The sequence below is a fragment of the Xiphophorus maculatus genome, chromosome 1 (genome assembly GCF_002775205.1).
Source record: "Xiphophorus maculatus strain JP 163 A chromosome 1, X_maculatus-5.0-male, whole genome shotgun sequence".
NCBI classification, from domain to species: domain Eukaryota; kingdom Metazoa; phylum Chordata; class Actinopteri; order Cyprinodontiformes; family Poeciliidae; genus Xiphophorus; species Xiphophorus maculatus.
In genome coordinates, this window is record NC_036443.1 from 31,346,236 (window position 1) to 31,469,216 (window position 122,981).

Genomic DNA, 122,981 nt, shown 5'->3' on the forward strand with positions numbered 1-122,981 from the left:
CTTCAGCCGGTTCTGGCCCGGTCCGGCTGGGTCCGACTCATCTCTAGTAGCATTAGCTGTGCGGCTCTGCCGGTGCCGGCCGGTCATGTGGTCATCGTTTGGCTGCATGTTTGAAAAAATTTAAATGTGGAGCCACACTGTAGATCTATGGCTGATAGATGCTGTAAACATCCTGGACCGCAGTTCTTGAACCGGCCCACAGTACCGAGGAACAGAGCGGAACTGGAGCGGAACCGACCTGGACGTTAACCGGCTGAAGTGAGACTGAAGGGCCTGAGTCTGTTTGGGAAGAGTGAAAAATGTTCTGCTGCAGAACCGACACCTTAGCGACGACCCGGTCACCAGGTCCAGTTTCCAGGTCACCAGGTCCAGTTTCCAGGTCACCAGGTCCAGTTTCCAGGTCACCAGGTCCAGTTTCCTGGTCACCAGGTCCAGTTTCCAGGTCACCAGGTCCAGTTTCCAGGTCACCAGGTCCAGTTTCCAGGTCACCAGGTCCAGTTTCCAGGTCACCAGGTCCAGTTTCCTGTAAAGCTGTTTCACATGAGGCGAATCTTCAGAGGACTGGATCCTTCGGCTTTAATGTGGGCCGAAGAATCAGCAGATCAAGATGCTTTCTGGAGCCGAGGACACTGAGCTTTTTAATTTGAGTCACCCGGTTCTGACCGGCTCAGGTTAGAGGTCAGATGCGTCTCGTTGAGCATTTAATACTCTGGTCTCTGGATGCTTCCTGCCTGTCCTCACAAAGCGACGCCGATGCCTGAAATATCAGCATCACTTTCTGTCTCAGAGAATCTCAGCGCTGCAAAAACATTCCAGGCTCGGCGCCCGGCAGGAGGCCGATCGGCCCGGTTCAGACAGCACTCCATCGTCCAGAAAGAAACGGACCTGCTGGACCGAGTCAACTTCCTCTTGACTTACAGCCGTCAGAGTTTTACCAGAAACTCCAGAGGAGAACGATCAGAACAACGAACAGATTCACAGACTGACAGCTGAGATTCTCATATTCCAGAACAAGAAGAGATTCTGATTTCTTCCAACTTCAATTTGTTTTTCAAAAGCACAACAAAAGTCAACGCAAAGTCCTGGACAAACGAGTCACTTTAATTTTATCGATACACAATCAATACACACATGTTGATTGATCCTGCTGATCAAACGGTACAATAAGCTCAATTAATTATTCAAATTACTTTAAACATTTTCTAAGTAAATGAATCATTGGCTTCATACTGAGCATGAAAGTAGCAACACTGGAGAGGAAAATCTTCCTTTAACAGGAAGAAACCTGCAACAGAACCAGAACCAGAACCAGCAGTCATCTGACGACCAGCTGGAGGAAACAGATGAACAAATTTCTAAGTTAATGAAAAGTAAAAAGTTAAAATCAGGAGGATGTTTGGTTATTGGCAGCTGAGGCAGAACGAGAGGAAACCAGAGAAAACATGAAGCTGAAAATGAAATGATGAAATAATGATGGAGGAGAAGAAGGAAGGGTGGAAGACTAAGTCTGAGTAAAGCCTTCAGGTATCAGAACCGGGTCCGGATCGGACCGCTCGCTCCACCTCCCCAGAAGAAAATCAGAAAGTTTCTCTAATGTTTGCATTTCCTCTTTCTGTCAGAACCGAACTCTGGTGACCCGGGATGAGAGCTGGGATCATGACGGATCAGAACCAGCCCGTCGGTACTGCAGAGCGACATCCCATCATCCCTCAGGAACATCGAAACCCTCCAGCAGCATCAGCAGGAAGCTGATCTCCGCTCCTTTGGACTGAACCGAGTCCAGAACCGCAGGGAGCAGACGGTACTGCAGAACCTCCTCCACCTAAACCACCCAGAGTTAGGAGCTTAGGTCTCTGGTCCGCTTGGCGTTCACATTCAAACCAATCTATTTATAAAATCCTGCTTTCCAAACACTGCCTGTCATTTCTGTCACCATTGATTTAAATGAATGATTTTGAATGAATCATTCTTCGTTTCAGGTGAAAACACAGAATGAGTCGTTTCCATCAGTCTACAGAAAAACATTTAATGATTCAGGACTCATATGTCCAGGTGTTAAACTCCAGATCTGCAGGTTTTAGATGAGCCACAGGTAGAAAACCCTGGAATGAAACGGTTTCATTTCCTCCTCCTGGTGTGGATCGGTCCTCCAGAACCTTAATGACCTCATTATTCTGTTCAGGTTCTGCAGCAGAGGCTCATCTAAAGGTTTCAGGGCAGTGAACCTCCAGGACTGGAGTTTGACCCCTGTGATATAGAGGGTCACAAACCCAGCTTTTATTTTGATAGTCCATTTCCACATTTTAGCAAATAAACTTTCAAAATAGCTAAACATTTAGCTCCTAGCTAAATACTAGCTTGATAATTGCATATTCAGTTTGAAACTGTGAAATTTCATAACTTTGTAAAAATGTAACTTTGAAAAACAAACTCATTATTTTCTCCTGACCGGATAAATGATTCGGATTATTGCCGATAATTATTGACCGGTTAACGTCGCCAACGGGCCGATAGCAGCAGCAGGTTAGCATCTCCACCACCCAATGAAAGACTTTAACTCCACAGCTGTTAAAGATTTCACCTTTTCAAGTCCAACTGGGCCTGAACAGAAACACTGGGCCGTCTCCCAGCAGAACCTCATCATGTCGGTATCATCGACTGGGAGACAAACGGCGGCAGAAACAAATGCAGCCATATCAACCTGTGGCATCGTGACCCGTGGATAAAACACTCAACGAACAGGCAGCAGCTTCCTGAGCCGAACGGACTCGTCAGGAACCAGTGGAGCGGCGACGGAGCGGATCCGTCAGGAACCAGGGGAGCAGCGACGGAGCCGAACGGATCCGTCAGGAACCAGGGGAGCAGCAACGGAGCCGAACGGATCCGTCAGGAACCAGTGGAGCGGCGACGGAGCGGATCCGTCAGGAACCAGTGGAGCGGCGACGGAGCGGATCCGTCAGGAACCAGTGGAGCGGCGACGGAGCCAAACGTTTCTCGATTCCTTCACACAGAGGAACAGCAGCTGAGGATAATCGGTTCACGAGCCTCGTTAGGGTACCAGCAAATACTGTCGGTTCTGAAGTTCTGTCATGTTCGGCTCCCAGTCTGCAGGTACTGGAAGGTACTGGTGTAAACCTGCTGCTCAGCTTCCAGAACCAAGAACAGAACAGCTGCTAACGGTTCTGCTAACTACCCTCCAGATAAGATCAGCACTGCCGTAATGGTCCCAGTAATGGTCCCAGTAATGGTCCCAGTAGTCCTGAATGTTTCCGCAGTAGTCCACCAGGTTCTGGGAATAATTGCATCCAGAATCCCAGCAGGAATCCAGAACAACTGGAAACGATTCCAGGTTTAACTGGTTCCAGGAGGAAATCTCTCCTCAGGTTGTTCTCACCCAGAGTTTCCCCCGACTGTTACCCCGGGGGGCAACAAGGCCGACCTTACCCCCTTATTCCCCCCGACCCCCAACAAGATCACAGCATGTAGTAACTGAAGAGTTCAGAGGTCACTGATTTTATCAGCCTAAGCAACAGCAGGTCATGCTGAGTGAGTCTGTCCCAACGCGGAAATCACTGCATGATGCAATGAACCGCATGCTAAGCTAAACCAACAAGCTAAAGCACTAAGCTAAACCAACAAGCTAAAGCGCTAAGCTAAACCAACAAGCTAAAGCGCTAAGCTAGACCAACAAGCTAAACCGCTAAGCTAGACCGACAAGCTAAAGCGCTAAGCTAAACTGCTAGCTCAGCTTGCTGGAGTGCATCACTAATTTTCAAAGCACCGACACCAAAGTTGTCACAAGTTTCTCCTCCTGCACAGTTTCTACCGGGTCAATCTGGACTCTCCTGGCTTCATTAGCAGCTTTCCCTCCCCAGACTGTTTCTGATAACCATGTTAATGTGTTGAATGTCCGTCAGCTCCTGTTGGGACTCAGCAGATCCATCCTGTGATCAGTGCTCCATCTGCTCTGGATCAGAACCAGGGATTCAAAGATGGCCGCCACCCCAAAGGCCCGGCTTGTCGTCACGTTTGGTTTTAAAACGAAACAATCGGCATCCATGTGGAAAAACCAGAGCTGGCTCTCAACCCATCAGAGGAAACGCGTTTCCATTCAATAAGCTGCAAATTAGCCTGACCTCTGACCTCTGACCCCCGCCTGTCTGTGCATGCTCTGTGGCCTCGGCATCCATCCGTCTTGGCTGGCTCGCTCCTTTCTTCTCTCTCTGCCTCCCGTCTTCAGAGGCCCTGTCAGGGCCCGACACACACCAGCCATCAGTCAGACCACACACACACACACACACACACACACACACACACACACACACACACACACACACACACACACACACACACACACACACACACACACACACACACACACACACACACACACACAAACACACGGACAGACATGGGAAACGAGGGGGAGACGGTCATTAACGCCACAAAGGAGGCAGAGTGGATAAACCAACATCTGATGGATGGATGAAGAGATGGACAGAGGGATGAAAGAGGGATGGAGTTTAAATAGAAATTGAATAAAGAAAATATCTATTAAAGTTTCAGCTTCAGCCGCTCTGCAGAGTTCGGACGGTCGTCACATTAAAATGAATTCCTCTGTTTCTCTGGTGTGGAGGAGAAGATCACCCTGAGGGGTGTGTGTGTGTGTGTGTGCGTGGGTGTGCACGTGTGTGTGTGTGTGTGTGTGCGTTTCCCAGTGGTGGGAAGTAACGAAGTACAAGTACTTCGTTACTGTACTTAAGTACAATTTTCGTGTATCTGTACTTTACTTAAGTAGATTTAATAATGGATACTTTCTACTTTTACTCCACTACATTTAACAGTAAGTATCTGTACTTTCTATTTCACTACATTTCTATATAGCGTTTCGTTACTCGTTACATCCAAGACGCATTTCAGTTTTTTGATTTGTTCGTTAGTTTGAAAGTATCCAATGGCGAGAGCAGAATCAGTCCGCTGAACCAATCCAAAGCGGGAAATAACCATTAGGCCCTCCCTCAAGAAGAGCAGCACAGTACGCAGGACCTGCAGAATCATTAACTCCCAGAATGGAGTCCAAGGACAGTCATCCTCCAGAAGACCTGCCCCACCCATGGCCTTATTTAAAAGATTTCTTTGAAATAACTGGGTCAAAAAACGCTTCCTGGAGATTCCAATGCCGCCTTTGCCTTCCCCGAAAGCATGAAATTCTATCTTTCAAAAATTCACCATCAAATTTGAAAAAACTTATTGAGGTAAGTTAAGTTGCTAAACGCTATCGATGTTAAATTAATTTGTGTTAGTGAAGTTTTATGTAATCTTAGCAAGCTTTTTGTTGAACTCGACTGCAGTAAATAAATACAATTACTGTATATTGTTATAAGCTAGCATGAACTTGCAAGTAACAGTGATTACTGCGGTCGTGATCACGTCTCCCGCCATGAATGTTACATATAAGTTGACGCTAAACTCCTTTACGTCCTGGTTATTGAATAAATGTTAGCGCCATTAAAATAATCTCCATGTAACAGTTACAGTCATATTCAATAAATTAGAATATGGGTTCCAATGAGACGCGACATTGGCGGACATGCCCGCCCACAGAGTCAGCTTAAGTAGTTTTAAAAGCTTGTACTTTCTTACTTTTACTTAAGTAAAATAATAATGTGGTACTTTGACTTTTACTTGAGTAAATTTTTGTCTGTGTATTTGTACTTTTACTTAAGTACATTGTATGAGTACTTTCTCCACCACTGGCGTTTCCTCAGTGTGCAGTGAGAAGTTCTGCTGACTGAACGGTTTGAAAACGTCCAGCATGTTCCTGCTTCCTCCATTACCTGGTTGGGTTTTCTCCAGTTCTGCAGAGTTGAAACTCGCAGCAGCAACGGCAACATGTGCGTGTTGCTAAACTTTGCTGCCCAGAAGTTGCCTACAGCAGCTTTAAATATAAAGCAGCAGCAGAAACGCAGCCGGCATCGACTGGCTGTAAATCAGCTGTTACCAAGCAACAGCTGAACAGAACATCCTGGAGGAAACGGATCAGAACCGCCTGTCCTCCAGGGAGACGCCCGAACGGGGAGCTATGGTGGTAACCATAGCAATGCAGGTGATTTAGACCACAGTAAGTCAGTGATTGGAGGTGAGGGTGCAGGGGTGAGAGTTCAGGGGTCAGAGGTCATCTACAGTTCACTTTCATCCCGAGGTCTCCAAAGTCCGGAGATTACTCAGTACCATCTGAGTCTGGACTCTACCGGCGCCGGAACACGACGGTCGGTCGCCTTGAGGCTTTTACTTCGTCGGTTTCTCTGTAAAAATGTTCTTAGGGTTCTGAGTGGTCGGCTGCACAGGCGGCTATTCCTCCTGCTAGCGCTAGGCTAGCATGTTAGCTTTGGTTGTATTTACCCAGAATGCCCTGCGCTGTAGTCCTGCTTTTTGAGCGGTCTCCGGTCCGCTTGGAAGTGGACTACAGCGCAGGGCATTCTGGGTAAATACAACCAAACCTAACATTAGCCTAGCACTAGCAGCAGAAATGGCTCCTGGTCTTCAGCCAAAGACTAAAGAGAAATCCTCCAACACTAAAATCCTCCATCTTGTTTCCATCTGGTGAAGAAGGAAGTTGCTCTCAGTGTCTTCAGAGGTTTTCGTGTCGTTTCCTTCAGTGGTTCTTGGTGCAGCGCCCCCACAGGCCAGGAGGGGAACAGGTTGGTTTGGGTCAGAACCACAGCAGCTGGAGGTGGAGCAGATGATGGAGTTCTGGTAAAGTGGAACCGGGTCATCTGGACCATCAGGAGGGAGCAGAAGAAATATTTTCACCACATAACCACCGTTATGTGGTGAAGAGAGTGAAACTGATCAGGAGAAGGAAAGCTGGATTGTTGCTGCGTCTGCAGTGATGCAGCATCTTATTGTTATGTGGTGAAGAGCTGAGCTGAAACTTTGTGACTGAAAGGACGAGATGAAGGACATGAGCAGATGAAATGGATGAACTTCTTTCATTCCTGACCATTTAACATCACTGGGTGTTGAAAAAGCTCATTCTGAATCAAACAAACTGTCTCTAAAACTCACCTTTAAGAAAGGACAGAATAACAAAGACCTGAGAACTGAATCCTCCTTCAACTGATCTTCTAATGAATGTCAGGATTTTAGCAAACAGCTTCACTTTGTTGGAGATGAAATCCTGTTATCTGTGAGTGACGTTGTTTTTCTGCAGGATCTTCCACAGATTCAGCTAAAGATGCTCTGTGTCTGTGTGGAAAGTTTCTGGCCCGATTTAAAGAGAGTCTTTGTTAGGTTTTCTGGTTCAACCCATGAATTTAGGAGCATTTCCAATCAGAATGGGTCAAAGGTCAAAGTCAAAGGAGTTCTGTGATGAAAGTCGGGAACTGGAAGTTCATCACAAATGGTGAAATAATGAGAAACAGTCCAGTCTGCAGACAGTCTCCTCCTCTTCCTCAGCTCTTCTTCTGTACAATCGTGTCCTTCACATCCTCCTCGGTGTTAATAAAGACTCTCTGTTTGCTGCAGCGACAGAAACCGGACAAACACTCTGTTCTTCATACGCCGTTCATCTCATGTAGCTGATGTCGCTCTTACATCAAGCAGCTCATTAGCAGCACAAACATCTTGGGCTTTAGGTCTAATTTAGCTTTAATTAACTCATAGCTGGAGGGCAGTGAACACCTGCAGCCAGGAACAAAACAGTCCAAACATCCTGGTGATAAATGTGTGACCATTGTCCAGATCTACGCCGTTTGGCCCCGAGTTATTCTGGTTTTGGACGTGTTTTAGCCACAGCATTAAGGTGATACGATGTCTGACTGGCAGTGGATTGGTCAAACACTGACCAAGCATTATGAGCTGGTCAGTATTTTTCTGCCTGACCCATTAAGCGCGAACGCCTCCAGATGCCTGAGGTGAACCAAGATGGCGGCAGCAGAATCTGTACGGGGCTCACTCCGAGGATCGGACTCGGTTCCCATCAGAGGGAGACCTGGGGAGCGACTAGTTACCACCGTAAAGAACCTGAAACCTGGAGGGCAAAGTCCAGGAAACATCCGGGCAGCCGGCGGAGAACGTGGAGAACCTCAACACTCAAACTCTTCTCCATTAGCCAGTCTGGTTTGGTTAAAGCCCAGATGGGAGCGTCTCCATTAGATCATTAACTAATGTTGATGTGAATATGGGTCGTGATCGCAGGACCTGATGTCGACCTCAACGTTTTGGTTCTGATGAACTCAAACAAAGACAAAGACCCAAATTCAAGAAGTTCAGATTAAAACCTACAATGATTCTACGGCTGATCCACACATTATGATTGCTTTACTGTTCTGGCACTTTATTTTATGAAACACATGTAACCTTTAGATTTAGTTTATGCAGTCAAACACCAACATTCACAACGTTAGTTTGGCGTATTAAAAACACCAAACTACCGTCGTGTAGTTCTGGTGTTTCCCACTGAGCTGTAACTGACAGAACGGGACCAGAGCCGCACCGTTTATGGTTTCTTCAGATAAACTCGGTCATTTTGCTCCTGGTTCAGCTCCACCCTGAGCAGCTCTGACTGCAGACGCCACGTCCGCCGCTCCACTGCGGTGGATTAGACATCTGGAGTGTGAAAGGTTCTGCCTTCGTGACATAAATCACCGACCAATCAACGACTGCAGTCTGCTGCCAATCAAACCTCTTACAGAAAGCTTTCCTCAGCCTGTACTAACCCTGAAGTGTTTATGGAGAACGGGAAGAACCGAAGAGGAACCACTAATGGAGATGAGCATAAAAACCTTCATCACTTCTGATCATTTGTGTCCAAGTCACTGAGAGACTCTGTTCTGATGATGTAACCGGGTCTCAGGTCCAGAGTATTGGTACCGTTTGATTCCAGCTCAACCTGCATCTGCAGCCTGGTTTCATAAGAGGAGCCAGCGATGCGTGGGCGGTGATAATGTGATGGAGACGTGACAACACCACCTGTCAGCTTCCTGCTCTGCTTTGTGTTCAGAGATGCAATAAAGAGACGTAGTCTTTTGACCTCTGACCCTGGAAACATGACCCAGGCTGTCCAGCAGAGAGGATTTAAAGTAAGCAACAGCTTTATACATTCAGGATTATGGATTATCTGTCTGCCAGAGATGCTGCACGGGTGTTCCTCCACCGAGCGACACATTGACCCCGGCGACCCCAACGTGACGAGGGCAGAGGAGCCATGAAACTCTGACCGATTAAAAGATTAAAAACAAACTCATTTCCCCTGATTTCACCCAGCAGACAAAACGTTTAGCAGGTTAGGCCCCAAACCCGTCAGATGAACCTCACTGGTCCTCAGCTGATGCATCGGCAGGCCGAACTTAACCAGCCAAACAGTTAACATGCAGTGTGGTGCTTGTTAACAAATGGTCGTGACTTACTAGTGGAACCGATCCGATCCACCAACCTCATCTACCTAAAGGTAGGTAGCTGAGGTTTGGTTGATAAACATCTCAATAAAAATGCCATTTATCATGTCAAAATCATGATGAAAAATAGCCCACAACAGACTGTATAAAAGCAGAAGCAACACTGTTTACCACCTACATCGTAGCAGTAGTGTTAACAATATGGTGAGTGGGAGTGAACTGCTAAGTTGACCAACGGGGTGGCGAGGTTGCTTGGTATCCAGACTTCCTCAGGTACTCAGCCACTGCAGGCGCTTTCTTATTTCCTCCATGGACGTCTTTCTATCAGACAGTGGCACCGCTGCTTTCTTATTACTGCAATCTTTCTGTTCAACGGTTGATTACTGTAATTACATTGACTGTAAATTACAAACAAAATATATTTAGTATTTATTAAAGAAATACTGTCTATTCAACAGAACATTCCTAAGGAAGAAAAAACAAAGAGCATGTACTGTACTCCATGTGCTGTATTTATTTATTCTTCATTTCCATCTGTATCCGTCTCCTCCATCTTTCTCTCTAATTATCAGGTTTATTTCCTTACCAAGCTCAGACAGTCAGGGTCAGTATTTCCCCTCCGACAGCCAAACCTGCTCAAAACTTTTATCATTGTTTCACCTGGTGAAGAAGATCGAGCTCTGACTCCGCAGGCACCAGATCAGACCCAGATCCAGGTTCTGTGCAGTGCAGGTGTGCAATGATGGGTCCCAACTGGGGAAGATTTATTTACACAAATGATCTTTTAACGCCCTTGTCTATACTTTCCCTTCAGATCGCTCAGGTTTGCTGATAGTGGAGAGAGAATCACAATTCCCTTCCCAACTTTGCTCACAAATCTTTGATTTTAATCAGATGTGATCTGTGAGCAATATAAGATTACATAACCATGTCTGGGTTCATATTAATCATTCAAAGCATCAAGTTTAATCCTTAAAACAAGCATAATTCAGGAGAAATCCCGTCAGAATAATCTGCATCGACATGAGAAGATGATCATACGGACCCAGATTTTACAGGCTGAGGAAACGTTCCCATTCCTGCAGGTTAAAAGTTGATTCAATCCAAACTCAGGAGGCTGTGCCGGTCCAGGCGGGGAATGTTTGGGATTATGAGGGTCTGCATTTAGAGGATGAAGGCTTTAAACAGCAGCACACGTGTTTGGTGACCCGATCCTTCCTTTGACCCTGGGAGCATCTGTCAGTGAGTCGGGTCATGTTAGGGTGAAAAACGTCCAATCTCTGACCTTTTAATCGGCGGATCAAGGTTCTGGAGGGCCGGTTCCGACATCGTGTCTGCGCTGACGGCCTTGTTCACCTCCAGCTGCGTTGCAGCCTGCAGCTCCAACCGCTGCTTTCCTGCTTCTAGTTAGAACCTTTCAGTTAAAAACTCATGAACATGGCTGGTTATTGATCTGTTCTGCTCTTGTGTTTTAAAATGCCGATTTTAGCTTTAAGCTAATTAGCATAACTCACCTCTAACCCCAGTGTCATATTAGCATAAGAACAATAAAATCCTATTTTATTGTAATGACATCCTGAAATGATGTCGGCCTGCCTATTGGTTAGCATAAATGCTAATGAATAAATGTCATCACTAGACAGACCTGCATTTCACTTAAATGTCTTAATTTTGATAAAACTGTGTTAAACTGACTGAACTGCAGCAGCCTGAGGGCAACAGGAGAATATTTCTGTCTAAATGAGCTCATGCACGCCCCTGGTGGTGGTTTTGGAAACTGCTCCTCATTAATGAGACGTAAAGGTCTGCAGGCGTCTGATGTCTGTTCTGCTGCTTGTTGATTCATTTTGGTTTCTTTTGACTCTTGCAGCTTCTGGTGAATCATTTATTTTGTGTTTTAATGCAGTTATGAAGCAAAGTTCAGACTCTGATCTTTGACTCAAACTCAGCCGTTTGCTGAGGTGGTTCAAAGCTCCTGTGGAACGTCTATGAACTCCTCCTGACCTTACGACCTCACTTCGTCTCGTCTGGTTTCTGCGCTCATTACTGCGGAGAGTAGCGGGTTCAGCTAGCGCAGGTGCTAACGGCTTAATGAGCAGAGGAAGCTGGCAGACGGAGGGAGACGCCGCTCTATGTGTCCACGTTCTTCTCTGATTTTTCCGTTCCCGGTGTGAAGATCCCGCCCACAAAATCCATCTGCATCACTGGAAACATTCAGCTTCTCTAAATCCTCAGACTGTGAAGTTCTGACCGGAAACAGGCGGCCTGGCGAGGCAGCCATGATGCTGCTGACTGACAAAGAGCCTGCTGGGTAATTCAACATTGATGGTTGCTATGGCGATTCTCTGGCTTTTCCGGGACGGGTTCCCTCAACCATCCGCTTTATTTACAGTGTTTTAAGTTTTCATTCGGGGTGGCAATAAAAGTCTTACATTTGACTTCATGCAGAAATAATCTAAACTCTGAAATTTACTGTACAAACAAAATGTTTTGCACCAAAACGAGACACAAACCTTCATTTCTGTTCGGTTCGTCAATAACTGACCCAACCGTCACTAATATCTATACAACAGCAGCAAACCTTCCCTCCCTCTGAGCTGTGGATGTTCACACACACCAGTCCAAGTACCAGCTCTGACAGGCTGGAACCGGTTGCCAGGGGCAACAAGGTGTGTGTGGATTCAACTCTGGGTTTAAGACACACCCTGAGAAGCAAATTTGTTGCGTCACCCAAAGCCCACGTGTTCCCCGCCCCGACGCTGCGTGTGTGTTAGAAAGACTTGGCTGCAGCTGTAAACTTTGACTATAAATAAATCACAGGATGCTGGAAAATAAAACGCCTGTTGGTTAAAGGAATCGGATCAATCCGGCGGGAACGGCTCAGGAGGAACAGACTCTCCGTTCAGCTCGTATATTAAATCGTGTCAGGTTCTGACTGAGAACCTGGAGGCAGAAAAACTTCAACCAGTTCAGTTTCAGATATTAATGTGAGTTTTTAATCTACTCGCCACAGCACAGAGTCACGGCTCAAACACGTCGGTTCACGATAAAACACATTGAAGCAGCAGAATCTGATTTTAAATATTTTTATATCTAATCAATTAAAAAAACACATATTTAATAGAAAAACAGGCGTTGAAATGAATTCAGAAGGCGGTTTGTTTCTGACCAGTCCAGTTTAGTTAGCTTAAATCAAACTCCAGAAATCCTCTAATCTCCATGGCAACCATTCAGCTGTTTAAAACGCCTGGATGGAATTAGCCCCGCCTTCAAGGCACAGCTCCTCCCCCACTCAGCTCCTTCAGACTTGCCGGCAGCAATTAGCAACACCTGCTGAGCTCGTTAAAGGATCTGCTGCTCAGAGTAACTCTGGTAAAAATGTTAAAGGGTTAATACAGGAGCCATGTTGGGATGACTTCCTGAAGGCGGAGCTTCAGAAAGAGCAGGAGCTTCTTAAAGAGACAGAGGCCCTAATTCAACACGTTAAATCAGAAAGTCAAAGTTCTTTTGAGTCATATTTGATATATAATTTTAATAGCAATTTAAGTTAGTTCCTTGATCGTGCTATTAAAGGAGAACACATGATACTGTCCCTTTAAAGCACCTGTTGAAGTAGAAAAAGCATCTCAGAGTCACAGGAAAAGGTTTTTGTTGTCTTAAGTTCTCTAAAGTTCGTCCTCAGCATCCTGAGGACAGAGACTTCGCTGTGAACTCACCTGCTCCGAGTTGCTGCAGGCGGAGAGGAGCTGGATGTCAGGGAGTGTCTGGAGAACCGGTTTCATGACAGATAATGAATTTTAAACTCTGTGGAAGAAAGCCACTCTGTGGACGTCAGGCTAATCTGCAGCTGAAAGCAGCCGTTTAATCTTTCTGATGCGGACTGAAGGAAAACTTCTCGCATCAGATTTTAAAAAAGAAAAAAGAGATGTTCAAGAGTCAGACTTTGAAGTGTTAGCAGAAACTCCAGTGGGGTTAATAAAATATTTAGAGAGTTTTCAAACCACTGAAGACTTTGAGGTGAACTACAGATGAGTGCAAACATGGAAGATGTTATTGATAATCCATGAGCTGCGAGTTCAGGTACAGAAAACAACGTCTGGCTGAAAATGTATTTAAAGGTCTGATCTCAACACTCAATGTTTGTAATGAGCTGAGAACCACGTCTGACTGGTTAGCCTGCTTGTGCTCCGATTGTGAAGAAAATGAACAAACAAGAAAACAGAAATAGGTGAACGTCCACTAAAACCCGGCTTCTCCTGATCGGGTCGGTGCAGCTCGGTCAATCATACTCAGGAGAGAGTTTAAACCCAAACATCTAACATGGCGTCATGCTAAAGCAAAGGCTAACATGGCGCACTAGTCTGTCTTGTGACGTCCTTCTGTTGCCAACCAGTGGCTGGTGTAGCTAAAACCAGCTAACGGACAATAACCACAGTTATCTGAATTGTATTTTAAGCTGCACCATTCACATCAGTCCAGTTCAGTTGATGTGAATGCTAAGCTAACTCTGGGTCTGGGTTGGGTTGAAGTGAACTCTGGTTTGGTTTGAATGTGAATGCCAACCGGACCGGAGACCGCTCCAAAAGCAGGAAGTGGACTACAGCGCAGGGCATTCGGGGTAAATACAACCAAAACAAATGTGCTAGCCTAGCGCTAGCAGGAGAAATGGCTCGTGGTTTTTAGCCAAAGACTAACGAGAAATCCTCCAACGTTAAATCTGACGCCTCCCCTCCTGACCAGGTTGTTTTCTGAGCTTTTTACATATTTCTCAACCTTTGGCACTCGGTAATGATCCTTTCCTTTTTCTTGTCTTTGTTAGAACGATTCGCAGCTATAAACTACATTTTTCCTTCTGGCATATCCTCGGCTACCTCACCACCTGCCCTCCATCTGAACAGCTTTGTGATGCTTAGGCCTGTCACGATAGCAAATTTTGCTCAACGATTAATTGTCTCAAAAATTATTGCGATAAACGATAATATTGTTTGAAGACTTTTCCACACTGATTTAATGGAAATGACGTAATAATGCATGTGATTTCCTGCCAAAGATAGATGCACTTTATTTTCAAAAGAATATTTAACACTGGAGCTGATAAACAAAATAAACTAAACAACCAAAAACAAAATGGATTCTCAGTCTCAATTAACAAAAAACTCACTTGAAAAAAAAAAACTAAGCAACATAAAGCCAAAGTGGAAATAAATACTGCATTCAACCTAAAGATTATGAAGTGTGTATATTATGTTGCCCTTCAGTAATAATTAGATTTAAATAGAGAAAATGGGCACATCGACTACCTGATGCAATAATTCACACTACATGATTTTTTGCTCCTATTTTTCCCCTTACAACAATCTTAAAACGTTGGTCTTTCTAAGATTGTGTGGTGTGTTACGGTAGATCATCGTTGCCGCTCCGATCTAAATCAGGGTTTTTCCTGACTGGGATCTTAACTACACCTGTTGAATGTGACAGGTAGCCAATCAGAAAGCGCGGATTCTCCTCGCTGTTTTCTGAGGGGAAATTATGGAGGGGAATCCCAAACAGCTGACACGGCGCAACCCGAAGTCCAGGACATTGGAGATGATATGTGGAAACAACATTAATGTTTATTCAACATGCAAAGAATATAGAAATGACAAGAGGAGGAGTTGGAGCGAAATTGCTACTGCAGTTGATAAACCCGGTAACTTTTCAGCTGTTCTTCGTTAACGTGACGTAAACAGGTTATAATGATTTTCATTCAGTCAGGACTTTACGCTGACACTAGCCACATGCATTGCAGGTAGATTGTAGTAAAGCATTGATTAATGCCTGGTTTTAAAATTAGTTCACTGAACTTGTAGCCATTATTTTGTTCCCATTGTTGGACACCACACGGCAGGACCGAACCCGATGGAACCGTTATACCCAGGATTTCTGTCGGTTGTGTGATCTGTCAGGTTTTGAAAATGGGCCGACAATCGGCCGACAGCTCTAAGATCGCGTAGTCTGCGCTGGGCTTTACACTAAGGAAATGAGGAAGGGAAGGGAGAGCACCGGAGTTGAGTCTTTTTTCATTCGGTGTCATCAACAGAAAGAGAAAAAGGCCGGAAGAGACGATAATGCCGATAATTAAAATGACCTCGATAGGTTTAATTTATCGTACGATTAATCGATTTATCGTTTATCGAGACAGGCCTAGTGATGCTACATGAGAGCAACCTACTGAACCCAGGACTGCAGTCTCAGCACACGGTGAACCCAAACGGATCCGCCCAGCACCAGTAGGTATTTCCTCCTTCATGGCTCAGGCCAGACTGTAGCAACGTGACCAGGCCAGCCACACCTGACAGCAAGACCCAAACATTCATGAATGAAAACCCTGCAGATGCTCTTCATCCCAGAACCTGAGCTAAACCCTCAGGATCCCGATCAATGGCCGCCATCGACTGCTAACAGCTTAATCTACAGTAAACACCGGCAGCATCACACGGGTCCAACGGTTTTCCACATCACAGACCCTCAGCAGGAAAATCAATATGTGGACGGATCGGTCTGCTGCGTTTTGTTGTGGGAGCGTCAAAACGCTCTGAGCTCGACCCGAACGCACCGGGCCGTTGACACGCTGCAGATGGACAAAATCAATGAGGAAAATATGGCAGCCTGTAGGGAACAAATCAATTAATACACGTCTTTCTGTTGGTGCTGCTGGTGCTGGAAGATGTTTAACTCAACCGCTTTATTCACAGGAAGAGCCAACAATGATCAAAAGATAATCAAATACTTTAAAGGTGATGAAAACATCTTGATGACAGAGAAGAAGGAACCTTAAGTCCAGACCAGGAGCTGGACGGCTCCACAAAACAAAAACCATCTGCTAAGTGACTTTTCCTGGCTACTAAAATCTTCGTGGGAAGTTGTTCATGTTTCCTCTGAGGAACGCTGAAAAGTTCAAGACGTCATTGTTTCGTCTCTCCAAAGCCAAGACGCCAAACAACAAACAGCAATCAGGACGCGTCCCCTCCTCAAGCGGCCGTGTCGTTTTAATGAGTGTGAAATGTGAGGATGAATGCGTTCTGTCAGATACTGTGGAGCTAATGACCATGAGAACCGGCTGAAAGAGCGACGATCCGGCAGAGAACAGATTAGCACGTTCCTGTCCCGGTCACAAGTCAAAAGGACGGAGAACAAAAACGCTGCATCCATTAGAAACACATCAACGCCCCCCCCACTCCCCGACAGCCGTTGCTACGGGTTACCATCACCTCCCGTCAATCACTGCCCAGCAAACAATGCTGCGATTGGTGGGCTGATGGACAGGGTCACCATGACAACACAAAGACCCGCTGATGACTCAATGTAGGACGAGAACGAGGTCCGGGCTCCTGCGGGTCGAGACCCTGACGGTTTGGACCCGGATCAGCCGCTGGTGACGAGACCAACTGGACCAAAAGGGAACGATCAGGCGGCGGCACGACGACAGGCGGCGGCACGACGACGTGGTGCAACGTTTGGAAAGGTACAAAAATGAACAACTTTGGTTATTAACCAAAACGAGTCACTTAACGAGGCATATTTCATCTCTGACCTTGGTTTTCTTTCATTTATAAATGTCAAAGTAACGTTTGCCATTTATAAAAGCTACATACTTAACTTTTATAAATGGGAAATATTTAGCTTTTATAAACGGCAAGCTAAATATTTAGTTTGTGACTAAATATTACTTAGTGACTAAATATTCACCTAACACGCTTAAAAATGAAGAGTGCTAGCTGAATATTTAGTCAAATTAATATTCTGATATTTAGTTGATGTGAAATTTGCAACTGAATGAAAAACATGAAGAAAATGTGATTTTGAAGAATAACCATAAAGTTTTATCTCAATATTTTGTGGTTTTTACTGCAGTAACAAGTAGTGATATTAAAGTGTTTATAACTTATTTTTAGTGTTTTAAGGCAACTGTGTGTTTCTGACCGGATATGACTGCAGCTGCATCTCATCTCAGCATCCAGAGGAAAACTTTAGCCAGTAGAACAGGCCAATCAACCGGTCAGGTTCTGGTTCTGGTTCTGACTGAAAGACAGGAGGGAACATCAGAATGGAAATACCTCCGTAAATGATAAATCTGTATCACCGCAGCTATAAGAAGAGATCTGACTGAACCGCTGCTGCTGCATCATCGTCATCATTAACGTGTTTTGATTCCTCAGCAGCTGCAGATGGAGACGTGATGAAGGGAACACGTACAGCAGCCAGTCGACTGATTTCATCCCGTTAACGAGTCGATTCCTGATTACTTAAAGACTTCCTGAACAACTGAGAGCAAATTACAGCCTGTGGAGTTAACGAGGCTTTAATAGTGAAACAATGAAGCCGATACGTTCAGAAACAACTCTAGAAAACCAGGTGGAACGGATCAGAACCAGGATTTCTGCTCTCCAGAAGGAGAACATCCGGCCGTTTGGGTTCTGCAGCGGCACAAAGATGCAAATCAAACCAGTAAATGCACCTATAAATGGTTCAAACACAAAAAAGCAAGGCGGCCTAGTCAAAGTCTGAGATGCTTATTTGAAGGCCAGGTTCTGGCGTATCGGCCTTTTGGGACAATGTTATCACTTTAAAACTCAAATTTTTATAATGACTTTCATTCTTGTAGTCGTTTTAAAACTCAATTATTCTCATACTTGACTAAAACTTGCAATTAAGACTTACAGTATATTATTAATAATGAATTGTTCTCATAATTGTTAACTTAAGACTTGTAATTATGACAAATTCAAAATTATGAATCTGAAACTAAAGAATTTTATTCTTATAGTTACTTTAAAATGTGTCATTCTGAGTTTAAAACCCAAAATTATGACTTATTCTCATAATTATGTCTTAAACTCAATATTGAGTTTGAAACTAGTATTTATTACTTTTATTCTCATCACTTTAAAACATGTACTTATGACTTGCTGTTATTATTTTTTTCATGGCAGGAACGGGCTTCCATACAGATTTCCAAGGCTGTCATTAAAAGTCTGCCGACGTTTTCACCAATAAAAGTGACATGAAGCAGCAGAAAGTGAGAAGACGGAGTCAGGGCGAGTCGTCTGGGCTGATCTGTGGCCTGCGGCGAATTTAACGAGCAGAGACTCGGTTAGGGACACACGTCTCATCCGATAACTCAATTAGAGCACAAATTAACTTGAGTCAGGAAATCCAATTTAAGGACAAATGAGTCAGTGTTTGTGTTGAACAGATGGAGAGAAACAATCCAGAGGAAGAAGCACTTCAGAGGAGGCAGACGAGGCAGGAAGTGCGGCACGCAGCTTCCTGCCTGACCTTTTCAGCGGATCAATAAGTCATGAGGCCGTCAGGAGTTCTGACAGCTTCAGCGGCGATGAACAAGCTGAGAGAGACGGAGCTGCTTCTGAATAATGAATGAGTTGTTTACTGTCTAAAAGGTCTGGACGGCTTCAGGCCGCAGACACAGACGGCTTCTTCTGTAAATGCTAACCAGGCGGTTAGCATCATCTGCTACTGACTGGGTCCAAACATCTCACCGAACCGAACCAGAGACGTTTCAACTGGATTAAATTTAACAGCAGCAGCAGAATTTCACTGCTGAGTTTCAGATGGAAGCAGAAGAAAAGTTCAGGTTTTACAGCCGAAAGGAGAGAAAAGAGATTCGGTTCAGTGAGGTCCAGATAGATTCTGGTGGATCCACTGAACCAGGGAGGAGTTCTCACTCTAAGAGAAAAACCCAGACTTCCCTGGACAGGTATGGAAGACCATTTCTGCCATGAAAGGACAAATAAAAGTCCAACTGGAAGCCCTAATTATGACTTATTGTCAATTATTACTTCAAAACTTGCACTTACCACTTATTCTCATAGTTATGACTAGACCTGTCATAATGAGCTATAATTCAATAAATCACATGACAAATTAAAACAAGCTCAATTATTTCTGTTTGCATGATTTATCATTTTTCTTCCTATCAGAAACTGGATGATAAAAGTCTTCAGTTTGCTGCTTTGGTCTCAACTAAATATTTTTTTCTTTTTTTGAAGGAAAATGTAGTTTACAGAGAAGTCATAATTCATTTTATTTGTTTTTCTGGTTTTCTGTTTATTTATTTTGGATATTAAAATTTCTTCCAGTCCCAGTGTTAAATGTTAGTTAGAATTTGAAGTTTATTAATCTTTGAAAATGTCTTCTTACATTAATATTATTTCATTACATCACAGAAAAATGGTGGCAAAACAGTATTATCGTTCATGGCAATAACGTCTTGGACCATTAATAACAACTCGGTATTTTATTTTCAGTTGTTCTAAAAATGCAGCATACCAAACATAAAAGAAGTTTGACTTTGCCATGTTAACGGCTTTAAACTGGGTGCCTGTCTCTTTAAGAAGCTTCTGCTCTTTCTGAAGCTCCGCCTTCAGAAAGTCATCCCAACACTTTTAACATCGTTTTTAGGGGCGTTTCACTGACAAGTAGTTTGTATAAACCATGTCCATTTCATTTCTGCTGCGGTTGTATTGATTATTAATATTTTATTAGTTGGCTGAACTGAACTGATTCCAGACAAAATGAACTTTTAAAACGTTCAGCTGAAACCGGAGCAGATTGAGTCCTCAGCTTCAGCGCTCATTAGCTGCTGCGCTAACACCGTGCTTTCAGTAATCACACGCTGCACAACAGGAGGCCCATGGCCCCCAGGGTGAGTGTGTGTGTGTGTCTGTGTGTGCGTGTGTGTGTGTTCTAGGTTTGATTAAAGAGCTTCTGTGTGGTTTTGAGATGCTAATCGATGTATTATCAGCAGGATAAAGGAGAGTTTAGCTGCTTAAAGACAAACAAATGACTTCTGGCTCAGACACCCCATACATTACTAATGAGGGCTGTGTGTGTGTGTGTGTGTGTGTGTGTGTGTGTGTGTGTGTGTGTGTGTGTGTGTGTGTGTGTGTGTGTGTGTGTGTGTGTGTGTGTGTGTGTGTGTGTGTGTGTGTGTTCTCAGGCTTCACAGAGGCACAAACAATAGAGGAAGAAATCCCATCATGTTTGTGACAACAAGCATTGATGACATCACTCTTCATGTTGGCTTACAGCAGGACGCCAGCGATGATGTCACTGACGAAGTCCAGACCCGACACCGGATCAGAACCAAGCAGCTTCCAGACCGGATCCACAGAGAGTGGCTGAGCCAAAGAACCGGGTTTGGATTCTGTTCGCACATCTTTACGCTCCGGATTCCTCCGGTGAAGCTTCGTTCAAAATGCTCCACATAAGAATCGTGATTCTCATTTTACTGCGATTCAGAACGTCCCAGAATCAGTGTTAAAAGATAAAACAAATCCGCTCTCTGTCGCCCTGCATTTTGTAACTATGTGGGACGTTCTGACATCGTCATGGAAACGGGACTGCAATGTACGCATGTGCTGCAAAAATGAAGAAGGGAGATTCAATCTAGATACATAGATAGATAGCATTTATTGTCATTGAACAGAATTCAACGAAATTTCCATCTGCCTGTCTGAAGGAAAACATTTGGACTGTTGTTGTTTTCCCAGGAAGTCCGATTCAGACCTGAGCTTCACCCTGTTCACAGATCGCTAAATGAAGATTTAAAACTTCAGGACACGAGGTACAGCGAGCCGGGCCGCAGAGCTGAGCAACGCCGTTCGCTGCGGGACAGGAAGGAGAAACTAAAAGCTAAATGCTTGTGAATTCAAAACAGGGCAGATAACGACACCAGGTGCACTTCTCTATCCTTCTGACTCGGTGACACGGCTAACAGAGCTTCTCTGCTTCAGCTAATCACCCATAATCCTCTGCTGCATCACTGTCACATGACCAAGCTCGTAACCCCGCCCTCTACAAACACAAACAGCAACAAAATGGGAGGGAAAAAAACAACAGTCAAAACTCAGTTGCTGGGTAAAACTTTCTGGCCCGGTGTCGATGTGTTAATGCTAATCACGTCATGCATTCCTGATGTAAACACTGAGGCTACGATCTCAGCAGCCGAATGCGACCAACATCCGGCTCCTTCACTGCAGTCTGAACGGCCTGATTCGGATTCTTCACCCAAAAGTAAAATCAAATCAGTTTTCAAAGCTTCTGAACGCTCATGTCGCATTTTATCAACTTTTCCATCACTAACGTCAGACATGCTCCATAATTCTGCAGCAGAAGAAGAATCTGGATGTAAACAATGTCTGAAAATCATAACAATCAAGTGATGAAAGCAGTCTGAGTCAGTGAACGCATCACATCCCAACCCAATCACTCCTGGTCCGACTCCACATCCAAACAGAACCGGGTCAGAAGCTGCAGCCAACGCTCCACTAAAAACTGCTTAGTTGCTGTTAGCTTCTGTTGATCAGGTTCCTTCATCTGCTGACCATGTTGTCGCGGCGGGCTCCGGAGGGACAGGTACCTTCTTCTGCTTGGGTCACTTTGGGGTCGCAAACCGTTCACACCGTAGTCTGGTTATAGCTGCATTTAATCAGCAGCATGAATGATAACGCAGAAAAAGATCGGATTTCAGCAGAAAAACTGAATTGAGCATCCAGGCTGCTGGGCGATCATAATCCGATCTAACTGTTGCTCTCGCTCAGGCAACTTCTGCAATATGTTGCTTTATGTATTTGTTGTCAGCACAAAAGTGATTTAAACAAAACAAAAGCTTTGTTTATTTTTACTCTTCTTTTAGTCACTAGTTTTCTAGAAAAGACAGAAGGGCTGCTATGTAATCTGGTAGGTACCAGTAATGAGTGTAGACAGTGAGAGACGACCTGCAGAGAGACATCAGTGAACAAGGATCTGTGATCGTTTTCTTATGTCTGGTTCAGGTAATCATCTGGTTTTTCCTTTCCGACAGTCTTCATGTTGCCTCAGAATCATGTCATTATTATTTTAGAACGGCTTCTTCTTCAGAGAGGCAGTTAGCTCTCGTTAGCTTCCCGTCACGTCCGCCTCAGGCAGGTTTCTCCTCGGGTCCGGCGGCTCAGTCCGCCTCTCGTCTCAGAAAGTGATGGAGCCGCGTTTGCTTCAAACTCATCGCTATGCCGACGGAAACGATGAAAGATGGGAACTAAGGAGCTGGAGCTCGTCCTTCAGGTCAAAGGTCGACATCACTCACAGAAAGTTTGAACTTGGAAACTTCTCTCAGAACGACACGAGTTTGACTGCAGGGAGGATTTCTGACAAAGTTTTAGATTTATGTGAGAAGAGAGCAGAAATGTTTGAGTTTTCAGAATAAATCAGGCTGTTGAGGAGCTGAGGCTCAGCTGGACAATCAATTAATAAGCATATAGATCACCACAGACACCTGATCAGTATCAATTAATAAAACGTCTGATTTTATTTATTGGTTTTGGTTGTCATGTTTTATTTTGGATATTTAAAATATCCTCCAGTTCCACTGCTAAATGTTGTTTACTAAATTGAAGTGTATTAGTCCTCGGCATTACCAATCTATTATTTCAACATGATCTGAAAACAATAATATTATAGTTTATCGCAGTAATTATAGGGAAAATTTATTGTGCAGCAGTCTGTTAGTATGACAGACCTGTTTATGTTTGGTTTATGTCTCCATGAAAGCAGAATAAAGTCCTGTGTTTAGGTTTTAATGCCAGATCTCTTGGCAGGAAGTTGGACCGGCGCCGGCGATGGAGAACTGTTTAAACCGAGTCGTCCCCACTGACCAGCAGGTCCTGTGTGTCTGAATCCACCCACTTGTTTACATAATCCTGCATGAATAAACATGAGATGATTTATGAATAAACATGTCTGGGGATGTGAAAACACACACACACACACTCTGCTGGGAAATCTCAGCACTTGATGAATATTCATGCAGGACTCGTTCTCACACTCCTCCGTTGTGTTTTACTCTGACATTCATCTCCTCCTTCACATCCGTCTCTTCAGCTCATCTCATTTCTTAGACTAGTTGGTTTGCTTCCAAACTTTAAATGTTGTTTCGATCAGATCCAGACTGAAACTGTTAAAACTTGCTGCTAATCCGGCCACCCTCCCCTTCCTGTGACTGCAGCGCCCTCTTGTGGCCGTTTCTACTAGAACAAGTGAAAGCGATGAAGTCATTAGACTTCCTGGCTTTATCTAGTGTAGCCAGGGTACTCAAATATAATAAGTTATAATATAATAACCAACAAGCTAGCAGTGCTCATATTCAAGTTTCTTTTCACGCAAATCCAACACACATACAGAAATAAAACGTTATTTTAAATTATAGAAATGTACACACACAAGAAACTCCTGCAAAATCTTATCTATATGCAAACAAATGTGAGAAGGGGGTTAAAAAACGTTTTAAAAATGAATATAACAGCCCAATAAAAGAGGGAAAAGAAATTTCAATCTTAAGGTGATTTAAGAAATTTACATTTAAAAATGTAAAGCTTCCTGTGCTTTCCAAAGCATGCTAGGAAAAAAACTACTCAGATTCATATGATACTAAAATTTATTAAATTAGTTTGTTTATATTTTTATATTATTTAACCTTTACTTCACCACAAAAATACTGTATATATATATATATATTGCAAGAGAGTCCAGGTCAGACTGGTAACAGAACATCCACAGCAAAAACATTCAAAGCTAACATGACCTTCAGATTCACGCATTTCTGCACAAATTAGGATTATTCCAGCATAATGAGTTACCGTTATTTCTACTGTTTCTAAAATGTAATCACACACATTAATAGTTTTCTAAATATTTTTTGCCTCCAAGACAAGTAAGATCCACAATGTTTACCAACTTTAACATCGCTAATGCTAATGCTAGCTTCATCTTTTCCAACGGCAGCAATAAGGAAGTCTAATTTCTCCTTCAGAACCGTCCCAGTCTGGTTCCGAAGGACAACTGGAAGTAAATTACAGACAGTAAAACATTTATTCGTGTACTTACTTGAACTCTTCGGGGTTTGTGCCGCTGAAACACTCTCGCCTTCAGCCGTTTCAAGATGGCGGCGCCGCGTTTATTAACAATAGAGTGGAAGGAGGTTGGCGGAACAGCAGGTGTTACGCTAACTTCTGCGACCATCAGGGGGCGCTATCACTAAGCGCGACCGAAATGCCAATTTTGTATTGTCTTTACACTAAAACAAAACAATTTTATGTGCCTTTCTTCATCCTCCAGTTTAAAACCGACAGTTAATTTGAGGTCTGCTCCGCTGTATTTCAGTCAGGCATCCTGACAGCCTCCTCAGGGGTCACAACGTCTGATGGTCACAAAGTGTGAAGGAACACCAAATAAAAACTGAAGTTTCCCACTTCTGTTGGTTTATATGGAATTAAAAATAGTTTTTAGATTAATCTCTAAGACCTCGTTTATGTGTGAATGGGAAAAATACCGCAGAACTATCAAAAGTATTGGTTAATAAATGCATCTTATATGTTAGAATCTTGTACAGTATAACAATGCTAATTTTACTTTTTGTATGTATTTTAAACACTCCCTGACGTTCTGTGTGACCTACATATGTTGCTGCTGCAGTTACATCTGAATTTCCGCTGTGTGACATTAAAGATATTTTCTGTTCTGTTTTGTCCGACTGCAGGAAATCTTTGGCCCAAGATATCTGGTATCAAAAAAGCATTTTTGAATTGAAAAGAACAGGTGCAACAACATTGAGGAGTTCATCTTTAATGTCACCAACAGTCTTGTCATCATGAATAAATATTTTAATAAAAATAAAAAAAACATTTAAAAATATCCCACACTGTATGAAACAGAAACTAAACATAAGCTAAAAATATGAGAGGAAAGCATCATAAATGTGTTTTTCTGCTCATTTTTAGCAGATTTCAGATGGAGAAACATTCCCAGAGATCCGACTCAGCTGCGATCCCAGGAGCCTGGAAGATGGAGCGGCTGAGTTCTCCAGAACCGGGCCGACCAGAGTCCGGAGCAGAACTGCAGCGGTTCATCCAGCAGAGCCGCGTTGGGTCCAGAGTTCTGCTCGGCTCCATGGGAAACATGAATGCGGAAAACAAAAAGCTACAGGAAATAAACTGGGGGTCCAAACGTGTCACTTCCTGCTGAAGGGAGAGGCCAGCGTAAGACAAGCCAATCAGAGTCCAGCTCTCAGGTGCGCCTCCTCTTGGCGCCTCCCGGACTCGCTGGGTTGGAAGATGACAGCAGTTTCTCTGTGGCTCGGCTCCTCTTCCTCTTCTCCGCCTCCTTCGCTCCTCCTCCTACTGCTGCTGCTGCTGCTCCTCCTTCACCTCCGCCCTTCTCCTTGTCGCGCTCCTTCTCTTTTTCCCGACTGCCGCTCATTCGCTCCAACATCTTCACAGACGAGTTACTTCCTGTGGGAGAAATGGGAAAACCGCGTTAGCAAAGGAAAGGACGATCTTGTCCACATGTCCTGTCCCACTTCCTGTCCCTCACTACTGATAAACCTGGTCTGATGGAACGATCCGGTTAAGGATCATCACTAAAACATTCCCAATTCAGAAAAATAAATGCATCAGGAAAACGCTGCATCTACAGATGAACCAGAAGTCCTCCAGGCCACTAGGGGGAGTCGAACAACAAATCATGTGAGCGTAGAAAAGATGTCCAGAACCAAGTTGGAGGAAGAAACAAAAGCGTTATACTTTGCATCATTTTTAATCTCACTGTCTTTTACATTACAGAACAGCAGCATGTTTATGTTGGTCATATTTCCTGCTCCACACTCCCCCTAGTGGTATGGAGGACTTCTGTTAGGTGGAGCAAGTTTACAGTATTTTACACTTGCTGTTTGTGGCATTTCTCCTTTTGCTTCCATCTCCTGTAGTTGCAACGTTTCTTCCGTAGGTATTGCATTCGGTCCGTGGTTGTGGCGTTCTGTCTGTCTGTAGTCGTTTTATCTGTAGTCCCAAAGTTCTGTCTGTATTAGCAGCATTTCATCTGTAGTCACAAGACTCGCAACAGTCACTGCAGTCTACAGACGCCTGATAAAACACATGTGGCTGAAAACAAAAGCCGGAGAGCTTGACCTTCTTCATGTGTAGCAGGAGGTTCTCTCTCCATCCTGAACTCCTCTTTGATCTCCTCCTCTGAGCCCAGCTTCCCTGCAAACACATCGAGATCATCGTTCATCACAACCGGAACAATCCCTCACCGGGTCCAATGCTGAGGAAGACTCCTCAGGAGATGAGAGGAAGGACAAGATGGCAGAACAGGAAGAGGACCTCACCTCCTTTCACCTCCTGGATGATCTCCTCCGGCAGCGAGAAACTCTTCTCCACGTTTGGAAACGGCAGGATCTCCGACTCGTGCTGCTCGGCACACAGAACCAGTTGGTTCAGAGGAATACACAGCGAGTGTGTGTTACTGTGAGTGTCTGTCTTGTATGTGCGTGTGTGTGTGTATGGGTGTATGTGTGTGTGTGTGTATGTGTGTGTGTGTGTGGGTGTATGTGTGTGTGTGTGTGTGTGTGTGTGTGTGTGTGTGTGTGTGTGTGTGTGTGTGTGTGTGTGTGTGTGTGTGTGTGGGTGTGTGTGCGTACCAGAGCCTGCATGTCGTACATGGTGCCCAGATGGTCCCAGATGACGGAGGAAGAAACCTGCCTGCCGATGTTCTGGCTGAATTTATCCCGGATGCAGATCATGTGGAAGTGGCGGTTCACTCCTGCAAACAGAACCGACCCGTCAGAACCAACAGAACCGACCTGACAGATGAGTAATTGGATGGATGCCATATTATATATTTGTTTGGAATAAATTCTTGAAATATTTTTCCTTCTCAAACTTATTTTTGCATATTTATTCAGAAAATACAAAAATCAACTTCCAGATGTTTTTCTCCAGATTGCGGAAGCAACCAGCGACAAACTGGGATCTGACTGACCCAGTTTCTGCTTAAACTGGTCCCAGTATGTCTCGGATGTGGGTTGAACTGGTCTGGGTCCGTCTAATGTTCGGGTTAAACTGTTCTCGGACTGGTTCCAGTGGGAGATGTTAGCACCAGAGCTAGCGTTAGCGGTCTTACCCACTGGTTTGTGTCCGATCATCGCGTGGAAAAGACACACCTCCACTTCGTGGCTCCAGACCACCGAGTCCTCCCCGGGAACCAGAGCCGAGTCCGGGGGCTTCTCCTCGGTCTGACTGAGGGTCACATCTGCCTCCCCCATCTTTAAAAACCAGTTAAGATCCGAGTAAAACCGAAACGTTTCAAGCCGCGATAATCAGACCGGAACCGGAAGTAGGCGCACAGAATGCAGCTGATTTTCAAAATAAAAGAGAATTTGAGCAACTTTAAACTTTAGTTTTTAATCTTGAAGGTTTTTCTATTTCTATATATGTTGAATAAATATTTTGTTCAGACGGCCCAGATTTACGGGGCATTTTGAAATTTCCATGAAACAATAAAAAATTATTTTTTGAAAATTCTCCATTTTCAACTTGGGAATCTATTAATTAACAGCAGGAGCTTCAGCGCATCAAATGCGTTTTCAAGTCCCAAACTGCTGACGCCTTTATATACATCGGCATTTTCTGACAACTTTGTGCACAGGCAAGTGTTTGAAAGGCTCCGTTAAAACAATTCAGATATCTAAAAATATAATTTTGAGTAGTCATAAATGTACATCTATGTACATCTATAGATATCTTCAGAAATTATGGATTTTTGATCCTTCAAATGATGAATCCGGTGATTTTCATCAAAATATAAATTAAGAGATCTTGAATTCTTCTTTTTACTACTCAAACTGAATGCGGACGTTTTTTAAATGACCCTTTAGGAAAGTCAAAACATTGTGTCCCGTCAAATCCTGTTTTCTGTCACCTAGGTAACAACACCCAGACCTGGGGTGTCCAAAGTGCGGCACAGGGGCCATTTGTGTCCCTTGGACTGATTTTGTGCGGCCCTCCAACTGCAATTCAAAACATGATGGAAATTTGACCCGTCCATCACTACTAACATAATTACTAACACAAACTTTTCATCTTTTTATAACAAGCAGAAACTTCTTCTGCAAAGCCGACTTTGTTGCATCCAAATTAGCTTTTAATTGAGTTTTTCAACTTGGCTAAATATAGCAACAATTTTTTAAAAAAGTGACCCAAGTATTGAAATATAATTTGAAATTTGCAATATTTTAAAATTTTTATTTAGTTTTGGATCAATGAATAACTTCCCTTTCCTACAAAAAAAAAAATTAAACGTGAAGCTCGGAGAAAGAGCTTCTCTACTGGCCTCAGGCAGCAGGTCAAAGGTCACACCATAGCCTGTTAGCGTTAGACGTAGCGTCTAAAGTTGAAGTGTTGTGATTTTAATGCAGTCAGACGGAGTTATGCTTCTCCAGACGGTGATCAAACCACCAGAAGGTTTATTGCAAATCCAACAGACAGTTTGGGCCGAGAAGCGACCGCGCTCACAGATACAAAGAAGAAGAAAAAGAAAAAACATCTCAGAGTTAAACTGTATGAAGGCTACTGAACTCCAGGGAGCCGGATACAAGCGGGACTTTAGAACCGACCGGATTCACATCAATATACAAAACTGTCGATAATAAAGCGTCGACCATCGATCACAACAGAAATATTAACGGGAAGCTGAGTCTGCAGCTCAGAGGGTCAAATGAAGCATTTCTACACTTTTCCACATCACCTGATTTACATGTCAAAGCCTGGGCATGATGGGAAATGTAGTTCTGGGCAGTCCAGCAGTCTGGACTCATTTCTACACATCATTACGTCGTACAAAACTAAAGTTCTCCTTTAATGTTTACATTTATTCAACTTTCCTCTAATATTTTAAGATATGACAGAAAACTGCATCAGTAAATATTCTCCTTTATCTCCTGTGAACCAATCAGAACGAGGCTGAAATCCCCTGATCGGCCGACCTGACTCCTCCTCCTTCTCCGGCCAGACAACCAATCAGATTTCAGAATGAGGCGGCGGGTTCGCTGCTTCCTGCAGCTGCGGATCAGATCTAGGAGCAACTTTGACCCCTTAACCTTCCAAATAAAATTCATTTTCATCCCTCATCTCAACAATCTGGTGATTTTCTGCATTTTTCTTCCTGTCTGAAAAAACAAAGTTCAAAAAGAAGAAAAATGATAAAACTGACCTTTAAAATCTAATAAACACATCAGAGCTCAGACAGACGGAGTCACAGATGTTTTACATTAACAGGGAAACGCTGAACTGATGATACAGAAATAAAAGGTTTGAATTGATCGCTCAGCTCTGACAGGAAACTCCTGGATTCATCCAGATGTTTGGAGGAAAAGCTGTAAACATTCAGAAACATTAAAACTGGGATGTTTTTACAGGAACAAAGTGAAACTGAAGCAGGTAAAGGTGAGCGGACAGAAGCGGGAAGCAGAGACGCTGAGGAAGCTTCGGCTTAACGGCTTCCTGGTCCAGACACAGAAGCCCCGCCCACTCGCCTGGCCCCGCCCCTCAGCAGCTCTGTGCTCCAATGACTGCAGCCGTGACGAGGAGGAGGAGTCAGGCACCGAGCAGAAACAAATCTCCACCCCTCACGGTACCATAGTAGCTGTTACCATGGAGACCGGACACAAACACGTTGGCAACATAAGCCCCGCCCCCTTATTGAGGGGCGGGGTTTCAGTGAAATGTAACCGGGTGGGAAGGTGGTAGCGACGAATGCTATTGGTCCTTTTTCTTCTCAGGTTCTGATGACTCCTCTTTAGGCTCCTCCTCCTCAGATGACTCCTCGTACCTGCAGAGAGGGAGCCATGTTTGATTTTACCGTGTGATGTCATGTGACCGCTGGTCAGAACGAAGCTGATGGTTGATGTTGAACCATCAGAAACCAGTAAAGTCTGATTCACACCAGGAGAGTCATGAGTTCATAAAGCTTCATAAAAACTGTTTAGAGATCAGACCGTCCTCCTGGCTCTGCAACATTTCATTAAATATTCATAAATCACAGCTCCCTTTATGATTTGATGGTGGCCTCACTTCCTAATGAGCTAATGTGCTAAAGGTGGAGCTAATTTTTACCTTGATGCTTTAGCATTTTGGCTAACTTTGAAAATGTTTAGCGCACTTAGCTTAGCGTACTTAGCTTAACTCAGTTGATTAAAGTTTGATGTCTGTTGAAACTTTAGTTATCAATTGTTAATATTCATGCTTTTATTTTGAAGTCTGTTTACACAGCAGTGTGATGGTGCAGCAGATTGTTTACTCTGTACCCAGAATGCATTGCTGTAGTTCTACAGTAAACAGTTTAAAATCTCCTGACGTCCAGCTGCTTTCTGACTGAATTAGCAAAACTTAGCAGCTAAAAAACTGAAACTGAGTGAAAAGTTTGTTTTGATGAAGTGTAAACCACAGAGGAAGATGTGTAATGACAGATTTGATCCTGATGAGGGCGATATAGCACATGTCTCACTGTTGGTAACACGTTTGAAGTTAGCGCATTAGCGCTAGCTTTGGCTAAATACCAAAAACTTTCTGTTGGTTCAGGTTTAGGATCCAAAACTCTCCCGTTTTTAAACTTCATCTAAAGGTTTGATGGCGAGACGGAAACGTTTGGACTTCTGATCCAGTCTGAATAAACCGGGTACGTTTTGATCCTGGAGGAGTGACAGGCGTTCTTCCTGCCCAGGCGTCAGGGAGGTGGGGCAGTAAGGGCAGGGGGCGGGGCTTAGCTCCTACATGGAGGTAGGAAGAACACGGCGGTGTCTGGGGGAGGAGCCGGTTGCCATGGTTTCCATGGATGCAGCCAGGCTTGCAGGAGAGCCGCTGACAGTCGGGAAGGAAGTGATGCGCGGAGAGGCAGGAAGGACTTCCTCTGATGACTCGTAGCTATGGCGACGGGGAGGATGAAATGAAGAGGTGAGGATGAGGAACAGAAGAGAAGAAGAATGTAAGTTTTTTATCTCAAACTGCAAATTAATCAGAGTGAGGATGAGGATGATGAGGTGAGGAAGAGCAAACAGGAAAGAGAAGGAAAGATGGCGGCTGGATCTTCTGTTCACCGGTTCTGACCCGAAACATCAGCCTCATCCTCCAATCAGAATCCAGAAAACATCCAGACGGTCCAGTAGGAGGCGCTCCATCAGACCAAACATGACGGAACCGTCCGTCCACCTCAGACCCAGACGTGACGGTTTGAGCAACAGAACCAGAACCTCTGGATTTCATCTGCAGGGTTTAGGATCAGAAGAACCAGAGACCAGGATGGATGGATGGATGGATGGACGGTCTATAGAGACGGCTCTGAAGAGTTTCTGGATTTTATTTTTCTACCATTTAATGTTTTTATTTCAGCTCATTGTTATTGTTGATTATTAAGAATATTTAGTTTTTAAAAAGCGAAACCAGAAATGACCTTTGACCTTACGTATGGACAGATTGATCCAGGTTTATTTGTGGACATTTTCCTCATCAGAAGATCAATTGTCAGTACCTGGAGGTTGCCATGGTTACTCACCTGAACATCTCGGTGAGCTCTCCCTTGCAGAGCGCCACGACGACGGGGAAACCGACGCAGGCGGGGACGAGGTAGAGCAGGGCGGGCTGCGGCGAGAGAGAGAGAGAGAGTCAGGAACCCGGCTCCACTGAACCGGTCCGATTCCATGGTTCTGATGAAGCTTCCAGGCCATCAGAGCATCTGGCCCCGCCTCCTACCTGTGCGTGTTTGAAGGTGTGCATGACGAAGATGGTGAGGCCCAGACCAAAGATGTAGGCCAGGAAGCTGGAGTAGAAGTACGTCCTGCTGTTCTTCTTCAGGCTGCAGACAGACAGAGACATGAGGACACGAGGACGGGTCCGGACAGGTGAGCAGAGACGCTGTGAAGGGAGAGCGGGCGCCGCCGCCGGGCGCTACCTGACGTCGAAGCGCAGCAGCAGGGCGATGAAGATGCCCGGGATGACGATGTCTCCCAGTCCCAGCATGGCGAAGTTACTGGCCTCCAGTCCTTTCTCCAGTAGGTCCTGAGGAAACACCACTGGGAGACGGAGACTCGGGTCAGAACCAGAGCAGCAGGAAACAGGAAACAGGAAGTGCTCTGAAACGTCGACTCACATTTGATCGGTGCCTCGAACGACTTGGCCACCGTTACCATGACGTTGGTCCCGAACACCTGGAGGTCAGATCAGACAGGTGAGGGAAACGTTCCGTCCTACTGACCAGTGACCCTCTCCGGGAGGTCAGAGGTCACTCTAGGCTAAATAAAAGCAGCAGCAGACTGAATTTTCTGAGGAATATGAAGGAATAAGTTGGATTTATTAAGTTTATTATTAATAATTATCTTTATTATCAACAATAGTACTGATTATTACTAATCAGTATCTATTGTGTTTATTGTAATTTTCCTTAAATGTATTTTTATTCTGTATTTTAGATTCTTAAAACTATTTTTAAATAATTTTCGTAATTAACGTAATTTTATTTGTAATTATTAGGTAAATAAATATTTCTTAATATTTTATAATCTTACTTGACATCTTATTTAAAAAATGTTAATTATTGAATTTCTCTAAATTTCCTGTGGTGCGTTCGCTGACCTTCAGTAAATCACAGACCAACAGAGTGAGAGCTGCTTCTTTGCACAGCATAAAATTAATCTTTAGTCTGTTTTATTGAATTATTAACATTTAAAAAGTTGAATCTTATTAATGCAAAAATAATTTCTTCAACTCAAAGAAAATAAATTTGGGTACTTTTATTTTGGAAAGCACACACCACTATAAAACCTAACTTCCTTTACCATTTAACAGGATTCTCACCCAGAAGACGTCGTAGATGAACAGCCCCCCCAGCAGGATGCAGCCGGTACTGACGTTGTTCAGGTGCAGCAGCTCCACCCCATTCAGGGCGAACGCCAGGCCAAACACGTTATTGGCTATCCAGTGCTGTGATGTCACAGAAACAACCGCTGTGATTGGCTGAGAGCGAACGGCCAGCAGGCCAACAGTGGGACGTTGCGTTTACCTTTTTGAGCAGGTACCAAACCCCGACCACGCTGCTGATGAGCAGACACACCAGGTTCTTGGTGTCAAACTCATAATTCACTATTTCTGGAGGCAGAAAGAGAATCTGTCACATTTTGCTGGAAGAAAATTCAGCAGCTTTCTGAAACTCCTGATGCCGAACTGGATCAGAACCATCAGAAACGCTGCAGCCGTTTAACAGAAACTGTAAATATCTAATTTATCAACCGTAGTGCAGAAGATACTGTCGGGTCCAATTCACCCTTTACCAAACGGTCTGGAGGTGTTCAGACCACAGGAACCAGGCGAGTCACTGGCGGTTCTGGAACACCTGAACCGGCTCCGTCCGGTGATCAATCCGATGGACTCACCTTCTTTGGACTCTCCAGAACCCTGAGTGAACAGCAGCTGGTACTGCTTGTTGGGGAACGACTCTGGGAAGATTCTGGACATGGCAGGACTGGAAGACAGAGACGGAATTAGACTGGGAGGCAGCGGCGCTGGCTGACCCGATCCCGGTTCTGATGGTACCTCATGGTGTGGGCCAGAGCCAGGACGCCCAGGACAAAGAAGTAGACGGACAGCAGCAGGTTGATGTATTCCTGGGAGAACACCTGCAGGACGGAGCGCGCTCAGTGAGAACCGGCCGACCCGGCAGCCAAGCAGAACCGAGAGGTCCGAACTCACCTTGAAGAAGAGGTAGAGTCCGAACAGCGTGCAGCTGGCGATGATGGGGAACCGGGCCGCGTCCCGGCTGGTGATGGTCTCCGGGGCGTCGGCAGAGTTCTGGGAGGAACACGGACAGGATGACGGTCTGAGCAGAACCGGATCAGAACCAGATCAGAACCCAGCAGCTGCTGGACTGGAGTCCGTCAGCACCGTTAGAACACGGACATGAATCCAGAACCTGCAGACGGATGTGGAGTTCTGGCTCCTGGGTGACCTCTGACCTCAGAGAGGATTCGAGTTCGGATCCGTCTATATTCTGCTCCGACCCGTCTCTGGAGACGCAAACTGGGTCAGACGAGCGGGAGGATGGATTCATCAGAACCATCTGCTCTCAGCCGGGTCTCAGAACCCGCTGTGGATCCATAGGCAAAGAACGGTTGGTTCTGGAAAAACCCGGTTGGACACTCAGGCCCGGCGCCGGGCGGGGAGTTCAGGACAAACAGAACCAGGCAGAACAACGTGCATCAGTCCAGAACTACACAGCAGAACCACCACAGTTAGCTTCAAACAGAACCGGTTCTGGATCCATGGCGGTTCTGATCCACATGCAGACCAGAGAGGACGATGACAGAACATCTAGAACCCGGCCAACCGCTGGACCAGAACCACCTGGTACCGAGACGCAGGTAGAGTCCAACATGGCTGCCAGGCGTTTCAGGAAGTAGCTTAGCATAAACCGACTATTTTGAAGGACACTTCCTGTTCACGCCGCAGGCAGCCATGTTGGAAGCCACTGGGTCACACTTCCTGTTGAACAGAGCGGTTCCGGTTCTGTCAGACTTGCTCCAGAACCAGTGGCTCATCTCAGCCCTGATCCAGCATGAAGACGGAATGGGTTCCAGAACCTTCAGAACCTGGTCCAATCCACCAGAACCAGAGCGGCCTCATCAGAACCCAGTCCAGTTCTACAGAGATGATCCAATGATGTGGTTCTGGTGTTTAAACTGCAGTTTCTAGAAGCCATCCTGGTCCAACCTGGACCCAGTGGATCAGAACCACCAGAACCAGACCACATTCTGGAGAGATAAATCAGCCGTTTGGTTCTGCCGGGTCAAAACAGGGACACCAGTCTGTCCTACTGGGTCGTGGTTCTGGCCCAGAAATGGGCCAGAACCAGAACTGGGTCAAGGTTCTGATCCAGAACTGGAACCACAACTAGAACTGGGTCTAAACCAGAACTGGGTCATGGCTCTGACCCAGTAGAACGTCAGACGGGTTCATGTTGTGTTTGTGCCAGAACAACAAAGAGGTTCGGTTCTGATACTCACTCTGAACCCAGAGTCGTACCCACCGTCTCCGAGCTCCTGCAGACGGACGCAGAGACAAGATGGCGGACAGACAGGTGAGCAGACAGACAGACAGAGAGAGAGGTCAGAGGTCAAGTTGCAGATGACAGAAGCCTGGAAGATCAGCTCGTTAAGAGAAACAGGTGATGAACATTAAGCAGGAAGGAAGTCATGTGACACCAGCAGCACAGCCGGTCCAATCAGCTGCCTGGAAGCTGGGAGCCAATCAGATTCGAGGAAACACAGAGGGAGGAGCTTCAGTTGGTTTATAAACAATAGATGAGCATCCAACCATCCATCCAACCAACATTCAACCATTTACTCATCCATCCAACCATCCATCTTGGACTTCTCCATTCTTGCATCATAGAGGTCAGAGGTCAGGAGGAAACCCGTCCATCCATCTCCAGGTTCCTGAAGGACCTCTAGATGTTTCCAGACTGAACTGGATCTTCAGTTCCTCCAGGAAGTTCTGGTTCTTCTTCAGGCCTCCTCCAGCCAGTTCACAAACTTTCACCATATTTAATAACTCATTTTAAAAACTCGCTACAGTTTCAGAACCAACTCTGGTTCTGATCCAGATGAGCCTCACCAGCTGAGAAACAGTCCAGCTGGAGGCCATTAAGAAACACCCCACAGCATGATGCTGCCACCACCACCCAGTCCTGATGAACGGGGTTGAACTCCAAGCACCAAGAAGACAGCAAAGGGTCAGCGAGGGTCAGCATCTGGATCAAGGATCTGATGAGTCCAACCCTGAGACGAACCTGCCGTCACCTGGCTGCAGGTGAACACCTGGAGTGAACACCTGCTCTAACGGAATCCGGTCAACCATTTTATTCCCTTCAACATTTTATCTCCATTCCGTGATGATTTATGAGCCGCTGCCCCTTCAAAGACTGAAGTCAATAAGCGCAGTTAGCAGGAGATGCTAACCGGCGGAAGCTAGCGGTTCTACCCCCACGCTGGTCCCCCCAGAACCAGCCGGTTCGGACCGCTGCTTACCTTGGACTTGGAGCAGGTGACGGACCGCAGGGCTCCGAAGAAGATGGGCAGCAGGGCCATGACCACCAGGCTGCCGTAGGCCAGCGCCGTTCCCTCCGGGGTGGCCACGAATTTAGCCGTGGCGTTCAGCACCTCGGTCCCGTTGGAGTCCGTGGCGTTCGGGACGGCCGCGGGGACGGGTTCTGCCTCTGTCATGGCGGTTCCGGATGGAGGTTCTACAGGGGAGCTGCTGAGGCTGCTGAGGGAACTGGCAGGCGGAGACAAGAAGGAGCTGCGGGATCCTCATTCATCTACAGGAGCAGCTGAAACCTCGGTAAGGCCACGTTTCCTAAAGCAGAGAGGGGCGGAGGACAGCAGAGGGCTCACTCTGATGCGTTTCCTGCGTCTCTAAGGCCACGTTTCCTAAAGCAGACCCCAGAGAGGAACCGAACTGAGGAGAGGGCTCACTCTGATGTGTTTCCTGAAGAAAGATCGTCCACTGTGGTGTTCTTCTTGATTTTTTTTTATTTTTTATTTTTTTTACCGTTTAACGTAACCTACTGGTGTGGAGTGTGACTCAAAATATCTATTTTTTAATCTACATACATGATCAGTTTTCAAATTTTATTGATCAAATTTTTAAAAAAACGAAAAATGTGAAAACATTTACTGACTCTTCATTTAATATATATCAAATTAAATATTGAATTAATATTGTATATCCTTCCATCATAGATATTCCTGAAGCGAAACAGAGGGCTCACTCTGATGCGTTTCCCGAGTCTCAGTAAGGCCACTTTACCTTCAGCAGAGAGGGGCGGAGGAGAGAAGATGGCTCACTCTGATGTGTTTCCTGAGGCAGCAGAAGATGTAGACAGAAGGTTTATTCTACCTCCTAATTTTAATAAGCAACATTTTCTAATACAAAGAGATGAAGCGACGAGAGGTCTCACTCTGCTTTGTTTCCAGAGTTTGGCTAAATGTCATGTTTCTCATAAAGCAGTAAGAACCTAAAGGATTCTCATTGCGGTTCTGAAGGCCCATTTGTCCAGTTTAATTTAATTTCAGAGTGAAACACAAAGTAAGGAGAGCAGTAGATGAAGATTTATTGATGTTTGATCATATTATATCTTTCCATTTACCAAGTTTTGCTTTTTTGTCCTGTTTTCCCAGCAGTTTCCCTTCTGTTTGACCCAGTTTGTAGACCTAGTCAGTCACGTTTAATTAATTTACGTTGAAACTACTTTTTATGCATCTTTTATTTCACCTGACTCAAGGTCTAAAGAGGAAAAGTTGATCAGCTGTGGTTCTTCCCTTTGCTTTTCACTGTGACATGTTATAAAAATACAACAAAAACAGCAGCCTTAAGGTTCAACTTTACAGTTTTAAAAAATCTACACATTTTATTTCTGTTCTAAAAGTTCCTGACATTTTATGTACAACAGTTTCTGTACACAATCAGAAAAACACCTGTGTTGAAAAAAAATGAAAAAAACACACAAAAAATATAAAGATGTTAAAAAACAAAATGAACCCCTAAAATCTGGTTTATTAAAAACAATTATTCTGAAGTAAAAGGTAAAAACTTTAATTCCTCCAGTCTGGAGACATTTCCTGCCTTTCAGCAGGTCAGCAGGTCAACTCAGAGGTAAACACAGAGCAGATTTTAGTTTACAGATTATAGCTAATCTCCTATAGTTTAATCTTCAATTTGCTCTTTCTGTGGTAAAAATATGAATCTCCAGCAGAAGACAAAAACCTGACGCAAGAAAGCAGAACGTCGCTTCTGGCTCTTAAAGACTTTACATTTTGAGTAAAATCTCCTAAATGTGCTGAATGTGTTCAAAACTGCTTCATAAAATCTAACAGGATGGCATCTAGACTGGATCAGACGATCACAGAGCAGGAAAGACGAACCGGATGATGGCGCCGACGACCAGCAGGGGCGTGGCCTGAAGGAGGGGGGCGGAGCCTTTTAATCTCACCTCTATTGGATAGTGGTCGCTCAGTTTCAGCACCTGGCAGACAGAAGCAACAGAAACCAGAAACTGTGAGACGGATACGAGGCAAACAGATGAATGATGAAAAATACACACAAAAAAAATAAAAACAACAAAAAAAATGCAACAGAAAAACTCTGCAGCTACAGGAAATGGACGTAAAAGGGGAAAAGCCGTTAACAAAGTCACACCACAAACCATTGGTCCTCCTGGCCACTAGGAGGCGTCTGCCATCAAATCACATGGGATCAGTTCAGAAAAAAGATAGAGGAAAGAAGAAAAGGTGTTTGGCCTTCCTCCCTCGTTCATGTTGGAGGTTAAAGGTCGCAGTGTGTCCCACATCCGCCCTTCGCCCATTTTGGGTCCAATTTCCGCCCTTACACAACATCCGCATTTTTACAAACTTCAGCGAAGCGTATTACCCACAATTCATTGCTGCATCTGACGTTTTGAGTTAAAAGGCAGATTTATGGCAATGTTTTGTTGTTTTTTCCGTCTTTATAGAAAATTAAAATAAAATATCATGACAAGGAACATTAATAATAAAAAGTTTGATATGATAAACTGAGCAGAAAAAAGAAGAAATAAAAAGAATAATCACAAACTGACTGAGGAAAGTAAAACAAAATGTCACAAATACAAAACTAATTTCAAATCTTAAACTAAGATATTAACATGTTGCTATAAATATTGGGCTTTTGTGATTTTATTTAAGCACTTTCTAAAATAAAATGATTTCACTTTAAAAATGGAGGTGATTTATGGGAAGCAGTATTTGTGAATAAAACTTATTAATTATATCATAATTTATCTCCTAATCTCTGTTAGAAAACCACAATTTTTATTAAATTAAAAGTAAAGATGGAATAGATTTATTGTACAATATCCACTTTTGAACATTCATGAAGTCACAATTTTAAAAATGTTTATTGTCTTAAAATCTCAGTCACAAAACACAGGAACTTATATTTATTTTGAATTTCTTTTGCAGAAAGTCATTACAGGGAAACTTTATACATAATTATGAAATTAATATACTTTTTGTGGCAGTGGAATAGAAAGCTGTTTGGTTCTTATTATCACCATGATTTTTAAACCAAAGTTTTCTTCTCAGACCAGAGGAGCAGAAAACTGATGAATTTATTGTAACATTTTTGGTTCATAAAGTCACAACATTCATAGTTTCTTTAAAAAGGACATTTTAGTTCCATTAGTCTTTTTATTTTTCACATGTAGCATCAGACATTTATTTTATGTTTTATATATGCCGTATGTTTGTCCTGAACTTGATCTGTTATTAGCTTCACTTTATACCAAATTAACTTTGGTTTAAAAGTTAGTTTTATACTTATATATAATATATACAATCAAGAAATGGAGATATATTGAATTCAACAAGTCATAACAAAACAAATATCTCCAGCAGAAATACTTTACTGAACATTTACAATAATCTGTTTTATTGTTGCTCTGTTTAGCAGCAGGAGGCCCAAACAGACTGAGTCCATTCTTCACAGAGGCGCAGGGCGCTGAGCACCGAACCGGGCCGGACCGGACCAGGCCATCCTCACTACTGCAGTCTTTTACAATATTACTGACCAGCAGCGTATTTACGTAGGTAATATTACCAACTCCAGACTCCCCCTGGTGGCCTGGAGGTCTTCTGTTTTCTGCAGTGACCTTACATTTTTATTATTTGCTGTTTTTGTAATTTGCAGCATTTTTTGTGGTTTTTATTTTTTGTGTTTGTGTCTTTAAGAGTTTACATCATTTATGTGTTTGCAGCTTGTTTTGCTTCCATACAAAAACTTTATAATCCAACCACAAAGATAGAGGATTTTTATTGGGATTTTATCTGATGGAAACAAAGTGGTGCATAAATGCACCACTTTGACGTCCTACCTTCGCCTGCTTGAGTCTGAATTCTTTTCCGAAGTTGAAAACCATTCCAGAGAACGGCCTGATGGCCTGCAGGAAGGACTGTCCATGAACCACGATCCTGAAACACACACAGCCGGGTGGGAGGAGGAGGAGGAGGAGGAGGAGGAGGAGGAGGAGGAGGAGGAGGAGGAGGAGGAGGAGGAGGAGGAGGAGGAGGAGGAGGAGGAGGAGGAGGAGGAGGAGGAGGAGGAGGAGGAGGAGGCATCGACTCCTCAGTGAGTCTGGTCTGGAGAACATCTGCAGCCGTTTGATTTCTCTGTGGAACACAAACCTGTCGTAGGGGCAGTTGGTCTGGTCGGTGACGGTGGTGTCCTCTCGGTCTCCGATCAGCCAGGAGAAGTTGGAGTTGGTGAAGAGTCGGATGTTCTTCTTGTCGTCCCGGGTGACGTAGGCGCAGCCGGCGTGGAAATCTCCCAGGAACATCACGTTCTGAAATACACGGAGTCGAACCACGTCAAGAAACAACGATCCAGGCAGGAAACAACACCCACAATGCACTGGGAAACCAGCTAGAACCAACCAGAACCAACCAACTAACCAGAACCAACTGACCAGAACCAACCAACCAACCAACCAACCAGAACCATCCATCCATCCATCCATCCATCCATCCATCCATCCATCCATCCATCCATCCATCCATCCATCCATCCATCCATCCATCCATCCATCCATCCATCCTCAACACTTCCTCATCTGAACATGCCAACATTTTCCCAGGATCATCATTTCTAGAAGTTTCCAGCTTCGTCTATCTAACCTTTGACCTCAGAATCGTGAAGTTGCTGCTTCCTCACCGTGTTGTTCCACTTTGCGCTGACTTCCTCAAAGACGTCGTAGAGCCAGTCGATCTCCTGGACAGCCTGGTCCGGGTCAGTGTGGAGCGGAACCAAAACAAACTCCTTGATGTCTGGAAGAAAAGACGTTCAAACGGATCAGAGAAGGAAAATAAGAACCTTTTTAGTTCTGCTTAAAAATCTACTGACCAGTTTTATTGCAGCTGAAATGGACGGCAAATGGCGGCCGTACGAAGGCTTTACCTTTGTACTGGTGCTGACCCAACTGTTTCACTAGGTGTGTCCTAATCAGAGGGTCAAAGGTCAAGTCATGGATTCAAGAGTCAGACAGAGAACTAGGACTCACACTTATTTATAGGAAAGAAGGAAGGAAGGAAGGAAGGAAGTAAAGAAGGAAGGCAGGACACAAAAAATGATACAAGGAAACAAGGAAAGAAAAGGTAGGACACAAAAAACAAGGTAGGAAGGAATGAAGGAAGGATACGAGGAAACAATAAATGAACAAAAAAAGGAGGAAGCACAGGAGGGAGGACACGATAAACTGAAGGTATAAATAATTTAATAATATTTTAATTGAAATGTTAGTAAAAGTAAGTTGACTTTGTGTTTATAATGAAATCCGGCGTCTCACCTGTAGATGAAGACGTACTGCTGAAGGTCATCAGAGGTCTTCCCCAGACTTTGACTAGACACGTATTCATAATGATGTTCGTCATACCTCAACAAACGACACAAACGCAGCATGTGTCCACTGAACGCAGCACTTCCCTCCATTTACATCAACAGTTTCACATTTCTGCACAGAAACTCACACAAAGCGCCCGATCCACAAAATCTGTACACATTTTAAATATTCTGACATTTAAATTAATATTATGAGGTATTATAAAGTAATATTATATGTTACTTTAAACTGACCATGACACACAAGTAATAATTTACCTAAATTACTGATTTATAATTACCTGAAATCATCAAATGACAGCACACCTGTCTAAAGTAATGGGCTAAATTAAATATTTTTATAACACTCAGAATAAAGCTAACATATATCACTGATAATTAATTTAGATAAGTTAATGGACTATATTTATGGATAGACAGTATTTTATATTAGTTTATAACCCATAAAGCTGTTATTTATTAGCTAACCTGTCCACAGTTTACTGATGCTAACTAGTGTGCTAACAGTGGCTAAGCTAACATAGCTTTGGGAATCACTTGAACACTTTTTCTGTTTTCTGTTTGGTTTGGAAGTTGGAACCTGGAACTGGGAATAAAGCCACGCCCAGTTTAACAGAGCTGATGGTTTTAGCTGAGCATCAGAAAACCAGTGGTGCTTGCTAGCTGTTGTTACCAGCTAAATGCTACCAAGCTAGCATACCACTACTATATTCCCTAGTAAACACAACATTTAACAGATGTTGACTTTGCCGTGTGTATCATGGATTTAATAACTGGTTTATTATTTTGAATTTCATTTTTAAGCTGACGTGGCGGCCATATTAGATTTTTTAAAGTTGACTTACTTTTCCAATGTGGATTTATAAGATCAAATAAAACACACCAGATATAATTTGGCTGCAATAAAATGTTTCTGATGTATACTTTTAAAGGTCATAATGATATGAAACATAACAGTCACGTTAGTAATGACAGATTTTTGTCTGCCAGCATAAATAAACCCACAAATGCAATAATAATCAATAATGATGTGTTTATTGATTGGTTTTTAGAAAATGAAGCAAGCTAACACCTTTAGCATGAAGCCCCTTCAGGTTAGTAAACAGAGTAAATCCCAAGTTTTTTATTTGAACATATTTTCTTCTAAACAACCAAAGAAAAATAATTAGCCCTTAATAATATTTAAAATGTAACACCAGAAGGTCAGACAGAAAATGGTCATCCATGTTAGAAAGCAGCTCTGGGTAAACTGGAAACCAGTTTATGATGCACTTTTACATTAAACACAGTAAAGATTTCAACACATATCAAAGGATTGTTTTAATTTATCTGGTTTTACTTTTCTGTCCTGTCACAAATGAAAATCATTTTAAATCCACTTCTGGTAAAGGTACGAATAATTTAGTTTTTTCTCATTATGCAGTAGTAATATTTCAGTACTATTTCAATGATATTTCAGTAATATTTCAGTTTGATGCAGAAGCTCGCCACCCAGGAGGAACATGAAGGTTTCAGGAACAGAATAAAGCAGTAGCTGCTCCTGAAGAGACCAGGATTAGTGAAGGAAGTTAAATAAAGTGATTATTTTCCAAAAGGTTATCGTCCCAAACGCACTTAAAATCCACCGTACCTGTAATTTCTCCTGTTGGAGGCAGACAGCAGACACAGATCATTATTATCTGCTTTATTACAGTCATAATCAATTAGAAAGCACTGTTTGAACAGAAAAACCTTCAAGCCCACGTTTCTGTTTTTAAAAATAATTTTTTATTGCTGTTTATTCAAATTTTAAATGTTGAGTTTTCATCAACTGTAACTAACAACTGTAAAGTCTTTCAAACATGTAGTTAATCTACATAATGGATTTAACTTGATGATAGAGTTCCTGAAATAAATGAATAATATTTGAATTTATTGAGTATGTTTGTGTTCAGGTTGTTGATGAAGAACCGGAGGAGGAAGAGGAGGAAGGTTATTACAGTTCACTAAAACTAACAAAATAATAAAAACTGAATTTGAGAAAACCTTTTGAACTGAAATAACTGTTTATACAATCAACTTAAACATACTGAAACTATGGATATAATATCCTTGATTTCTGTGTTTATGATTTTATTTATTGATGTGAAATTTATTTATTTTTCCACTCAAACAGTTTAGTCAGCTGTCGGTAAATTACGGCTCCATTTATTCATGTATTCTCCAACAGTTCAATAACTGAACTTACTTTTTGAAATGGTTTCTTCTTTAGATTATTCATTACCCAGTCAATGTTTACATAACCACAAAACTAACTGAATTAGACACAAAGTAAAACTCAACTATAAAAACTAAAACTATTATAACCCAGCTTCTGTGAACGCATCATGGGACAAACCATAAAGTTTGTTTACAAGAAAGAAATATCTGAAATTGCAAAAACAAAAAAAACCTTTGAATATGAAAAGTAGTTTATTTTTCTGTTTCAAAGTTTTTTCTTTTTGTTTTAAAATAATTTTTCAGTTTCAAATCTTCATTTTCAGTTTAGATGGAGGAAGTGTGTAAACGTGGATGATGATGAGGAGAAGGAGATGAAGGCTGGAGGTGAGTTTTGTCTAACGAAGCACTAAATTAATTTAAAAACTGAACTCAAATACCCTCCGTGTAATTTTCCTTCTCTGAACCTGAACTTCCTGCATCAGGAGCCGTCTGCCGCCAACAGAGACCCTGACTGCTACTGCTGGATTTTAGCACCACAATCAGCTGCTGGTCTTCCAGAATGGAAGTGGCCTAATTAAAGTACGCTGTTTCCTGTGGACTTCATACTGATCCAGTTGACGGCACAGAAGTGAGAGCCAGAGGAGGAAACGTTGTGGGTGAGAAAGGTTTTTGGTTCTGGAGGGGAGCGTGGAGGCGTACCTGTTCAGCGACGTCACCAGAGCTTTGACTGCTTTCAGCTCCGGATCCACAACGTCCTGCAGGACGCAGATATCACAGCGGGACACGATCTGCAGAGGAAACAACTCGGGGTCAGACAGGAGGAGAAACTTAAAGAAAATACAAATAAACTATTGAAACAGGAGAAGAAATGTTTGTAAATGAAAAATGTCCCAACTTTTAATTGATTTTTCATGTTTTCACTAGTGAATTTGTGTGTGTCGGGGTGTGTGTGTGTGTGTGTGTGTGTGTGTGTGTGTGTAGGTGTGTGTCGGGGTGTGTGTGTGTGTGTCTGTGCGTTTGTTTCTAATACCTTGTGGGGACCATTTTCCTGACATATACTACGTTGTGGGGACCGAAGCCTGGTCCCCACAAGGGAAACGCTGTTTTTGGGTCAGGGGTCAGATTTAGGATAAGGTGTGAATTGAGTTTTGGTTGGTTAGGGTTAGGTATGTAATGGATAGGGTTAGGTATGTAATGGTTAGGGTTAGGTATGTAATGGTTAGGGTTAGGTATGTAATGGTTAGGGTTAGGTAAAGGTACGGGTAAGGTTTAGGCTGTAGAAATGGAAGTCAATGAAAAGTCCCCTCAAAGATAGCTGCGCAAACATGTGTTTGTGTGTGTGTGTGTGTGTGTGTGTGTGTGTGTGTGTGTCCTGCCTTGGTCAGAGTGTGCATCACTTTGTAATCTGCTGCTTTCGTCTTGTCGAACTTCTGGATGTTGTAGGAACAGATCCTCAGTCCTGCTGCTCCTCCGATCATCAGGCTGCAGAACGAAAGCAGGACGAGGCGACCAACGCTGGAAGAGCGCCCCCTCATGGCTGGATCTGAGAAAGCAGCAATGACACACAGCTGATTTTGGAACAACGTTTCCTCCAGTTTTGATCCGTTTTCCTCTTGGGAATAATCTTCCTCTCTGGAGGAAGATGGGCCAGTTTAGAGCTGACCTTTGACCTTTCCCCAGTTGCTCCTCAGGGGTCATTGCTGAAGTCTTTCCAGCCTGTCGTTGTGCTAACCTGCTGTTTTAGATGTGCTCTGCTTGATGACGATCAGCTACTCAATGACACAGAACTGCTGGCCTGAAGTCAGGCCTAAACAGCAGGGTGTACTTACTCTTTCCATCTGTTGTGTTTTTTAGAGGCACAACAGCCTAAAGACAAAATCGTTTTAGTTTAATTAAGCTCAGAAAAATCAAACACCAGACCTGAAACAAGGTGTGTGAGGAGGAGTATAAAAGTTAAATTATTACGACTTCAACATGTTTTTACTGAACTAAGAGTGAAAAAGTAAAAAGTCTGAACTGAGTGACTGATCAAATCATCAATCATGTAATATTAAAGACAGACGAACATATAAAGTTAAATTGACTTTTTCTGGTATTGTAAGAACCAAAATGATAATAATTCACAAAACAAAAAATAAAATCAGGTAAAATAAAATGTTTCCAAATCAGTTTCAGAACCTGCAGGCGAGTCTGGAGGGTTTTGGCTCCAACATGTTTGTTTTTCATTCAGTGGGGAGAAAATCCAGAAATTCAGAGACACTTCATAATAGAATTACTCTAAATAAAAATACTCCTAAAAGTTTATTTCATCAAAAAGTTACTCAAATGTAATTGAGTAAAAGTTTCTGGGTTTGTGTTTTCAGCCTGCAGGTTAGATGTGATGCAACGTTCAGAAAGAATCAGGGACAAAATGTTCCTACGACGACAAGCAGAGGCGCCAGCGTCAGTTCCAATCTTTTCTTAGGAAGCATCACTTAAGGAGAAACTATTTCTGTGCAGGACGAATTCCTGCCAGCTTTGAGAAACATTAACTCTGCTCTGCTTTCCTTCACTTATTAACTCAGGAAGCTGCAGCGACGTGCGACAGACTGGAGTGGCTGCAGGCAGAAATAAAAACCTGTTCAGCAACGTCAGATTTCTGCGAAGCGCCTGATTCACAAAGCCGGACTCCAGATAAACCATCTGAACCCAAAACTACCGAAACAATGAGGCCGTTTGCTCACATCCAGGCTGAATGAAACCGGCTCCTGCCATAAAAACGTTTCACTAATGACTCAGAAACCAGAAACTCCAAACACAAGATTTCATCCAGAAACATAAAACTGAGGGAACGAGTTCCTAAAGAAACAGGAAAGAAAGAGATCCAGAAACATCTTGATGACACTTAAAGATGTTTACAGGTGGATCGTTGCTGCTCATGTGACCGTGGGGCGTTTAAAGGGCCAGAGTCACGGTTTCCATTTTATAGCACAATACAGTAACTATGTCGTAAAAATGCTGTTTATATCCAACATGACTTAAAAAACATTTAACTTCCTGGTTAACGCTTTGAAATTGGGCCTCTGTCTCTTTAAGAACTCCTGCTCTCTCTGAAGCTCCGCCTCCAGGAAGTCATCCAACATGGCTCCTCTATTAACCCTTTAAAGTTTCTACCAGCGTCGCTCTGAGCAGCAGCTCAGCAGCTGTTTGCTAATCGCTGCTGGCTAGTCTGAAGGAGCTGAGAGGGGGCGGAGCTACGGCTCGGAGGCGGGGCTAGGCCCACTAGGTGTTTAACAGCTGACTGGTTGCCATGGAGATTAGAGGATTGCATGAAAGAATCAAGACAAAACTTTATTTTGTAAATAACACTTCAGACTCAACTGAAGATATGTTAAATATCCAAAAATGATTAAAAAAATAAAACCCACCATGAATAAAATGGATTATGAAGTTTCTGTAAACATTTAGAAAATTTCAATTGATCAATTTAGCAATAAATTGATCAATTGATCAGTAATTAGTCTTCTCTTAATTAAAGAATTAACCTGCAACAATAACAGGTCAGTTTTGCATTAACATCAATCTAAAATCTGGAATCAATAATGAACATAAAGTCAGTCTCTCTGGTCCAGACATGAACGGATCAGAACCGTTTGGTTCATATTACAGAAAACGTTCCAGGGAACTCAAAGTTCCTTTAAATCAGGAAAACGCTCAAGTTCAGAGTAATCAATGGAGCATTGATTAGTTGATCAGAATTGATGATTCTGGTTTCCTGTTTACCAACTGATTGATTGATTGATTGATTGATTGATTGATTGATTGATTGATTGATTGATTTCTCTAGTGTGTTTTAGTCTTGGTCCCTGAGAAACGTTGAAAACCCAGAGAGAAGAGAAGCAGACATGTTTGGTGAAATGATTGGTTGCTCTGTTAGACCTCTGGAGGATTGACCAATCAGGCGACGGCGCCATCTTGGATGCAGAAGAAGAAGCAGAGCCAGATGTCTGGTTCTTCATTAGGCACCATTTTACTGAAGCAGCAGCAGAACAGAAGCTGGAGGTTTCTCCGTCAGGTTTCGGGCTTGTTGATCTCCGTCTGCCCCTCCCAGCCGCAACCAGCTGGCAGAACCGGTGGAGCAACTTTTATTCAGGGCAGCCCTCTGCAGAGCAACACCTGTGACCGACCGGAAAGCAGCAACAACCTTCAAACGGACCAAGAGAGCCGCCGCCGGCTCTGATCCAACACACACTTTAATTGGTACAACCAGTGGGAAGCTAATTTTAGACTGTGTGTGATTCAGGGTTTAATGTTGTTTTGGTGTTTTTAGCACTTCCTCCCACAGCAGGGTTTAATAACATGATAACATCACAGCGTTATGAAATAAAATCAGCAGCTGTGACTCAAGAGCATGAAAACATGACAGAGTTTGTGTCTGTAGTTCAAACATGAACCAGTTATGGATGGAGGTCCAGAGTTTCTCCCTGGGAGGCCGTGAGGAGAAGCTGCTGCTGGGCTCAGTGACGGCTCTCCGATAGCCTGCTGAGTCAGCATGTTGACTCTGCTCAGGGTTTCATGGACCTGATGCTGTGGTCATGTGATCGTCCTCCCACCCTGCACTGATTCATTCCCAGGTGAGACACACCTGCAGCAGCTGGACAGCTGGAGCCGCCCAGGAAAACATCCAACCCTCCATTTCTGGAGTCTGGAAACAGTTTTCAGAAAATCACTTGGTCTCCAGATGATAAGAACCTGCAGAGCTGTTCTCAGTGTCTGAGCCAAATGAAGGAGGTTCCACTGCAGCATGTCACGATTTTAACTTCAAAATGTTTTACAGTCAAACAGCATCAGGAAACGGATTTGGTCCAAACTATTCATAATTCACTTTTTCTTTTACCACATTTTAAGAGTTTGATTAAAATTCACAACAAATGGATGGAAACATGGATGCTGAGTTTCCTGGTCTTTATTCTGATTGATTTAAATGTGTATTTAAATTTAAATGTGTATTTAAATTTCTGCTGATACGTGAAACAGATCTGATCTACGTCAGAAAATCATTTGTCGTCTCCTGTTTTGACTGGAAGCTCCGCCCATCAGGCGACGTGTAAAAACTTATTGACATATTTATCAACTTTTCAGAAAGAATAACTGTCTGCTGATATTAAAAATTGGTCTGAAAACTGCAGCCAGCGCTCCGCTGCAGCTGAGAATGTTAATGAAACATTTCCTGGTTTGTTTCCGTTTGGAGTTTTATTTCATTTAAATTGTCCAGTTTGGTTAAACATGTTGAGTCTTTTCTGCTGCAGCTGGATGAGCTGGACTCGTTTTTCGTCAACAGATTCTGCAGAACCACGCGGAATATCTGAAGACCCGATGCTGCAGAACAAAGACCCGATGCTGCAGAGCAAAGACATGATGCTGCAGAGCAAAGACCTGATGCTGCAGAACAAAGACCCGATGCTGCAGAGCAAAGACATGATGCTGCAGAGCAAAGACCTGATGCTGCAGAACAAAGACCCGATGCTGCAGAGCAAAGACATGATGCTGCAGAGCAAAGACATGATGCTGCAGAGCAAAGACCTGATGCTGCAGAACAAAGACCCGATGCTGCAGAGCAAAGACATGATGCTGCAGAGCAAAGACCCGATGCTGCAGAGCAAAGACCTGATGCTGCAGAGCAAAGACCCGATGCTGCAGAGCAAAGACATGATGCTGCAGAGCAAAGACCTGATGCTGCAGAGCAAAGACATGATGCTGCAGAGCAAAGACCTGATGCTGCAGAGCAAAGACATGATGCTGCAGAGCAAAGACATGATGCTGCAGAGCAAAGACCCGATGCTGCAGAGCAAAGACCTGATGCTGCAGAGCAAAGACATGATGCTGCAGAGCAAAGACCTGATGCTGCAGAACAAAGACCCGATGCTGCAGAGCAAAGACCTGATGCTGCAGAGCAAAGACATGATGCTGCAGAGCAAAGACCTGATGCTGCAGAACAAAGACCCGATGCTGCAGAGCAAAGACCTGATGCTGCTTGTTGAAAAGAGGAAAACTCTTTTCACCTGCTGCGACGTGATTATAGATCAGCTCAGAACGAATTCTGGAGCGACTGCTCTCCATCGCAGGATTAACATCTAACGGAGTTCAGCTTCTATGAGTCGTAAATCTGGAACAAACTTCCAGAAAACTGCAAAACAGCCGGAACACTGAGATCCTTAAAATGAAGGCTAAACGCCCAGCTGGTGAGAGCTGCTTCCGATTGATAATCACTGGAACATTGGTTTTGATGATGTGATGTTTGTTTTTATGACTGTCAAAATAATCAACAAATCGATAAATCAATATTGCTCAATAATTTCCATTTGTTGTTTTTCTCTTTCCACCAGAAACTGGGTGATAAAAGTCTTCAGTCTGCTGCTTTGGCCTGAACTAAACCTTCTTTGAAGGATAATTTTGTTTACAGATTCATAAAATGTTTTATTTACTTTGGATATTAAAATGTCTTCCAGTTTAAATGTTCATTAGAGTTTAACGTTTATTCATTTTGACAATGAGTTGCTGTTATATTTCTGGAAAACTTTCTCAGGGCAACAATATTATTGTTTATCACAATAACTTCTGGGATAATTTATCGTCCAGAAACATTTATTATTATCGGCTGTTACTGATGTTCTCAATTTGTGACTCTATTTTGTTTTTATCTCTTTTTATTTTTGTGTTTTTATGATGTAAACACTTTGAAATGTCTTGTTGTTGAAATGTGTTACATAAATAAACTCGATCGATCGATTGATTGATTGATTGCAGCTTTTCTCGACCCTTTCTGAATTTTGTTCCAGTGTTGGCTCAGTAGAGATTAAGTTATGAAGATGCTGTATTAATGTTACATGATCTCTGCAGTCACTCGTCGTTTCAAACAAAACCAACATGAAGCATCCAGTCGTTTCCCTGAACGGATCCTCAACACAAACACGGCATCTGGCAGCATCACGGCTCTGGGATCCTGACCACATCAGGCATCAAAACAGAAACTCCTGTTGGCTCAACAAGCCATCATCCGTTACCGTGACGAATCTGATCACATTCAGGTTGTTATGGTTCCAACACGCCTCAAAGCGGGTCACAGCCAGTCTGAGCTGGAATAACATTTATCCACTTTATGAATTTGCAAAAGATTTGAACGTAAAAGTTGGTGCAAACACATAAAATATGAAGTGGAGGAAGAATATTTAATATTTCAACTGCCAGACAGAATTTGAGCAAATAATTAACTTTAAACATTTAAAATAACACATGCACTATTTTCCCCCTGTCCGGGACACTAGACCTCTAATCCTGTTCTTTGTAACCGTCTTTATGTGTGTCTGAAGGTTCAGGTCAGAGTTCATCACCACATATATTTCACCAACAAGTTAAAACTTTTAGAAATATTGAGGATAACTCGCTGATGTTCCTGGAATGTGAAAACGATCCGTTCTCTTTCCATTCAGATGTTTCAGCCGAACAGATTCAGATGTTTCGACATTTTGAGCTGATTCTGTGACCTGGCAGTCCGCCTGCTGCCAGCTGCATGTCTTCCTGTTTCCTGTCTATCTGAAGCCACCAGATGTTGGTTTAACACAAACCAACAGGCTCAACATTTCAGACCTGCTCAGTCAGGAGGCAAGAAGAACTTCTCCACTCAGAAACTTATAAAAAACACGCTGAAGACGCCCACCTCCAAAGAAACCCAGTTTATAACGTCTGCCCCAGTACATCTTACTGGTCCCGACCCAGTAAACGGCTCTGATTCTCTTACCTGCTCAGGTGAGACGCGGGACGGTGAAATGTGTCAACAGCAGAAACTCTGAGTTTCATCTGATGGGTGGAGGCTCCGACCTGACAAGGTGGAGGCTCCGCCCACTGCGGACTGCGTCAGGTTAGCCACGCCCCCAACCCTCTCTCCGCGGTGATGCATTCAATGCTACAAAAAACAACAACTTTCCAGTGACTTACTGAGGTCATTTGGTGACATGAGCAGCAGATTTGAATGTAAAAGTTGGTGCAAACAACAAGAACAAAACCTGGCAACAAGCGGAGGAAGAAGATGTAATATTTCCACTGCCAGATTGGATTTTAGCACATTTATAGTTTTAATAAGATTTACAGAAATGAGTAAAAATTCAAGTCAAGTATCTCAGTTGGATCTTTTTAAATTTATGGACATTTATGAGTTCAACTACTTCAAAAATAAATATATCTTCAAAATTAACCATATATATATAACTAGAGAAATACCAGGGCCTCAGGGAGGAACTGGAGAGGGCCTGGAAGGTGAAGACCACAGTGGTGCCTGTGGTCATCGGGGCCCTCGGGGCAGTCACCCCAAAACTGGACCAATGGCTACAACAGATCCCAGGAACAACATCAGACATCTCAGTCCAGAAATGTGCAGTCCTTGGCACAGCCAAGATACTGCGCAGAACCCTCAAGCTCCCAGGCCTCTGGTAGAGGACCCGAGCTCAGAGGATAAGAACCACCCGCCGTGGGTGAGAAGGGAATTTTATATATATATATATATATATATATATATATATATATATATATATATATATATATATATATATATATATATATATATATATATTACTTTAATGCTATCGAATTGTTTTTATTTAAAGGATGATGTAAATCTATGTCAAAAATAAAAAAACATAATTAAACAAAGACCTGGAAAATAAATAAGGAATATAAATAGAAGAAATATTTAAAATTAAATGTTTCTGCACTAAATTAAATATAAAATAAATTAGACAAATACAGCATGTAAAAGAAATTATAAAAATTCTATATACAGAAAATAAATGAGAAATATAAAAAATAAAACATAAATCAAGGAAATATTTAAAATTAAATGTGTCTGCATTAAAATAAAAAATATGATAAATTAAAAAATGCATGTAAAAATAGTTTATTAAGTAAAATATTTGCATAATTTATGGCATCAGAACAATGTGTAGGTTCGGTTGCTTGAGTTTTTACTCCCCTCTACTGGACGGAACTGAACACTGCATGTCCTTATATGGTCACCGAGTGACATCCAGAGGGCCCCGCCTTCTCCCGCTGGCTGTGGCCGGGGAAGGCTTGAGGGAATCAGGATGCAGTCAGCTCAAAGTGTCGGTCCGACGGCAAAACTCGGACTGAACGGTCCACCTCGGAGATCATGATAGGAACCTCGGGCTTCAGGTGAACCGGGCCGACATGGACTGAGCGGAGCGGGGAGCGAGTCCCGGTCCAGTCCAGGGTGAGTGTCCGGAGGTCGGAGGCTTTGGAGCAACTTTGAGAGGAGGAGCAGCGGAAACTTGTTAGCTCCCTGCTAACTCCGCGCAGCAGCCGTTAAACTGGTCCGAAACCAGTCCGAAACATCCTGGAGGTTAGCTGCAAAAGAACTGAGACCGAGAGAAGGAGAACCGGTTCTGGTCCGGGAGGTTTGGGTCAGTTAGCGGACCTTAACACAAAGTTCTGGTTAGTGATCAGTAAATGCTCCTGTAACACTTTAGATATGTTTACGTTAAGTTATTGGTGATCGATAACTACCTGTTAGTCATCACAACGATGCCTTCACGGACATCTGGTGCTTTTAACTTTTCATTTCTGGACAGTTTTAGCTGAAATATAATTTCCTTATTGCAACACTACAAACTTTCACACGTTTTAATGTCAAATATTTAACAATAAAACCAACAAATCTTGACGTAGTTTGTTTTTATTGCAACCTAATTAGCGTAGAAAACACGGTACAAGATGCAAATACAGATTAAACGCTCAATTTATTCTTATTTATTTGTTTTATTGACTTTTTATTCAAACAGGTGAGTTATTTTTTTTTTATTTACAGTAACGACCTGGTGGGGAAGGAAGGACAATAATTTGGGTTATGTATTTTAAAAAAAAAGTGGGTTAATTTTTCAGTGTCATAGTTTCATCATGTTGAATTCATTTGTAAGTAAAATATAAACACAAAGTTTTAAACTGGTGTTTAATTAGCAAGCTGAATATTTAGTTTAAGGTTATTACTAAATATTGGGTTTTCAAGCTAACTACTTAGCTCCAAGATAAATATTTATCTAACTTAAATATAGTGTGAAACTGTGACATTTATGAATGAATGAAACAAATGGAGAAAATCTTTTTTTTCTTTTATGACAGACTAAATAACACAGATTATTATTGTTAGTTTTTTACTGTGTAACTTTACAAATGGCGACTTTCAAACTTATCTAATGTTTTATTAATAATCTCTCTATTATTGATATGTTACGTTTCAATATTTTAAGCTATTGGTTTAAATAGCTTAGAAGCAGGAGCAGAAAGTTTGGAGACATTTTTCTGTCATCAGGTGAGAACAGCATTGAAAGCTAACAGGAAGGCCGGCGATTCTTCATCTTATCAGGATCTCCTTCCTTCTAAACTCTTCTTTTCTTGTCAATTTCTTTCATGCATCATTTGTTTATAAATTCAATTTAAAAGATTTCTAACTAATATTTAGTTAGCAAGCTAAATGGTTAGCTCCAAACTAAGTATTTAATTAGCGAGCTGAAGGTCCCACCAGTGAACCCCTCAGTTTGGACTTTGATGCATAAACGTGGATAATCTTTTAATTCCTGTTATATTCTGCAGATCTGCAGGAGTTTTATTCCTTTGAAACTATTTACCGTTCAGAATCAGAACCAGCAGATAAGAGCTAAAGGAAAACTGTTAAAGTGAACACCAGACTGAAGATGGAAACATTCAGCCTGACTGGCCTGTGCTTGTGTTGAGTTGGTGGTCAGCAGCTCCTGTTTTATCAGCTGCTTCAGTCCTGATACGCGCTGCAGCCGTTGGGGAGGAAATGATCTGGAGGAAGTCTGCAGGCCGCCGCCTCCTGCAGGCTGACTTCGCAGATCTCTGCATTATTAATCAGTGACATGATTTCCATGCGGAGGAGCTGCCGGTCCTGTAACCGGAGCCAGGCCGGCCGGCAGCCATCGCTGCTGTGGCTCAGAGTTTCTGCAGAGCTGCAATGGAAACAAACCGTTTCTCTGTGACCTTCAACCTGGAAATAAATGATCTGAACTCAGTTCAACCTCAGATAAACTGAATGAGGAACATTCTTTTACCAAAACCTCTGTAAAAACTCAGGATGTGTTCAGGAACAGCAGCAGTCACAATGAGAGCTGCTGTTCTTCTGCTTTCCTGTGGAGGGCGCTCTCAGGTTAACTAGTTACTAGATAGCCTGGCTAACTATTTAGCTGCCTAACTACCTATTTAGTCAGCAAGCTGAATATTTAGTTAGCAGTAGTTAGCTAAATAGTTACAAGCCAAATAATTTACTTGCTAACTGAATATTTAGTTTGACGTTGTTTCCATCCAATTGTCATGCAAGTCTTAAGCTAGCTTTTAAAATGTTGCAAAAAAAGGAAAAATAAGAAAATGTGAATTTTGTCCATCTAGTGGTTTGAGGCGACTCAACCAGGCTAGCAAAGCGTCGTTTAGTCAGATGTTGACACTGCGTACGGATGTAACAAACAGGAAGTAAAGGCTGCTAACTAGCAGGAACCAGAGAGGCTTGTGCCTCTGGTAAGGCACAGACCCACCTTTGGGTGGGAACGTTCTCTGTTCCAGACCTAAAAACTACGTCAGTGAAACTTGATGGAGCTGTTTTGAATTCCAGCAGCAGATTTTAAGGTTAAAAAAATGCATAAAATAAAACTATATCAACAATTTATTGCTTTTGCAATATCATTGCCCTGCCTGCAGTGTTAGCTTAGCTTAGCCTTATTATGTAGTTACTTAATAAGACTAATCATGTGAGGAATATACTTGGTATCACAGTTTTCTACATTTCTCTATTTCAAAGAATTTGGAGAAATGTTATCATATAAAGATGGAATTCAAACAGAGATATAAAGATTTCAAATGTAAAAAGTTTGTCTAAATGTTTAGGAGATTCTGGGACCTAAATGTCCATCAGTGACATTTTGGGTCAAAGGTCAGATCTAAGGTGTTGATGCAAACTGACGGGTAAAACCTCTGGTTCCTGCCAGGCGGTGTCATGGCGGCACGGTTTCTGGACCGCCTGAAGCGCTCTCTGTTCAAGACTGGCCCGGGCGCCGACCCGGACCAGGAGGGCGGCGACCTGGAGGGCGAGAGGCGGGGCTTCAGCGAGGAGCGGTGGGAGGCGGAGCTGGAGGAGGAGGAGTGCGTGACGGATCGTCTCCGGGGAACGCTGTGCTTCGACGACGGAGAGCTCGGCGGCGAGGACGATGGCGAGGTGATAGACAGCGACTCGGACTTCCTGGGCGAGTCGCTAGAGGACGGACTGAGCAGCACAGGTCGCCGAAACGTCGGACCGTCCTGGTTGGACTAGGCGGCGGTCCGAGCGTCTCATTTCCTGTCTGTTGTTTCTCACAGACGCCAGTCCTGTGGGTGTGTCCCCCGTTGGCCCCACCCCTTCCGCCCTGCTGACCCGACAGATCCAGGACGGTTGGCGGACCCTCCGCGGACTCGGCGGGTCGAGTCCCGGCCACGGCGTGAGGCGGCCGGCGGACGGGCTGCTGTTCGAGGTGACGGACGCCAGCGTGGTTCAGGACGGCGCCGCCAAGTATGTGGTGAGTTCTTCCTCTGAGCGCCGACTCGGTGACCCAATGACCCGAAGACTCGATGACCCGACCCGATAACCCGATGACTCGATGACCCGTTGACTCGATGACCCGATGACTCGATGCTTCACACGACGTATCGTCAACCGACCCGACTGAACCGGTTCTGTCCCGCAGCTCTACGCCATCCATGTCATCCAGTCCGGAGGCAGCGACAAGATGCCCGCTGTCATCACCCGCCGCTACTCCGACTTCCAGCAGCTCCATGCCACTCTGAGGCGTAACTACGGCAACCAGATGGAGCGCGTCTCGTTCCCCCGTAAGGCGCCGCGTCGTCCTGCTACAGGAAGCGGTTTGGGTTTGAGCTCTGACGTCTCTTAACGTTGGCAGGAAAGAAGCTGCGCAGGAACTTCACGGCGGAAACCATCGCTAAGCGAAGCCGGGCGTTCGAGCAGTACCTCTCTCACCTGTGTTCGCTGCCCGACCTGCGGGGGGCGCCGAGCGTGTGGCAGTTCTTCTATCTGAGCGACCTGCAGGCCGGCCAGCTGCTCATCAGGTGAGAACGCTGCTTCAGACAAGAAGCTCCCATGATGCACCACTGCTTTTTAACAACAGACTTTATCTGAGGAATTTATAAAAAGAATAAAAACACAGTGAGAATACTGCAGGCTGTTTAATTTGACAAATTAAATAAAAATATTGTCAGTAAGATGTTGCCATCTTTATCCTGCAATGCATCTTGGGTAGATGATGCATGCTAGGTGCTACGGAGCTAGCACCATCCAACCAGAACAGGAATTTCTACGTATCAAGTATCGTTCAGGTGTTAGCTCCTGCTAATGGTGTTAGCTAGATTGGGGTCTGTAAATAAAACCAATATTTTATTTATAGAATATTAATAAACTGGGTAAATAAAACCTGACGACCTCCGTAGATGGAAATATGACAAAGATAAACAGTTTTGTAAAAAATGTGATTTCTTGAACAGTTTCAGGTTCGTAGGGAAATCCAGCATATTGATGCTAACATGTTAGCGGTGGACTCCTTAAAGCTAACAGCAGCTGAGAACAACTCATGATGAACCTGCAGGAAAATTCAAGCAATAAAATTAATCCGGCGAAACTAAATCAGGATCTGGATACTGGTTCTCCAGGTTTTTCCAGACTTTTCCAGGTTTTCCAGGTCAACTGTATGCTTTTCTTCTTGTTCAGAGCCGAACGTTTCCAGGACGCTTTGGGTCCGCTACTCAACGCCAAGAGACTCCAACACAAGCTGGGCTGGGCCAGTTACCATGACGATGAGACACAGGCCCTGCCCCCAGCCTCCTCCCATTGGTTCTTCACCCTGGTGGCGCTGGCTTGTTGTTTCCAGGAGGTGGAGCAGCTGGAGGAGGCTCTGGAGCACTGCGACCAAGCCCTCCGCCTGCTCCTGCGCCCTGAGGTGCAGGACAAGCCCCTCCCACTGACTGATAAGCCACTCCCATTGCATAATAAGCCCCTCCCCTTCCAGCTGGACGCGGCGCTCCAGTCGCTGGCGCTGCCGCTGCTGCAGGCGGTTATCCGTCTGTCGTGGCAAACAGGAAGAGACAAGCAGCAGTGGGAGGAGTATCTGCAGCAGCTGGAGGGGGCGGGGCCAGACGACCATGTGACCATCAGGGACTTCCTGGTGAAACACAAACTGCAGGAGAGCGATGGCTGAGGCGGCGCGCAGCGGGAAGCAGAGACTCCTGCTTCCCGCTGCGCGCATCAAGTAGAAAAAGCAATAAAGTGAGAACAGTTTTTGGTTTTGGATGGAAATGAAATGTAATCTGAGCCGCCGCCTTGGTTTAGATCCAACATGGAGGACGGCTTGACTGCTGCTGACAGAAGCAACGCCGCAGTTTCTCCTTCTGGGAAACGACCTGAAACCTCCTCAGAGTTTCACTTCAGCTTTCAGCCAGACCACCTGACTCTGATCTGAAGGAAAACAGTTCAACGGCTGCTGGGCGGCGGCGCCCCCTGCAGGATCCCCAGCCTTCAGGCAGATACCTGGCTGCAGTTGCCACGGAGACCCGGAGTGATGACTGGATGTTGGACAGAAATAGATGTGAGGATTGATTTGCATCAGCAGCTAACGTGACAATCTGACGGCTGATTGGTGAACAGAGGATTAAAGAAGGGAGAAAGTTCACAGCGTCATTCATTCATATGAATGAATTTAAGTGTTTACTCCATAAATCATAACACAGCAGTATTATGACTCCATAAGGTGGAACCACATACATAAAGCTCCATATTTCAGTGGCACATTTTCAATCAAAAACATGTTAAAATATCAGAAAAATATTCAAAAGAGATGTAACTATAGTTACTGAAGCAATTATTTCTGTCCGCATGCAGTTCCACATTGAGGTCAGCAGAGGGCGGAGTTTCAGCACTGAGACTTTAACCTGAACTTCCTGCTCTTTGGGACTTTGAATGAATTAAAGTGAATTTTCCGTTAATTTTAATCATTTTCAGTTTATCGTTATTTCAGGTCAAATGGGGGAGAATTTTTCTACATGTCATTTCGATTCGTTTATTGATAATCTGAAAAACCACAAAGAAGGGAAAATAAACATATTTATTATCATTTGTTGTGTCCAGATTGATCACCGGTTTGCCTTTAATATTTAGTTACAGTCGTTTTTCTGGTAGTTTATGTTTCAGGTGATTTTCCTGCTGCAGCTGGTTTTTGTCTCAGTTTGTATTGGCAGCAAAAAACATTTTTGGTCAAAATGAAGTTTAAAAATATTTTTTCTTTTTGAGGCTGAATATAAAGTAACAACGATATAACGTAGTGATGTAGTTATTAGGTGGAGACATTTTATTCAGGCTCCACCCAGCTTGAGATGGAAACTTCTGCTGGTTTCTATAGCAACGCAACAACGTGTGCCACCGTCAGCCTCTAGGGGGCGGTAGGTACCTCCGGACAGCTATAGAGAGTTTATTTAGTTTCAGAAAAGTTTGTCTGGTTGGATTTAGCTGAAAACAAACGGTGAACTTTTTTTTTCGCCTGAAACCTAAAAACTGGAGTTTGTCTTTTAAAGGAGGAACAAAGTTTCATGTCTCTGTTTGTCAGGGAGCGGAAAGACAGACGCACCTTCCTGTGGAGAATATTTAACGAGTTCTGATTTAAAAAGATGTATCCAAATATGTTTTTATGGAATAAAACTTTTAATTATTGAATTTGTTTTTTGTTGTTTCTCTTTTTACTTTTTGTACAAAAAGACTTTCAAGATTTCTATTCTATTGACTCTAGGTCTGTGGCATCCACTTGTTAAATTCTATTAATCACATAGATTTTAACATGTTAAAATTATTAATGCAATTTATTATTTAGTATTTAATTTAGTTTTTTCTTTTAACCTAAATTATCCAGAGCTGCAACCCGCGTGTGTTTCTGCTACGGCCATAAATCTGTTAGCTACATCCGCTAACATGATAGAGGACGAAGCTGCTTCTGATTTCTGCTCCTGAACGATCTGATTGGATGCTGCAAAAGATTAGAAGAAGAATTACTTTATTCATCCCAGCAGGGAAATTATTTCGCAGTTACAGCAACAATTTTTTATACACAGATTAACACACACAGGAGCTGCGTCTGCAGGCAGCCAGCTGAAAATGTGGGGCGTGCTAACCCCCTGCGCCACCACAGCACGCCCCTTATTGTTGGTTCTTATTGTTGGGTTTAAGTTGTGCTAAAAGGAGTTCAAGGCTAAAGCAGCATCTCAATGCCTGGCATTAGCAGCTAATGCTAATGCCAGCATCCACAGGCCGCATTGTCCAAAGAAGCTCCAGGAATGATCAGAGAAACTCTGGAACGATGAACGGACAGGAAAACACTTTGCTGCAATCTGAGGGATGAAGAACAGATTGAAAATATAAATATATTTGTTGCATATAGCTATCTATTTATTCAATAATTAGCAGCAAAAAGGGTCGTTGGATTGAAAATGTTTCTTATTTTTTCAATAGCCTATATGGTTTTTGATTGAAAAGGGAATTTGTTAATTACAGTCCCTGCAATTAATTCATTTAAAAAATTCCCACTGATAATTACAACAGCAAGTTAAAGGTAATGAGACTGTATGTAAAGGCTAATTTACAATATAAGTCAGAATTTTGAGAATAAAAGTCATAATTCCGAGATACTAGATTATAATTTCAACTTTGTCAGTCATAATTATGAAACATGAAGTTACGCTGTTTCTCCAAGGAGGCTTCAGAATCTCATACTTTACAACCTAATCTGATGACTTCCTGTTCAGCTTTTATTTGTTTGGACGTGGTGGAAATCGACTTCCGTAGTTTCTGATGAACAAAACTGTCTCACATTAATCCTCGTTTCACTCTAAATAAGATTTTTCTGTAAATAAGCTTCCCTGTTGGAACGTTGGCTGTAATCCCAGCCTCTGGCCAGCAGAGGGCGCCCTGCTCCAGCTGGTTTTGCTGTGTTGACGTTCCTCAGGTCTGTGGTGTGGAGGAAACTCAGGTTGACTCCACTGTGGGCTGTCTGCCGAGTCCGGAGGGTCCGATTCGGTTCGGTCCGGATGGTTCTGATGTTCTGATGACGCCTATTTTCTGTAAATAAGCGGTTCGGAGGCGCATCTCCATGGTGACAAGGCCATGAGCTGCGAGACTGGCTGGCACGGAAACGCTGGTTGTCATGGCAACGGTCACGGATCACAGCAGAACCGCAGTCGACGTCGGAGGTATGACATGCCAGTCACCGTTGCCATGGCGACCCTCTGATGCAAACTGCTTCAAAACAACAATAAACCAGACACGCGTTTGTTTACATCAGCATTTTAGGCATTAAAATGTTTATTTTCTTATTAAAAATAAATAAATGTATTTATTTATTTATTATTATTTCCAATAATATAAAAAAATTCACTGAGAAAGGTTTTAAAAAGTCATTGAGACTGAACGTTCATTATAAAACTTTATTGAGATGCTGAATTTCGACAGAATCCAGACTCACAGTAAGCAGTTTGACTTCACAGTCTCCTGTGACGTCATTTCCTTCAAACTTCTCCAACCAGCTTTCCACCACTCAGGTCACCAACGTCACGGTTCAGCTTCACAGTGAGGTACACGGAAATCACAGACCCAAGAACAGAAAGCCGGATGAGTCATAGCAGCCGCCATGTTTCATCAATAACAAACGTCCTTCCTGATGACGTGCAGGCGGACTGAGCGCGGGAAGCTTCGGTGCAGGTAGGTGAAGTTTATAATAGTGGACCGGAACCAGAACTAAACCAACAGCCAGAACCAGAAAAATAACAATTCACCTTCTTTATGGTCTAAAAATGTTTGAATTTATAAATTTACTTATAAAGAAAAGTTGAAGACAAAAGACAAAGGTGTTTCAGATTTGGGCCGGTTGTACTCCAGCAAGCCTTCATGCTAAGCTAAGCTAAGCAAAACTAAACTAAACTAAGCTGAGTTAAGCTAAGCTAAGCGCAACATATAAAGTATAGCTACTTAAAACACATTGGTGAAGTTGGCACGATCTGAAATTAAACAGACAATCACATTTACATAACAGAATTAAAACATTTCCCTTTTTCAGAATCTCTTTGGTGTACCAGGAGTTTTTGGGTTGCTGAATCTCAGGCTCTGCGAATTACATCAAGCCCAACCTAAACATGTTTTAGTTGCAAATTTAAAAAACTTGCAAGACTTTCTCATTACTGTGCTTGGTGACCATGCTAACTAGCATGCTAAATATCATGTAACAATGTAAGATTGAAATGCATGTCTGTCCATTGTTTTCATACACACACTGTCTACCAGTAGAAGTGGGACCGCAGGTGCATCAGGTTAAAATGTTGAAATGTTATCACTACTACTGATAGAAGTCCAAATAAATAGCTAATTTTGCAGCCATCAAAGCTTTTTACATGGCAGGCAGCCATATTGGATTTTGGAATTGAAACAAATTCTAAGCTTGGATGAGATTTCTGCTGATTTTTCCAACTTTGGGACAGTGTGAGAAACGGGAGTAAATAAGAGGGGGCTTTTAGCCATTTTCTTTCTTTTGTTGTCCATGTCATAATTTGACCGTTTAGTCATAAAAAAGGTCTAATTAGTATATTTTTGGGGCACTATCGCTGCGTGGACCCAAGGGAGATTTGCCTAAACAAAGGCAGCAGAGGCTCCTATGTGTGGGTTTGAAGGTTGTAGCCAACATGTAACGTTGACTTCTCTAAGGGTTAGCTGGTTCTGGTAGATGTGATTTAGGAACGACCTGTGAGATCAAAACAAAGATGGCCAACAAATTTAAGGCAAACTCTCACCAGGACCGCCGCAGAATGCTACGTCACACATCGTTTCTTTCCAGTTCACAGACAAAGGGCAGGTTACAGTGAAACTGGTCAAACTGGTCAGTGGACGTCGGGCGAAGCTTCATCGTTCCTTCAGAGACGAATCTTCAGCTAGACCCAAACTGATAAGGTGACACACACCTCCAGTGTGTTTCTCCTTTAAAACTAGAGATGCCTGACAAACGTAAGAGTAATGCTCTGTACTGATCCTTTGGTTAGCCAATCCCAGCTTGTTTTCTGAAAGCTCGCCTGTGTGATTGGGCCTGCTTGATTGGTGATTTCTGGACCCTACAGGCAGCTTGGAAACGGTCTTGTCTGTTTGGCTGAATGATAGATCTGGTTAGTGAAAGAATCAGTTGTTTTGGGTACTTAGAAGCTTATTTGTGGGTCCCTCTTCTTTCACTCAGAGAAAGTCCCCACTGGTCCAGTTGGGCCCCACTGTGACCCCTTATTTTGAGGCCGGTAGTTCGTCCCTCCGTAGACGGTTTCCTTTTCCTCTCTACTGTTTGTTGGTCCCTGACATGGATGGATGCAACTATCTGTGCTTCACGACATGGTTAAACTTCACATGGTTTAAGGTCTGAGAAAATCCTAAAGGACTTGTGACACTTCAGGGGATTGTTGACATGTTTGCTAATTAGGAGCAGTGCTAATGTGGTTTATGCTAATATCTATGTACAGACCAGCAGAAGGAAAAATAAAGCAGAAAATATATAAAACTAATATGATTATAAAATATACTCTTACATCATACAGCGACAGTTCTTCTAGATTGTCCAGATATCAGATTTACACAATATCTTTGGCTAAACACTACAGACAGTATCGAACTTTTTACTCTCCTTCTTGCAATAGCATACACACCAACACACACAGATTAGAAAAACAAACCCTGACATCTATTATTGTTTACAACTTGGACAATAAATCTCAGATTTCATAAACTCAGTCTTTAAAATATGAAAATAAATAGACATTTGCTCATATTTAACAAATTGCATTGAACAGTTACATCATAACATTTAACCCTGACAGAGATCTCTCTCCAGATGTCTTCTGTAGTCATGTGGGCTTCCAGCAACCCTTCAGAGCAGATGAAACAAGCATCAGTATTTTCCATTCACAGTAATGAGATGCTCCGGTTCTCCTCCACTCCTGACTGATCCACTCTCAGATCTAAAACTACCTGAATGTCATCACTGACAGTCTGACAGGCTGGATAAGAGGCTCAATTAATCAGTTAAAGGATGAAAAGTGCCACAGTTTGCTTGAATCTGCTGCTGACATCTCATTTACAACTAAGTGGTGATGTGAACAGACTTCTGATTGTGTGCTGTCACCACTTCAGTTGCCAGCGGAGTGGTTTCATGAACATTGGGAAGTGGAACGAACACAAACAGAGCTCCAACAAAGTGTGAAGTATTCATGCAGTCTTCAATTCTTTGAATTTGCTTTCAAGGAGCTGAGGATCCTTTAAACAAGTACATTTAGTTGAGCTTTTCTTAAGGTTTCTACTCTTTGGTTTTCAAGGAGTTACTGCATCTATCACCGCAGGAGGCAGTGGAGTCGACATCACAAACAGTAGGACAGTGTTATCAGGCAGTAACCTCAGCATCCAACAGTCATCAGGAACAGCGAGAGAAGGTCAGCAGACCCAGAGGAGACGTTTATGGGCTCTGGTACCCGCCCAGAGTGTTGAATGTACAAAAGTCGCAGTGGCCCAAAATTAGTGTCCATCTGGAACACATCAGGAAGGTCCAACTCTCCAAAGACATGACACACCAAGGGAGGATCATTGTGTCAAGCATCACAGAACCCTGTGACATCTGGAGACAGGGACTGGACTCTTCCCAGGAATCTAAATGACATCTAGCACCATGACAGGCATCAGCTGGGTTGCTGATTGAACACCCTGTGCATGGCTTGATAATGGCAGCCACAGCTTTAGCTGTTAAATGGTGTTTTTCATGTTCCTTGGTGAATCTCAGGTCTGCTTTACCGCAGATGACCACCACATCGGAGACCATGGTAGTTTAGAGGACAGTTGACTGATCCTGACATACTCTTGCAGAGATTCACCGGTGTTTCTCCTGGTGCCACGGTTTGCCACAGCTGTTCCATATTTCATCCAAAGACAAACAATTGACAAGTGATCACATGGTTGTGGGACATTTGTATTCTCTTTCAATCACGTCACAGACTACCTGGGGAGACCTCTCTCCCTTCAGTATACGTCACAACCCAGTAGCACTTGGGCATAACTTTCTTCCTGCCAGGCTCACCACTGCCTCCCTGCATCCTCCATTTTGCTTTAACGCAGTGGCCCTGGAGTAAGTGCCAGACCTTTTTGCAGACAGCCTCCTTCATCGATGACAACACCGCAGTTTCTACCAGATGTTTTTAGCCATTTGACTGTCTTTGTAGATATTTAGTAAAGAGTTGTACAAATGTACGTAATACCTCATCACGTCTGATAAACGTTCCTCAAACGTAATCGCATTGCCTGCGAAAACCCAACTAGAGGAAGTGGACAAGTTGAAGAGAAATGTCAACATTGCTGTCTGAGTGCATTTCTACATAAAATACAAAAACAAACTTCTGACCAATCACAACACATTTCACAGAGCCATTATGCAGCAGCGGGCCTGGTGTCAAGAAAGAGAGATGCCTGCTCTCCAGCAAACAAGTTGATGCAATTTTTGTCAAGTTACTACATCACTGAGAATTGATTTCAGCACTTTGGGTGAAATATGTGGGAGCCTTAAGGTACTTCACTGACTTTAGGTGACCACTGGCCGTAGTGTCTCAATGGGGAGGGCTAACATCACGGCTCTACCTCAGGTCCTCATGTCCCACCCATTCCATGACCTCGCCATGGGACAGTGTTTCACCAGGACTTTGTGCATCTACATAGAGCATGTCTTCTGTCCCGTCCACAGGGGGGGGAAACTACTAGCACGGGACCATCGATGTGTCCAACCTCCCAACTCTGTCATCCATCTGATCTGCTGCACCTCACATGATGCACTGAGATTTCAACACAAGCAGTGTCATGTCCCTTGCATCGCTCCATCTGTGCACTGAACTTTTCAAGTCAATAACTGTATACATTATCATGTTTGCTGATGATTATCCTTCGAATTTCTGGCATTTCATGGAGCCAACAGAAAATTGTAATTAATTTCTACAGGGAATGAAAATAAAACATATTTTAACTCTGGACTGTGTTTGATGACCAGATGTTCAAAGGCTGACAAATGCAATTAATGAACGGCAAATCTTAGCTTCTGATAGATCCAATGTCTGTTTGTTGCTTTCACTTCAGAGATTATGAAAGCCATCATTAGATGATCAACATAAGTTCTACTGACCTGGGGGTTAACAGCCTGTAACACTGGACAGCCTTGTTATGGAAAATACTGTGAAAACATAGGAAATCTCCTGGTAATGCCTCGTATATTTGCACATCTGCTCTGTTTGAGAGAGAAGAACCTGAAAACAGAAAAGTCAGAAATAAACCAGCAATAGTGATGATTTAAAACTCTGTGGTGAATCAGCCTCTCAGAGGATGTGGAGGCTATTTGATGAGAAAGGTGCAGAAGTCCTCCAAGGTGCAATCAGACTCCCAGCAGTCCTGCAACGTGGGAGATGTTGGAGCGTCAACTCTGATATTTATGGCACAAACACGAGTTGAGCCAGTTTAACCAAAGGTGAGATGGAGTCACTTTTCACGAGGAAATACCACTCATGTGATATTTCATGAGAGTCACAGATGGTCTGCTGTGCAAAGATTCTCAACAGAGTTGTGAATCTCTTCAGAGGCCTTTGACTCATGCAAACTAGCTGGTTTCTACTGCCGCTCTCAGATGTTGCTATTTGTTTAAACTCAACTTGGGTTGTTCTGCAGAACTGCTGACACATTTTTCCTCATCTTTTCCATTGATTCCAGTTGTAGCTTTGAGTATTTCAGGTCTGCACTTAAGGTCAGACCTCCAGGTTCTGATCCACGGTTGCAACAGTGTGCCCTTCAGTTCTGACATCACTGAGATCCAGACTCAAAAAAGTTGCAGCTGGAAGGCAGTTTTTCCTGAAATGTGGAAGTTATTGCTCAGGATCGTCTTCCTGTAGACCCCCAGAGACCAGATGCATAAAGTCTGACCAGCTATCGGTGAACACCGGTAAACATTTGGGCTTAACACCTGGCAGATAGCTGCTCAGAAAGATGTTCTGAGTTGAGCAAGGCTTTTGGGGGACGGATGTCAACCAGGTAAAACTTTGTGTTGACAACTAGAAAGTGGTTCTTTGGAATGGCATTCTCTGACAGATTTGGTTGTAAATAATGATTTTTGGCTAATTAACTTCTAGATTAGCCTTTTATAAGTTCAGACCTACCAAGCTGGAGGGTTTAGACTGGATCAGCCTGTATCAATGTTTTGGAGCACATTAACTGAACCCTTCATGAATCTGGACCTTAGTGAGGTTTCACTCTGAGCTAACAGGAAGTGCCTGTGTTAGGATCAGACGGTGGTGACTGACAGCAGCGGACTGGGACACAGCTGACTGTCACTCTCCACCCGCGTCCCGTGCGTCAGCAGCTCCTCCACTGTCGTCCAATCATCAAGCAGCTTGCTGTTCCTCAGCCGGTTCTGCTTCAGGTGGCTCAGCTCCAGCACCGTCTGAGACGCCGCTGCCCCCTGGCATCCACCCAAATGCTCTTCCACTCCTCCCCTCCTCTCTCGGTGTTGCCGTGACAACGCCATGTGTCGTCTCCTCTCCGTTCGACTCCAGTATCTCCCCGCCCACCGACCATCCTCCCATTCATCCTCGCCTCTTCTTGAACCGTCTCCCCGCATTTCTTCGTCTGTTGTGACCTCACTGCGCTCCCTGGCCAATCGGTAAGCTCGGGCTCTGAGCAGCTGATTTCTAACTGACTTCTGATTGGATAGCCTGGAGCGGGGAGATGTAGGAGATCGTGGACTTCGCTCTGGAGCCCCCAGTGTGCTGTAAAAGGGACCACAGGAACTTTTGGGTTTTTCCATGTGACTTCCAAGAGTCTGAAATGCTCTCCAGTCTGAGACTCCACTGACTCCACTAGAGGCAGATCCAGGACTCTTGGAGAGGGAGTCCTCCTCTCTGCTCCGGTTTGAGCTTTGATGATTAAGGAGACTGACTCTGTCTAGGCTGACCTGACCAGTGGGGTGACAGTTACTGGGATAACTGGCCCTGCTCCTCGGTCCCATCGTGCTACTGCTCGGACTCCGATGGCTGTTCTGGTGAGTGTTTCTAAGGGAGTTTGGGTCCGTCATGTTGGGATGACTCGCCCTGCGGCGCCGCTGTCCTTCACTCAAGTCTGTTATTGTTCGACTCCTCCCTGGAGCCTCCATCTTTCTGCCTCCACCCTGCTGTTGCTGCTCCAACCACAGTGCCCTCCGCTGGCAGGGCTCGGTGCGACTACCTGCACACGATAAACAACAAGTTTTGGTTTTTGACTGTTAAGAAGAAGTTTGATGTTTATATTCATGCTCTTACTTAAGTACATAACTGCATGCAAACATGTAAATATAATAATTGTTTTGCGAGCCTTTTTATTGGTGCTGCTCACATTCTCCACCCATGATGTGGTGCAGCAAATGACATTTATTCTGTACCCAGAATGCATTGCTGTAGTTTTACAGTAAATAATTTAAATACTGATGTCTTACTGTAGTGAATTAGACAAAATCAGCAACAGAGTTAGCAAAGCTCAGCATCTATAAAACTGAAATCATAAGGAAAAATTCTCTTCCAAAGCATCACTTCCTGAAGAGCAAACATTACAGGAAGGTGAGTAATAATACATTTGACCCTGTGGAGAGTGATATAACTACGTTATGTCATTGTGGGTGTTGAGATGGTTGCTCTTTAGCATTAGCTAATAGCATGTTGCCACAATCCTCTAGTGTTAGCAAAACTAATGCGTATGATTTGTACTTTAGGATTAGTGCAGCTAGCGTTTTAGTTAGCTTCACTTACCGATGGAGGGTGATGGGGGAGAATGGTGGCGAGGTAACGTGGGACTTCTCTCCGCTCTGTGGAAGTGAACCATTGTGGTCGTGCTGTTTCCCACTGAGCACCGGGACGCCTGTGCTGGTCCAGAGTGGGTCATTGGCGTCGTCTCAGGGATGGACTCCAAATCCCAGCGTCCTCTCTGCTCTCGAGGAGAAAGGCCTGAGCGGAAGTGGTGAGCCTGCCGGTGAGTGTGGCTGCTAGGAATCTTGTGTAGCCGTCTGTGCTCGCCGGTGCTGACGCTGTGGAAGCCGGAGTCGCTGGGTTCGGACGAGATCAGGGACTCCGAGGATGAGGAGGAGCCTTGAGAGGAAGGGGTGTGGCCTGGTAGTGATGACATGGCATCTGTCTCAGCTTCTGAGAGCGCTACCCTGTGGTGCGGACTGTCGGGTCCACATCCCAACCCGCTGTCAAGCTCGCTGAGGGGCAGGTAGCTGAGAGGGCGGTCAGGCCTCCAAGGAGGTCGGTAGTCAGACTAAAAAGGCAATAAAAGAGGTGAGTTGGTGATGGAGATAATCAACGCATGAACCAAACTTTTTAGACTTCCTCTATGACTATTGGTTCAAACTACGTATTCATACTTCCCCAACCAAACCAGACTTTCTAGGCAGACGGAGTGGAGTTGAGTTAAATTAGATAAACAGGATGCTGTGAATGCTGCCTTAAAGACTGTGCAATTTTCAAACCAGCAAATTGTCATAATCCAACTTTAAATCAATGAATTAAGTGCTGACCCCAACAAACACACACATTTTGAGTCAGTTCCACTGACCTTTACAGATCTCCAACACAGAAACATTCTCAAATTCATTCTCAAACTGGGTCAGTTTGAGAATGAGGAAGTAATTGTATTTCAGAACTGGTGGAAGACTTGCACCTCATGTACCTGTCTGGGGAAACTCTTCGGCTTCCCTTCTTCTGCGCTATAGCAGCCAATCAGACAGCTCTCTGAGTTCGGCTGGTAGGGCAACATCTCCGGACCCTGGAAGATAAACCGGATCAGAAAGGCAGAACGGATCATCATACCCAGGTAAATCTGAGAGCGAGAAAACATAAAATCACCTGGTAGTCCAGTCTGTCCAGGTGGTCCAAGCTGTAGGAGACGCTGGGCAGGTAGTTGTTACCGAGGTGTTGATCATTTGATGCTGTGGGGAGGTAGCCATTGGGTGGATAGACATCAGGTGACATCATCATGTGGCTGTTGGCCGGGTATGGGTCAGTTGTCACAGTCATGTGACTGTAGTAGCTCCTGTGTAAAGGAAGAGGCCAGCCACAGAAAGCATAAGGAGTCATGAATGGAAAAATGATGAGGTCACACAGGCGTACTGTGCACTGTTGGAATTCCATAGCCAAACGCACCAGTTGCCTACATTGGTACCAACTGAGTACACTGGTACCAATTACCAATGTCATTGCCTATATTGGTAGGCAAGGTAAGGAAAGGTAAGGAAATGAATTCCTTTATTTCCCATAATCCTAATGGATATTACCAAGTTTAATTAGCTATTTCAGCGCCTCGCCCTGTTTCTCTCCATCAGGGCAGCCTCTGCACCTGTCACTTCGGGATAGAGCGTAGCGTCGTCTCTGCTGGGCGCGTTGACTCTAACCTTATGGACTCGGTGTCACATGGAAAACAGTTCAATGTGAACCCTGTTTGAGCAGTTTACTACCGAGTATGTGGTCATAAAAGGTGATCTTTGAGCGGACATATCCGACTCTGCAGAGCGAAGAACACCCGAGTATGTTGGGGCGTCAGGTGTTGAAGTGTGCATCGTCAGAACCCGTTCTGCGCTGACCTCAGCAGAACCTCCTGCAGCTGATTAATATTTATGACTGCAGTCTTTTCCAGTCAGTCCACCTGAATTTTTTACCTAGTTTGGGCGTTGTCATGAAAATTAATCAAACTCCATCTAATGCATTAAAATGTTCTCTGCCTCCTTCAGCAGAACCAGAACCAGAACCAGAACATGTCTTTTCAACATCTCTCCTCTTCCCAAATGAAACAAACTTACTGGATGTTTATGAACATTTACCAGAACTTTTACCGTGTTTTGCTGTTTCTTTCTACAGATTTGCTCCATCTGAAAGCTATGCATTGTGTTTGTGGCTTAAGGCTGAAAATCCTGCAGCTTTTCTATGTTTTCCTGCTGAAGCTCTTTATTTCAAAGAGCTGAAACTTTCTTAAAGAGACAGTGTCATGTAGAATCAACTCTTTTTAGCTTTCCATCATGCTTTCATGGTAATTAATCAAAAACAAACCTGCATGTTGTTTGGATTTCATGGCAACCATTCAGCTGAGCTAAATGCCTGGGTGGGCCTAGCCCCGCCTCCCAGGTGCAGCTCCTCCCCACTCTGCTCCTTCAGACTAGCCAGCAGCAATTAGCAAACATCTGGTGGAACTGCTGAGCTCATAATAGGAGCTAAAAGGTTAATAGAGGAGCCATGTTGGGATGACTTCCTGGAGGCGGAGCTTCAGAAAGAGCAGGAGCTTTTAAAGAGACAGAAGCCAAATCTAAAGGAGTTAAATCAGGAAGTAACATTTCTTTCAGTCATGTTTGATATAAACAGCATTTTTATAACAACTGAAGCTAACATGGCTACCTGGTTGTGCTATAAGATGGAAAACACAGAATCTGCCCCTTTAAAGGTTCCAGGCCCAGAGGACGGACGGTTGGGGAAATGAGGCAAACAGAGAAACTTTAGCAGACAACCTTTGCGGTCACTAGATGTTTCAGGTTCTGCAGAACGTTGTGTGTTCGGTACCCACCCGGCGCCGTAGACGTCCGCCTGGCCCTCGTCCCCCTCCACCAGGCCCATGGCCCTCAGGGCCTCCCAGTGTCTCTCTGATGGGACGCTGCACTCGACGGCGCAGTGGGACCGCCGCCTCCTGTGACCACGCCCCCTTTTGCTGTCCACCTGTACTGTGATTGGCTGGCCATACTCGTCCACAAAGTGCAGCTCCTCCCGGCGCCGGTGGCGGGGCGGTTCATGAGTTTTACCCTGAGGGACGGGAACCAGGAGGGCAGAATGAACTGAACTGGACAAACAGTTATCAGTTTATTTTAAACAGGAAAATTCATATTAATGATTAAAGATTAGAGCCAAGTGGCTCCATAAAAGATCTCAGACTACAACTAGTCTGGTTGATATTTCTGACTTTCCATGTTGGAAATTTCTGTATTATGATGTGTTTTCATTCTATGTATAATCATCAAAATTACAAGAAATAACGGCTTGAAATATTTCACTCTGTTATAAATCTATGATTTTCTGATATAGTGACAAATATTGAAATTTTCACTATAATCACATTTTTGTACCTGCACCTGAAAATGCATGAAATCTGTTCAGCCTTTTCAGAAACCTGGAAATGAACCACCAGCAGCTCGACAGGCCAATAAACGAAAATAAATAAATAAATATAATATATATAATATAATAAATTTATAAATAAATCAAAGTCCGAATCAGGATTCGGTTCTGACTCGGACTGGCTGCTGAGATCAACGCTGGGAACCAGAGAGACCAGCTGGTTCTGCAGCGTTTCCTCCTGAGCTGCGGCGCCATCAAACATTTATAGATGTGAGATTTTCAGCAGGTTGGTTTTAACGTCTGAAGCTGCAGAGCCTGACTGAGTGGGAGTTCAGGCTTCAGGACAAGGCCAGCCGCGGCTCTTCTAGCTTCCTGCCAGGCCTGCCTGTCATTGTGTTACATAAAGATGATTCACACACCTTTTTATCTGAGAACATAAAAACATTTTGCATAAGCTGAACACGAGGAAAGAGGAAACTGATCGAGCTGAGCTGGTAAAATCTCAGAATTTAAGATAAAACTTGGATGGCATTCTAGAGACAGGAAGTTGGACACGGTGGTGGAAGAGTCATGATGTGGGCTGCCTGAGCTCAGCTAAACACCAAGTACTGCAGACTTTTTAGTCATGAATTATGAAAACTTCACTTCTGATTTTTCCTGTTTTCAGTCAGTTTTAGAAATTTAAATAAAAAAATTGGACAGTTATTTTTAAAGTTTTTATGTTAATAAAAATAAAAATTTTTAAGTAACGTTATATTTTTTGTTTTAACAAAATCATTTGTATGTTTGTATTCTTTTAGTAAAAATGTAGATTTTAAAGTTTTTGTTATTTTTTGAGTAAAGACAATTATTCTTTATTGCCACTATGAATTATTGTGGAAAACCTAAAATATGAAAAAATTCCCATTGATATTAAAACTTTAATCTATGGCAAACCCAAAGACTCCGGTATTATTCTGGAATTAATCAATAAGCTACATTTATTTTGGGGTATTTTAAAATGCTTCATGTTTTCTTTAAGCACATGTTTGATGCTAGTTGCCATGACAACCAGCACCTGCAGCCGCCGGTCCTTTCACCCACATTTGAACAGATTTTCTCAGGTTTTGTCGTGTTTTAATGGAAGTGTTTCCTGGTTCGGCGTTGAGCTGCAGCGTCAGCGGAGCGGACGGCGCCGCCGGCGCTTCATGGTGGCTGATGGTGCTGGGAGTTAAGATGAGGCTCCATGTAGGTCAGGACTCAGTCCGCCGTAACCCCGGGACCCGGACCGCAGTGTTCAGACAGCGCAGGGCCCCGGGCCCGCACACACACACACACACACACACACACACACACACACACACACACACACACACACACACACACACACACACACACACACGCACACACACACACACACACACGCACACACACACACACACACACACACACACAGTGTGAGCCAAACAAAGAGCCGCAGAGTGACGCGCTCCGCTGCACTCTGACAGTAACGTGGCCTGATCCGTTCGCCTCGATGTTTGTGAAGCTTCGACTCAACAAACGCTTTTCCTCCTCGACCCGAATCTCAGGCAGGAAGTGATAAGGAGGAATGAAACTCAGTTTAACCACTGCAGAACCACCAGAACCAGAACCATCAGAACCAGAACCAACAGAACCAGAACCAACAGAACCAGTCAGTGTGGCTGCTCGGTCTCTGATTTCGCTGGAGATGAAACCAAGCAGCATTCAGTGCTGCTGTCAGAGGAACAGGACTTTGGGCTTTAACTAGGCCAGTCACCATAATAAATGTTTCTGGATGATAAACTTTAAATTCTAATAAACATTTAAACTGGAACTGAAAAACACTTTAAATATAGAAACTATATTAAATTAATTCTGAAGTTTCTGTAGCAAAATGATCCTTTTATAAAAGAAGGTTTGATTTTGGCAGAAAGAGAAAAACGATAAATCATGAAAATATAAATGATTGAGTTTGTTCTAATGTATCACGTGATTAACTGATTATTGATTATAGATTATTGGGCCGGCCCTGAGTTTAGTTTCTACTTAGAGTTTCTAATGTCTCGTTTGAACTGGATTGAGTTCCACATGTGGAAGTGGATCCGGTTTGGGCCGTTCAGACTGACGTGAGTTAGAATCCAGAGAAAACGAGGAGCGGATTCCTGAACCGGTTCAGCTGAGCGGGAAGAGCAGGAAGGCAGGGGGAGGGAGATGAGCGGAACCGAAGGATCGGGCAGGAAGAACCACGATAAAGAAACGCAGGAATTACCGTGTGAGGAAAAACTGAAGTGTGAACAGAACCGAACCCAGAAGCTCAATCAGCCGCAGGCGGACCTTCTGCTCTGGAGAACTTTTCTGGTTTCCTAATGAGGGTCTGCTGCTTCAAGGCTGAAGAATCGTCTATTTAAAAGTCGTGTTGCATAAAGCAGAGATCAGAGCTGCCGTTACACAAGAACCCGCCCTGTGAGCGCCGGCCCACACCGGGACCACGAACGCATCAGGACTTTAGCGGGTCGACGGCGTTCAGGAAACAGAAACGGAGAAACGTCTCGTCTGACCCACAGACTCGGCGTCAGGCTGGATTCTCCCGTTAACTCACGTCAGCCTCAGCAAAATGGATGCTGAGCTGTGAGGTTTGTGACTCGGCCTTCATTTTGTACCAAACTCCAGTTTCATCCTTCAGTTTCAGGGAATCTGATTAGTGCGGCGGGACATTGGAAGCAGCCGGTCATTCTTCTCATGCGTTCAGTCACAGCACAGAGAGACGGGCAGAGGCTTCAGGTTCGATGAGTCAGCAGTAAAAACCTCCAGAGGGTCAGCGAACACATCATGACTAAACACTGGAAAACCCAACATCAGAACAACAGAAACATTTCACTAGGAAGCATCTGAAAAGTGCGGCATGCATCTGCATTCTTAGAGCCAGTCTGGTTGTGATTGTTTCAGTTACCAGGCAACCAGTTTGTTGACTAAGACCAGAGTCAGGTCTGGACCTTGACTAGGCCTGCATCATAATGCTGCCACCACCAGTTCAGATAGAACTGAAGCACCTCTGAGACCAGAACCAGACCAGCTGTACTTTGACTCAGATTCAGGCTGTTTCCTCCTGATGGTCCAGTCGACCCGGTTCTACTGGAACCAGAACTCCATCATCTGCTCCACCTCCAGCTGCTGTGGTTCTGACCCAAACCAACCTGTTCCCCTCCTGGCCTGTGGGGGCGCTGCACCAAGAACCACTGAAGGAAACGACACAAAAACCTCTGAAGACACTGAGAGCAACTTCCTTCTTCACCAGATGGAAACAAGATGGAGGATTTTAGTGTTGGAGGATTTCTCTTTAGTCTTTGGCTGAAGACCAGGAGCCATTTCTGCTGCTAGCGCTAGGCTAACATGTTAGCTTTGGCTGTATTTACCCAGAATGCCCTGCTCTGTAGTCCACGTCCTGCTTTTGGAGCGGTCTCTGGTCCGCTTAGTGTTCAGATATGAAACTGAGCTAGAGTTCACTTTGGAGGACCAGAGGTCAGAGGTCACACCTCACCAACCGGACTGGACTTTCTAAATAAATGGGCTGGAGTCGGGTTGGAACTGAGCTGGTGGGAACGATGGATCTGATCAGGATGAAAGATTTTGTTTCATAGAATAAATAAAACTGAATATAAAAACATGCCACACCTTTCAGATTGTTTCTTTACTCAACATTTTGAAAGTCACGTTTCACTTTCCTCTTTTCTGCATAATAATCACAATAAAATCTGTTTGGTTCTGAGGTCCAACAGAACCGCTTCAGAAATGAACAAAACAAAACAAAATAATTTCATGTCAGGATGTTCAGAATCTGAAATCTGAAATTTTAGCCTCTGATTTTTTTCAGCTTTTATGAAGAAAACAGAATTTAAAAAAAGAAACTAACGGCTCGACGTGAAGAAATGTTTCTGCTGCCTCATCACCTCCATCCATCCATCCCTCCATCATCCCTCCATCCATCCATCCCTCCATCATCCCTCCATCCATCCATCCCTCCATCATCACCTCCATCCATCCATCCCTCCATCATCACCTCCATCCATCCATCCCTCCTCTCACCTTGCGGCTCAGCCTGCAGCCCATCGTTGCTCCGTGTCGGACAGAAAGCTGCAGAGAGAAAAGGACGGATGAGTTTGCACGCCGTCCGCCCACCGCCTCACATCTCCAACTCTGCTGACCCACAATCCTCAGCTGATCAGCTGTGGCTCCGCGGGACTCCAGTTCCCATGATGCCGCGGGGCGAGCAGCGGCCGCGGGTGGGCTGCAGGTCCATGGCGTTAAATAAACCCAGAGAGAGGGATGAAGAACATCTGTCCTCCTCTTCTTCAGCCTGCTGTGTCTGCAGCGCCGCTCCCAGCAGCCAATCACAGAGCCAGGATGCTGAAGGAGCAGAGGCGTGCGCTCTGATTGGCTGAGGGCTCAGCTGAATCCATTCAGCCTTTTTCTCTCCTTTCTTCCTCTGTCATCACTTTGTTTTTGCTGTGCAGGCAACCTCCCCCCGTTCACCCTTTAACCTCCACCCAGCATCCATCCATCCATCCATCCATCCATCCATCCATCCATCCATCCATCCATGCAGATCTTCTGTCTTTATTTCTGTAACCTTCTGTTTTCATTTTCTCCTCCATAAAAACAAGTCAGTATTTTGTGCAGTGACTCATCAGGCCTCCTGGTTTGGTGTTAGAGCGCCATCTAGTGACCATGTGACCAAATGATGCTGATTCCCACCAGGAACAAAACCTTAAAGGGAGAGTATTCTGTGTTTTCCATTTTATAGCACAATATAGTAACTATGTTAAATTCAGTTGTTATAAAAATGCTTAATATATTAAATATGATTAAAGAAATTTCACTTCCTGATTTAACTCCTTAGGTCTGTGTCTCTTTAAGAACTCCTGCTCTTTCTGAAGCTCCGCCTCCAGGAAGTCATCCCAACATGGCTCCTCTATTAACCCTTTAACGTTTTTAGCAGCGTTGCTCTGAGCAGCAGCTCCTATGATGATGTTTGCTAATTGCTGCTGGCTAGTCTGAAGGAGCTGAGAGGGAGAGAAGCGGCGCCTGGTAGGCGGGGCTAGGCCCACCCAGGCATTTAGCAGCTGAATGGTTACCATGAAGAACCTGACATGCAGTGCTAGGAGCCATGCAGATATGGTTCTGGTTCTGGACCGAGTCGGACGGCTTGCTGTGGTTCTGGTTCTGGTCTGGTCTCATTCAGCCTGAGGTTTGAGTGTTTGTCAGAGTTTCCTGTTCAACAAAAACACTTTGCAATCCTGGGTTGTGGTGAACAAGTTTAATTCTTTTTTTTACAGACATTTACATAAAGTTGCTGGTTAGCCGACGGTTAGCCGACGGTTAGCCGACGGTTAGCCGACGGTTTCAACAGCCAGTTTCGGTCAGAGAAGAGAAGCAGAAGCAGAGTCATCACTTCAAACATTTTCTCCTGCATTTTCCTTGGACTCCCAGTGAAAACGTCTCCAACTCGATCCGTTCTGACCCATAATGGTTCTGTAGTGAACATTAAAACCCTTGTTACCATGGAGACAGGGACAGTCCTTTGTGGACATCTGCTCCGACAGTTCATGGAAAAACATCACAAATCAACAAAAATATTAAAAACTTTATTCCCACAGTCGCCAAGGAAACGGTGCAACAACAGAAAATCTGACAAACTTGGACTTTATGTGAAGTCGCTAATTTTGTTTTCCGGTGATTATTCTGGGATCATTTAATGATTAAAATCGGGGATTAGATGGAAGGACTGGTTAGCTTAGCGCCGGACCTGGACTGTCAGGATGGGACACCTGATCTTAGGGTACCTGAGGTAAGATACTGACTACGCCTCAGCAATCCGATGAACCGTCACTTTAAACACAATGTAAACTCTGGGAGTTCAACTGGATTCATACAAACTCCTTTTGCAAAGTTACAAAATAAACAGCAATAATTTGGGTTATTTAGCGTAAAAGAAGAAAATGGGGCTTTAATTTCCAAAGTCATATTTTTCCTCGTTCCATTCATTTATTTATAGAAGTCACAGTTTTAGCTAAATATTTAGCTAAAATGGAAATTCACACGTCGATAAATGCAGAAATTTAATCTCCATATCTACTAATTTAGTCCTGAGGTAAATATTTAGTTTGAATATAAAGATTTAGTTTGTAAACCAAATATTTAGCTTCAAACTAAATGTGTAACTTGAAGCTAAATATTCATTTTAAGGCTAACTATTTAGCTTGCTAATAAAATATTTAGTTTGAAGCTAAATATTTAGCTTGCTAGCTTAAAATTCAGTTTGAGGCTAAATGTTTAGCTCGTTAGCTAAATAGTGTGAAGCTAAATATCGAGTTTGCTAGCTAAATATTTAGCCTAATAGCTAAATAGTTTGAAGCTAAATATTTAGTTTTAGTCTAGATATCTTTCTTGCTAGCTAAATAACTAGCTTGCTAACTGTAACAGCTGCTAATGAAATAATGATATGGTTTTAAAAAATGACTGAAATATGAACCCCGTTTAAGTAAATCAAATTATTGCTGTTAATTTCTGACTGTGTAACTTTACAAACGGAAGCCCGTTGGTTCGTTTCTTAAATGTTAGATTTTTAAAAGAGTGAGACATCTTTCTAATTTAGCAGCTTCGGCAGGTAAACCTTCTTCCAGTGGAAAACTTTGTTTTCCCGTTTCCGGTCTCCGGTTTGTGTTTGTTCCCGTCAGATCAGCTCGTTTTCCCCCAGGTCTGGTTCTGGTTCTGGTTCTGGTTCCGTTCAGGCTGAATCAGGTTCTCTGACCCAGTTTCCAGTCCAGACGTAGTTAAAACAGCAGCTTGTGAATTATTAAGGGTCAGAGCGGGAGGCCATTCGCTCCCCGGCGGTTCTCCTGGTTCTGCTCACAGCCACAGAGTCAGGAGTCCGGCCAGGCCGGCCAGCAGGACCGGCGCCGCGCTCACAGAACCGGAACCGGCCGAGATGTTGGACTGAGGAAACGTTTTCTGCCAGATCTCCTGCTTCCTGATGACTCTCTCCTCCCTCTCCTTCTCATCGCTCTTCCCAGCCTCCTCTTCCTCCCGCGGCGCTCTGGATGTGGGAGAGAAGAAGACTTCCTGCTCCGCGGTTCCTGGAGGAGGCGAGTCTGCAGCGCTGCCTGCCGTGGGGGTCATACTGGGAGTATTGGGAGCTCTGGGAGTCGTGGCAGCAGGAGCAGCAGTGAACGTTGATGAAGGACTGGCAGCAGGAGGCGGATCAGATGACCCCACGGTGACCTCCTCTTCCTCCACGTCAGGAACTGCAACACAAAATGTTCCATCACTTAGCGTCATATTTACAGGTTTTATAACAACTGGACAATAAGTTCAGTTTGAATTCAATTTATAAAGATTGTTGGAGGTGGAAGTGGATTTGATGCTAAAGCAGAAAGTCAGAAAAAGCAAAGATTTTCTAAATCTGTGAGGTGAATCAGAGCCAATCAAATCAGAAATTTAAAAAACAAGAAAATTCTAGAAAGACAAGATTTTCTGTAATTCAATTTGCTTGAAAAAAATCTGAAATTTGAGATTATTCAGAAATGTTCTAAGAAAAAACATGGAAGTTTATGAAAAGAAGGGAGGAAGAAACGAGCAGATTTGGGTCGGAACATTTCCTACCGCACAGATTGTTCTCACACTTCTGCAGGTTTTCTGGGCAGCTGGAACACCAGTCGCCTTCAACGTACGGCCGCTGGTCGTCAAAGTTCCCCCTGAACACACCACACACACACACACACACACACACACACACGGAAAGATTTGACAATGCCTGGAGATCAAAGGGACCTGTTGCTAGGCAACCTGAAATTAAATTGATTCTGAATTCATAAATTTGAACAAAACTGAATTAAATAAATTTTTAAGACATTAAATGTCGGCAGTCAGTCAAGCAGCGTGTCCATATGATACGCCACAACATTACCCCTGGACTTTGACTAGACCCTTTCAGCTGATTCAGGAGATCTGCAAACAATGATTGACAGCAATAAGACCCGCCTCCTGGCTGATCTGGGTGTGTGTCTGTGTGTGTGGGGGTGAAGGGGTGTGTGTGTGTGTGTGTCAGCGTGTGGGTGTGTGTGGGGGTGAAGGGGTGTGTGTGTGTGTGTGTCAGCGTGAGTGTGTGTGTGAGTCAGGACTGACGCTGGGAAGTAGTTGCAGACCAGGAATGACACTCGCTCCCAGTCCAGCAACTCCATCGTGTTGCAGAGATGGAAAGCACATCCGACCCGGTGTGTGTCGCCCCAAACCATCTGCAACACACACACACACCGTTGAGACGTGATCACCTCCACACACACCTGCCTCTACACAGCTACAGAGTGTGTGTGTGTGTGTGTGACCTGTGTGTAGTGCCCACACATCTTGTCTTCATCACAGCTGTTGTTCTGGTAGTCGAAGTTCAAATGTTCTGCAACAGAAACTCGGCTCAGAGAAAAAAATCCTGTTTTTGTGTTTTTGTTGCCTGGTTGTGATGGGCGGGCGCGGCCATGACTCACCCAGGAACCATTTCTCCAGAGCGTCTCGGAGGTCCAGAGGCCCGCTGCTCACAAACAGATTCTCCCCCGTGTCGTCCAGCGCCGGGTTGTGGTTCCAGATGCATTTAGCAGCGTAGCCCTCTGCTACCAGCTTCAGGTTCGGGTCCCATTTCTGCACAGAGAGCAGAAATCAGCAGGGAGAGAAACAACGACTTCCAGGAAGCAGAAAAAACTCTAATCTGAACTTTTCCTTCCAACCTGGAGGATAAATGGCTCACATAAAACCTTAAAGGGGAAGTATCCTGTTTTACAGGCAAAAAGTGACACTTCACAGCATAAAAATGATAGGAGAAATTTGACTTCCTGCTCCGCCTCCAGGAAGTCATCCAACATGGCTCCTCTATTAACCCTTTAATGATTTTACCAGCGTTACTCTGAGCAGCAGCTCCTACGATGAGCTCAGCAGCTGTTTGCTAATTGCTGCTGGCTAGTCTGAAGGAGCTGAGAGGGGGAGGAGCTGCGCCGCAAAGGCGGGGCTACGTCCACCCAGGCGTTTAGCAGCTGAATGGTTACCATGGCGATTAGAGGATTTAAGAATCAGAGCAGCACTGCAAGTTTGTGTCTGCTTAAATAACTTTAAAATATGATGGAAAGATTTTTAAAAAGTTGATTTTTAAATGACACCGGCCCTTTAAAACAGGACAGATACCTGGTCAGCGCTCTGACCTTTGGCCTCTGACAGTTTCTGTGTTTTTCTGCCGCTGCGTCTCGGGGGGTTGAGCATAATCTGACTTCCTCTTCCATCAGCCAATAGCGTTTTACATTTGGTTTAATCTGGGAAGGGGGCGGGGCTTAACAGGCTCAGTTTATATCAGTGATTGGTTAAAATAATTAGGCTGTAACCATGGCCACACAGCAACATATGTACTTTCACAAATTAAACAGACTAGTTTATTTAAAGATGTAATTTTACACAATTTGAAAGTTTTGGTTTATTTCTGATGAAATCATTAATCTTTATAAATTTCTTCTTTTAATAAATTAATATTTTAGATCCGTCACGTTTGTTGTGTTTCCAGAAACATTTTTCCTTCTCCAGTTTTCTACAGATGAAACCAGAGGCCGTCCCTGACCTCTGACCTCTGACCCCAGAGGCAGCATGAACCCTCATCAGGTTTCCGGGGTCGTTGCGACGCCGTCAGCACAGATATTCTGCTGCCGACCCGGTCCGGTTCTGCTGCCTCCGCCATCTTGGTTCTGGGTTTTTCTTAGTTTAGTTGGTTGAACTCAGTTAGTTTAGTTTTTTTGGCTAAATGGCTCCTCCCCTTTTATATGAAATATGTAAACCCAGTCATTTCATTTACTTCATTTCAAACATCTTAAGGCTGCGACTTTGGCTTTTTATTTAATTAATTAATTAATTAATTATTTTTTTATTGATATTAATTTACTGTCTTTATGTCCAGACAGTGACTAACCGAACGCTAAGCTCCGCCCCCTGCTGGATAATCTGCTCCATGTCTCGTGGTTAGAATGAAACCTAAGGAATGAACAACAGGAACAGATCCTGCAGCCTGTGTGTGTGTGTGTGTGTGTGTGTGTGTGTGTGTGTGTGTGTGTGTGTGTGTGTGTGTGTGTGTGTGTGTGTGTGTGTGTGTGTGTGTGTGTGTGTGTGTGTGTGTGTGTGTGTGTGTTCAGTGTAGACACAAACATCTGCTCTGTGTTAGCCTCTCAGGTCTGAATGCGTCACCCTCCTCTGCGGCAGCAGCTGATTGTTTCTGCGGCTCTGAGCTCAGGACGTTTTAGGAAGTTTAAAGTTTTTCATTCAGTTTGAAAAATCAAATTGTTCCTGTTGACGTTCTACTGCAGGAACGTTTTGCTTCATGCAAACCCAGAGGCGCCTCAGCCTGTCAGGTGATTCGGTAACTGCCTGATAGCATCACCGCTCCTCTGCTGGTGACACCAGAACCAGAACCAGAACGCCATCATCTGCTCCACCTCCAGCTGCTGTGGTTCTGACCCAAACCAACCTGTTCCCCTCCTGGCCTGTGGGGGCGCTGCACCAAGAACCACTGAAGGAAACGACACAAAAACCTCTGAAGACACTGAGAGCAACTTCCTTCTTCACCAGATGGAAACAAGATGGAGGATTTTAGTGTTGGAGGATTTCTCTTTAGTCTTTGGCTGAAGACCAGGAGCCATTTCTGCTGCTAGCGCTAGGCTAACATGTTAGCTTTGGCTGCATTTAGCGGTCTCCGGTCTGCTTGGCGTTCACATTCAAACCAAACTCGGACCGAGGTCTGGAGGACCAGAGGTCAGAGGTCAATTATCGTTCACACGTGACCAACCGAACCGGAGTTTCTAAAGAAGTGGGGTGGAGTTGGCATAAAGCGGACTGGACTGGGCTGCTGGTGTGATTTCATTTCTGTGTTTCAAACAGGAAACTGTAGAAATGAATCTGAAAATGAGAAGCGGCGGCCATTACTGTCCTAAAGTTTGATTCAAAGATTCAGGTTCATTTCATCTGTGAATTGATCCACCTGTGTGTCTGTTTGTGGTGTTTTGATCCTGATTCTGTGTTTGGCTCCGTTCAGCAGAAAACTCGGACCTGACGGATCGTTTCTCCTCACTGGTGGAGTTCAGGGTGGAGGTCAGCTCAAGGTGCTACCTCAGCTGCTTCTTAAATCTCTCCAAGGAGAAAATTGTGTTTTTCTTTCGGGTTGTTTTGCCCCTCATTGGACCCCTCACTGTTTGCTCTATATACAACATTTTTGTCCAAGTGGGGCCTCCGTACTCCCAGCGATGGTCTGAAACCTGTCTGGTTCACTCCCTCTCACTTCTACAAGTCCAAACACTGATTGGAGACTAACACACGTTCCTCTTCATTCCTCTACCTAATTTTCATTTCTGCTCATGTAAACATGGAGCTGGCCGGCGTTGCCACAGCTTACGGCTCCATTGCTCAACGCTCCGTTGCTCTGTGGTTATTAACTGGAGGTTGTCTGCAGAGGAAACTCCCCTCTGCCTCAGCGCCTTCAGACCTGAGCAGCTCGGTTCATGTCGAGGCAAAGATTATTAAACTGGACGCGTTCCAAGCGGTGTGGCGCAATTCTGCTGCTCGGAAAGCTGCAGCTTGGACAAATAAGAGGCAATAAATAAGCAACCAGCAATGAAGCAACATGAGCCGTGAGCTGCGGCGGCCGGAGCGTTCCAACGATCCTTTACAAAATATCACAGTAGCAGAAAACCAGGTCTTTTCCTGATGTAATGTCATGATCCCAGATTTTATGTTTCCTGTTGTTGCCCAGAAGCGTTGGCTCCGCCCTCATCTTCATCCACCCTCATCTTCATCCGCCCTGCCTCCTCTTCTTCACCTCTTCATCGTTCCCCTGGTTTCTCTCCAGACCAACGTTCCTGCATCTCCTGGTTTTCTCAGTTTCCAAGCAGATCGCAGCGTCGTCTGCAAACATCAGAATCCACAGAACCTCCTGCCGGGGGTCAAAGGTCAGCCGGGAACCAGAGGACCGGCGAGTCGGTCCCTGACGTTCTCCACGTTCAGCCCAGGAACGCTGCTGGCCGACACGTAGTTCAGTGATTATCAGGAGGAAAACTACAGGAAGTCAGAAGAGTTTGGGTGGGATTGAATAAAGACGATTTAACTGAGAAATATTTTACAGAACCAGAACCTTCCTAAAAACACGCTGCAGGTTTTTGTTTATCCACAACGCTGGAAGGCAGAAAGACGATTCTTTAACTGCAGCAGTGGAAACGTTAAAAATATAAAACCTGGAGACTGTTGGTTTCTGATATGGATGATGTGGGCAGCGGCCCAGGGCTTCATATCTGGGTTTGGTTTTCAGCTAAAAGTTTTTAATAGAAGAAGAAGAATGGAGGAAACCTGGGAACTGATCCACGTTTCTTCACAGCTTAGCGCTTCACAGAGGATCCCAGCGAAACATGCTGAACTTTGGGATTAATGTGGGAATACTTGTTTGTGGTTCTGTTTGCTTTACTGGATCAGAACCAGACCCATTTCTGTGACTCCTCAGTCTGAAGGCGCTGTGTCGTCCTTCCACTTAATTATCCCAGCCTAAGTGGCTTTGTGACTGACGGGTCGCTCACCGCAGAGCTGCGGCTCGCCTCTCTGAGACGCTTCATGCTGGTTTCCTCCCAGGTCAAAGGTCAGAGCGGCTGATGAGACGGAGCTGCAGGAATTTGCTGCAGCTTGTGGTTTAATGTCAGCGGCTGCAGGAAAATACCAGGCAGAGTTTAGATCTCGTGTTTCTGCTGCACCGAGGCGGGATTTGAACCCACAACCTTCCAGCAGCAACTGAGAGCTTCAGGAATCTCGGTTCTTCTCGTCTCCTCAGGAACTCTGACGCCGGCTAACGGATAACAGCAGCTGGGAACGGCGGCGTGGCTCTGACAGGAGGCATGCTGGGAAATCAGCTGCAGCGTTTTAATAATCTGAGTTAATCTGAGAGCAGAGAGAAAAAAACTCCAGTCACTTCCTGTTAGGGTCTGATTTCACTTCCTCCTCCCTCCACCTGACCCGTTCTGGTTCTGTTCCGGTTCTGGTTCTGGTTCTGTTCTGTTCTGGTTCTGTTCCTGGTTCTGGTTCTGGTTCTGGTTCTGGTTCTGTTCTGGTTCTGTTTTGTTCTGTTTTGTTCTGGTACTGGTTCTGGTTCTGGTTCTGGTTCTGTTTTGTTCTGTTTTGTTCTGGTACTGGTTCTGGTTCTGGTTCCTGTTCTGGTTCTGGTTCTGGTTCTGTTTTGTTCTGTTTTGTTCTGGTACTGGTTCTGGTTCTGGTTCCTGTTCTGTTCTGGTACTGGTACTGGTTCTGGTTCTGTCCTGGTTCTACAGGAGTCGTTCAGTAAAGCTCAGAGTTTATTAATCCTGCTGCTTATTAAAGTTACAGTCAAAATTAACAGCAATAATTTCAGTTATTTAGTCATGAGAGCAAAAAAAGGGAATTAATTGTAATAATTTTCATCTGGAGTTTCAAACTAAATGTTTAACTTGATCATTCTTTAGTTTTCTAACTCAAATTCCACACTAAATAATTTCTCACTAACTAAATATTTACTATAATAACTAAAATGTCAAACTATTCAACTTGCTACATATTTAATCTGTGAACTAAAATTTCAAACTAAACATTTAGTTTGTTAACTTAATACTTAGTTTGAAGCTGCATAAAGTGTAACGAGGTTTATGGACTGAGTTCAGAACCAGAACCGGTCCAGAACTTCTGGCTGCAGAAACACAATCAGTTATTTCTGTTCAGGAAATTTAAATTTAATCGTTTCTGTTTCTCATGAACTGATCTGTGTGATTCGGTTTATGTGTAATTATTATTATTATCGTTAATATCATATTTTTATCGTCAGTATTATTGTTAATATCATTATTATATTTAATAACCCTCCCTCTCCTCTGTCCTGGTCGATCTTCGCCTCGTTTCTGTCAAACTGAATTCAGTTATTTTATGACAAATGTTAATGAAATTTCACATTTTTTCAGAGAGGATCTGAGGTCAGGCTCAGTTTCTCCTCTGAGTCTCAAATATCCCAGAATGCAGCAGGAGAGTTTGTTTTTGTTGATCCTGATGTGATCAATGTTTCTTCAGATTCCTGCTGATCTCTGATCCGGTTCTTTTGGAAATCTTTTGTTTTTATGAGGTTTATTGTGCAACGTTTCCATTTATGAAATGTTTGATGTCTTTTGGCTGCGGTGATAAAAACAGGTTGAGAAACTGATCAGAATCTGATCATCACTTCCTGTCAGACGCCTCAGATTAACCGATAATCTGACTCAATCCCAGACGCAGAAAGATTCAGTTTGACAAGATGGAAAAAATAATTTATTTTACAGTCAAAACCCCAAAACTGAAGTTTAACTCTTTGTTTGTTAAACGGCCAGTAATTAACAACAATAGATTTCACAAAGATTTCTGTTATAATGTAAGATTTTATAAATTCATAAACGCCTCCTCAGAGGAGAACCCAAACCGCTACAGAACTTTACATCAACCAAAGGAAAACCACCAGAACCGGATCAGAACCGGCAGCCCGATCTGATAAGTTCAGCTCCAGCATTCTAATGTTAATGGTATCATGATGTTTCCTTACACTTTGGACCCATCAGAACCAGCTGAACATGACTGACTTCATACCGATATGGACCACAACCACAAAGGCGGATCAGAGGGGAAAAGCCCGGTCCAACTCGGTACTGGAGAACTTTCAGTATGTTCCCTCCTGATGGTCCAGACGACCCGGTTCTACTGGCACCAGAACTCCATCATCTGCTCCACCTCCAGCTGCTGTGGTTCTGACCCAAACCAACCTGTTCCCCTCCTGGCCTGTGGGGGCGCTGCACCAAGAACCACTGAAGGAAACGACACAAAAACCTCTGAAGACACTGAGAGCAACTTCCTTCTTCACCAGATGGAAACAAGATGGAGGATTTTAGTGTTGGAGGATTTCTCTTTAGTCTTTGGCTGAAGACCAAGGGCCATTTCTGCTAGGCTAGCATGTTAGCTTTGGTTGTATTTACCCAGAATGCCCGGTGCTGTAGTCCACTTCCTGCTTTTGGAGCGGTCTCCGCTACGCTTGGTGTTCACATTCAAACCGAACCAGAGTTCACTTCAACTGAACCCAGACTGAGGTTTGGAGGACCAGAGGTCAGAGGTCAGAGGTCAGTTAGCGTTCACACCTTCCCACCGGACTGGACTTTCTAGCAAACGGACCGGAGTCGAGTAGACGTTAATAATGAAAATCTTATTTAGCTAAACGAAAACAGATATTGTAGACGTTCTGACAGCAGAGCCGTTGTTGGGACCCTCTGCATGGAGGCTTCAGGCTGCAGGGCGGGGCGGAGTGGCTCTTACCAGGGGCATCATGGCCGACGCGCTGGGGGAAACCCGTCCTCTGTAGAAGTTGTGCATCTCCACCAGCAGCTCCTCCTCCGACTCGCTCAGGAAGCTCCAGGCTCCAGGAACCAGCAGGGCCCCCAGCAGCAGGCTCACCCAGGAATGGGCTCCCATCGGCGGGCGGCGCGGCGCAGACGCCCCACTGGTCCTGGAGCTCCGCCAAGGGGCCCCGACCTGAGGGGCCCCCTGCTGCTCAGACTGGCTCCTGAGGTGCATGGTGGGTAACGGTCCTGAGGGAATCCTGAGGCGGTCCAGAGTCCAGCGGTGTGGATCAGTGTGTGTGTGTGTGTGTGTGTGTGAACAATGTGCCGTTGTCTCAGAGTGTGTGAGAGTTTTGTCCTCAGTGCTGCTCTCGCTCGGCTCTGCAGACCGTTCTGATTCTGACTCAGATTTAACCGAGCCAGGATCCTCCTCCATCACACACACACACCCTCTATCTGCCCCCCCCCCCACACACACACACACACACACACACACTCTATCTGCCCCCCCCACACACACTCTAAATCCCCCCCGTCCAGGGATCACATGACCCGCCCCAAATTAAACCTGCAGCAGAATGAAACTCCTGACAGGGAGAGACTCAGATAAATTCCTGCTCCGCTCTGCCTGGAACCAGTACACACAGAACCAGTACCCCCCGAGCCCCCACTTCTCTCACTCTGATCCAATCAGCTTTCGTCTGTTTTCTGTTTTCGTTTCTGTCGACTAGATTCATTTTCTACACTTCTCTCGGTCCGGTTCTGATCCAGTCCTGATCCAGTTCTGGACCAATTCCAGTCTGGTTCTGATCCGGAATGGTCCTGACTCATCGGATTCCTCTCCAGTTTTTCCTTCATTTGCTTTATTTTCATTTTATTTTAGTAAATTAAAACTTTACAAAATAAAATGTTGCTTATAAACAATAAATTCCCAAACAGGAACCGACTGTCGTCTCTTCATGGACTCAGCAGTAATTAAATATTTTAAAATGTTTATGTTTACACACATGGTTACATGTAAACATCTGCATAACAATATAAACTTGATCATTTTACATTTTAAAGTTTTTTTAGTTTATTATTCATTTTAATCCATCATGGTGCTTCTTAAGGTCAAAATGGCCGTTTTAGGTTTGATGCATTATTATTATTATTATTATTATTATTTTCATTAGGGGTGACTCAGTGCGTAAATTTGGGCCGATATTAATGTCTGATATTAATATTTATCCGATATTTATGGATATCGTATTTATTTCCCTACATTTCAAACATTGCGTAGAAACGACACAGATTTCTGCTCTGCTTCAGATAAACATCCCATGATCCTTTGCTGTCAATATCAATATAACATAGCTGAACAAGCTTCAGCTCCAGAACCAGAACATCAGAGTGGTTCAGAACCTCACCGGTCCAAACAAACTCCCTCCATCTTGAAGCTTCAAACGGCTCCAGAAGGTTTTGTGTTCTGGTTCTCCATGCGGCCCGGTTCTGTCGTCTGGACCTTTGGGTTTGCTTTGTGATGTCTGAGGTTCTGACTGCATGACGGTTCCCACTGTTTATTTCTCCTTTCCATCTGTTTTCCTCTCTTCGTTTTTTCCTTCTCCTCGATGTTCCCGAGGAAAATGTCTGAAAATCAGGATTTTAAACTAGGAGAGGAAATGAAATTTCTTCATCCACTTCAAAATAAGAGCATGGATATAATGCATGGTTTAGTGACTTGAAGAATTCCCAACGATCAAAACCTTTAAAACATGTTGAGCTTAATTCACCTGAAAGTTCACAAAACATTGAAGAAAACCAGCTCTTCAGAATTCACCTGGAAAAATTTGTTTAGGGGAAGCTAAACGCGCTAAACATTTTCAAAGTTAGCAAGAGCGCTAAGCTAAATATTAGCTTAGCAATTAGTGGATTAGCGGAAGGAAGTGGAAGTGTTACTGCTGTAATTAGATAATAAACAGAAAAAACACAACAGAAAGTAGCACATTTATATGTTTGTTATTATTTATTCTGTTGAGTTTTAAAGTTTTTTGGTTTTTGTTTTAATTTCTGTCAAATATCTGTAATCAATAATTCTCCTCCATCACATTATTACATCGTCCTGCTCACTTCATAGATCTCATGTGACACCACAATTCCAGAAACTTTGGAACTGACGGCCATCTTGGTAGGCAGTTGCTATGGAGTTGCTATGACAACAGTAATTGTTACCGGCCCCAGACCTAGGGGGAATCTGGGCCGGCACAAGCGATGCACAGGCAGGATGCGCTGTGGATCTGTGAATGATGAGGAACAGACACGTTAATACGTTGTGCCTTGCTCTGCTGGCAGCGGTTTATTATTAACTCTAACAGTCATAAACATTCAGTCATTCCATTTAAACACAAATATCAAACTATCCTTGCTTTGACAATATCACAAAACATCATAACATTGGGATAGTATTCATGTCAAAATACACTGTCATCATCTTTCACTTCAAAACAGCTCAAACCTCTTGGTTTGCAATATTGTTAATAACCTGAGTAATACAAACAAATACTCTTTTGTAAAATAAAATAAAGTGCAACATAATAACTCATTACGTGTGTCTGTCTCTGAGTGTATATGTCGTTCATTGCAAAATAAACTTAATGTTCATCAAAATAATAACTTCCCATCACCAAAGACAGTAATAACTCTAATGCCCATTCATACCTTCAGCCATTGGCTCAGATACAAAAAGTAAACGATGTTCTCTTTCACACACACATCTGTACATCCCATGTTCTCTGTAATCAAGCCGTTGAAGAACTACTAACGGTAGCCATTATTCGACTCGACAAAACAAAACAAATACTTATCAGAACCCGGATCAAGTTCTCTCAAAATGTTACTATAATGTCACAGACAGTTCACATTACTTTTAACATCTTTAAGAATGTTTAGGAATAGTTATAAATAGGACCTGTGAATGATGAGGAACAGACACGTTAATACGTTGTGCCTTGCTCTGCTGGCAGCGATTTATTACTGACTGCGCATGTGCGGGCAAAGACCATAGAAGTTTCCTCGTTTGCTCATTCACTCACAGTAGCGCCCTCTACTGACTAGGTAGTCATTGACATGAGTCAGCTAATGTTAGACAGTTGTTCTAATCATCTTAAAATAATCTTTTCAAAAATGGGGGTGTCTGTTTTAGTAACACATTAATTTCTAGATCCACTACATAAACAAGCCACAAGTTACTCGCTGCCTCTGTGTAATACTAAGATAAATATCAGTGATATTTAATGCAGTACTTACTGCCTAACTAGCAGCGTTAGCTTAGCTAGTGTAGCTTTTATCTGCTAGCTAAGAGGACACATAGCCTCTGTGTTTCTACTTGTTCTCCGTCTGCCAGTCAGCAGAACCTCATTGTTCACATGAAGAGATCGTACATATTTTATAAATCTGTTTAAATGTTGATGTTAAGCGGCCATGTTGGATAAACTCTTCCTGCTCACTAGCATTGAGCTGCAGTAGCAGATCAGCGGCGGCTCGTCCACATCGTCGGACATGTTTCATTCTCCGTCTCATGCGACAGCAGCCAGGGTATGCTGTGCTTTGTGGTGCGTTCTCCTACCAAGATGGCGGATCAGTGGCGTCGATCACTTGTGGGAACTGTAATCAATTCCACCACCAACAGCCAGCCCAGATGCTAGCTGCGTACTGTAAACTGGTTTCCTCCCAGTAGGCTGTGAGTGGAACCAGAACCGTCAGGTCGGGTAGAACACCTGCACCGGTATCTCCTTCCATCTGCTGGTCCGGGTCCAGAAGCCTGAAATGTTTCACATGTGCCTGTAATCTCTTCCCAAGCGGAACATGACGGATCGTTTTGGTTCTGGCACAGAATCACAGCTTCAGCTGGGAAGGTCCGGGATCTGTTGGCTCCGTTTCCAAACTGTGTTTAAGTCCAAAGATGGAGCAGAAGATCTGGATATTCAACCCGAACCGGCCCGGTTTCACCAGAAACGGACCGCAGCCGATCCATGAGGATCCAGGTTTTGCTTTCCTGACCCAGAACTTATCAGAACCAAACCTGCTCCGTTTAACAGAACCGCTTCTCCTCAACAGACAAAAGGAAAGTTGAGCTTCACAGAATCACTGGAGCCAATCAAACCTTCAGACCGGCAGCCCAATCAATCAATCAATCAATCAATCAATCAATCAATCAATCAATCAATCAATCAATAGATCTAGAGCTATAGATCTAGATTTACAGGTATAGAGTTACGGATCTAGAGCTACAGACGTAGAGTCAGGACAGCTTCAGTTCTGCATCAGAACCAGAACCAAACATGGAGAAGCAGCATTCAGCTTCTATACTCTACAGATCTGGAACAAACTTCCAGAAAACTGAAAAGCAACTGATTAGAACTGATTTCAATTAATAATCAATGAAACATTGATCAATATATTTAATGATGATTTTATGATGAAACTCAACAAAATCTTTGTATGACTTTTTTGACATTAATTATGTAAAGCACTTTAAATAAACCGATTGATTGATTGATTGATTGATTGATTGATTGATTGATTGATTGATTGATTGATTGATTGGAGCCTATAAACCTGTCAGACTTCATTTCTTGTCCCGTTTCCAGGTTTTAATAAATTTCTTCAATCTGGATGAGGATTATTGTTTTTTCAGATTATTGTTTTTTCCACATCAACATTTGAATCAGGTGCAGCCAAACCTTTTGTTCGTTTTCATAACTCCATAAAGTTTTATCGCTCCTCGTTTTCTTCCAGGCAGTTTCCAGATTCCAGCAGGATGAGAGAGACTTTCTGGAAGAATCAAACCCGGTTCTGATCCATTTTCTGCTCCGGGTTTTCACTGCCAGGCTGTTCGACACATTTCGGTTTCATTTGGATTATTTCCGTCCAAACGGCCCGACTTGTTGGACATTTAGAGGAAAAGAATCGATAGAAAACCCGATTCAGTCCGAGCAGCACCAGGAAGTCTGCAAGGCCAGCTTTTATTTTGATAGTCTGATAATTAGCCATCTAATTTTTATATTAGCTAAATAGATTGCACCTAAATATTTAGTTGGGAACTTAAACTGTGAAGTATTCCGCTGGTTCCCATCAGAACTGGACCTGGTTCTGGTTTCTCCTCCCTCCATCTGGAACCGAGCGGACAGAAGAATCGGACTCCACCCTGCAGCCTGGAAGCATTTCAGGCTCTGAATCACCGAGACGCAGATTTGATCTCAGCAACGTTTCAGTGAGAAACTAGTTTATAAACCTCTAGTTTAATAAACTAGTTTAATAAACCGGATTATTAAACCTCTAGTTTAATAAACTAGTTTAATAAACCGGATTATTAAACCTCTAGTTTAATAAACTTTTAGTTTTATAAACTAGTTCTGGTTAGTTCCGGTTTAACTAGTAATAAACCGGATTATTAGTTTAATAATCCGGTTTATTAAACCTCTAGTTTAATAAACTTAGAGATTATTAAACCCGGTGGGACCCGGTTCTGTTCCCCTACAGGAACCAAAAGCTGCTTCTACATGTGAATCAATCATTTTGTAACTTTCTGGCTTCAGTTTTTTCTGAATCATCTGGACTTTAACCGGATTTCCTCGGTTCTCCTCATGATCCGTTTCTGTTCTGAATCTGATTGATTTTGGGTTATTGATTATTATGATTGATGGTTTTATTCCTTTGTGTTTTGCTCTCCAGGTTTCAGTCTTCGGTTTGTAACATGAGGACAAACTGTCCATTTGTGTCGCTGCTACGTTTCTATGGTAACTAGATTCAGGATCGTCTCAGCAGGTCAAAGGTCATCAAACAGAGAAACAGCTGAGATTCTGCTGGACCCGGTAACACCTCTCGCTCTCTCTCTGCCTGAAGCCTCGGCTGCTGCTGACCTTTGACCCCAGCCGTTATCGCTTCCCGCTCTGAGGCTCGGGAGGTCAGAGGTCAGCGCTCAGATGGTGTTTTGCTGTAAACCCAGAGGATCCAGTTTCTGTCAGAGCAACGAGCCGAGCGGCGAAACACGAGAGGCGAGGGTACAGCTGGCGTGAGACCCGGACCGGACCGGACCGGACCGGACCGTCTGGTTCCATTACATCAGTCCGGCTCATTTTCAGACCAAACCTCACCAGCAGCAGCAGCAGGGCGGTGATGCCTTCAGGGCCCATGCGACCGGGGACCCATGCGACCGGGCCCTCGGTGCCCCGGCTCAGCGAGTCTCTGCAGGGCGCGGCTCCTTCTGAATGACGCCGTGTTTCTGCTCCTCAACGGTTTCCAGGCCGACAAACAGACAAAGTTACATATGAGGGAAAAAATCAAGTTTTATGTGAAAAATGAGCCAAAAGAAACAGAGAAGAAACGTTGGAGTGGCAGATTGTTGCTGCAGCACGTTGCAGAAAAACAGAATTATTCTGTCATTTTTCAGTCGGATTTTAACCAAATAGTTTACTAAACTAAACTAATTCATAGTTTCGTTTAGTAAACTAAACTATGGATTTAGTCAGTGTTGTATAAAGTACTGAAATCTCAGAGTCAAGTAAAAGTACAAGTACCTCTCCAAAATATGACTTTGGTAAAAGTCGAAGTCACTGACTGAAATGTTACTTGAGTTAAAGTCTTAAAGTATCTGAAACTTCTTGTACTTAAGTATGGAAATTACTGTAAAAATGGATGTACTCAAGTAATGTAATGAAAAGTACAAGTAAAAAGTAAAACAAAGCAAATGCAGTTTGAATGACATTTTTTATATTTTGGTAAACTTGTCAAATACACTTAAAATAATGTACCCAACCAAGTGCAGGCAAAATTAAACCTGCTAATAGATATACCTGCAGGCATCATTTAGTTAAGAACATTAGGTGCTTTACCTATAGCACAAGGTTAACTTAACCTGCTTTACAACTGAACCAGCTTCTTAGTAAACCCTCCAGGACAGAAAATACAAAGTTTTGTAAGCCTTAAGTTTTCCCTTCAAGTAAGGTCAGTGCTGAAAATGAGAAAAATAAATAGTACAGAAAATGCGGCCAACATGAAGAAAAAGATCTGTTACGATTACTCTACTTCACAAATCAGTGAATCAGTCAATGCTACAGTCAGTAGGTGGTACACACAACTGGTCATTATGCAAAAGAAAAAAAGAACTGGGAGGGAAATGCAGCTTATTGGCATCTGAAGAGGGAGACCTTTACTGTAAACCTGGTTTTGAACTTGCATGCCTTTCCTATATTCGTTAAATTTAGTCTAAATTGCTATCGCTATGGCTTCTGTCCCCCCTTGAACAGAGGAGTCTAGGTAGCCTGTTACAGTCAACATTAGGCCTAAGCTAAATACACCATGTATGGAACTGAAACAATGCCAAACAAAGTTCATTTATGGTCAACGTTTCACAGTAGTGTCTAGTGACCAAGCTATAGTTACTGAAACAGGAGGATTATAACCATTTCATAAGACGTTACCTCGATGTGTTTCTTCAAGTTGGACGGGGAGTTTTTGTAAGATAGAATTTCCACATCTTCGGGCAGGAATAACATAAACTGCATGCGGTACGACGAATCTTTAACACCCACGAAAGAGTGTATTGTGTTTAAATAAGGCCATGGGCTGTCATCACCAGCTGGTGGTTCCTCTGGAGCCGTGTCCGACGTAGTTGCAGTCGTTGTGGTCTCCGTCTCCTCCTCCATGTGGCTGCTGCTGATTGCGACACTTGCTTTGTGTTTAATGGGAGAAGCGAAACAGGTGTATCCTATTGGAGGTGATGAACAAGCCCAGGCAAGCAGGCTACGGACTTTGTTCGGTAGCCTGCTTGCTACTTGCTAATCAGTAGGTGGATCAAAACACTTTGTTTCTCTCTCTCGCTTTTTTGTAACGAGTAACTAAACCACACATTGAAAATGTATCGGAGTAAAAGTACGCAATTAAGTTCGGAAATATAGTGAAGTAAAAGTGAAAGTCATCAAAAATTTTCATACTTGAGGAAAGTATGAAGTACTCCAAAATATACTTAAGTAAAGTAGTGAAGTATTTTTACTTCGTTACTATACAACACTGGATTTAGTTTACTCCCAACTAAATTCATATTCACAAACTAAATATTTAGTTCAACAGTAAATATTTATTCTCTAAATATTTAGCTTGTTAAAGACATTTTTGGGTTCTCAGTAAATATTTTGGTCATATTCAAAGCAGCATGTGGAAGTGGACTATCAAAATAAAAGCCTTTTCAGATTTTACGTCTTCAGGCAGAAACTGAAAAATGTTTCCAGATTTTTTATCTTCGATAAATGAACCCGTGACTCGTTAAATCTGCAAGCGGCTTTACAAAAAAACAAGTCCAAAGCTGCTTATAATAATCACACTGGGTACCGAAACTCAAGTTAATTCCTGTTTTTCCAGCAACAAAATGCAGGTCTCCCTCCATTGTTGATGTTTCTGTCGCTGCTGATACTGTCGCACAGAAACAGCCGTCACTGAGGAAATAAAATTAAATTACAAAATTAAATAGCAACGCAAAGTGGCTTTGATAAGTAACTGTAGTCTGACTACTGGATTTGAAAAAGCAACGCGTTAGATTACTGGTTGCTGAGAAAAATGGTCCGACGGCAACAATGCTAAGTAACAGGCTACTGACGTCACTGGCTGCGGGTCCATCTGAGGTTCTGGTTCTGCAGTTTGTGGGTCCCAGAGTCAGAACCAGAGCCGGAGAGGAGCAGATTGATCCAAACATCATGTGAACAGAATGTGACCCGGCCCGGCCCAAAGTGTTCTGCTGTCACCGACTGACTGCTAATGACTAACAGATGGCCGAGTGTTTCTCCCTCTGTGAGGGGCGACTGGCCCGAACGGGCCAGAACCGGGACCCATAAGAACAAGAACTGTCTGGAAATGAATGGAAATCCCCACAAGGAGAGAAAGACATAATGTGTGTGTTTGTTTGTTTCTAATACCTTGTGGGGACCATTTTCCTGACATATACTACGTTGTGGGGACCCACTGCTCCTTGTGGGGCCGAAGCCTGGGCCCCACAAGGGAAACACTGTTTATGGGTCAGGGGTCAGATTTAGGACTAAGGTGTGAATTGAGTTTTGGTTGGGATTAGGATTAGCATTAGGCTGTAGAAATGAATGGAAGTCAATGGAAAGTCCCCACAAAGATAGCCATGCAAACATGTGTGTGTGTGTTGGGTGTGTGTGTGTGGGTGGATGTGTGTGTTGGGTGTGTGTTTCTCTCTCTCATGCAACATTATGTAATGACTGAGCCAACCATCTTCATCTTCATCATCATCATGGACCTGTCTGCACATGATCCCTGATGATGTCATAGGTACAGGAAGTGGACCCTCCTTAGAGACATCAGGCAGCCGGACCCCGCCCAGTAACCAGAGCGTCTGGAACTGGTTTGTGCTTTAACTGGTCCGTTTGGTCAGAGAAGAGTCGCTGATCTACAGTCAGGCTGACGCTGCGGCCCCAGCGGCTCCTCCCATCCCTCAGGAAGCTCCAGGTGTTTCCAGAGCGCCGCCGTAAGTAAAGCAGCAGAACTGCGGCGGCGTCACCCAGCAGGTCTGAGGCCCAGACCATCACCTGCCACCACCATGCCTGTTGATCCTGTTGATGTTTTTCTCCTTCAATCTGTCCAAACAGCCAAACTGGACGAGTCGTTTCCTGATCATCCTGTCACGACCTTTAACCCTTACAGGTCACAACTATTATGCAGAATTTACTTTTTGAACGTTTTCGTTCTTCCATTCATGTTTCCATGTTTCTAAAAAAACAACCAGGTTGTTGTTTTGGTGTCTGGAAAACGAGACTTCAAAAACTTACAGAATGAAATGTCACAAATCAGCAGGGACTGCCCGTTACCTAGCAACCACACCCCATAACCTAGCAACCCACGCTGAGCTCCAGTCTGTGGTCAGCTGGTTTTCCTGCTGTACAGTGGCTGCTGGAAAAGACCAGAATTTTGTTGTCGACTCACCAAACAAACCAGTTGCTGCGTTCTGGTTGGTTGTGCAGGAGGCTCCACTTCTGCTCTTCTAAGCTGTACAGGCAGGGGCGCCGCCAGGAATCTTGGGCCCCCTAACAAAACCTTAAATTGGGCCCCCCATGCAGCTGCTGTTACAATTTCCTGAGTCTATCTGACCCATCAAAAGCGTCACAATTTTAAAGTCTTGCTTTCTTTGGTCCAATACTAATAACTAGCACAATATTTACTGTTCATGAATTTCACATCCAACAGTCCACATACAGTTTTAGTTTTAGATTTTTAAATGTCTCTCTCCACCAGCAACAGTCAAAAGCAACATGCAAAATATACATAAAACAATCCAGACTTCTCAAAAAATGCTATGTAGTTGCATTTTATTCAAGCTGCAGTTTATAACTTTAATAAAAATGTTTTCTCCATATTTGTTAAAGCTGTCATCATGTCATGATGCCAGTTTGTTCTGAGACAGATAATCTGTGAAAACAATCAATCTCCTCCACCTGCTCCCTGAGCTGCTATTGCTAGCTAAAGTAAAGCAACGTTCCGACCAAAACAACCAATCAGAACCAGGAGGAGGGTCTTAGCGCTGTCAATCAACCTCATTCACTCGCTGCTAAATGTGCTAAAGGTGGAGAAACATTTATCGTTATTGCTAGCTACAGCACAGCACAGAGCAAGGGGAAGGAGGAGCAGCACCACATGAGATTGTGATTGACAGCACTAAAACTCTCCTGACTCTGATTGGTTGTTTCTAGAGAGAACTGGGAGAAAGCAGAGGAAATAGATTTTTCACAGATTATCTCTCATGCCAAACTGTCACAACATAATGACAGTTTTAACAAATATGTAAAAAAATATTTTTATAAATGTTAGTGCAGCTTTAATTTGACTAGGAGAGGAGAGAGGACGGGTCAGGAGGTCAGAGCTGCTGCTGACTGACTCACCTGTTGTTAAGAGGTAAAAGGTACAGAGACAAGTTCAATATATGAATATGTTGGTCATTTATTTCTTTAATTTATTAAATGTTAGTGAATTGGAGGCCAACAGCCTGTAGCTAAGCTAACTATGCTAAATGGTTGATAATCTCTCAGTCTACCCAGGTCTCAGAGAAAAACTGGGTTATAAATGAACACTTTTACCTTTTTCTCTCTCTTATCTCTATTTTTTCAAAACCTAACTTTATCATTTTTCTTAGCAGCATAATAACAGCCACAGTCGTTCTTGTTTTCCACTGAGTGCTGCTGAACATCGTCACCGTCAAGCAGGAACCAACCATTTCCTGCAGATCCAGGAGGTTCAGGGTGAATATGGATGTTTTTCTGGGAGCGCTAACATTTCATTTTTACTGCTAAAACAAGTTTAGAAAACACAGTATGATTCATTTTGTAATTGACAGGGACCCAATTTTTTAAAATTTCTATGATCAAAAAAAGAAAATTGTGGAGGGCCCCCTGTCGCTCAGGGGCCCTTAGGATTGTCCTAACTCTCCCCCTACAGGCGCCTCTGTGAACAGGTGCATAATTTATCATCTGTTTCATGTAAAAGTGTAAATGTTGAGTTGTGGGTGTGGCCAGCAGCGGTTTGTCTGGATTTAAAGAGACAGAGACCCTAAAACGTCCCAACAGGCAGAACTGAGCAGAATGAAATCTGATCATCTAAAAATATTTTGTGCAGAGATTAATGAACATGTTTTGTTTAGGCCACATCCTGACCTGATCCAGGAAGTGAAACCTTTAACGGACCGGTCCGCTCAGCGTCCCGATGCTACGTCACGACCTGAAGCTCGTTATGATCTGCAGACGTTCATCCAATCAAACACAACAAGGACTAAAGGAGTTCTGGTTCTGGTACCGGCGGGCCCTCCAGGGTAACCACAAACACTTTTCATCTTTAAAAGGAGCTGAAAAGTCTTTGCCTAACGAGCAAAGCCCTTCAGGGGAAACTAGATCAGATTCAGGGAGGTTCTGGTTCTGGGTCGGGTCAAGTCTCGCTCAGTTTAATGTTTACCAAATGCTGAGCAGAGCAGCAGAACGGCGCCGAGTTTCACTGAGAGGCCCTGGAATTGAACCAGAGACCTGAACTACGACACCCGATGTCTGACTTTAATCCTGGATGTTGTTTCTGCTGAACAGAACCAGAACCAGAACCAGAACCTTCTCTGGGTTTAAAGTTTCTAAACTAACGACCTGTGGTCTCCTCCTCAGGAAATCCCCTCAGTGTTTGTTAGTCTAAATATTTAAAAAAAACTGATCAGAAACTCAAAGCCAGCTCAGATGTCTCCCTCTGGTGGCCATTTCGCGATACTGCAGCTACAAACTCACCAGAGGAGCCGCTGCGCCCCCTGCAGTCTGCAGCCTGAATAAACTCAGGTGTGGTTTTATTTTGACAAAGTGCAGGAAATGTTTTGCATTTAATTTAAATGTTTGTTATTTTTCAGTCAAATCACTGAAACTAAACCCAGATTAGTTTGGATCCTGGTTCTGATTTCCTACAAACCTCCAGGAGAGAAAAGAGTCTGAAAACTCAGAAACATTTTAATAAATAAAAATAAACTTTAAACTGATGTCCGTCAGTCCGGAGGCGCCTCAGAGTCCAGGAGCTCCTTGAGGGTGTCGCCCACCTGCAGCCAATCAGAGCCTCAGGTGTTATCAGAGAATACCTGGCCCAGGACGGCGAGCCGAGCGCCGAACGGCTGAACGGGGCAGGAGAGAGGGGGCGGGGCCTTCTTCTCTCCGGGCTTCAGAGCGATGCTCTCTGATTGGGTGGGGGGAGGGTCCTCTGTCTGAGCGGCGGGCGGCTCCGATTGGCCGGCGGGCGCAGTCAGCCCCAGCAGCAGGTGCTGCAGCTCGCGGCGCTCCTGCGCGTGGCGGCTGCAGCAGTGCAGCGCCGCCGGGTCCAGAGGATGAGCCTCGGTGTTGAAGATGAACCCCCCAGCCCCCAGAACACACTGGCCGCTGGCTCCGCCCCCCTCCCACGACCCGTCCCCCTCCGCCCCCCCGCCGTGCAGGAAGTGGGCGGGGTCAAAGAGCAGGTACAGGTATTTGACGGTTTCAGCCAGGAAGAACGACTCCATCCTGTTATCCAGCTGGTGATCCCGGAGATCTTTGACCTGCAGAGGAAGAGGAGCAGACTGAGCCTTCATCACCTCATCACAGGTGAGGTGACCTGCTGACTCAGAGGTCAGGTGACTCACGCTGGCGTAGCCGCATGGCGTCTTGGCGATGCGTTCGATGGACTCCACGGCGTCCAGGCCGAACTGCAGGTAGGTGTGATCACCTGTGGCTCTGAACAGGTACATGGCGCTCTCCATCAGCTCTGGAATGAAAACAGTTTCTTCATTAAAGTTCTTGAAAACGACGACGAGTCGAAGAGGTCCGGCTTTCTGATCGGACGGCCTGGAGGAATGAATCCAGAATCGGATCAGGCGGAAGGTTCTGGATGTTTTCTGGGAAGTTTTGCTCCACAGAAACATCATCATAGCATAGATCTACGCTATGATGAAGCGTAGATCTATAACGACCTGAGGATCAACACAGAGCAAAGCAGAGCCAGAAATGTTGACCTGTTGCCGTGGTTACGACAAGAAATGCACAGATTAAATATTGATATCTGTATCAGTCCCAATGTTCAAAAAAATTCTAGATCAGGTATCGGTGACATTGTGACCGATCAATAAGAACAGATCTATTCAGTCTAGTTCTATGATTTGAACTTTTAGTAAACAACAGCGAATAGAATTAAAATATTTCAGCAAATAATCCAAAAACCTGCAAAGAGAAAAATAACAGGAAACAAAAACTATTGGTCTGGTCTCAGTGGGTCTCACCTGGTCTCAGTGGGTCTCACCTGGTCTCAGTGGGTCTCACCTGGTCTCAGTGGGTACCCCTCTCTCTTGTCCACTGTGTATCCCTGCGTGATGCTGTAGAACTCCGGCAGGCCTCCAAACTGCCTCCACACTGAGTAATAGTTCTGGAAGGTTCTGGCGGCGCTGTCCAGGTTTCCCAGCAGAGACTGAAACACAGACGGGCGGATGAAGGCTCGGCTCGCCGCCCGACCTCACGGTCCAGGTGTGCTGTACCTGCAGGCCGGGCCAGAAGGCCTCCAGGCTCTGGAACACCGGCATGGTGACGCTTCCTTTGTGCATCTGGACCCACAGGTACCAGTCATCAAAACGTGTGTAGTTCTGGATGGCCCGATCGTACGCTGAGGAAACACCAAGACACGGTGAGGGTTTACTGTGGTGGGCAGTGCTAATGCTAAAGCTAGCTGTGCTGACTAAAAAGCTAGCTGCGCTAATCAAAAACTAAATGCGCTAACTAAAAAGTCTCAGCGCCAACCATAAAGCTAGCTGTCCTAACTAAACAGCTAACGCTAAAGAGCTAAATGAACATTATATTTAGCGGAAGCTAACACAAAGGTGCTAAATTTAACCATTTTCCCCTCAACCTAATAAGCTAGCTATGCTAAGTGTAAATCCTCAATAATAAAAATTCTGCTAAGGCTAAATGTTAGCACAATCAGTATGGTGTTTAGCAGAAGCTAATTTTAGATTAATAACTTCAATCAAAGATGCTGAACTTTATTCTACTGAAAGTTTTCAAAACAACTAAAATAAATGAGCACTTCAGAATTTATGTGGAAAAATGTCATTAAAAAGCTAGAGGCTAACCATTAGCTCAAGCGCTAAAATGAGTTCCACTGCCGGTGGACCAGCAGAAGCGTTCTGGTTTCGGTCGGAGTTTTACCTCGTGTGGAGGCCAAGTTAATGAACAGAATATTCAGTTACTGTTAAAACTTATTTGTTTAATTAGTAATTCAATAAGTGCATTTGTGGAGGTTTAGGTATCATTATTATATTGCATGTAGCTAATTTCATAATGTTTTACTGTGAATAAGTGTTTAATTTTATGCTTTATAACTTAATTGGCCATTTTGCAATTTATGTAAATGAGGTGTGCCGCGCTGGAGCCTTAAGGAGGGTGGGAGGAGCGGAGAGAGGAAAAAAGGTACTGCAAGTAGAATGGACAGAGCCACACGGTTTTTCAACCGTAGTTTTGTACAGTGGAGATTTTTAGGAATTTGGTTGCTCTTGTAAAGGATGGCGCAAAAAACGGTGGAATAAATTTTTGTTTTACTTCTTTACAACGGAGTGCTGTGGAAATTCTTATTTTCCTCTACAAACACACGAGTAAATCAGCGAAATTAACCTTGTGGCAACACATTTCGTTGAAAAACCCGCTCTGTGGATTATCATCATCTGTGGACGGATTTTCAAGCATCAACAACAACAACAAAAAAAACCAAGCTAGAAGAAACGTGAGTAGTGGAAATAATTTTATCGAGAAAAATGCTGAGTCATTGTGGATGCTAAACGCTCTTCTATACAATCCGCATGCTTTTCGGATGAACGAAGGAGTTTTCTGCTGTTGCTATTTGGAATATTTATATCATGAACGTTGAAGAAAAAGAAGATACCGTGGCTAAAATGGAAGCTAGAGCAGTAAAAGTCACACCCAAAGCTATGGAAGAAATGTTGCAGCGTGCAATTGGTTTACGAAGAGCCAAGTTGGCAAAATTAACAGGCACAGTGAATCAGGTGCGACGGCTGATAGAAACTGAAGATGATATCAGCTTACCTGAAGCAAGTCGGTTAATGAAAGATTTTAATAGACTATTTGGAGAGTTCTGTGGTTTGAACACAAATGTAAAGGAGCTGCTCCAACAAATGTCAGAAGAGGAATTAAAGTTAGATCAAGAAAACTGGTTTGTACCTAAGGCTGATTCTTTCAAGGCTTTTGCTGAGACAGCTTTGGCTTGGATTGATGAAAAGGCTAAGTGCACAGCAGAGGCTGAAAAATGCAACGATGAGATTAATCCATTCGACAGCATATCTAATGCATCTTCGTCGAAACGAAGTCATAAGAGCTCTTCTGAACATGGTTCTTGTGCATCATTGTCTGCATCCTCCACACGAATGAAAGCAGAGTTGGAACGAGCTAAGCTGTTGATTCAAGCATCATCTTTGAAACAGAGACGTTTACTGGAGGAAAGAGAGGCTAAACTCAAGGCTGAAAAAGAGGAGCTAGATATACAAACAGCTCTAGCAGCAAATGAGGCAAAGATCAAGATCCTGTCAGAATATGAAGGTTGTGCATCTAAGGCATCCAGTCGTGCATCCAAGACATGCAATAGTGCATCCAAACCAAATGGAATGAACTCCTACGTGACGTCGCACAGAGCTGAAGATTGGTTTGTTCAGCACCAACCAAATAGCCCTTTCCCAACACAGGAGAGTCAAGTACGGAACAATAACGTTCAAAACATGCATCAAACACCCGCTGTTATCTCTCAACCATCACAGACATCAAGTGCTTTGCAAGATGTAGTCGAAGTGCTGACTAAGCAGCAGAAGTTGGCAGCATTGCCCCCTCAGAACATTTCCGTTTTTAAAGGGGATCCATTAGAGTATCGGCTATTCATTCGGGCATTTGAACATGGGGTGGAGGATAAAACGGAAAGCGACAAAGATCGGCTGTACTACATGGAACAGTACACAAGTGGACAGCCACGAGAATTGATAAGAAGTTGTCTTCATATGGAACCAACGCATGGATATAATGAAGCTAAGAGGCTTTTGGAAGAGCACTTTGGAAACAGCTACAAGATATCTGTGGCTTACATTAACAAGGCTCTAGGTTGGCCAACCATCAAGTCTGACGACGGAGAAGCTCTTCATGCATTCGGACTCTATCTCACGGGATGTCGTAATGCAATGGCAGATGTAGAGTATATGGAGGAGTTGGATAACACAGCCAACATGCGTGCCATCATTGCCAAGCTCCCATACAAAATGAGAGAACGGTGGAGAATGCATGCTTGTGGAATCTTGGACAAAGAAAGGCGCAGAGTCAAGTTTGCAGATCTGGTGGATTTTGTCAATAAACAGGCCAAAGAAGTTTTACATCCACTGTTTGGTGACATAAAGGACAGCACCTTAAAGCTTCAAGTTAAAGAACAAGTGGATGAGAGGTTGCAAAGAAGAAGTGGCATCAAAAAAGTATTCACCACAGCTGCAACTGTTACCACTTCACAGGACGCACCTATCAAGGTAAAGAAAAAGGTCAGTGGAAATCAGACATGTGCATTTTCCAAACCTTGTCTCTTCTGTCATGGTGAGGAGCACACTATGGAACAATGCAAGAAGATGAGGAAGTCACTTCACAAGGAAAAGATTGATTTCTTACGAACTAAAGGATTGTGTTTTAGCTGCCTTAAAAGGGGACACATGAGTACTTTGTGCAAAGAAAAGGCCAGCTGTGAGGTTTGTGCACAATATCACCCCACAGTACTACACATGAAGAAAAGGTCCAGTGGTGTTAACGAGGCAGGGCCTGAAGTGGGAACAAGTGAGGGAGAGGAACAACCGACAGAATCAGTCGTGAATGGATTTGTGGGAATTGATGCACCCACTAACAGAGAAACCAGAACAGAGAAACCAGAACACACATTGGCGATAGTTCCAGTCAAGGTCAAACCGAAAAGAGGTCAAAAGGTGACATACACATATGCCTTTCTGGACCCAGGCAGTACAGCTTGTTTTTGTACTGAAGAGTTGATGCATGAGCTCAACCTTTCAGGCAGGAAAACAAACATTTTGCTGAAAACAATGGGAGAAGAAAATGTCGTCAGTAGTCACATGGTTTCTGGGTTGGAAATAAGCAGCTTAGACAGTAATGATTATTTTGAGCTGCCAGAAATTTACAGTCACAGCAACATTCCTGCTTCTGCCAATAACATTCCTTCTCAAGATTACGTGAACAAGTGGCCCTACCTTCAGCAGGTGTCAATACCTAAGATTGAAGCTAAGGTTGGACTTTTGATTGGGGCTAACGCTCCTAAAGCTATAGAACCGTGGCAGGTTATTGCAAGTGAAAATGGCGGTCCATACGCTGTGAGAACGAGGCTTGGTTGGACAATCAGTGAACCCCTACAAGGACACATTTCAAAAAGTCCAACACAAGGGTTGATTCAGGTTTCAGCAAATCGCATATCAGTAAGCACATTGGATGAGCTCTGGAGTCAACAGTTTAAAAGTGACTTTCCTGAGTGTGAAAGAAACGAGAAACAAGAAATGTCAAGGGAAGATTTGCAGTTTTTGGAGATTACAACACAGTCAGCTACCATTGTGAATGGACATTACAGTATTGCCCTGCCATTACGGAACAAACATATTAAGATGCCTAACAACCGTAAATTGGCAGAGCAACGTGCCTTAAACCTAAGGCGGAAATTGGAGAAGAACTCTGCGTTTCACACTGAATACTCAGGTTTCATGAGTAACATCATAGACAAAGGCTATGCAGTGAAAGTTCTAGAAGAAGACCTTGATCGTGACGATGGGAAGGTTTGGTACCTGCCACATCACGGAGTTTACCATCCTAAGAAACACAAACTTAGAGTGGTCTTTGACTGTGGAGCGTCGTACAAAGGCACTGCTCTAAACAACCAGTTATTACAAGGACCAAATCTTACGAGTACTCTTCTTGGAGTAATTATCAGATTCAGGCAAGAAAAGGTGGCCATTATGGCAGATGTGGAAGCAATGTTTCACCAAGTAAGGGTGCCTGATGACGATTCTGACCTTCTCCGGTTCCTGTGGTGGGAATCTGGCGACATTACTCAGAAAATGGTGGAATACAAGATGGTGGTTCACATTTTTGGTGCAACTTCATCACCAAGTTGTGCTAATTTCGCTTTCCGCAAATGTGCTGAAGACAATCAAGACCAGGCAAACAATCAAGCAGTTGACACAGTGCTACACAACTTCTATGTAGACGATTGTTTGAAGTCTGTGAGCTCAGAAGATGAAGCCATCCAGTTGTACCATACCCTGAGAGCAGTATGTCATAAAGGCGGATTCAGACTTACCAAATGGATTAGCAATAGCAGAGCAGTGCTGTCAGCTATTCCAGAAGAAGAGAGGACAACAGAAGTGAAAGATCTGGATCTGGATCAAGATATGCTTCCTATAGAGAGAGCTTTGGGAGTCCATTGGTGTATTCAGTCTGACAGCTTCAGATTCCAGATTATAATGCCAGACAAAACTCTCACTCGGAGGAACATCCTTTCCATCGTGAGTTCTGTCTATGACCCATTGGGTATCCTGTCACCAGTCATGCTTCAAGCTAAGAAGATTTTGCAAGAGCTTTGCAGGAGGAAGATTGGGTGGGATGTCGTCATACCTGAAGACTTGGTTCATAAGTGGCTCGAGTGGAAAACCCAGCTCCACCAGCTGGAGAACATAAGTGTTCCAAGATGTTTTAAACCTGTAGGATTTGGACAGTCGGTATACAATCAGCTGCAACATTTTGCCGATGCCAGTGAAGAGGGCTATGGTACAGTTAGTTACTTGCTACAGAAGAACAGCAGTAACGAAGTTCATTGTGCATTCATGTTGGGGAAAGCAAGAGTGGCCCCACTGAAGCCTGTAACGGTTCCCCGTATGGAACTTACTGCAGCAACCATGGCAACACGCATGGACAATGTTCTAACATCAGAACTGCAACTTCCACTCCAACCATCTGTGTTTTGGTCAGATAGTACCACGGTGCTGAAATATATCAGCAACCAAACTAGTAGGTTCCGCACATTTGTTGCGAATCGTGTGGATGCCATTCTGAAGTGCTCCAATCCGCAGCAATGGAGGTATATCAACACCTCATTGAATCCCGCTGACTGTGCATCCAGGGGACTCAAGGCAGAAAGCTTCATTCACCACCATGTATGGTTACAGGGGCCGGATTTTCTTGTTAAACACATGGACGAATGGCCAAAGAGTATGCATACCAGTGGAGAGCTGACTACAGACGACCCAGAGGTGAAGAGTACACTGATTTGTGCTCACACTGTTAAGGAATGTAAAGATGTAGTGCAGGAATTCCTGCAGTACTTCTCATCCTGGTTTCGACTAAAAAGGGCGGTTGCATGGATGCTCAAAGTTAAGAGTGTTCTACTGCAACTGTGTCGCAAAAGGAAAGAGCTAAATGCTATTAAGTCTCCATCTGAAGTTGAAAAGGAAATGAGAGGTTTCAAGGAAAGCCAGTTTCAAGCGAACATCAAGAAACTAACTATGGAGAACCTTGCAGAAGCTGAAGAAGCAATTGTTTGTTATTGCCAAGCTAAGGCATTTTCTGAAGAGATCACTGCGCTTTCTAAAGGTCATGGAGTGAAGAGGAGTAGTTCTCTTTTCAAACTGAATCCAGTACTCGAACAAGGCATCCTCAGGGTTGGAGGACGACTTAGGAAAGCTGCACTATCAGAGGAGTCAAGGTGCCCAGCAATCCTAAGTAAGGATCTACACGTCACAAAGCTTATTCTCAGAGAAATTCATGAGAACTTGGCACATTGTGGTCGTAATCATGTAATCTCAAAGCTGAGAACAAAATTTTGGGTTCCTGGTGCCAACACTGCAGTAAGACAGATACTCTCTAAGTGTATTGTCTGCCGACGTGCGCATGGAGCTGCAGGAAAGCAACAAATGGCAGACCTTCCTCAAGACAGAGTTCTGCCGGATGACCCACCTTTTACTAACTCCGGAGTGGACTACTTTGGTCCTTTTGAGGTTAAACGTGGACGAAGTGTAGTGAAAAGCTACGGCGTCATTTTTACTTGCCTAACTACTCGTGCAATACACTTGGAAATGGCAGCCTCACTGGACACGGATTCCTTTATTTACGCCCTTCGTCGCTTTATTGCTAGACGAGGCCAAGTAAAGATCCTTCGTTCTGATAACGGAAGGAATTTCATTGGTGCTGAGCGTGAACTTAAAAGAGCCATTAATGAATGGAACATGACCAAGATTGAAGACCACCTTCAACAACACGGCGTTCAATGGATGTTCAATCCTCCCACAGGATCTCACCATGGCGGTGTTTGGGAGAGATTAATAAAGTCGGTGAAGAAAATCTTAAATGTCACTCTAAGGCTACAGACACTGGACGAAGAGGGCCTACATACACTTGTGTGTGAGGCGGAAGCTATTATTAATAGTCGACCAATAACTAAGGTGTCCAGCGATCCAAACGATTTGGAGGTACTCACTCCTAATCATCTCTTGCTTCTGAAAACCAAACCATCTCTTCCTCCTGGACTGTTTGACAAGCAAGATCTCTACGCAAGAAAGAGATGGAAGCAAGTACAATATATGTCAGAAATATTCTGGAAACGTTGGACACGAGAATATTTGCCACTACTTCAGGAAAGGCAAAAATGGACCCGTCCATCTCGCAACTTTGCAGTTGGAGACATCGTGCTTGTTGTTGACGATACAGCTCCACGCAATTCTTGGGTTACGGGCAAAGTAATCCAAACCATCTCTGACAAGACAGGACTGGTGCGTCAAGTGAAAATCAAAACCAAGACAAGCACGATGGACAGACCCATAACAAAGATTTGTCTTTTACAGGAATCGGGCTGATGCAGTCATTTATAGGGACTGATAAGTTTGTTTTGTATTTTTATTTTGTTTGTTGAAGGTGTTTTGAGTACTTCGGCTCCACAAGTTTTAAGTTGATAATTGTGTAATAGGGTCACAATTAGGGGCCGGAATGTGGAGGCCAAGTTAATGAACAGAATATTCAGTTACTGTTAAAACTTATTTGTTTAATTAGTAATTCAATAAGTGCATTTGTGGAGGTTTAGGTATCATTATTATATTGCATGTAGCTAATTTCATAATGTTTTACTGTGAATAAGTGTTTAATTTTATGCTTTATAACTTAATTGGCCATTTTGCAATTTATGTAAATGAGGTGTGCCGCGCTGGAGCCTTAAGGAGGGTGGGAGGAGCGGAGAGAGGAAAAAAGGTACTGCAAGTAGAATGGACAGAGCCACACGGTTTTTCAACCGTAGTTTTGTACAGTGGAGATTTTTAGGAATTTGGTTGCTCTTGTAAAGGATGGCGCAAAAAACGGTGGAATAAATTTTTGTTTTACTTCTTTACAACGGAGTGCTGTGGAAATTCTTATTTTCCTCTACAAACACACGAGTAAATCAGCGAAATTAACCTTGTGGCAACACACCTCGGAACATGCTGAGAAGCTCCTGGTCCTGCAGCATGATGGCTCCTTTCACCAGATACTCAAAGTACGAGTCGACGCCGGCGCCGATGCCGGCGTCCTGGGCCACCCACTTCCTGGTCACGATGTCGATGTGGTTCCCCACCTGGACGGGCAGAAACGGGTCGGTCCAAACTGCTGCTGATTCTTGTTTGGGATTCGGTTGCGTTCGGTTACCAGTCCGATGTCAGATCGGGTGTCCCACAGGGCGGTCAGCGCGCGCCGCGCCGCGTTCTCGAATGTCGGGTCGCCGGTGAGGCGGCTCAGCGCGGCGAACTCCAGGATGAAGGTTCCCACGCCGGCGGTGCAGGTGACCGGCGTCTCGCTGGGACTGAGGCCGCGCAGCAGGTTCACGGTGCCGTACGGCATCCCGCTGGGCGTATCGAACGCTGCAGACAGTCAGGTCAAAGGTCAGCAGCACCTCTCCCACCAGAGGAGGAAACCTGGCAACACAGCCTAGCTTTTTCTGACTAAACGTTCTGACGGAGGTTCGGTCCGACCCGCTCTGGTTCCCTTCCTGTTCAGCCTGTCAAAGTTCTTCAAATGAACATTTGGGGCAAAAACTGGCTGGTGACACAATGCATTATGGGATACATTTACCTTACTTTACTTCAAATGATCTAAATTCACTTTTAAATGATTCTGAAACTCTTTTACCAAAGTGAGGTTCTGTCAGAAGCCCGTTTGGGCCGCTCTGGTACCTGGCAGCAGCTTGCGGGCCGCATCCTCGGCCATCCGGAGCAGCGGACCGGAACAGGGCCAGCCGGGCTCCAGTTCCATCCCGGCCCGACCCGCCAGCATGTGGGCCGACAGCAGGCCGCCCACCACTACCAAGACACAATAGGTCAGCTCCTGATCCGCCCATCAGAACCAGAACCGGGCCGCGGGCCTCACCTCTGATGTTGGTTTCAAACACGGACGCGTTGACGTCGATGTCGAAGTCTACGGTGTCCTGGAGGAGCGACGCCACGCGCTGGAACTCGGTCCGGTTCCCCAGAACCTGCAGGAGGAGGGAAGCATTTCAGCTTTGGACCGGACCGGACCGTTCCAGACCGGATCGGATCGCATCAGATCAGATCAGACAGGGTCAGACTGGACCGGACCGGGTCAGAACAGGTCTGGGTTCTCACCAGCAGCGTGTCCAAGGCGTCGATCAGAGTCAGAGAGAAACTGAACAGAGAAACACAGAAATGATTTAGTTTATTTTCTGTTAAAAGGATGAAAAGAAATAAAACAGATGATTTTTTAATAACATTAAAGCTGCAGAAGTTTTATAAAAATATTTTTGACATTTGTTGAAACTGTCACCATACTGAGACAATCTGTGAAAAACATTGATCTCCTCTGCCCCGGTGTTCCAACCAGCCAATCAGAGCCAGGAGGCGGGTCTTAGCGCTGTCAATCAATGTTTGCTACGCTGCAGCTAGCACAGCCTGCTGTGAATGCTAAAGCTAGTTAGCATAGCTACAGATGACGGCAGATACAGTTTTCCTGTAATGGTCGTTTCTGTGCCATTAGCACATTTAGCAGCGAGTACATGAGTATGACTGACAGCGCTAAGACTCGCCTCCTGGCTCTGATTGGTTGTTTTGGTCGGGGGTTGCGTTTCTTCAACAGCAGCTCAGGAAGATCGATCTTTTCACAGATTATCTGTTTCATAACAAAATGTCCCAACATGGAGAAAAAATGTAAAAAACATTTTTATAAAAGTTAAAAACATGTTAACTTTTATAAACCTGAACCTTTACGTCTATAACAATCTAATTATTCAGCAAATCATGAGTAGATTTTACAATAAAATAAATAAAACCAGTTCTTTACAGGGAAACCCAGGCGTTGTGGGCGTGGCCTCACCTGCCCCAGGTGTCCTGTCCATCGCAGGTGAGTGGGCGGAGCTCGTCGTAGGGGAAGGCGTTGTTCAGGTAGCTGTTGTAGGCGTGGTAGAACATGGACTTGATGCGCTGCCTGCATGTTGGAGTCAACATGGATCAGAACCGGGTCAATTCCAGAACCGCAGATCTACACCCTGCAGAAGCTGCAGGGTGTAGATCTACAGCTGATAGAAGCTGCAGGGTGTAGATCTACAGCTGATAGAAGCTGCAGGGTGTAGATCTACAGCTGATAGAAGCTGAACGCACCAGACAGGATGAAATTACAAACTTCTACACATCACACGCTAACGGACAAATACAAACAATATGCAGGTTTACATGATAAATTATTTAGTTAAAATATTTTCATTATTACTAATTAAACATTTTTACACACAATTATTTATATTATACATGTTTTTACTATACATTATTATACAATATACATTATTATTGTTAAGATTATTTTAATGTCATTAGCCTAGCTTGATGTTTTTAGCCTAGCCTGATGTCATTAGCCTAGCTTGATGTTTTTAGCCTAGCCTGATGTCATTAGCCTAGTTTGTTGTTTTTAGCCTAGCCTGATGTCATTAGCCTAGCTTGATGTTTTTAGCCTAGCCTGACGTCATTAGCCTAGTTTGTTGTTTTTAGCCTAGCCTGATGTCATTAGCCTAGTTTGTTGTTTTTAGCCTAGCCTGATGTCATTAGCCTAGCTTGATATTTTTAGCCTAGCCTGATGTCATTAGCCTAGCTTGATGTTTTTAGCCTAGCCTGATGGTTTCATTCTGGGAGAGGAAGCTGGAGGAACCAAAGAAAATCAACACCAGCAGAAAGGAGCTGGGATTCAAACCTCTGACCCTGATGCTGCAGCAGTTGCTCCATGCAGCTCCGATCCGACACCAGAACCAGAACATACAGACCAGAACCAGAACCAGAGGAGACGGAAATCTGCTGTGACCCGCAGGCTCCGGTTCTGGACCAACACCTGTCCTGCTCACCTGACAGCCGCCATCTGCTCCTCTGAGAAGTGACGAGCCGCCGCGTCGCTCAGCGCGCACAGCAGCAGCAGCGCCGTGCAGACGGGAGCGCGCATGGACGCGGACAGACAGGTGGACACGGAGACAGAAAGTCCAACAACCACCAGAAGATCAGGACAACTGCTGCTGTCAGGAAGCAGGAAGTGGCGCCTGCGCATGCGTCATCTTTGTGCGCTGACGTTTATTGAATTGTTCCCGCACGTCAACAAGCCGCCATATTGTGAAGGGCAACAAAGCCTTAAATGGACAGTTTATGTTCAAATCGAGGTTCTGCTCAGGGATTATGAGCAGTAAGTGTCTTACCTGAAGCAGAGGCCGCCTTCACGCTGATCAGAGATCAGCTGAACAGTTCAGACAAAACAAAACATTTAGATCAACGATCTAAAACCGGTCGGCTCATTTTTTATTTTATTTTCTCTTCAGGAAATCATTCAATATTCAAAAAACATTTTTCTATGTGTACAAATCAAGATTTCTGACAACTAAACTTTATCAGTGTCTCATTTCACAATTTTAATATTTACAGCAATTAACAGTAACATTTTAGTGAGAGAAAAAAAATCACTTTTAAATCATATTTTACCATATATTTATAGATGAGAGTTCCAAACTAAATATGTTTCATAATTGTAAATCGATGCCAGGTTCCAGTCAGAATGAAACTGACGGATGAGTCAGAAGCAGATGAAACTGGTTTCCATCAGGAGGATCTTCATCCCAGATCAAACCTGATTCTCTGGAACAGAATCTCATGTCGCTCCTGCTACATTTATACAGATTAGTAACATTCACAAACCAGCATCTTAATTTCTAAGTAGCTGCTTCCTGTGGCGTATAAACTTTATGAAACGGACTTCTGAAGACGTTTCATCTGCAGGAGCGGATCGTCTAAAGCTCATCGTTCTTCTTCCTCAGGAAGATTTTTCCATCTTTCTGCTTCCTCCAGCTCAGTCTGACGTCTCCACTCACTTCCTGCTCCCTCAGCTTCTGCTTCATCTGAAACAAAAACAAACCCGGTTTTCACACCGCCGCCATGTGGTCGTTTCAGGTATTGCGCCACTGTCCACCCAGGAGTCGATTTATCGGCAATAAAGACAGAAAACTGATCGAGCTGCAAAGAAAACAATGAACTAAAGCTGAACAAAGAGCAGGAAGTGAACAATGAAACAGGATCTACCAAAATAAAACAGGAAGTCAAGATAAAAGACATGATTTACCTTCGTCAGCAGGTCTTCCAGCAGGTCCGGGTCGTTCAGATCCACAGAGGAACTTCTCACCACCTTCAGCTTCACTTGCTTTAAAGATGGATCTTCATACAAAAAAAAAAAAAAAAAAGATGTTCAAATTAATTTTGAACACGTGAAAGCATTGTTCCTTGGAAAAGTTTATCGTATCTGAAGACGAAAGCCTCTTCTGTCTGAAAACAACATGGCTGCAGGTCATAAATCTGGATCAGAGCAAAGAATCAAACCTCAAACGGATCAGAGCAAAGACACGACATCCAGAGAAACTAAATGGCACAAACACCAGCATGATGCACAGCGGAGGAGGGATGCTTTTCTCACAGAACCCAAACAGAACCAAAACAGTCCAAAACAGACCCAACCAAACAAAACAGAACCATTCCGTACCTGTAGAACAAACTGATGGTTTCTTTTCTGTGCAGCAAAAGTTTTGCCATCTTCCAGAATCTTTCATGTTCGCCGCGGCGCAGTTCTGTCTGGTCTTACTGGGTTCTCCAGACATCCAGAAGCTAAAAGCCGAGCCGGTTCCATCCGACCACTTCCAGGACTCTCTGGACAGGCCGATCCAGGCCCGTTGTCCGGTCGGCACCAGGACCTGCAGCCGCCGGTTCTCTGCCATGTTCCTGACGCTGGCCAGGTCGGTGTGGCGCCCCCTGCAGTACCGCTGAGCCTCCATCCAGGTCATGTTGACGTTGACGTGAACAAACGTCACCTTTGTCCCTTAAACACAAATAAAACCTTCAAAAATCAAAAATCACAAAATTGAGCGTCAACATTAAACTATTTATTGAATTCAGCAAACGTGGAAAATTGCAACATCCCATCATTTTGTAGCAAATAAAATGCTGACCTTTGACATCCAAGCAGACGGAACTTCGAGTTCGATTACAAAATTCGTCATTCCAACGTCCGTCTCCACGCATCTCAACGCAGTTCTCTCTTCCATAGTTATTGTTTGGTTCTCTGGACGCCCAGTTCCTGAACTTCTTCTTGTCTTGTCGGTAGAAGTCAGATGCGGACATGGACCAGCGCCAGCTGTTCACATCATCGTACAAACCGATCCAGGGAGTCTGGAGAGGAGAGCACTTCCTGAACTCACCTGGGTCACCTGGGTCACGACTCACACCCTGAACGCCTCAGACTTATGATTCACTCTTAGAAAGAACTGGTTCACTGTTCAGTTCACTAAAGTCACAACTGAATTCATTTATGGTCAAAGTAACGATTCCAACAGAACCGGGTTCTTTGGTCTCCGTTAAAGTTTAATGTTTTCACCTCAATCACTTAGTAAAACTCATCAGCAAAAGAAATAAAAATCTCTGGTAGAGCGGGACATTTAGTCAGAACTCTGCAGTAAAACCAGGAAGTATTTCTCCTGGTTTTAGTTTCTCACATCAACTCTCAGACACGAAGACTTCTGATGATGAAGAGCTAATCAACCTGAGAGGCTGATGGGAGCAAAACGGAGGAACTGGACCCTCAACGGTCCAAGCCGACAGCTGAAATCAGGCCTGGGATGAAGTGAGGGGGCAGAGACCACAGGTCCAACCTTCATCCAACCGACCATACAGCAGGTACCAGACCAGACTAGACTAATTCAGTCCAGACCAAACCAGTCCAGACCAAACTCTGTAATTATTAGAGTCCCCTCCTGTTTGTCTTCTTCTGGTGGGACCTGATCTCCTCACCGTCCATCCTAACCAGAAGCCTGATTCATCTGGTTCCTCTTGGTGTGGAGAAGCAGCGTCTCTACTGAGTCCGTCCCAGACGACCTGCGACCAGAACGTACCTGATGATATAAATGAAGTTCATTGATTGATTGATTGATTGACTGAACCTAGACACCCTGCAGGGAAACTCATTCCAGCCGCTTGTATCTGCGATCTCGTTCTTTCGGTCATGACCCAAAGCTCATGACCATAGATGAGGGTGGGAACGTAGATCGACCGGTAAATCGAGAGCTTCGCTTTTTCACTGGGCTCTCTCTCCACCAGGACGGAGCGGTACAGCGCCCGCCGCACTGCAGACGCTGCGCCGATCCGTCTGTGGATCTCCCGCTCCGTTTTCCCTCATTCATGAACCCAGAGATTCCTCTCGGGGCAGGATGTCCCCCCGACCCGGAGAAGGCCCTCTACCCTTTGGAGGCCCTGATCCTCATCCCGACTGCGAACCGCTCCGGTATCGCTGTAGATCACGACCCGATGAGGTCAGTAGGACGACATCATCCGCAAAAAGAGACCCTGAGGTCACCAGAACGGATCGGCTGGTCCGCAGACTGTTCAACGCTACGAACAGAATCTGTGACAATGGGCAACCATGGCAGAGTGCAACTCTGAGCAACCGGTCCAACTCTGAGCAACCGGTCCAACTCTGAGCAACCGGTCCAACTCTGAGCAACCGGTCCAACTCAGAGCAACCGGTCCAACTCTGGTCAACCGGTCCAACTCAGAGCAACCGGTCCAACTCAGAGCAACCGGTCCAACTCTGGTCAACCGGTCCAACTCTGGTCAACCGGTCCAACTCAGAGCAACCGGTCCAACTCTGGTCAACCGGTCCAACTCTGGTCAACCGGTCCAACTCAGAGCAACCGGTCCAACTCATAGCAACCGGTCCAACTCAGATCAACCGGTCCAACTCAGATCAACCGGTCCAACTCTGGTCAACCGTTATTCTAGAGTCTTACATTTGTTTATTTCTTGTTTCTTTTTTCCTATGCCTCTTTTCTTTCTGAAGGTGTCACCAATGGTTCTGGAGACCGGTTTGATGGATCCATGGCCACCGCTCACCACAGAGATCAGGAACTTACAGAGTGCTCTCCCAGTTCTCCCAGTTCTCCCAGTTCCAGCTGCTCGTTCAGCGCCTTCACGTCCGCCGCGCTCTGGATCGATGCCAGGTCTGAAAACTTTTCTCTGCAGAAACTCTGAGCTGCAGTCCAATCCTTCGGCTCGGAAACTAAATAATATTTCCGTCCAGGAACAGAACTGAGCACTGCACCGACAAACATGAAGATTATTATTAATATTAGCTTTAATTTAACAGTTTAATGGCTGCAGCTGAAATTGATGAGCTGTTAGCATCAGAAAACATCAATAACAGATTAAAACCAGACTGCAGCACCGCTAAACGTTTCTAAAACAACGTTATGATCAGAAACATGATCACAGAAATAACCTGCAGCAGCGACGATGAAGAGCAGAACGGCTTCCATCTTCCTCCTTCAGTCTGAGGCAGATTAACAGCCAACAGGCCTGATAAGGTCCTGACCTTCATGCAAAGCTGCCATTTCATTTGAATTCATGGCAAACATTAACTACAGCCGCTGCAGAGCCGTCGGTTCGATTCCCATCTGCTTTGCTGCCAAACTGCTCATCAACGCCGCCAACAACAAAACCTGAAGAAACCTCAGATTTCACTTTACAGAAGATTTAAACTTTAATCTGGCCACAAAGTTAAAGCTCCTTGGGCCGGGGAGGCAACGCCTCAACAGAGGAAGTGACATCACATCTGGCTCATCCTGCGGAGCACAGAGGAAGTGACATCATGTCTGCGGAGCATCTTCACTGTTTTCTGTTTTCAAACTGCAGATCCTTTAAATTCAGAGTTTCTCCTGGTTTTGCAGCCGTTACATCTGCATGATGGCAGCTTTATGAAAATGTAAAACAAATATTGGTTTATATGGTTTGTGCAGTTCGATAAGAACAGGGAACACAAACAGAACTTTCCTGTTTGGGTTTTATTGGAGTTCTGATCATTTTGTATTTATGTTAATGAGTCATTCTGACCATTTACTTCGTTACGTTCTGTCTGGTTCTGCAGTTTATTTTTGTTTTCTTTGATGATGTCCTGTTTTTTTCAGCTCCTGTTTTAATGCAGCAGCTGTTCCTCATGTAATCTGATTACTCTGATGCCTCGGTAATCAAACCCGTTTGGTTTTTCACAGAAAAGCTTCTCAGTTTCTCGTTTCCTGCTTCAGTTTGTTCATGTAAAATATTTAATACTTTAAATCCAAACCTTCCTGGACTTTGAACTCTAATAAAGACTCACTAACATAAAGACAAACTCACTGGTCCGACTGGTTAGCTGGTTCCTCTGAAAAGATTTTCTGTTTACATCAATTTGTTACTATAAAAAGTCAGAAGCACAAATCGAAACCAAGCCGTTCGTTTCTCACTGAGTCGTTTGCATAAATGTGAGACAGAAACTTCCTCTGAAGTTTGTAGGATCTGAATAAACTTTAATGGGAAACACTTTGAATATCAGTCATGCAAATGTTTTCATGTTCGGAGATTTAAAACAAGCTTCATGAGAATCACCAGCATTAATCATCCAGTTTGTTTTAGTTTATACAAAATGTTTCCAATCCCTTCAGCTTTCTGACGGGTTATTTTAGTTTTTCAAACCTGGAGTTGGAACAGAAAATTGTCTGAATTAGTTTGTTTTTAATGTTTTATGTTGCAGCGTCGCTGCAGAGGATTCATCAGTAAAATAATGGCATCAAAACTGCGACTAACACGTTTTGACATGAAGCGTTTCCATAGAAACGCTTCATGATTAGTTATTCAAATATAAAACTGAAATAGTTAAGAAATGTTATTTACAGTTTTACTGGATAAAACCACAAAGTTCAGAATAGAAAAACAGAAAACATCACAGACAAAAGAGAATAAAATGAAAATACAAATGAGTTAAAAACCAGCTGGAATCATAAAAACATTTGATCTGAAAGAAGGAAAAGAGACTTTAAAGGTTCAGAAGGAAAACCAGAGATTCAACAGAAAACTGCAAAAATAAAAACTGAAATGATTTCAGAATCAGCTGAGGTTTACTGGAAACCTTTTAAAAACATTTCAACAATTTTTATCAGAGCAAATACAAATATTCACCTGGAGAGGTCAAAGGTCACTCCAATAGGTGAGCTGGTTATCAAAGATAAATGATCAGAGGACAGTATTAATCCTGAATTTATCCTTTTAGCTGCATGTTATGGCTGTTGTGTCTAAATATCTGTTGCATGGCAACACATTACTTTGCATACAGTTGTTGACGTTTAAAACTAATTTTATCTGGTAAAAATAAAATCAGCTGCAGACGAACTGGAGGAGCAGAAGATGGAGAAAGTCATGATGATCCTGGCTGCTTTTGGTGAGGGATGATTATTATATTTAATATTATTATTATGTTTAATATTATTATTATGTTTAATATTATACTGATTATTATATTTAATATTATTATTATATTTAATATTATTATTATGTTTAATATTTTACTGATTATTATTTCCAGGTCTTAATATTTTACTGTATTTGAACAGATTGTTCTGAATTATCCCCTGCAGTTCTGACTTCGACCTCCAGGCCTCCTGAGCATAAATATGTTTATGTGGATGAGCTGAAGAACTGGACTGAAGCTCAGCGTTTCTGCAGACAGACGTACACAGACCTGGCAACCCTGGACAGCCAGCAGGATGTGGAGGCTCTGAATGACATGGCAACGTCTGTGAGGAAAACCTCTGAGGTACTTCAGGTTTCTGTTCCCTCTGGTTCAAACCAACCAGCATAGGCATAAATCCTGGGGGGTTCGGGGGGTCCGGACCCCCCCAATCTTGGAAAAGTCTAGAATTGTCCCCCCCCCAAAAAAAATCACTGAAGAAACGTTTGCATTTAAATAATATCAATATGAAAAGGCAAAAGAAACAAAAAACAATAAATCTGACATTTATCTCAGAAAGAAAATAATAAATTTTCAGGTCCCTCCTCCATTATTAGAACAATGGTTCAGTCCAAAGTGTAGGAGGAGCAACAGCAGCGCTGCACGTTAGAGCTGCTAGCTGCTAGCTGTTAGCTGCTAGCTGCTAGCTGTTAGCTGTTAGCTGCTAGCTGTTAGCTGTTAGCTGCTAGCTGCTAGCTGTTAGCTGTTAGCTGCTAGCTGTTAGCTGTTAGCTGCTAGCTGCTAGCTGTTAGCTGCTAGCTGTTGCTCTACAGCACTGACATAAATGTCATTGACACTGACATAAATAGAATAGAAGTCCTTTATTCAAAGCAGTAAGTAAAAAGACATGTAAACATTTTATTTACTTTCACTGCTCAATAAGAAGAAACACATTAACAATAAAGATCAGACTGCAGTTCGTTATTTTATTACTTTGACTGAATCATGATAAGCTGCCTTATTAGCAGAACTGCTACACTGTTTTCATAGACTCCAGCTTTTTGTCAACGGTAGCAAACATCTAATTCATATTTAGCTCTTTAACTTTTAGTTAAATTAGAAGAGTTTGAAACAGGAGGGAGGGGCTGAGCAGGTGGACCAGCTCAGAGTGGGAGCCCAGAACAGAGAGAAAACTAAAAGTTATAACTTTATTTCTCACTGTCCTCAATGCAGAGCCTTTAAAACCACAAAATAAAATCTGAATATTTTTTTATATAAACCCTGCTGCTTTAAATGTTATGTTTAAGTTATAATATTCCCCAGATGTTCATTTCTATCTACCTGTTGGTTCTCAGTCATCCAGGACATGACAAAACTAAAAAAGGCTAAAAAATAAAGCAACTTAACAAGTTAATATTTAAATAGCCCATAACTTGTATTATGAGCCATTTCAATAAATCAATGTTTATGAGGAATTTTATTAAGATCAGTTACTCATTAAAGCTTTTGAATTTAGAACCTTAAATGTTTGTAAAGGAGTAGCAGAGATTAGAATATAGAATAGAATAGAATAGAATAGAATAGAAGTACTTTATTCATCCCAGCAGGGAAATTATTTCGCAGTTACAGCATAGAGACAAGACACAATAACAACCACCACTGAGTAGTAGTTGTAGATAAAATAAAAATAAAATATAAAATGCTATAAATTGTAAAAATATAACATGCTGTCAATATAAAAGCAGCTTAGAGCAGTCCTTGCAAAGATTCAAAATGCAGAAACAGAATGTATATGTAAATATATGTACAGCAGTGTGCCACAGTGCAGTTGTGCAAAATTGGACTGATTAGTGCAGAACAGTGATTTAGCTTTTATTGTACAGTGAGATGGCCTGTGGCAGGAAGGATTTCCTGTATCTGTCCCTACGACAGCGGAGCTGGAGCAGCCTATGTGAGAAGGTGCTCCGCTGTCTGTCCACTATGTGGTGGAGAGGGGGCTGTTTATTGTCCATCATAGACAGAACCTTCTTCAGTGTCCTCCTCTCCACCACAGTTTCCAGGGACTCCAGCCTTAGTCCCAGTACAGAGCCAGCTTTCCTGATGATTTTGTCCAGTCTATTAGAGTCGCTGGCTCTGATGCTGCTTCCCCAACACACAGCAGCAAAGAAGATGGCGCCGGCAACAACACTGTGATAAAAGGTCTCCAACATCTTGCTGCACACATTGAAGGATCTCAGCTTCCTTAAAAAATAGAGTCTGCTCATCCCCTTCCTGCACACAGCGTCAGTGTTAGATGCCCAGTCCAGATTGATCAGTCAAACTGAACAAAACTCAAATAAAAGCAACATTTGAATTTCAGTTTTATTTCTCAATAATTTGCTTACTGAGAATAAAACATGTTTAATGTGCATTACTAGTCATTTTTGGTCCTGCAGCTTGAATGTGGTTTAAAAACATTTTACGTTACATTTCACTGTAACTTTGCCGACCCCCCAAAATGTCTCTTAAGAAATGTTCCTGTTTTTGGTTCCCCAGTAATGAGATGGATTTACGCCTTTGCATCCAGCTCAGTTTCATCCTGAAGTTAATCAACTTCAGTCCAACTAATGATCACAGAAATCTGAGATTTACTGATCTGGACCTGATCCTCCATCTTGAGCTTCTTTTCTGATCATCTGCTGCTGATTCAGTTCAGATTAACAGCAAAGTGTGGAATATTTATCAGTCATTTATTATGTAATTTATTACCATGTCATTTATTAATGACTAAAAATATTCCCAAATAACCTGGTTCATGTTGCAGCTTCCCCAATGGAAACTGCTGGCCTTTTTACTCCCATTTAGCCTCATTTAAAATGCTTTTGATTTAGTTTGTTGATCCTGGAATTTGGAAAATAATTTGCATATTTTATGCATGATTTAACCAGCATAATCCTGAAAAACTTCCTCCTAACATCACGGTGACGTTTGACCCGAGTCTCCGACTGACCAGAGAAACGGACCAGAGCGTCGGGATGGAAGGAGCCGCTTTCACTAAACCAGTTTCCTCTGTTCTGCTTTTACACATCCTGTCACCTGGCTGCACCTAATTACCTCACCCTCACCCCCCCTCCCCACCCCCCACCCCCCCATACACACACACACTCACACACTCACACACACACCAAGCTAAATCCTGAATGTAACAGAGCTCAGATCCGTGTAGCTGATGCAGAGCCGCCAACAATCACTACGTTGTTATTAACATGCAGACAGATTTACACGTCTGAACCAAAAGGTAAATCATAGTTGGATCTAATAATTATATTTCTGTTTAAAAATAATGACAGTTTGTTACGACTCTACAAAACAAGAACAGCAATGAAGACGTTTTCACTTTGGTCCTGAAAATACTCAATTATGTAATTATATATGTTCAATTACTTAACACATGGAAACAACGATTGTCCTGAACTAATGCTGATAAAACTTACATGCGGATGACCTTTGACCTCTAAGCAGGACCAGGAGCTGCTGTGAACGCAGCTCCTGGTCTGGACAGAAGAGAAAATGATAAATCTATTTATGATCAAATGCACAGAAACCGTAATGACAAAGAAAGGGAGAGAGGGGGCGCCACAAACAAAAAATATACAGAGGTAAAAACACAGGATGGAGAGGAGACATATTTAGCTCTAAGCTAAGTATTCACCAGATATTAAGGTAATATGTGAATGTAAACAATTTAAGCAAATCAGTCGCTAAGCTAAATATTTAGTGAAATATTTAGTTGGCTAGTTAAATATTCAGCTTAAAGAACAGCATGTGCTACTGCTAACGTACATGATGATGCTATGAAAACATGTTTCGCCCAGCTGGCCTGGATCGGACTGTACGATGATGTGAACAGCTGGAGGTGGTCCA

The 122,981-nt window shown here is 43.7% G+C and overlaps 8 protein-coding genes and 1 long non-coding RNA gene across 14 annotated transcripts; 2 read left to right on the forward strand and 7 right to left on the reverse strand.

Moving 5' to 3' along the window:
- Positions 1-25,042: 25,042 nt before the first annotated feature.
- On the reverse strand, positions 25,043-27,619 carry mrgbp (MRG domain binding protein). The gene is made up of 5 exons (XM_005804961.3): positions 27,393-27,619; positions 26,911-27,032; positions 26,599-26,680; positions 26,399-26,473; positions 25,043-25,723 (listed from the first exon to the last, which is right to left on the reverse strand). Exons 1-5 carry the CDS (start codon positions 27,532-27,534, stop codon positions 25,500-25,502), a joined length of 645 nt encoding a protein of 214 aa, XP_005805018.1. The 5' UTR covers positions 27,535-27,619; the 3' UTR covers positions 25,043-25,499.
- A 1,077-nt stretch (positions 27,620-28,696) lies between these two features.
- On the reverse strand, positions 28,697-36,676 carry hm13 (histocompatibility minor 13). Of its 4 annotated transcripts, none has more exons than XM_005804964.3 (12): positions 36,340-36,674; positions 35,317-35,352; positions 34,007-34,105; positions 33,851-33,933; positions 33,691-33,779; positions 33,321-33,406; positions 33,116-33,241; positions 32,412-32,469; positions 32,214-32,334; positions 32,015-32,117; positions 31,818-31,903; positions 28,697-30,098 (listed from the first exon to the last, which is right to left on the reverse strand). In XM_005804964.3, the coding sequence occupies exons 1-12, from the start codon at positions 36,532-36,534 to the stop codon at positions 30,026-30,028; spliced, it is 1,155 nt and encodes a 384-aa protein (XP_005805021.1). In that variant the 5' UTR covers positions 36,535-36,674; the 3' UTR covers positions 28,697-30,025. The 4 variants fall into 4 exon arrangements, with proteins under 4 accessions (XP_005805021.1, XP_005805022.1, XP_005805019.1 ...); XM_005804962.2 differs by lacking the exon at positions 28,697-30,098 and adding an exon at positions 30,105-31,189 and having other exon boundaries at positions 36,340-36,676; XM_005804965.3 differs by lacking the exon at positions 35,317-35,352 and having other exon boundaries at positions 36,340-36,672.
- An 80-nt stretch (positions 36,677-36,756) lies between these two features.
- Positions 36,757-44,632, forward strand: LOC111608818. Its single transcript, XR_002752865.1, has 4 exons — positions 36,757-36,822; positions 37,054-37,199; positions 39,797-39,936; positions 44,263-44,632. It is a non-coding gene; the product is annotated as an uncharacterized LOC111608818 (long non-coding RNA).
- On the reverse strand, positions 37,695-51,796 carry LOC102228212 (deoxyribonuclease-1-like 2). 2 transcript variants are annotated; one of them, XM_023334927.1, is made up of 10 exons: positions 51,717-51,796; positions 45,316-45,482; positions 44,639-44,727; positions 43,371-43,382; positions 41,688-41,774; positions 41,246-41,340; positions 41,057-41,169; positions 40,531-40,688; positions 40,221-40,317; positions 37,695-38,336 (listed from the first exon to the last, which is right to left on the reverse strand). In XM_023334927.1, the coding sequence occupies exons 2-10, from the start codon at positions 45,472-45,474 to the stop codon at positions 38,214-38,216; spliced, it is 933 nt and encodes a 310-aa protein (XP_023190695.1). In that variant the 5' UTR covers positions 45,475-45,482; positions 51,717-51,796; the 3' UTR covers positions 37,695-38,213. The 2 variants fall into 2 exon arrangements, with proteins under 2 accessions (XP_023190695.1, XP_005805038.1); XM_005804981.2 differs by lacking the exon at positions 43,371-43,382.
- A 1,166-nt stretch (positions 51,797-52,962) lies between these two features.
- Positions 52,963-59,148, forward strand: snx21 (sorting nexin family member 21). 2 transcript variants are annotated; one of them, XM_005804982.2, is made up of 7 exons: positions 52,963-53,201; positions 55,984-56,271; positions 56,351-56,547; positions 56,716-56,857; positions 56,929-57,094; positions 57,750-58,231; positions 58,274-59,148. In XM_005804982.2, the coding sequence occupies exons 2-7, from the start codon at positions 55,992-55,994 to the stop codon at positions 58,306-58,308; spliced, it is 1,302 nt and encodes a 433-aa protein (XP_005805039.2). In that variant the 5' UTR covers positions 52,963-53,201; positions 55,984-55,991; the 3' UTR covers positions 58,309-59,148. The 2 variants fall into 2 exon arrangements, with proteins under 2 accessions (XP_005805039.2, XP_023190547.1); XM_023334779.1 differs by having other exon boundaries at positions 52,965-53,201; positions 57,750-59,148.
- A 2,549-nt stretch (positions 59,149-61,697) lies between these two features.
- Positions 61,698-76,586, reverse strand: LOC106699791. The gene is made up of 7 exons (XM_023334724.1): positions 76,451-76,586; positions 76,328-76,375; positions 71,700-71,932; positions 69,995-70,181; positions 69,819-69,914; positions 68,900-69,407; positions 61,698-68,342 (listed from the first exon to the last, which is right to left on the reverse strand). Exons 2-7 carry the CDS (start codon positions 76,349-76,351, stop codon positions 67,405-67,407), a joined length of 1,986 nt encoding a protein of 661 aa, XP_023190492.1. The 5' UTR covers positions 76,352-76,375; positions 76,451-76,586; the 3' UTR covers positions 61,698-67,404.
- A 1,915-nt stretch (positions 76,587-78,501) lies between these two features.
- On the reverse strand, positions 78,502-88,120 carry LOC102228726 (peptidase inhibitor 16-like). The gene is made up of 6 exons (XM_005804983.2): positions 87,653-88,120; positions 80,782-80,932; positions 80,626-80,693; positions 80,426-80,535; positions 79,904-79,995; positions 78,502-79,545 (listed from the first exon to the last, which is right to left on the reverse strand). The coding sequence occupies exons 1-6, from the start codon at positions 88,109-88,111 to the stop codon at positions 79,151-79,153; spliced, it is 1,275 nt and encodes a 424-aa protein (XP_005805040.2). The 5' UTR covers positions 88,112-88,120; the 3' UTR covers positions 78,502-79,150.
- Positions 88,121-100,068: 11,948 nt separating this feature from the next.
- edem2 (ER degradation enhancing alpha-mannosidase like protein 2) lies at positions 100,069-112,831 on the reverse strand. The gene is made up of 11 exons (XM_023334741.1): positions 112,645-112,831; positions 111,630-111,740; positions 110,906-110,945; positions 110,670-110,775; positions 110,477-110,602; positions 109,953-110,164; positions 109,740-109,881; positions 101,738-101,862; positions 101,526-101,670; positions 100,853-100,974; positions 100,069-100,768 (listed from the first exon to the last, which is right to left on the reverse strand). Exons 1-11 carry the CDS (start codon positions 112,737-112,739, stop codon positions 100,298-100,300), a joined length of 1,695 nt encoding a protein of 564 aa, XP_023190509.1. The 5' UTR covers positions 112,740-112,831; the 3' UTR covers positions 100,069-100,297.
- Positions 112,832-113,151: 320 nt separating this feature from the next.
- On the reverse strand, positions 113,152-117,135 carry LOC111609604 (C-type mannose receptor 2-like). The gene is made up of 6 exons (XM_023338901.1): positions 117,099-117,135; positions 116,727-116,915; positions 114,778-115,062; positions 114,315-114,647; positions 113,901-113,992; positions 113,152-113,679 (listed from the first exon to the last, which is right to left on the reverse strand). The coding sequence occupies exons 1-6, from the start codon at positions 117,133-117,135 to the stop codon at positions 113,572-113,574; spliced, it is 1,044 nt and encodes a 347-aa protein (XP_023194669.1). The 3' UTR covers positions 113,152-113,571.
- Positions 117,136-122,981: the final 5,846 nt, after the last annotated feature.

Coding starts and splice junctions, on each gene's coding strand:
- LOC102228726 (XM_005804983.2), bottom strand. CDS start 88,111: ATGGAGGAGGATCCTGGCTCGGTTAAATCTGAGTCAGAATCAGAACGG. Junction 80,933..87,652: donor CGTCGGCCATGATGCCCCTG/GTAAGAGCCACT, acceptor CTCTCTGTGCAG/AAATGGGACCCGAACCTGAA. Junction 79,996..80,425: donor GTCTGCAACTACTTCCCAGC/GTCAGTCCTGAC, acceptor TGGTGTGTTCAG/GGGGAACTTTGACGACCAGC.
- LOC106699791 (XM_023334724.1), bottom strand. CDS start 76,351: ATGGGCTGCAGGCTGAGCCGCAAG. Junction 71,933..76,327: donor GCTGCAGGCTGAGCCGCAAG/GTGAGAGGAGGG, acceptor CCCGTCCCTCAG/GGTAAAACTCATGAACCGCC. Junction 70,182..71,699: donor GCGGACGTCTACGGCGCCGG/GTGGGTACCGAA, acceptor TCCTTTACACAG/GAGCTACTACAGTCACATGA.
- edem2 (XM_023334741.1), bottom strand. CDS start 112,739: ATGCGCGCTCCCGTCTGCACGGCGCTGCTGCTGCTGTGCGCGCTGAGC. Junction 111,741..112,644: donor GAGCAGATGGCGGCTGTCAG/GTGAGCAGGACA, acceptor TCCAACATGCAG/GCAGCGCATCAAGTCCATGT. Junction 110,165..110,476: donor GGCCCGCAAGCTGCTGCCAG/GTACCAGAGCGG, acceptor GACTGTCTGCAG/CGTTCGATACGCCCAGCGGG.
- mrgbp (XM_005804961.3), bottom strand. CDS start 27,534: ATGGGGGAGGCAGATGTGACCCTCAGTCAGACCGAGGAGAAGCCCCCG. Junction 27,033..27,392: donor GATCGGACACAAACCAGTGG/GTAAGACCGCTA, acceptor TTCTGTTTGCAG/GAGTGAACCGCCACTTCCAC. Junction 25,724..26,398: donor TCCTGCTACACATGAAGAAG/GTCAAGCTCTCC, acceptor TTTCTCCCACAG/GAAGTAACTCGTCTGTGAAG.
- snx21 (XM_005804982.2), top strand. CDS start 55,992: ATGGCGGCACGGTTTCTGGACCGCCTGAAGCGCTCTCTGTTCAAGACT. Junction 56,858..56,928: donor GGAGCGCGTCTCGTTCCCCC/GTAAGGCGCCGC, acceptor TAACGTTGGCAG/GAAAGAAGCTGCGCAGGAAC. Junction 58,232..58,273: donor CAAACTGCAGGAGAGCGATG/GCTGAGGCGGCG, acceptor CTCCTGCTTCCC/GCTGCGCGCATCAAGTAGAA.
- LOC102228212 (XM_023334927.1), bottom strand. CDS start 45,474: ATGAGGGGGCGCTCTTCCAGCGTTGGTCGCCTCGTCCTGCTTTCGTTC. Junction 44,728..45,315: donor TGATGCACACTCTGACCAAG/GCAGGACACACA, acceptor TTTCCTCTGCAG/ATCGTGTCCCGCTGTGATAT. Junction 40,318..40,530: donor ACCAACTGCCCCTACGACAG/GTTTGTGTTCCA, acceptor TGTGTGTTTCAG/GATCGTGGTTCATGGACAGT.
- LOC111609604 (XM_023338901.1), bottom strand. CDS start 117,135: ATGGAAGCCGTTCTGCTCTTCATCGTCGCTGCTGCAG. Junction 114,648..114,777: donor CGTCTGCTTGGATGTCAAAG/GTCAGCATTTTA, acceptor TTTGTGTTTAAG/GGACAAAGGTGACGTTTGTT. Junction 113,993..114,314: donor ACCATCAGTTTGTTCTACAG/GTACGGAATGGT, acceptor TTTTGTATGAAG/ATCCATCTTTAAAGCAAGTG.
- hm13 (XM_005804962.2), bottom strand. CDS start 36,534: ATGACAGAGGCAGAACCCGTCCCCGCGGCCGTCCCGAACGCCACGGAC. Junction 32,118..32,213: donor CTGCTGCGCTTCGACGTCAG/GTAGCGCCCGGC, acceptor GTCTGTCTGCAG/CCTGAAGAAGAACAGCAGGA. Junction 31,904..32,014: donor ACACCTTCAAACACGCACAG/GTAGGAGGCGGG, acceptor CTCTCGCCGCAG/CCCGCCCTGCTCTACCTCGT.